The following is a 121896-nucleotide window of genomic DNA, read 5'->3' on the forward strand; positions in this document are numbered from 1 at the left end:
TCAAGGCTAATCCTTCAATGCTGCCTATAAATACTTCTCAATAGGACGCTAATTCGAAACCCTGTTGCTTTCTCAACCGGTTATGTTAGATTCCACAACCAATGGTTCTCGGGAGATTTCCACATGGTATCCTTGAACATTGCAGAGTTGTTAATTCTACTGTGTGTGGTTGTACACTGTGTCCATCAGTACAGAAGTTGTCTACATTATAACAGTGGTCGCTCTTCACAAGCACTTCATTGGCTGCTTAATGCCTCGGAATGTGTCGAGGATGATATAAATGCAACTCTTTCTTTACAAGTGGCTGGAGAGGGGTCGACAGACAGCATCATCCGCCTCGTATCTCAGTCATTTTCCATGCAAGGTACAAGGAGCTTCCACCGGATGCATGTGGTAACCAGGTAGTTCCAGGTTCTGATCCGGTGGGATTTCTGCGTGGCTGTATTGGGCTGACGGAGCATAACAAGGGCTCCTTGTCATCCATACGGACTGGCCCAGAGTCCTCTCCAGCACCAAGATCCGCACAGCCGGCAACGACCCGACTGAAGACTCCAGAGCAGCCATTATGGCTCAGGTCAGTCTATGTTCCCGGCTACTTCTTGGTGTGTGCACATTGATGGGTTGACATGGCTGGCTGAGTGGCCCAGTTCAGTAGAGCGAGAGGCCAGGTCAATGGGACAATCGAAGGTGGACAAAAGTACTGGAGAAACTCAGCGGGTGAGGCAGCATCTATGGAGCGAAGGAAATAGGCAACGTTTCGGGCTGAGACCCTTCTTCAGACGGATGTAGGGTGGGGGGGGGCAGGGAGAAGAAAGGAGAAAGGAAGAGGAGGAGCCCGAGGGCTGCGGGAGAGCTGAGAAGGGGAGGAGACAGCAAGGGCTACTGGAAATTAGAGGTCAATGTTCATGCCGCTAGGGTGCAGACTGCCCAAGCGGAATATGAGGTGCTGCTCTTCCAATTTCCGGTGGGACTCACTCTGGCCATGGAGGAGGCCCAGGACAGAAAGGTCGGATTCGGAACGGGAGGGGGAGTTGAAGTGATGAGCCACAGGGAGATCAGGTTGGTTAATGCGGACCGAGTGGAGGTGTTCAGCGAAACGATCGCCAAGCCTACGCTTGGTCTCACCGATGTAGATCAGCTGACATCTAGAGCAGCGACATCTAGAGCAGTACACAAATAGTGCTGCATTTGTTATATTAGAAGAGTAACTACACTAATGATACAACAATTAATGGGGCAATATCCATACCAGTCAGCAGTGAACCACCAGTCTTAAAGTATTGAAGATGAGTTTGAAGGTAATATTTATAACACATGGCCCCAGATCAGTTGATTAATATGGGAGCATTAGATCATCACCAAACCAGCCTATTCATGATATAGAGTCATAGTCATACAGCAGGGAAACAGACAGGCCTTTCGGCCCAACTTGCCCGTGCTAACCAACATGCCCCATCTGCGCTAGTCCTCCCTGCCTGCTTTTGCCCCATATCCTACTAAACTTTTTTCCTATCCACGTACCTGTATAAATATCTTTTAAATGTTGCGATAGCCCCTGCCTCATCTACCTCCTTCGTTCCATACACCCACCACCCTTTGTGTGAAAATGTTTCCCTGCAGGTTCCTATTAAATCCTTCCCCTCTCACGTTCAACCCATGTCCGATGGAATGACTTAAGATGCAGGTCGAAGGAGTTAAAATGAAAGTCAGCTATGAGTGGTAGAACAGACTAGAGGGTCCGAATGGCCGCTACTTGAGTTTACCTTTGCTTGTGCATTCTAAGATGTGTGGGACTTCAGGGCAAAGACCAAGGAAGCTGGGGAGCCATCTCAGAGATCTAGCATGGGCACGAGGGGCCAAATGGCCTTTCTCCGCTTTGGATGTGAGTAGTTGCTGATCCGGAGAAGTTAGTGACAAAAACAGTTGTTTATGAGAATGATAGACACAAAAAGCTGGAGCAACTCAGCGGGACAGGCAGAGAGAAGCCTGTCCCGAGATGGTGCCTCTCCTGCTGAGTTACTCCAGATTTTTGTGTCTATCTTTGGTTTAAACCAGCATCTGCAGTTCCTTCCTATTCACTTGCTTTCTAATTTCGTAATGCTTTAATGCTTATATGTGTTCTTGCAGACAGTCCTTGTGTGTGTCACACTGCTGCTGATGGCATTCGACTTGTGCTACAGCGACTGCAAGTTTGTGATGAAGACTGAGAGTGGTAAGGCACTAACCAACATACCTAATCCCCCTCAGAGGGGCGGATGGAAAGAGACTGGGAGATAAAGAGCAAAAACATTAAAGGAAGAGAGAGAAGAGGAGAAACAAGGACAGAATGGAGGGAGAGTGAAACAAACAGAGAGAGAAATAAAAATGTGGAACGGAGAGAATGACACAGAGGGCAGAAGGGAGATGAAGAGAAATAAAAGACAAAAGAAGGAATGAGTGGAAGAACAAGAAAAATAAAGAGAGAAAGAGAGGAATAGAGAAAGCAAGGAGTGTGGGAACGAGAAAATGAAGAAAGAGGGAGAGAGGGGGAGAGAGAGAGAGAGAGAGAGAGAGAGGGAGAGGGACAGAGAGAGGGAGAGAGAGAGAGACATAGAGAGATACAGGGAGAGAGGGAGAGAGAGAGACTGAGGGAGAGAGGGGGGAGAGAGAGCAAATTTTTCATGCTCACTCTCCAACCTATGTTTTTCCCTCTATCCCTTTCACCTTCCTTTCTTTCTTGCATTCTGTTTTTCTTTCTTGCTGGATAGGCGACATGGCCAATCCATTCCCTCCACTGATGCTGCCTGAGTTCCTCCAGCACTTTGTGTCTTTATTTTCGATAGATTACAGGCAGGGTGCTTCAGTGTCCAGGCTGCAGCGCTTGCAGTACCCACCCTGGGCACCAGAGTGCAGCAGCACCTCAGCAGTGGAGGAGGAGGTCGAGTGGAGGTTGCCTTTGTTGGCCAACGTCTCTGGGGGTACAGTGGGAGGAGGGGAGGGGAGAGGAGGCCATGGGGAGCATCTCACTACTCCATGTATCGATAAAAAGTGAGGAATGAGCTTTTAAAATCAGAAAGCAGGAAAAAAATGTAGGAAGGAACTGCAACTGCGGGTTTAGACCAAATAGACACAAAATGCTGGAGTAACTCAGCGGGACAGGCAGCATCTCTGAAGAAAAGGAATAGCTTACCTTCTCTGGCCCGAAACATCACCTATTCCTTTTCTCCAGTGATGCTGTCTGAACCGCTGAGTTACTACGGCATGTTATCTATCTTCGGTGTTATCGTGCATCTGCAGTTCCTGTCCCCTAATGCCTTGGTTCGGTCTTGTTCCCCCTTTGTCCAGTCCCTTCCCACTTACATCCAGGGAACCCTCACACCCTTCAATAACTTCAAATTCCTTGGCCTGTAACCGCCTAACCTTGATCAGAGTTCCAGTGATCCGAGTTCAATCCTGGCCTATAGTGCTATCTATGTGGAGTTTGCACGTTCACCCTGTGACCAAGAGGTTTTCCTCTGGATGTTCAGGTGTCTCTCACTTCCAGGTGACATGTGTAGAGGACCGGGGGGATAGGAGTTGATGGGAATGTGGAGAGATTACCTTCAGGTTGGTGTAAAGGTGTGCCTGAGGGTTGACATGTAGACTGTGGGCCGAATGGCCTACTTCCGTGCTGTATCTCCATGAATCACTCCCCATCAACCTCCCGGTTCTGTGATGTTCATAAGTGATAGAAGCAGAATTAGACCATTCGGCCCATCAAGTTACAAGTTCACAAGTTATAGGAGTAGAATTAGACCATTCGGCCCATCAAGTCTACTCCGCCATTCAATCATGGCTAATCTTTGCCTCCTAATCCCATTTTCCTTCCTTCTCCCCATGACACCCGTTCTAATCAATAATTTGCCTATCTCTGCCTTAAAGATATCCACTGACTTGGCTTCCACTGCCCTCTGTGGCAATGAGTTCCACAGATTAACTACCCTTTGACTAAAGACGTTCCTCATCACCTCCTCTCTCAAAGAGCACCCTTTGATTCTGAGGCTATGACCTCTGGTCCTAGACTCTCCCACCAGTGGAAACATCCACTCTATCTGTGCCTTTCATTATTCAGTAAGTTTCAATGAGGTCCCCCCCTCAACCTTCTGAACTCTAGTCTACTCCGCCATTCGATCGCGGCTGATCTACTCCCCCATTGTCCTGCCTTTTCCCCATAACCCTCTGGCACCAGTACTAATCAAGAATCTCTCTGTCTCTGCCTTCAAAATATTCATTGACTTGGCCACCACAGCTTTCTGTGGCAATGAGTTCCACACAGGGATGGGCTCTGCCCTCTGCCTGGTACCTCAGCCATGATCACATTGAATGGCGGTGCTGGCTCGAAGGGCCGAATGGCCTACTCCTGCACCTATTGTCTAATGTCTGCCGCCTTAACACTGAGATTTTTTTCTTTGCAGAGTGTTTGGAAAACGGGATTCCGCACAGCGTTGGCTCGATGTGGAAGGGAGATGATTGCTACTCCTGTTACTGTGGCAAAGTCACTGCTATCTGCTGTACAGAGTAAGTGGCAGGCTTGTGTATCCACAGCGCCAGAATGCACCTTCCTGGTCCGCTTCTGACAACTTGCAACTTCCATCTCCTTTCCCGTCTGAATGAGATTCTCAGTCAAGGTGGCATTTTTAATCTCGCCCACTGTTGAGTATTTTTAATCTCGCCACACATGATAAGTATCAAAGGTAGACAACAAATGCTGGAGAAACTCTAAGAAAAATCAGTCTGAAGAAAGGTCTCGACCTGAAACATCACCAATTCCTTCTCTCTATAGATGCTGCCTCACCCGCTGAGTTTCTCCAGTATTTTTTGTCTACCTTCGATTTTTACAGCATCTGCAGTTCTTTCTTAAACATGATACATAGAAACATAGAAAATAGGTGCAGGAGGAGGCCATTCGGCCCTTCGAGCAAGCACCGCCATTCATTGTGATCATGGCTCATTGTCCCATGCCTGCCTTCTCCCCTTATCCCTTGATTCCACTAGCCCCTAGAGCTCTATTTAACTCTCTCTTAAATCCATCCAATGGCCTCCACTGCCCTCTGTGGCAGGGAATTCCACAAATTCACAACTCTCTGGGTGAAAAAGTTTTTTCTCACCTCGGTCTTAAATGGCTTCCCCCAAGACGTATCAAGTCTTGGGATAAGTAAAAGCCCTGTCCCACGGTACGAGTTCATTCCAAGAGCTCTCCCGAGTTTAAAAAAAAATCAAACTCGTGGTAAGCACGGAGAATGAACGTAGCGGGTACGTCGGAGCTCGGGGACGTCTCTTAGCGCTAACGGCAGGTACTCAGGAAGACTCGTGAAGATTTTTCATCACGATGAAAAATGTCCACGAGAGCCCTGAGTACCGACTAGTGGCCATTACCATAAATCTCCGAGTTCGAATCAGGGCAAACTCGGGAGAACTCTTGGAATGAACTCGTACCGTGGGACAGGGCTTTTAGTAAGTTCCTTACCTATCTTCGACCCATAAGGACGCCAAAAGTGCTGCAGCAGTTAGATCTTCTGTCACTCCTCTCACAAGATATTGGCCAGGATTGGAGCCTCAACCATTGAAAGATTACACATTATGTTTTGGGCTAAACTTTGAACAATGCCGGTACATTCAAAACACAATAACACCCGTAGGAAATAGGAGTTTCTAATCTAGATTTGTCTGTCAAAGGAAATCTGAAACAGCAAGACACACCAACACGAGGCATTTGTCGAGTCATGCCACACTGAGACGGCCCTTCGGCCCACAGAATCAATGCAAGCACCCATTTACACTAATCCTACACCAATCTCTTTTTAACTCTCCCTCCCTGTCCTTGGATTCAATCTCACTTGGGGCAAATTACAGTGGATAATTAATCAACCAAACTGCAGATCTTTGGGATGTGGGAGGATAGTGTGGCACTTGGAGGAAACACACTCGCTCACTGGGAGAGCGTGCAAACTCTGCACAGACAGCACTGGAGATCACTATCGAGCCGTTATCACTGGAGCTGTGAGGCAGTGGCTCCAATAGCTGCACTGTGGCACCATGTCATATGTACACCTGATGATGACATTACATCTGTAATTGCATGACTTAGTTACACGTTATACAACTAACACACCAGTGCGTCGCTTGATATTATGGTGCACAACTTAGCTGCTGCCTTACCTACAGTGAAAGTGTTCACACATGGTTCACTGGTTGCAAAGCACGTGCAGATGGATAACCTGTCAGGAGTCCAGAGGCATCTTCTGCCACCTCCGCTGTGCCAGCTGGGTCAATGTGTTCCAGTTGTAGGCAAAGTCTTGACACCCAATCCAATATGACCCTCACACTTGTTCATGGTGTCATCATTCTCCGCATGGGACCATTTATTCTCCATCCCTGGTTATCCCCAGAAAAAACTATTCAAGTCTGTTCAACCTCTCCCTGGAGCTAATACCCTCTAATCAAGACATCGGTCGAGTAAATCTCCTTGGCACTTTTTCCAAAGCCCCCACATCCTTCCTATAATGGGGCGACCAGAAATCAAGGCAATGCTCCAAATGCAGCCTAACCAAAATCTGATCGAACTGCACCATAACTTCCTGATTACCCCAACCATTGATGGCAAGTATATCATGTACACCGGAAATTGGAGGAACAGCAGCTCATATTCCGCTTGGGGAGTCTGCATCCTGCGGGCATGAACATTGAATTCTCCCAATTTTGTTAGCCCTTGCTGTCTCCTCCCTTTCCTCAGCCCTCGGGCTGTCTCCTCCCATCCCTCAGCCCTCGGGCTCCTCCTCCTCCTTTTTCCTTTCTTCTCCCCACCACCCCCCATCAGTCTGAAGAAGGATCTCGACCCAAAACATCACCCATTCCTTCTCTCCATAGATGCTGCCTGTCCCACTGAGTTTCTCCAGCATTTTTGTGTACCTTCGATTTTCCAGCATCTGCAGTTCCTTCTGAAAAAACATATCATGTGGCTTGTTTGCCAGGAAGGCCTTTCCGAGATCATCGATCACTCAGATTTTTTTCCCAGTTTACTGTGCAAGTAGGTGGAATGTATTTGCGAATGGGATCACTAACACAAGTGCCTCTTTTCCTCTCCTGGTAGATATGTCCAAACTCCTGACATCCCAAACAACTGCGAAGCAATCTTCGACAAGAGACTTTGCAGATACAGGATCTACAGCAAAGACAACCCTGACATTCTGTGTGAATAGAGATTTGGAACACAGCAGCGAGATTCTATGAAACAGCTTTGATCCTTATCCCCCGAGCCATCTACCATCGCTTGGACTCGCCCAGTAATTCATTCAGTAGACCTTCAGAACAATTAGCTGTTTAAATGTCATTGTTGTAAACTCATCCATTAACTGTCAAAATGTTTAAGTAATGAAATAAATTCTGTTTGACCAGCTTCTGTTTGGAACATTACGTTCCGCAGTGCATACTTGCAGTCTTCCTTGAACAGGGGATGGCCACAGTATACCGGGCAATTGGAAAGGCCATCATTTGCTGCACATCCACTCATTGCCCCGGGGAATGCGGCAATGACATGCATTTTAAACTGCTGCAGTCCTTCTGGAGATGATTGCAAGAGATCTTAGTTTAGTTTACAGATAGAGTTTTGAAAAAAGCCTTTCAGCTGAATGAGTCCATGCTGACAATGAATCACCTATTCACACTCATACTGTGTTACTCACTGTCCCATCCATTCCTGACATACTTCGGGGTCATTTTACAGACGTTAATTAACCTTCGGCATGTGAGCGAAAACCGGAGCACCCTGCCTGAGGAATCCCATGCAGTCACAGTGTGAACGTGAAAACTCCGCACAGACAGCAGCACCCCAGGTCAGGATTGAACCCAGTTTTCAGGTGCTGTGAGACAGCCTCTACCAGCGTTGTCACCAAGCTGGTGAACAGTGGGGGGGGTTTCCAAGGTTTCAGCCCAGCAATGACTGTTTAACAGTGATATTATTCCAGGTCAAGGTACTGGGCAGCCAGGTAGAGAACCAGAATCCACTGGCGTTTTCATGCACCTACTGTCTTTCTCTTCACTGGTGGTAGATCAGGTTTAAAAGATCAGGAGCAGAGAGGGAGATGGGAAGAAATACGTGATAATTTAACTATATATAACCATATAACAATTACAGCACGGAAACAGGCCATCTCGGCCCTACAAGTCCCACCTAGTCCCATCTACCTGCACTCAGACCATAACCCTCCATTCCTTTCCCATCCATATACCTATCCAATTTAATTTAAAATGATAAAATCGAACCTGCCTCCACCACTTCCACTGAGGGGACTGGGTGAGACCAGCGTTGGGACTGTAAGCTCTTCTGCAGGTGGGGCAGGGGTGGTCGGTGAGATGGCTGGGTGGATAGCTTGAGAGATGTCGATCTTCTATGACTTCCTCTCGGCCTCTTGCCTACCACTGACATCTGCACTTGAAGCTCTCCATCCCATTCCCAATCCACCTTCCCCATTACAATGCTCGGCGATAGCCATGAATCAGTGGGGATGTTTAGTTTTTTCAACGAACCTTCAAGCAGACCATAGACAGAGAGTCATTTCGCAAGGAAAAAAGCCGTTCAGCCCAAGGAGATGGCCATTCAGCCCAATGCTGCTGGCTCTTTCAAAACCTTTCCTCTTCTATGTGGCATTTTCTCTCATTGTACCAAGGGAGTGAGCACGAGATATTCCAGTAAATGTAAACATTCCGGGAAACTGCAAATCCTTTGTTAAAGCACAAAACCCGGAAGAAAGGAAAGTCCAAAAATAGCTCACGTATCCTGAAAATGTGACCCAGTTCTGTGTTTCTGCCGGCACTTGGTTCTTGGTCTGGAGAAGAATTAGGCCAATGAGGCGGATTAAATTGTCACAATTCTCAAACAATGGAGAATATCAACACATTGCACAAAAGATAGTCAGAGACAGATAAAAGTGCTGGGGGGGGGGGGGGGGGGGGGGGGGGGGGGGTGCAGGGGGGGGGGGGGGGGGGGGGGGGGGGGTGAGTGAGAGAGAGATGAGAGAGACAGACATAAAGAATGAGAGAGTGAGAGAGAAAGAGAGAGAGAGGCAGAGAGAGAGAGGAGCGAGACAGGCAGACACACAGAGACACAGAGACACAGAGACAAAGACAGTCAGAGAGAGACGGACAGATGAACAGTGACAGGCAGAGAGATTCAGACAGAGAGAAAGGTACAAATAGAGAAATAAAGCCAAAGAAAGCATGAGAGACAGAGACAGAGAGACAGAGACAGAGACAGAGACAGAGACAGAGACAGAGAGAGACAGAGAGACAGAGAGACAGAGAGAGAGACAGAGAGACAGAGAGACAGAGAGACAGAGAGACAGAGAGAGAGAGAGACAGAGAGACAGAGAGACAGAGAGAGAGAGACAGAGAGACAGAGAGACAGAGAGACAGGGAGACAGAGAGACAGAGAGAGAGAGAGACAGAGAGACAGAGAGACAGAGAGAGACAGAGAGACAGAGACAGAGAGACAGAGAGACAGAGAGACAGAGAGACAGAGAGACAGAGAGACAGGGAGACAGAGAGACAGAGAGACAGGGAGACAGAGAGACAGAGACAGAGAGACAGAGAGACAGAGAGACAGAGAGACAGAGACAGAGAGACAGGGAGACAGAGACAGAGAGACAGGGAGACAGAGAGAGAGAGACAGAGAGACAGAGAGACAGAGAGACAGAGACAGAGAGACAGAGAGACAGAGAGACAGAGAGACAGAGACAGAGAGACAGAGAGACAGAGAGACAGAGAGACAGAGAGACAGAGAGACAGAGAGACAGAGAGACAGAGAGACAGAGAGACAGAGAGAGAAAGAGAAGGAGGGATCCTCTCCATACACTTTTCTGCCAGTATAATGCTATCATACCCTGACAATTCCTTGGCAGATAAACCATCTATTCTTATGTCCAAGGTGGCAATTCTCTCGTTTTGGAAATGATAATCAAACAAGGGTGACCCGATGGAGCATCTGCTAGAGCTGCTGCCCCGGAGCGCCAGACACCAAGATTCAATCCTGACGTCAGGTGTTATCTGTGCTGAGTTTGCGCATTCTCCAGGTGGCGTGGGTTTCCTCCAGGTGCTCCGGTTTTCTCCCACATCCCGGAGATGTATGGGTCTGTAGGTTAGTTGTCCTAGTGCAGTGAGCGGGTGTGAAAGTGAAATAACACAGGACTAGTTTGAACGGGTGATCGATGGTCGGCGTGGGCTCGGTGGGGTGAAGCCACTGTTTCCATGCTGCATCTCCAAGCCAAACTGAACTAAACTAAAACCCTTCTGCGTTAAGTAGGGATGGAAGAGACCCATGGAGCCCATTCCACCAACCTGGAGGTCCCCCTTCCCGTCTGCTTCCGAATGATGTAGTGCTCCCAAATGACTCTATGTTGATCACCCTACAGTCCCCAAAGATACATCAATGCCACACTCTAATTCACTTAACCTTGATCTGATATACATCCAGATGTGCATCTTTTCTACCCAATCTTATTTTGGTGCATTGGCTGTGATGTTGTAACATGGTTTGCAATTGCACTTTGGAATTCGCTAACCCCTCACATTCACATTCTGGCATTCCATGACAGAATTCAAAACCACTCTTAAAATCCATCTTTCTAAACTAGCTTACTCATTTTAACTGCAAAAGCTGCATCTTATTTTATATCAATCTTAACTCATTGTGCTACGCTTTCTTGCTTAATGTATGTTTTATTGATTTCTTTAATTACTGGTGCTTTGTTGCTTATTGTATGCTTATTACTAATATTACGTGATGTAATGTGACCTTGAGTGTCTTGAAAGGCGCCATTAAATAAAATGTATTATTATTATTGTTATTATTATTTGTGGGAAGGTTTACCTCCGGCAGGACCTCAGCTTATGAAAGTCGCATTCAGAAGACAAGTGTGCACCATGTACTGGACTGTCAGCTGGTTCATGAGCAGGGGGGGGGGGGGGGGGGGGGGGGGGGCAGCAAATGCTGGTTTAAACTGAAGACAGACACAAAATGCTGGAGTTACTCAGTGGGTCAGGCAGCATCTCTGGAGAAAAAGAGTAGGTGATGCTTTGGTTTGCGAGCTGCGACAGCTGGTTTTTTAAGCTGGTTTCTGGCAAGGGACGGGACACGCAGCAATTGCACGGCAAATTTCTTAGTGGTATGAGCTCTGTCCTGAATTGGACTGTTGCTACCACATCAGTCTCCTTATGCCCCTGTCCCACTTAGGAAACCTGAACGGAAACCTCTGGAGACTTTGCGCCCCACCCAAGGTTTCCGTGCGGTTCCTGGAGGTTCCCGGAGGTTGCAGGTGGTGGGAGGTGCACAAAAACGCTGGAGAAACTCAGCGGATGCAGCAGCATCTATTGAGCGAAGGAAATAAGCAATGTTTCGGGCCAAAACCCTACTTCAAACTGATGGGGGGTGGGGGGGCCGGGAGAAGAAAGGAAAAAGGAGGAGGAGGAGCCTGAGTGCTGAGGGAGGGATAAGAAGGGGAGCAGACAGCAAGGGCTAACAAAATTGGGAGAATTCAATGCCACCAGGAATATGAGGTGCTGTTCCTCCAATTTCCGGAGGTGCTCGCTCTGGCCATGGAGGAGACCCAGGACAGAGAGGTCGGATACGGAATGGGAGGGGGACTTGAAGTGCTGATCCACCGGGAGGTCAGGTTGGTAGGAAGACTGACAAAAACCTCCGGGAACCTCACGGAAACCTTGGGTGGGGCGCAAAGTCTCCAGAGGTTTCCGTTCAGGTTTCCTAAGAGGGGACAGGGGCATAACTGGTCACTCTGCAGCTGCCATCTTCACCACACCCCATTAATACAGACTGGAGCCATCACTTTTTCTAGATAAAGTACTTCATTGGTCCCATTAGCTGTGTTGTTGCTTCGTTCAGTTTAGAGATACAGCATGGAGACAGGAATGGGATTGCCCTCGGAGCGGGATGGATAGGCTGAAATGTCCCTTTCCATTGAAGACAGTCCCAAAATGCTGGAGTAACTCAGCGGGTCAGGCAGCATCTCTGGAGAAAAGGGATAGGTGACTTTTCGGGTCGAGACCCTTCTTCAGACTGATAGTGAGGGGAGAGGGAGAGGTAGAGATACTGCCTGGGTTACTCCAGCATTTTGTGTCTATCTTCGGTGTAAACCATTATCTGCAGTTCCTTCCTACACATAGTCTCTTTCTACGTTATGTGAAAATATAAATGATTTTAACTCCCTTCTTTCCTATCAAAGTGAGAACCGTGAGCACAGGTGTTGCCTGCTTTCCTAAGTATCCCCAGCTTTCTTGTTTCAGATCCAGCATCTGTAGACCTTTGCTTGTAACTAATTCAGTTATCACTCTGGAGAGGCCAAACCACAGTGGAAAATAAAATAAAGCATGTCATGGAAGATAACATCATTTGTTACTCTTCAACACACTCCTAAGTGTTTTATTCCGCTGTTGCTTAGCAAAGCAATAGGTGGCTATGTGGCTCAGGAAGTCTGTCCCTTCTGAATGCTTTTAATAATGACCCTGCAGAATGACTAATAGTGCTCCCTGAAGACTTTCATCAAATCTGGACCGTTTTCATTGCTTAGTTTATCAGTTTATCAGTTTGGAGATACAGCGCAGAAACAGGCCCTTCGGCCCCCCGAATCTGCGCCAACTTGCGATTCCCGCACACTAACATTATTCGACACAAACCAGGGACAATTTATACCAAACTAATGAACCTACCAACCTGTACAACTTCGGAGTGTGGGAGGAAACCGAAGATCTCGGAGAAAATCCACGCAGGTCACGGGGAGAACATACAAACTCCATACAGACCAAAGATCTTATAGCAGAGCTCTGCTATAGGGTCTTTGATACAGACAGCGCCCATGGTCACAATCAAAGCCGGATCTCTGGCACTGTAAGGCAGTGGTTCTCCCGTACTGCCCTGTTCTTGCTGTTCAAGAATAGTGGAGTTTCCATATTCTTCATTTGGCCATGCAGATTTTCCCTGATGCTCCGCCTTACTCCCACATCGCAAAGATGTGTCTGACACAAGGGACTGCAGATGCTGGTTTACAAAAAAAAAAAAGACACAAAGTGCTGGAGTAACTCAGTGGGTCAGACAGCATCTCTGGAGAACATGGATAGCCCCAACCCGAAACGGTGACTATTTACGTATTCCGCAGATGCTGCCTGACCAGCTGAACTGCTCCAAAAACATGATGCTGGACTCATTGGCCACAAATGCCAAAACGAATCAATGAGGACGTCTGAGAGAGAAATCATTTGTAGTCGTACAAGAAAATAAATGAGGTGGGGTAATGGGATGAGTGGGATTGTGTCTTTGGAGTCAACCAATTGGCCTCTATCCAAGTACACCAAATAAGTAACACTCTCATCTATAAAGGTGTTATGTTTCACCCCACACTAGGGACTGGGAAACCTTAGTCGATTTGAGACTCCAGCATAATGCGGAGGGTGTGCTCCACTGTTGACCCTCAGCTGGTAGACCTGCTGGTCACAGCATGGATTTCCTCTGGGTACTCTGGTATCCTCCCACATTCCAAAGATAGGCGGGTTTGTTGGTTAATTGGCCTTTATAAGTTTGTCCCTAGCGTGTAGGGAGTGGATGATAGTGGGATTGATCATTGGCGTGGACTTGATGGGCCGAATGGCCTGTTTCTAAGCTGCATTGTTCAATCAATCAAGATCCTACACTCATTAAGTCAGAAGATCATACAACATGGAAGCAATCCCTTCATCCAACATGCCCATGCTGACCAAGATGTCCCATCTGCACTGGTTCCACCTGGTGCTTTTGGCTCATATCCCTGCTTTCCTATTGATGTACCTGTCCAAATGGCTTGTTATAGTGCCTACCTCAACTACCTCCTTCCTGGTTCTCTTGATTCCCCTACTCTGGTACAAACAAGATTGTGCATTCCACCTTACCTATTCTGCTAAATAATGATGACTGGACCTACTTGATGAGAGAATGTTCTCGCGATGTGTTACTGTTAGTTTTTGGTGCCTGCCCACCAGAGGGCAGTGGCGAGCTGTTTACAGCCCATGTCCTGCCCACACCACAATGCAGCGGGATTGACAAGCCTTGACTTTGGCATGGCGCCAATAAAACAAATGTCATTAGTCCAAGGAAGGAAGTCTTGTGTTCTGCAGATGACAGCAACCCCTTTGGCAGACTGCCATGACTTTCTACACAGTGGAGGTCATGGGGATGGGAAGCTCTATTGCAGAACCATTGCTCAATTCTTGATTAGCATGGGTGTCAAGGCTAATGGGGAGGCTGGGGAATCAGGTTAGGTAGAGATAGATCAGCTATGATTGAATGCCAGAGTAGACTTGATGGGCCGAATGGCCTAATTCTATTCCTATCATATGACCTTGACCTCATGAGCCAATCATCCACAATGGCCAAGTAAATGGATTGGAAAGGTTTAGAGCGTTATGGGCCAAACATGGGCATGTGGGACTAGTGTAAATAGGGCATCTTTGTCAGCGTGGGTAAGTTGGGCCAAAGGGCCTGTTTCCGTTCTGTACAGATTTAGATTCAGATTCAGATTCAATTTTAATTGTCATTGTCAGTGTACAGTACAGAGACAACGAAATGCATTTAGCATCTCCCTGGAAGAGCGACATAGCAAATGATTTGAATAAATAATAATAAGTGTCCGGGGGGGTGGTGATTGGCAGTCACCGAGGTACGTTGTTGAGTAGAGTGACAGCCGCCGGGAAGAAGCTGTTCCTCGACCTGCTGGTTCAGCAACGGAGAGACCTGTAGCGCCTCCCGGATGGTAGGACGGAGGATCTAGGACCTGCCACAAAGCCAGCGATGATGGGTATTAGGAAGCATGCGGAAGTATGGAGAGAATAGCAAAGAAAGACTCGCTATTTAGTTATTTTTTTTAAAACCTGCGTTGGTTGGAAATGTGAAACAAAAGCAGGTGCTGGTAAATCACAGCAGGTCAGGCAGCCTCGATGGAAAGGGAAACATTCAAGGTTTTGTGTCGGTGATCCTTCGTCAGTGGTTCATGGTGCATATTTATTAAAGAGAGAAATATACTAGTAGGAGGTAGACACAAAATGCTGGAATAACACGGCGAGATTTATTCCTTCTCTCCAGAGATGTTGCCTGTCCCGCTGAGTTACTCCAGCATTTTGTGTCTATCTTCGATTCAAACCAGCATCTACAGTTCTTTCCTACACAAGATACTACTGGAATTTCAATAGGAGAGAAGATTGGGGTGAGATATGTAGAACAAGATAGGTCTGCAATAAGATGAGTTTAAATGGATTCACTGGGATCGTTAAGAGCTCCGTAAGGAACCAGGCCTATCTTGTCAGTGGTAAGGTGGGATAACTTAGAAATATAGAAACATAGTAAATAGGTGCAGGAGGAGGCCATTCGGCCCTTCGATTGTGATCAAGGCTTATCGTCCCCAATCAATAACCCGTGCCTGCCTTTTCCCCATATCCATTGATTCCACTAGCCCCTAGACCTCTATCTAACTCTCTCTTAAATCCATCCAGTGATTTGGCCTCCTCTGCCCTCTGTGGCAGGGAATTCCACAAATTCACAACTCTCTGGGTGAATTTTTTTGTTCTCACCTCAGTCTTAAATGACCTCCCCTTTATTCTAACTTGCCCAGCAGTGTAGAGTTATGCTTGTAGGATAAGGGAAAACATGGGGGGCAGATAAGAACTAGGCAGGCCAGGCATTACTGATGACTGAAAGTGCATAGTATACGGTGAACTGTTTGGATGAGCAACATTATTGCTCATTCACATCTTTGTAGTTTGTTTGAAGAAATACAACAGCTCAATCAATATCTAGCTACAACCGCTCAAAGTGGGGAGTGAGCATTTAAGACGGTTTTGAGAACATAGAAACATACAAAACATAGAAACATAGTAAATAGGTGCAGTACACAATTCGGCCCTCCGAGCCAGCAACGCCATTCAATATGTTATCATCCAAAATCAGTACCCCATTCCTGCTTTTTCCCCATATCCATTGATTCTGTAAGTCCTACGAGCTATTTCTAACTCTCTTGAAAACATCAAGTGAATTGGCCTCCACTGCCTTATGTGACAGAGAATTCCACAGGTTCACAACTCTCTGGATGAAAACGTTTTTCCTCACCTCAGTCCTAAATGCCCTACCCCTTATTCTTAAAGTGACCCCTGGTTCTGGACTCCCCCAACATCGGGATCATTTTTCCTGCAACTAGCCTGTCCAATCCCTTAAGATTTTTATATGTTTCAAGAAGATCCTCGCTCGTTCTTTGAATTCCAGCGAATATAAGCCTTGTCGATCCATTCTTTCATCATATCATAACCTCAAGGCAGTGCACTGAAGCCCCGTCGAGGTGGTGGAAGAACTCACCAACTCACAAGCTGCACATCAACCATCTCCTGCCCCAACCATGGAAGACTCCGCGAGTCCCACTTGCCCTCATTCACCACAGAGCTAAAGTGGTTGTGTGAACACAGGGACTGCGGGCGCTGGAGACTTGAGCAGGTCAGGCAGCATCTCCGGAGGTAATGGATAGGCAATGTTTTCGGTCAGGACGCTCCAGATCTTATCACGTCGGAGAAAGGAGAACCTCTTCAAAGTATTTGAGGTTTGATGAAATATCGCAGTGGAGCAGCAGAACAGAGCCAGATCTCAATCAACAATCTGACACTTTAACTCTGTTTCTCTCTCCACAGATGCTGATGAATAGTTCCAACATTTTGGGATTTTATTTCAGATTTCCAGCAGCTGCAAGGATTTCCAATAGCTCCCCTCATTACTCCATGAGCGCAGGACGTGTTACTGTACGGAGGTTGTATATAAATTCAAAACATCGATACTATTTATACCTGGACTTCAGAGTGTGCGTGCAAACTCATTGCAATTTTAACAAAGTCGAATGAACAAAAGCACAAAGTGAACAATTGTTTTTAACATTCACTGTGACAGACCCATAATTCAATATTTATTTCCTTATCTATGGTGCGTCAGTTGGATAAATTAATCTTTAATCAATTGCAGAAATAAGCATTCTTTCATCACAAGAACATGACAGATTTAACTCTTTACCAGAGGCACATAAAACAATGCGGCAGAGAAGCTGGCACTTTGGCTCACATTGTCTGTGCTGAACTCGATGCCAAGTTAGACTAGTCGGTCTGCACAGGATCCATTCTACTTAAAAGCCTCTTTAACTCCGCTGTCGTATGTGCCTCCACCACCACACCGGTTCCTCACTCCCCTCCATTGAGTCTGTCCAAAGCAAGCGTTGTCTGCGAAGGGCGCTCAGCATCGTCAAGGACTGCTCTCACCCCAACCACAGACTGTTTACCCGCCTACCATCCGGGAAGGGCTACAGGTCTCTCCGTTGTCGGACCAGCAGGTCCAGGAACAGCTTCTTCCCTGCGGTTGTTACATTACTCAACACTGTACCTCAGTAATTGCCAATCACCCCCCACCCCCGGACACTCCTTACACCAGGAAAAAAAAAATTGCACTACTATGATTGTATGCACGTAAATATATTTATTTATTGCTCATATTCTATGTCGCTCTTCCAGGGAGATGCTAACTGCATTTCGTTGTCTCTACTGTACACTGCACAATGATTATAAAGTTTGAATCTAAATCTGAAATGTGAATCTGAATTCCAGGCACTCACCACTCCCTGTATTTAAAAACTTGCCCCAAACATCTCCTTTCAACAAGTTGAGGCCAGAATTAACATCTTAGTTTGCTTCTGTTAAAAGCGTTTCTGTTTAAATCATCTTGCCCCGCACATCTCCTTTATAACAGTTGGAAGGTGACAGAGTTAAGAGTTTAGTTAGCCCCTGTAAAAAGTTCCACGGTATTAATATATTTAAAGACAAGCTAGGAATTAAAGGGACACGCAAAACAGAAAGTGATTTATGAGTTGGAGTTGGGTTGAAAGCTGCAGAGATAGGGAGGGAAGATGCCAGAGAGAGAGCTGAATAGATGTGTGAAAACGCACACCTCCAGATTCAGGGACAGTTTCTTCCTAGGTACACAAAAATGCTGGAGAAACTCAGCGGGTGCAGCAGCATCTATGGAGCGAAGGAAATATTTCCTTCGCTCCATAGATGCTGCTGCACCCGCTGAGTTTCTCCAGCATTTTTGTGTACCTTCGATTTTCCAGCATCTGCAGTTCCTTCTTAAACACAGTTTCTTTTCTAGCTGTTATCAGGCAACTGAACCATCATCCCACTACTGGAGAGCAGTGCTGAACTACTAACTACCTCATTGGAGACCCTTGGACTATCTTTGATCAGACAATACTGGGCTTTACCTTGCTCGAAATGTTATTCCCTTAAACATGTGCTTATACACTGAGGATGGCTCGATTGTAATCGTATATGGTCTTTCCGCTGACTGGTTAGCACACAACAAAAACTTTTCACTGTACCTCGGTACTCATGACAATAAACTAAACTCAACTTAACTGTTCCCAATGTCCCTTCACAGCTAGGGTTAATGAAAGATTACTAATCTCATATTTCAAAATATTATTTGCAGCTTGAGCAAACGAGAGCTCCAAAGTCCTCCTACTCAATCCTGAAATCATGCCTCTAATCAGGTGTCCTTGAGACTCTTGAAAGGCGCCCATAAATAAAATGTAATATTATTTATTTATTATTAATGTTTAGATGTTGACCCCCCCCCCGGTACAAAGTTTCCCAAACTGGTGGAACAGATTTCTCAGAATCATTTCCTTTATCAGTTTCCTTCCTTATCTTGGAAGCTAATCCCTTGAGGTTGTTTTCCTGTCAATTTATGAATGTCTACTTTCAGAAAATTTCTCCACCCACGTGTTGGACTCAAGCCTGAGAATAAAAACGTTGCACCAAGCAGGATTGCAACACAACAGATGAATGGACTTTAATCCAGTTCCTGCCATTGATTTTTGGACTGAATGACATGAATTTAATCCACATTTAGAAAGTATTTGGCAGGTTGCTGTTCAAACCAGGTAGAAGGGGGAAATAGACAGTGGGTGAAAGGCCTGAACATCTTGCAGGTAGCCACCATACAACATTATACAGAGACAGAAACACATTCCTCTCGATTTTGATTAAAATGGAAGATAATCTTTTAACAGGTAATATTCATTCAATTCAATTCAACTTTAATGTCATCGCACAAATACAAGTATCAGTACAACGAAATGCAGTTTTGCGTCAGACCGTAGTAGTTGTACATAAAGAGAAAAAACAAGAAAAAAATAGAAAGAGAGAAGATACAGAATAATCAGGAAATACAGAATGATTAAACAAAGGGGGACGGAGGGACCAGAGAAGTCTATCGTCGGGACTCCGAGTTCAGCAGTGTGATTGTGTTGTTATAGAAGCTCAGTCGTGCTATATTTAAGAGGGAGTTAGATGTGGCCCCTGTGGCTAAGGGGATCAAGGGGTATGGAGAGAAGACAGGTACGGGATACTGAGTTGGATGATCAGCCATGATCATATTGAATGGCGGTGCAGGCTCGAAGGGCCGAATGGCCTACTCCTGCACCTAATTTCTAATTTCTATGTTTCTATGTCTGCTGGACCCTGGTGGTAGAGGGGCAGGGTGGGGGGGGGAGTAGTGAAATCACTATCATTTTCTGAGGATTGAGCCAACACTCAAGGTTGGCCTTCCTGAAACAGTGAAATAGTCCGTGCATTGCTCAAAACTGCTCAAAAACTCAATGTAACGTCCAGCGACAGTGTTCCTCAACAGGGAGTCGTCCCCCCCTCCCCGTCCCCATGACGCAAGGATGCTTAATCCAGTCCCTCCCACCAGCTATCGCCACCAAGCTGCGTCAAGCAACTAATCCCATTTAAGTTGCCATGGCGACAATCGATAGGCAGCAGTTTCTGGCATTCAATCTGCCCAAGTCACGTGGAGGCCACTGATAGTTGGGTCAGACTGCGTGCCGAGTCTTCCTTCCATCCAGTCAAGTGCCAACCTCGGGCACGAAACGCAACCCGAGCCTCTTGCGTCGTAGCGCGTCTTCTCAAATTCCCCGCGACTCAGTATAATTATGACCTACATTTGGTGGGGGTGTGAATCAAAATCCCACTGTAGTGTTTGAGATAATGCAGTGTAGTCAATGACTCAACACAACAACAAAGCAGTTGCCGGCGGTAACCCGAATAACCAAGGGGAAAATAAAATGTATCAGTTCTTACCTGTGTGTGACTCCAGACTCAGTGTATGGTTCACCCAAACCCTATGTGTAGGAAGGCACTGCAGATGCTGGTTTACATTGAAGATAAACACAAAATGCTGGAGTAACTCAGCGGGGCAGGCAGCATCTCTGATTAGAAGGAATGGGTGACGTTTCGGGGCAAGACCCTTCTTCAGAGTCTGAAGAAGGATCTCGACTCACCCATATCTTCAGTTCATTCATCTAAATAGGCTTCCAGTTCTGTCACTGTTGAAAATTAACGGTACAATTTCCAATCCCAGCTTAACTCTGGAGCAAAAAAAACAACTTGCTAAAGGAACTTAGTGGGTCAAACAGTATCTGTTGGGAAAAGGAATTGGCAACATTTCGGTTCAGGAGCCCTGCATCAGTCACAGGGAGATCATGTAAGTTCTACACTCGAGTTTACTGGAGATATGAGGCAGCAGCTCCACTAATTGTACAACCGTCAGTTGGTCCAAGAAGTCATTTGGCAGGAAAGACACAAAGTGCTGGAGTAACTTCACAAGTCAGGCAGCATCCCTGGGGAACGAAATATGACGTTTCAGATCAGCACCCATCTTCAGACCGACCTGAAACATCATCAACCATGTTCTCCAGAGAAGCTGCCAAACCCACTGAGTTACTCCAGCACCTTGTCTCTTTTTTGGTAAACCAGCATCTGCAGTTCCTTCTTCCCACTCTTTCATTTGCCAGGCTTTGCCCCACCCCCCACCCCTCTTCCAGCTGGCTTCCCCTACCCCATCCAATCAGTCTGAAGGGTCCCAACCTGAAAAGTCACCCATATATAATGTGTGGGGCAGAACTGCAGATGCTGGTTTAAACCAAAGGCAGACACAAAATGCTGGAGTAACTCAACAGGTCAGGCAGCATCTCTGGAGAAAAGGAATAGGTGATGTTTCGGGTCGACCTGTACATGTTCTCCACAGATGCCGCCTGACCCGTTGAGTTACTCCAGGACTTTGTGTCTCTTTTTGTAAACCATCTGGAGCGCAGAAGGTTAAGGGGGGACCTGATAGAGGTCTTTAAAATGATGAGACGGATATACAGAGTTGACGTGGACAAGCTTGTCCCTTTGCGAATAGGGAAGATGCAAACAAGAGGACATGACTTCAGAATTAAGGGACAGAAGATTAGGGGTAACATGAGGGGGAACTTCTTTACTCAGAGAGTGGTAGCGGTGTGTGGAATGAGCTTCCAGTGGAAGTGGTGGAGGCAGGTTCGTTGGTATTATTTAAAAATAAATTGGATAGGCATATGGATGAGAAGGGAAGGAGGGTTATGGTATGAGTGCAGGCAGGTGGGACTAAGAGAAAATAATTGTTCGGCACGGACTTGTAGGGCCGAGATGGCCTGTTTCCGTGCTGTAATTGTTATATGGTTATGTCATCTGCAGTTCTCTGTATCAGCCGAAACGTGAACCTACATTTATCTTCCATCGTGTGTTCTCGCCCTAAGGGCCTGCCAACTTTCATGACCTAATTCACGACCTCTGCCGAGTTTGCCCTTGACTCATACTCGCAGCAAGGTCGTAGGTGGTCGTAGGAGGTCATAAGTAGATCGTAGCGGGCCGTGATGCTAGTCGTAGGTACTCATGGCATCAAGTAGGTCGGGGCGTTTTTTCTAGCCTGATGAAAAATGTCCACGAGTAAAAAAGGTCATGAATTAGGTCCATTCCCCAGTTCCATTCACGCATCTTTCAAAAATTAATTGCCATTCTATCTGGGAACGCTGTTTCCACAGGCACTGCCAAATCTGCTGAGCTTTTCCGGAATATTCCGTTTTTGTTTTGAGCAGACAGCGCTCCTAGATTGATGTCACCTGTCTCAACATTATCTCAACTCAAACCCAGCTGGTTTATTGAAAGGAACACTGAGATTGTAATTAACAGTTAATCTCAGGAACGACAAGTCATTGTTACACCAACGGCTCAATTCAAAATAAAATCCTTCCTCGCCCAAAGTAGGTTTAAAAATATTTCTCCAGGGAAGATGCTTAACTAGAAAAATATACTAATGTTTATTGACATCTGCACTAATCCCACAATCCCAAAATAACTCCCAGTTTTGTTTTGTTACAGGTTTAAGAAGAAAATGAGCCTTGCTATTCTATAAAGGATTATGAATTCTATGATTATGAGCTCTATAGAGTTAGATAGAGCTCTAGGGGGTAGCGGAATCAAGGGATATGGGGAGAAGGCAGGCATGGGTTACTGATTGTGGATGATCAACCATGATCACGATGAATGGCGGTGCTGGCTCAGAGGGCCAAATGGTTTCCTCCTGCACCTATTGTCTATTGAACAATAGTCTATTGAATTAAGTGACAGAGCTTTGTATGGAATAGGGCAAAGAGCAGGCCATTCAACCCTTTTACCCTTTTACACTATCCTGTACGGGTGGCACTGTGGCTGCCTTATGCCCCTGTCCCACTTAGGAAACCTGAACAGAAACCTCTGGAGAGTTTGCGCCCCAACCAAGGTTTCCGTGCGGTTCCCGGAGGTTTTTGTCAGTCTACCTACCTGCTTCCACTACCTGCAACCTCCGGCAACCACCTGCAACCTCCGGGAACCGCACGGAAAGCTTGGGAGGGCGCAAAGTCTCCAGAGGTTTCCGTTCAGGTTTCCTAAGTGGGACAGGGGCATTACAGTGCTTACAGCGCCAGAGACCCGGGTTCCATCCTGGCTACTGGTCCTTGTCTGTACGGAGTTTTCAAGAGAGAGTTAGATTTAGTTCTTAGGGCTAAAGGAATCAAGGGTTGTGGGGCAAAAGCAGGAACGAGGTACTGATTTTGAATGATCAGCCATGATCATACTGAATGGCGGTGTTGGCTCCTGCACCTATTTTTTATGTTTCTATGAGTTTGTACGTTCTTCCCGTGACCAGGTGGGTTACCTCTGAGAACTTTGTTTTCCTCCCACACTCCAAAGGCGCATAGGTTTATAGTGTTTAAGAAGGAACTGCAGATGCTGGAAAATCGAAGGTACACAAAAATGCTGGAGCAACTCAGCGGGTGCAGCAGCATCTATGGAGCGAAGGAAATAGGCAGCGTTCGGGCCGAAACCCTTCTTTAGCCTCATATAGGTTTATAGGCTTGCTACATATGTAAAAATTGTCCCTGGTATAGGATAGTGTGAACGTGCGGGGGTCGCTGGTCAGTGCGGAATCGATGGGCCGAAGGGCCTGTTTCCACACTGTCCCTTAAAACTAAACCAAGTACCTATATTCATGCTGTATTACTTCATTCTTTGAATGTTATTTTTCCATTGGAGGTTTGAGCCGAGCCTCTGCAGATTGAATTGATCCGGATTAAGGGAGTGGAATAAGGTTTGGCTTCCCCAATGAGACTGATGTTTACATATGGATGGGATTATCCATTGACCCTTTGGGGTTGATGTCTTACGCAGAGGCTGTGGATTAAACTATTAACCTCCCTAGGCCTCACGGATTAGTTATAAATTAAAAGCCAAGGTCCCTAAGACTTGGTAGAAACTTTGACAGAAATATTGCTGCTGCTTTGCACTCGTCCTTGCATTTATTATTGTATCTATTATTACAAGAGGGTCAAGAATCAAGAATGTTTCATTATCATATGTCTTAACATAGAAACATAGAAAATAGGTGCAGGAGTAGGCCATTCGGCCCTTCGAGCCTGCACCGCCATTCAATATGATCATGGCTGATCATCCAACTCAGTATCCTGTACCTGCCTTCTCTCCATACCCCCTGATCCCTTTACCCACAAGGGCCACATCTAACTCCCTCTTAAATATAGCCAATGAACTGGCCTCAACTTCCTTCTGTGGCAGAGAGTTCCAGAGATTCACCACTCTCTGTGTGAAAAATGTTTTCCTCATCTCGGTCCTAAAAGATTTCCCCCTTATCCTTAAACTGTGACCCCTTGTTCTGGACTTCCCCAACATCTGGAACAATCTTCCTGCATCTAGCCTGTCCAACCCTTTAAGAATTTTGTAAGTTTCTATAAGATCCCCCCTCAATCTTCTAAATTCTAGCGAGTACAAGGCGAGTCTATCCAGCCGAGTCTTAAAACGGAACCATGAAATTCTTACTTGCAGCAATAATGCTGTGAAGTCTATATAGTTCGGAGCCTCTTTGGAGGTTGTAGTGTTTAATAGCTTGGTGGCTGTGGGGAAGAAGATGTTTCTGAATGTGAATGTTGCCGTTTTCAGGCTCCTATACCTTCTTCCTGATGACAGAAGTGAAATGAGAGCATGGCCAGGTCGGCATGGGTCTCTGAGGATGCTAGGTGCCTTTTTGAGGCTGTGGCTTTTGTAGATCCCTTCGATGGTGGGGAGATCCCTTCGATGGTGGGGAGACCATCAAAGGGATCTTCAAATCGATGAAGGACTGGGCATAGTTCACACCTTTTCACAGTCATCTTTGTTCCAGGGTTTTCAAGTTGCCAAACCAGAAGATGATGTAACCGATCAGTATATGGCCTGCTTCCTGTGGACAGGATATACCTGGTTAATTTTTCCACGATGTCAGAATGTAGTTAGGTTGACGATCACAACAGCCTATTTGTGTACGGTTCAGATCTGCCCAGGAGTAGTTAGATGATTATCCCACCTCTTTGGTAATGCGGAGGACTGGATGAATAGACACAAAATGTTGGAGTAACACAGTGGTCTTAGGCAGCATCCCTGGAGAATTTGGATGTGCCATTTGGGGTTGAGAAATTGCTGAGTTAATACGCCCATAAGGTAGAATTAGGCCATTCAGCCCATCACATCTACCCCGCCATTCAAACAAGGTTGATCTATCAAACCCTCTCAAACCCATTCTCCTGCCTCCTCTTCACTGCCCTTGATACCCTTCCGAATCAAGAACACCCTTATGCCCCTGTCCCACTTAAGAAACCTGAACAGAAACCTCTGGAGACTTTGCGCCCCAACCAAGGTTTCCGTGCGATTCCCGGAGGTTGCAGGTGGTTGCAGGATGTTGCAGGTAGTGGAAGCAGGTAGGGAGACTGACAAAAACCCCCGGGAACGGCACAGAAACCTTGGGTGGGGCGCAAACTCTCCAGAGGTTTCCGTTCAGGTTTCCTAAGTGGGACAGGGGCATTACTAATAAATTCCCAGTCTTTCCTTGGAAAAATGTCACAATTCCTGCGGATAGGATGAGTGGCCAGTTCCCTGTCTTCTTTGTTCCTCGATGATCTTACGACGAGAAACCTCTCAGTGATTATGCGTTTGTTGGGTCAACCATTGAGCTTGTCAGTAAGCAAAACAATCGGGCTGATTTGAATGTGTCTAATGTTGTTTGTTTTGGATTTCAGTTTCCAAACGTCCCTTCAGACACGGTTGTAATGGGAGACTGGTGAAGTCAATTGTGGAGTTTAACAGATGGTTAAACTGAGCTCTTGCCTGCAACTGAATGGAATCATTGTCTCAGTGACTGACTGATGGCAAACAGTAGATGGAACAGAGGAGTTCCTTGCCAAACAGCATTCACAAGTGTAATCGGGTAGCTTCCCATATGTACATTAGTGAGCTTTGCAAATGCCAGTATAAATTACCAAGCCACCCAAAGTGACATTGATAGACACAAAGTGCTGGAGTAACTCAACCGGTCAGGCCACATTTCTGGAGAACATGAATAGGTAACAGGTTACACAAAAAAAAAAAAGCTGGAGAAACTCAGCGGGTGCAGCAGCATCTATGGACCGAAGGAAATAGGCAACGTTTCGGGCCGAAACCCTTCTTCAGACGATTTGGTTCTGGTTCCAATCCAAACTTTACTAAGTGACAGGAAGGAACTGCAGATCCTAGTTTAAACCAAAGATAGACACAAAATGCTGGAGTAACTCAGAGGGACAGGCAGCATCTCCGGAGAGAAGGAATGGGTGATGTTTCTGGACCTAAGAAGGGTCTCAATCCGAAACGTCACCCATTCTTTCTCTCCAGAGATGCTGCCTGTCCCGCTGAGTTACTCTAACATTTTGGGACTACCTTTACTAAGTGGCACAATGGCACAGCTAGCAGAGCTCCTCACTCACAGCTGCAGCAATCTGGGTGCAATCCTGACCTCAGGTCTTGTACGTGTGAAGTTTGCACAGAGTGCCTATGACCACATGGGTTTCCTCCAGGTGCTCTGGTTTCCTCCCACATTCCAAAGACATGCAGGTTTGTAGATCAAATTTCCCCAGTATTGTTAAGCCAAACTTTGCAAACATTTCCATTCTAAAAAAATATGTATTTTAATTTAAGTAACTCAGGGGGATCTGGGGGGATTTGATGGGAATGTGGGAAGAATAAAATAGGATTATTGAAGGATTATTATAAATCAATGTTTGATGGTGGGCATTCACTTAATGAGCTGAAAGGCTGTATGTCTCTAATCAAAGCCGGTGCAGTAAATCTTTGCAGAGGAGATTCTAAACGAGGAACCACACTACTATGTCAGGTGGATCCTTTCAGGTGCCATTATCTCAGTGGCACAGCAGTTGAGTTCCTGCCTTACAGCGCCAGAGACCCGGGTTCGAACCTGACTACAGGGTGCTGTCTGTACGGAATTTGTACGCTCTCCCTGTGATTGCGTGGGTTTTCTTATGCAGTATAATGTGGATAAATGTGAGGTTATCCACTTTGGTGGCAAAAACAGGAAAGTAGACTATTATCTGAATGGTGGCCGATTAGGAAAAGGGGAGATGCAACGAGACCTGGGTGTCATGGTACACCAGTCATTGAAAGTAGGAATGCAGGTGCAGCAGGCAGTGAAGAAATCAAATGGTATGTTAGCATTCATAGCAAAAGGATTTGAGTGTAAGAGCAGGGAGGTTCTACTGCAGTTGTACAGGGTCTTGGTGAGACCACACCTGGAGTATTGCGTACAGTTTTGGTATCCTAATCTGAGGAAAGACATTCTTGCCATAGAGGGAGTGCAGAGAAGGTTCACCAGACTGATTCCTGGGATGGCAGGACTTTCATATGAAGAAAGACTGGATAGACTCGGCTTGTACACGCTGGAATTCAGAAGATTGAGGGGGGATCTTATAGACACTTACAAAATTCTTAAGGGGTTGGACAGGCTAGATGCAGGAAGATTATTCCCGATGTTGGGGAAGTCCAGAACTAGGGGGTCACAGTTTAAGGATAAGAGGGAAGTTTTTTAGGACCGAGATGAGAAAATCATTTTTTACACAGAATCTGTGGAATTCTCTGCCACAGAAGGTAATTGAGGCCAGTTCATTGGCTATATTTAAGAGGGAGTTAGATGTGGCCCTTGTGGCTAAAGGGATCAGGGGGTATGGAGAGAAGGCAGGTACGGGATACTGAGTTGGATGATCAGCCATGATCATATTGAATGGCGGTGCAGGCTCGAAGGGCCGAATGGCCTACTCCTGCACCTAATTTCTATGTTTCTATGTTTCTATGTTTATTTTCTATTTTTCTATGTTTCTGTGTTTCTGTGTTTCTCTGGGTGTTCCAGTTTCCTCCCACATTCCAAAGACGTACAGGTTTGTAAGTTAATTAGCTTCTGTAAATTGTCACGTAGTGTATAGTGTAGTGCTAGTGTACGGGATGATCGCTGGTGGGCCAAGGTGCCTGCTTGCACGCTTTTTCTCTAATGTCGAAAGACACATTTCCCATGTTGTTTTGGCCAATATTTCAACCAGCAACTAAATCTAGTCGTGAAGAGATTATTATCATATTACTGTTTGTAGAATCTAACTACGTGTAAACCGGCTGCCCTGTTGCCTGTATTACAAGAGTGACCTGGTTTCAAAAGAAATCTCTTGGCTGGCAAGTCTTGTGACTTCCCGGCATTGTGAAAGAAGCTTTTGTCTTCTGAGATATCCTGAGGTTGATCGTGGAGCTTCGAGTACAGGCCTGGCATGGGAACACAGAATGGCACTGTCAGGAGGGCAGGACCAGTGAAACAGTAACCACCTGTGCTCCTGGCTTCCTCAAGCCAAGTTTGGGGAAAAGTTCAACCACACAAAGGGGTGAGGGGTGGGAATTGGCCACAAACCAGGGCTGGTGTGTGGTTGTGGAGAATGAGGCAGAGTTCTGCCAAATGCTACAGACTCATATTTGTTGCCGGCTGCTGTCCTGCCACAAAATCTAGCCCGGACATAGCAAACAGATTCCGAGCATTTTGTCCACAGCCTCACCACAGCCACAGCCTTAGTGAAGGTTGTCATGGATTATGGGGGGGCAGCAGAATGGGGTTGAGATAAGACTTTGCCTTCCATCACAGTGAGGAGGAGATTCGCTGTGATGGATGTTTGTGTAAATTGTGTTGTGCCTTGGTTCTTCTATGTGTGTGTATGACTGCAGAAACCAAATTTCGTTTGAACCTCAATGAGGTTCAAATGACAACAAATAAATTGTATCAATTGTAGATCAGCCATGATTGAATGGCGGAGTAGACTTGATGGGCCGAATGGCCTAATTTTGTTCCTGGAACTTATGAACCTTCATCCATTTTATTAACCGGGTAATCTACCAGGCCATGTGGCAATCCATCCCTGTACCCACGGCAGACACAACTTGTTTCTGATGCTGGGTCAAGCAAAAGTGCTGTCTGTGTGGCGTTTGCACGTTCTCCCTGTGACCACGTGGCTTCCATCCAGGTGCCCCAGTTTCCCAAATGCGTGCAGGTCGATTGCCATAAATAGTCTATCCAATGGGCAGTGTAATTTGGTGGGAATAGCAATGAATATGAAGAGGAAAGGCAACCAGAAAAACTAGAGCAAAATTAACCTGCTGGAGGAACTCAGGTATTTGCAGACAAACGAGTTGCGCAGTTGTGGGGACTAATGGGAGAGGTCAGATTCGGGAGAGGTCAGATTCTCAAATCTTAATAGATTTGTGTTGGAAGAAGTCAGTGAACCAGAGGCCAGAGACAACGTCTGTAGTTAAGAGACACAGCACGGAAACAGGCCCTTTGGCCCACCGAGTCCGCACCGACCAGCGATCCCCGCTCACTTACACTATTCTACACTCACGAGGGACAATTTACACTTATACCAAGCCAATTAGCCTACAAACCTGTACGTCTTTGAAGCGTGGGCAGAAACCGAAAATCCCGGAGAAAACTCCCACAGTGACGGGGAGAAAGTACAGACAGCACCTGTTGTCGGGATCGAACCCAGGTCTCTGGCGCTGCAAGCGTTATAAGGCAGCAACTCTACCCGCTGCGCTACCGTGCCGTGTGGCATTCCTACCTGAAATATAATATCAGAAGGGAGTATCTGGAGCCAAAGACTGTAGTGTGGTTACGTATAGATGCTAAAAAAGATACCGGCACACAGAACAGCGCCTTGGCATGGCTAACATCGGCCTCATAGTGCCATGGATCCAGTGCAATACTGACCCATGCATATATGTAGTTTGCAACTTCTTTGCGCGATGGTGTAGGTTTCCTCCGGGTCCTCCAGTCTTCTCTAACATCCCAAAGAATGGCCCTGGTCTTTCCTCGCCTCCTGCTTCTTCTTGCGTATGGCGTGCACAGCCTTAAGAGCCTGTCCCACTTGGCCGTCATTTGCACAATATTTACACGTCACGACGCACGTGATGGGCGCATGGTGCGCTTTACGCGTGCATTGTGCGTGATGATGTAGGCAGTGATGCGTGGCTGCGTGTGGCGTTGCAGGATTTTGTGATGTACAAAATCTTCACGTGCCATTTGCGTGATGAGCAAATGTCGGCCAAATGGGACAGGCCCTTAAAGTTGTAGAACAACTTGTTCTCTTTGACCTTATTTGATTGTGCATGCCAGGTTGAAACAGGGCGGATCAGGTGAAGGTTGCAATCTCCCACCCTCGCCTCCAGCTCTTCACCAACCTTCCACCCACACCCTTCCCACTCCCTACTGAAGAGTTCCCAAACCAAAACGTCATCTATTTTCTTGAGATGCTGCTTGACCCATTGAGTTGCACCAGCACTCTGTATCTACCTTGGGTTGGTAGCTTAATTGGTCGCTGTATGTGAATGGTAGGATGTGGGAGGAATTAAAAATCATAGGACGTGTAAATGGGTCAGTGTGGGCTCGATGGGTTGAAGGGCCTGTTTGCATGACCTCTCTCTCTATGACTGTTCTGGGAGTAGAGGGTTCATAAAACGTAGACCTGTACAGCACAAGAACAGGCCTTTGGCCCATATTGTCTGTGCCGAACATGATGCCAAGAACATTGCTAATCTACCTGCACATAACCCATCTCCATATGCCAATCCTAAAGTCTTTCAAATGCCACTAACATATCTGTTCACCCACCATCCAAACCAGTGTGTTCCAGGCACTCACCACCACTCCCCGCATACTTTGCCCCTCTCGACTGAAAGATATCCCCTCTAATATTTGATATTTCCACCCCAGGAAAAAAAAAGATTCTGACTGTCTACACCATCTGTGCCTCTCATAATTTTATAAGCAACATAATTGACTGATTTTGTAGCAGCAGCAGCAGGCTCTCTAAGATGAACATGGTGCGTTTGAGTGGAATTAAGTGGCAGGTGTGAGTTAGTCATGGGTGATTAAAATACAATACTGGTGGATGTAGCGATTAAGCCACGTCAGAGAAATCTATTAGTCAGAGTACAGGACAATAATGCTCAATAAATCTTCAGAGGATGTGCGAGGAATTATGTGAAGATGTCTTGCCCAAAGGATGAAACCTCACCATAAATGAGTCATTTACCTCAGATGCTCAAAGGAGAAACTGCTTCACGATATCTCATCCACCTTTGACGTGGGCAATTTCGTCGACAGCTTGAGAAGCGCAGAGACCAGTTCCCTGCATTAGACCAGTCACTGTGCCGTGGAGTAATAAAGGCTATTTCCTTTCCCCCCACATCTTCAAGTTGAAGAGACCGAGTCATCTAATTGCGATCCAGAAGAGCAAGATTTAACATGGGCAGAATTCAGGCTTTCAAGTGTAAAGGGCCTGTCCCACGGGCATGCGACTCCATGCGGCAAGCGCGACCAAACGGGCCGGTCCCACCAGCATGCGCCTGCATGCGGCAAGCGCGACCTAACGTGGTCGCTTGAGCCGTACGGCCTCGCGGGGCCGGTCCCACTTCAATCGCCGGAGCCGTATGGAGTTGTGCGGGGCTGGTCCCGACATCGCGTGGGGCTCCAAAATACTGACCGTGTTTAAAAATTCCGCGTGGCAACAGCCTGCCGGCCCGCAGCCGCCTCGATGCCGTGTCACTCATTCGACCTCTGCAGCTCCCGCTTCTGGTTTGGTCACGCTTGCCGCATGCCGTACGGCTCAAGCGACCAAGTTAGGTCGCGCTTGCCGCATGCAGGCGCATGCTGGTGGGACCGGCCCATTAGGTCGCGCTTGCCGCATGCAGGTCGAATGCTCGTGGGACAGGGCCATAAAGCAGCTGACAATGCCAGACCAAAGGAACATTATGTGTCAATGATGATGATTGGGTCAGGCAGAATTACTCCAGCATTTTTTGTCTACCTTCAATTTCAACAAAGCATCTGCAGTTCTTTCCTGCAAATGGTGGTCATCGCATGTTTCTTAAGGTGAAAGCGTCATTTATCCTTATACATCTATTCCATGAATAGTCAGTGTTATAGAACGTGGAAACAGGCTCTTCGGCCAAAATATTTCCATCCGGCCCAACATGCCCCATGTACACTAGTCTCCCCTCCCTACTTTTGGCCCATGTCCCACTAAATCTACCCTACCCATTTACCTGTCTAAAAGATTCTTAAATGTTGCTGTGGTACCTGCCTTAACTATCTCCTGCACAGTCTCTTGCCCAGTGTAGGTGAATCAAGGACCAGACATAGGTTTAAGGTGAAGGGGAAAATATGTAATAGTAATCCGAGGGGTAACATTTTCCACACAAATGGTGGTGGGTGTGTGGAACAAGCTGCCAGAGGAGGCCGTTGACGCAGGGATTATCCCACCATTTAAGGAACAGTTCGACAGGCTTGGAGGGATTGAACCAAACAGGGGCAGGTGTAGCTGGGACATGTTGGCCGGTGTGGGCAAGATGGGCCGAAAGGCCTGTTTCCACACTGTATCACCCTACGACTCTTCCAGCAGCTTGTTCCATACACCACCCTTTGTGCAAAAAAAAAGTTACCCCTCAGGTCCCCAATAGTGTCTCGGTTTTCCTGCATGCCAGTAGGGGGGGTGCTTCAATTTAAACTGAACTATTTTTGACTATTGTACTGTTGTAATGTTATTTTTACAAACCATGTTCTCGGGGTATCTAAATCTAAATTTTATTAGTTATTTAAGTTATGACATCGGATGGAAGCTGCACACCAAATCTCGTTGCACTTATGTGCAATGACAATAAAATATATTATTATTAATATTATTAATTTGGTGAGGCATTACAAACGGACATGAACATTGTTTACAATCATCAGCAAAACAGCCTAATCCCCACAGCATCTCGCTTGCCCATCACAGCTGTTTCTGTGATCCACTGCCACAGGGGGGAATAGAACCCTTGTGTATATTCAAAGCTGAGATATAGTCCTAATCACAAAAGCGAAGGAGAGACGAGAGATGTGGGAAAAGGGCTGCGGATTTGAACGCTATCGGATCAGCCATGAACCCATTGATGGATGGCACAGTCTCAAGGGGCTGAATGGCCTGCAGAAACATCACCTAATTAATCACCTCTCGTTCTTTTCCTTTGGTGCCCAGATATTAATAACCCTGACAGGACTATTAAACAGTTGCTAAATTATGAACCTTGGCTGCAGTAAGGACTTTGGGCTTTTGTGCACCAGTGTTGGTGTTATTCCTTTATTGATTTATTATTATATGCTGTTCATTAGTACTCTGTTTAAGGGTCTGTCATGCTGCTGCAAGTAATAATTTAATCTTTCCACTCTCAATACATATGATAATTAAACACTCTTGGGGACTTGGCCAATAATGGCAGGGAAAGATGGAAAATAAAATGCATGAAGAGAAGGTGGATTTGTTGCTAAGTTTACACCATTTTTTTTTAATTTTGTAGTTATTGAACCAACTTGGAATGAGATTAACAGATATCATGTTACAAACAGCCAGTGAAAGTCTTGCAAAGAGATCACAGGCATTTAAATAGATTTGACAGATATTCATGATGCAACGTTGGAAAAATACACTTGATATTTATCTGCATTTCTATGTGCTGATATTGCACAGGGTACAAAACAGAAACAAGAGTTATTTTTGTTAACAGACAGGCAGCAACAGAACAATTTTTAACTATCGTTCCAGCTCTTGAGACAACGCAAGATGCAACTTAGCCAACTTGGACTTGAACCAAATGCAGCAAAGTAGCCCCCTGAAACTGGCACTAAACTCACTCACTATTATCCTATGAGAAGGGGTCGAAGTAGTTAGAATGCCCAAAATCTTCCAGCCCACCTACCACTGGTGCAATGAACTGGAAGACAGGGAAGGGGGAGAGCACTTTATAATGCCCGTTCTTGCATGGTTCCACTCTCTTTATTCCCAAAGTCTCATCAGGTAGATGCCCGGCGATCAAGCCACAGAGAGCAGGATCGGAGTGGTTCGTGGGCCAATTAAAAATAAAAATAGACGTCACCACGGCTTTTGTTTCCGATGAATGATCGATCGATGGATCGCCGGCTCTCAAGAGTGCCAGGCTCAGTTCAATGCCCACGCCTCCATGGTCTCCTAGTGATCCAGTAACATTGATGTACTGTGCACGCACCACTGCGACCTTGGACAGGGCAACCACAACAGCGGGCACAAAGAATGGCCAGACGGGGCACAAGACGATTGGCCTTGGCTGGGATGAGCGGAATTGTTGCAACTGTGGTAATGACAAGGGTGAAACATCATTGCTCAGTTAGAGTGCAATGTGCTGGGGTTGGGCCTGCCCAATGCAGCCAGCTGTTGAGCTGGACATATGATAGCATTGCTCCACCAGGTCCACTCAATAAGACCCCGTCTGGTCTCAAGAGGCCAATGTATCCCTCTTATGCCCACACAAGTGCCAGTTTCAGAAAGCTACTACACAACATCGCAGGGCGGGTAAGGAACCAAATGGAAACGACAACAAAGATTGATCAACAGTGCTTTGTTGGACAAAAGGTTATGGGGATGTATCACACACAAAACTTTAATACTCTCTCCGGCCGAGATTTCACCAGGTGGAAAACAGTGCACACTTTCACTTCCAGTGAAACGCTCTCAACTAATGCCAACCAAACCAAGATCAGAGCAACAACTGCCCAGGATCACCCCCCCCTCCCTCCCCATATCTCAACTACTCTCCTCCCTAGCAGCATGTTAACATTAACTGAAAAATAAAAAATAATAATCCACAGATATATATATATATATATTTGTAGATATATATTATTTACACATTCAAGGAATGAAAGCCTGGATTTACAGGGTGTAGCAACAGTTTGGGTTGTAAGCCAGCCTGTAACTGATCGGAGGGCCAGTCTCCAGGGTCAGCCCGTCCCTGAAACACAAAGTGGTCTGGGTCCAGAGGCTAACCTTTGGGAATTTCCTCCCACATCCATCACCGGGAACCCTTGACCCATTTACTCGTCTCCGGGTTACCCGTCCACCCACCCAACCTCAGCAACGTTTAAACCCCTGGGTGTTTGATCATGTTACCGAACCCTCAAAGGGTGTTGATCAAGTTACTGGAACCCTCTGTCCTGCTGCCTGCCCCAACTCAATGATCACTCCAGCGACTTCAACATTAATTACAATCGCCACACTTCATTGGGCATCGAGCCCCCCCCCCACCGCCCCTCAAAAACACATGAGGAAAGTGTCAGAGAAATAAAGTAGACAATATTTACGGGATTATGGTTGTAGTTTTCTCCTCTGTTGTTTAAGCTACTAATAGTGAGGGACACTGCTGGGCGACACGCCCAGTTCTCTTCTGATGGGGATGAGGGGGAGTTGCTTGGTCACTGGATGAGGTGACACTCAGGATGGTCTCCATTCGCCTAATGGAGCAATCTACAGCTCCTTGCTGCCCTGCCCTGCACACCCCTCTCCCCCCATCCTTAAACCCAGATGTTTGGTGAAGCTCATTAACACACAGCAGTGCTCTATGAAGGAATCACTCCTTGCCATGTCACAATCTGTCATGTTGCAAAGAATGCAACCTTAAGAAAAAAAAAATACCTTATGGATAATAAAGACTAGTGTTAGACTGCCCAATGCATCCCCACATCTAGCAGGGATGAGCCTTCAGAGTGGTACAACCACATCCATGCCCAATGTTTGTTGAGTTTGGGTCAAGTGTATTACCGTTAGAGTAGGGTCTGAAGTTTCTACAGCTTCACACAGATACTCTTTGCCCATGTCTGTCTCTTTGGAGCAACTGATGTTGTTATTGTTTGAAGAAGGAGCCCTCTCCAAACATCCCATCACCAATCCCATGCCATTACCAATAACATGTTCCCATCGCTAACCAGCGGCGTCACTCTCCAGTTCTCTCAGCCGACAAGAGTTGAGGAGAGAGGCCCCAATGGGCAAAGGTTGGGAGTTCTTTGAAGGTGGCTGCAAGGTGACCTTGCTCGATAGCTAACGAACGCAAAGTGGTGCCCAAGCAGGAGATCCTGGTTAATGAGGTGAGACAGAGCCAGCGGATGTATGTGGCAGTGCGGTGGCTCCCATGCTTCACCCTAATGATGGAAGCATGTCTAACTTCTTACTGGCTGATAGATATTCTTAGCCTAAATACTTGCATACTTTCATTCCCCCCCAAATCATCCTCGACTCAAACGTCTGAAAGCTAATGATTGCCCATGCAAAGGATTGGAAGGAAAGTCAGTCGAGGGAGCAGAACAGAACGGACTCGAGTGAGCATGTTCAACGTGAAGAGGTGGTGGGACAGGGACAGGGAGACGTGGGCAGAATGCCCACGGAGTTCCACCTCAGACTGACTCAGGACCCCAGCACGTCAAATGCGGAGGGCGCAGGGGAAAGTGAAATGCCGCAAAGCGCTTGTGCTCCAAGGAAGGACGACACAAGCTGCACCAGGCTGAAGGAGGACCTCACTGAGGCCAATTAGGATCTCATGGACATGGAAGAAAAATGGATGAATTCGGATCAAGACAAACACGTGGATTAGCAAAAGAGATTCCAGGCAAAAAAAAAAAACCCAGTTAAAGGGCTCAAAATCTTTGGAATCATGCCACAATTAAGTTTTATTTTTGAGAGTGAGGGGGTGAAATCTAAAACCTCCATCATAATATACTTTTTAAAAACTGCATGTTCTGGAAATCTGAAATAATAACTGAAAATGCTGGCGATATTCAACTTTCCAGACAATATCAGTGGAGCAAGTAGGGTCATTGATCTTTCTCTTCAGAAGTCAAGAGAAAGGTGATTAAGGGTGCAGTGAAATGGAGGGGAGGTGGAGAGAAGGGAAACTCTGCGCCCATATGATAACTGAGACACTGAACACACAAGTAAGTACTTGTCAGATTAGAGGTTTGGTCACTTCAGCCGACCAGTCCCGAGGGCATATTACACATCTCTGGACTTGACGTTGAATGCAACTATTTCAGATAACCAACCCTTCCAGTTTGTTTAATACTTCCGGAATTCTTTTTAATTTCAAGTATTTTTCTGTGTTGCCCAACATGGTGTTTTGGAGACACAAGGAACTGTAAATGCTGTTTTATTTTTTTTTTTTAAAACGAGACCCATCACATTATCTCCTCTGGCACAACCAGTTTCTCTGTGGCCCCATCCTACCACAGGCATTCCCCTTTCTCCTTGCCAGCCACCCCTCTGCCCTTCACTGCAAGGTGGTCGACTTCTCACCTTTCCCAATTATGAAGATAACTCACTGACCGGAAACATTAACTCTGTTCCTTGCTCCACAGATGACACCTGACCTGCCGAGCATTTTATTTACCGAGGAGGGGACGTGGGGGAAGAATAATAGCGGAGTTCAATTTCAGGTAGATGGAACAGACTCGATGGGCCGAATGGGCTTGAGGTTCTCTCATTAGGATGTTGCTTTGCTAGATCCATTACTGGTACACACCTCGTATCGCAATTAAATGGCCCCCACCCTCTGCTCAGCAGAAGGTTGAGGGGTTGCACCGACCATATGGCCAACTGTGGGGCTTTTCCTATCCCCCCCCCACCTACCCCCTCCCCCCCCCCCCCCCCCCCCCCCCCCCCTACACCCCACCCCCTCCCCTCCCCAACATGCACACGACCACTAGAAAACAGCTTTGTCAGCCCAGACAACAATGACTTGGATGAAGTGTTGGCCGGCAATGACTCTTGACAAAGATGCCAATCCGGCAATGGCAAAAAACACTCTGCTCCCATCCCCATCGACACGTCAGAGAGAGTTGTGCGGCCACACATGCGTTGAGAAGGGAGCAGAGGGTGGAGAGGAGGGAGGGCAACGCCACACTGCTGTCTTCTCCGCTTTGGGCACAAATACACGATGGACGGGAGGAGCCTCTACAGACACAGCCAACAGTGATGGCGTCCTCAACTCTATACCGTGGACTCGGGCATCTCGTCCCGCCTCCGACTGTTCTTCTTCTCCCTGTACTCCTGCCAGTAGTACCCAGTGAAGGTCGGGCAGATGGGCAGGTAACTGAACAGTTTGTATCGCCTGAGATATTTCATGCCGATGGGCAGGTCATAGGTCTCCTTGCTGTCTGAGGTCTTGTATCCAACGATTCCAATCTTCGACTTGCAAATGCCCCTCTCGTCAGTGGTTCCTATAGTGGAGCAAAATGGGGAACAAAGTCAATGAAAGAAATGGCATTTCTATAGCGCAGCGGTAGAGTTGCTGCCTTACAGCGCCAGACACCCAAGTTCAATCCTGTTGTATGCCTGGGGTTTGTACCTTCTCAAGAGTCAAGAGTCAAGAGTCAAGAGTCAATTTAATTGTCATTTGGACCCCTGGAGGTCCAAACGAAATGCCGTTTCTGCAGCCATACATTACACACAAATAGACCCCAGACACAACATAATTACATTCTCCCCGTGACCGCGTGGATTTTCTCCGGAATCTTCGGTTTCCTCCCACATTTCAAAGACGTACAGGTTTGTAGGTTCACTGGCTTGGTAAAATTGCAAAAAAAATTGTCCCGAATGTGCGTAGGATAGTATGCGGCGCGGATTCAGTGGGCCGAAGGGACAGTTTCCGCGCTGTATCTCTAAACTAAACTAAACCATCTCGAAAGTGCTCTGATGTCAATGAAGTATTTAGTGCCAATGAACTGGGTACAGCAGGCTAGCTAATAATAACCAGTTAACCTGCTGTTTAGTGATACTGAAGGATTGCTCCCAACAACACTGCTCTGCTTGAAAGGAGACAAGGCGGTGGAGGAACACCCATGGGAGCGTCAGACGGCACCACTGGAGTTTAGAAGGATCAGGGAGACCTCATTGAAAGTTACCGAACAGTGAAAGGTCTGGATAGAGTGAATGTGGAGAGGATGCTTCCACTAGTGGGGAAGTCTAGGACCAGATGCCATAGCCTCAAAATTATAGGACTACCCGTAGAAAATTGACGAGGAATGTCTTCAGTCAGAGGGTGGTGAATCTATGGTATTTATTGCCACAGACAGCTGTCGAGGCCAAGCCAAAGGGTATTTTTAACACGGATATTGACAAGATTCTTGATTAGTAAGGCTGTCAGAGTTTATGGGTAGAAGGCAGGAGAATGGGGCTGAGAGGGAAAGAAAGATCAGCCATGATTGAATGGCAGAGTAGACTTGATGGGCCAAATGCCCCAATTCTGCTCCTATAATTTAAGAACTCAGCGGGTCTGTCAGCATCTTTGGAGGAAAATGGACCGTCAGTGTTTCTTGGGTCAGGGCTGGTCTTCAAACTGACCCCATCTTCAGTGGGGAGGAATTATTCACGTTTCAGGTCCTGATGCGGGATTCCCTATCCATAAAGTTAACAATTATTTCCCTCTAACCCCTTCAGCCCTGCACAGATGCTGCTCTATCCACTGAGTTCCTCCTGTAATTCGTCTCTTGCTCCCGAAATCCTGCAACTCAATCATCAGCGAGGTTGATTTTAAAAAGCGTCTCGAGGAGGAGAAAATAGCGGGAGCAGAGGGAAAGTCAAGGTGCAGGGCAGTGAGGGGATAAGAGTGAGTGGTGGAGCGAAGGAAACCAGGCAGTAGAGGTTGGAATTGAAAGGGGGTGAATATCACATAAGGAAAAAGTACATTTCATGATGCAACGAGGGAACGTTGATATGCCATAACCATATAACATATAACAATTACAGCACGGAAACAGGCCATCTCGACCCTTCTAGTCCGTGCCGAACACATAATCTCCCCTAGTCCCACATACCTGCGCTCAGACCATAACCCTCCATTCCCTTCCCATCCATATAACTATCCAACTAGCAACTGCAATGTGGAATTAACTATGTGGGTTATTTTTCATTGTATCGCTGCTGGCAAATTCATTTCACTTCCACTTTATGTGCAAGTGACGAATAAAACTGATTGCGATTGTGATTGTGGAGCAATATTCGTCCTGCACCGACTGGCTCGTATCCCTGTGTTATCTGTTTGGCCAACAGAGGCTGTGGTAAACTCCACAATCAAACGTACATGGGCCGATTCACTGGCCAAGTGAAGGGGGAGGTTGTACCACACACTATGGTCAAGTAATCAGCCCGGAGATGCACGAGGTCCCTGATCTGGGCAATTCTGTGATGGGTTTGACCCGAACGGACATGTCGAACCCACCTGGGATGGTGTTGTCCAGGATGAAGGCGACACAGCCACCCACAAACATGGCGGTTGTCAACAACACGTTCAGCACTTGGTCAATCTCAACAACACCTGCAAGGTAATCCCAAAAATGGCCGATCAAACAGTGACAATGCACCAACACAATTAATGTTATCTTGTGAAACATAGAGTAGCAAACCCATTCTCCAGCCCCCGTCACACATCTGTGTGTGAGACAATTGCAAACACTCATAGACCGTACGACTGTACAGCACAGGAATGGGCCCACTGGGTTTTTTTCATGTTCAGAAGTCATAGCAGCTGGATTAGGCCATTTGGCCAATTGAGTCTACTGTGCTATTCAATCACAGCTGATCTATCTATCCCTCTCAATCCCATTCTCCTTCCTTCTTCCCCCTTGTTTGTGCCAAACATGATGCTTAGTTAAACTGATCTTATCTGCCTGTACATGATCTGTATCCCTCTATTCCCTGCACTTCCATCTTCCACGTGCCTATCAAAAAGCCTCTGAAACACCACTGTAGTATATCTGCCTCCACCACCACCACACCTGGAAACGCATTCCTGGCCCCAACCACTCCCTCTGTAAAAATAAATTAGCCAGCACATCTCAATTACACTTTCCCTCCTCTCACCTTGCAATAAATATGCCCTCGAGTGTTGAACATCACCACCCTGGGAAAACAGTTCTGACTGTCCACCCTATCTACGCCTCTCATCATTTTATCTACTTCTATCAAGAGGGCATCACATTGACACAGTGGTAGAGTTACGCCTTACAGCGCCAAAGACCCGGGTTAAATCCTCACTACAGGTGCTGTCTCTACGGAGTTTGTACGTTCTCCCTGTGACCGATTGGGTTTTCTCCGGTTGCGCCGGTCTCGTCCCGCACTCCAAAGACGTACAGGTTTGTAGGTTAATCTGTAAATTGTAAATAGTCCCTGGTCTGTGGGATAATGCTTGTGTACAGGGAGACTGATCTGTTCGGTCAGCACGGGCTCGGTGGGCCGAAGGGTCTGTTTCTACGCTGTCTCCCCGCCTCCTCCAACACTTCTCACCCAACACGTCTGACCAGGCAGCCTGCGGACACTCTGGCAGTGGCAATCTGATATCTCAGCCCGGCATTTCTGCAAGCAAGAGGGTGGTATTGTGGCGGGGACTGGCAGGAATCCAGCCAAAAACTAGTCGAACACAAGTGTGTGCTCTAGACATGTTTATTCTTCTGCATTCTAGATGTGTTTGTCAATCTGCTGAGATTGGAGGGCCAATCAAAGCTGGTCCCTTTTTCCAACATTTGGCCCTTCTAAACCTCTCCTATCCGTGTAGCTGCCCTTCTTGGGCCCCCTTCGGTTATGGCTGACCATGGACGTCTCCGTGGTTGGGGGACACCAGTGCGTGACTTTGTTTAATGCGGGGAGACTGGTGCACAGACAGCTACCACACAGTCCTTGACAGATCTGGGTCACGATCCAGTGGCATGAAGTCCAAGACGACCGGAGACCCTTTTCTGCTGCAGCCTTCCCAGCCGTTGTGACGCTCCACTAAGGTCAGCCATCATCCTCCGCCTGTTCCACCGTTGAGGTCTTGGTTGGATTGCTCTTTGTCAGAGACCTCCCCCTCGACCTTACGGCCATGGGTGGCCCTACCAGGAGCATAGCTCCAGACGGCATCGCTCTCAAGATCTCAAGACCACACAAGCTTCTCCACCACGACAAGGTGACAATCCACGGAGAGGCCCAGGTGTATTTATAGACAGATCTATAGACAAATCGAACAGACTTACCTGTTACAAGGGGATTCCGCTTCACGTAGCTGGGCAACATGAGACCAAAGAAGATCGAGAATCCGAGGACAAAGAGGTTGCGTGAGGAGTTGAGATCAACAAACTGAAGGTTGGACAATCCCACGGCAGTAATCATTCCTGCAGGTAAAGAGTCACATTTACTGAAAAGCCTCCTCGGTGGAAAACACCTCGACTAAGCTTCACTCGATGGCCGTCTATATTCGGTGGCGTTTCTCTGCCCCCATTAACGTCCCATACAACGGATGAATGGGTCTGCATCTGGTGGGGCCGAGCAAGGGAGATAATTCCCCAAATCCCCCCAAAAAAAAGATCGCCCTCAGATGACACCAGAACCATCCAAACCTGCCGAGCAAGCCTGAGGTTCAGGAAGAGCAGGACAAAAACAGTGCTGTCGTACAGCGCCAACACTGTGCACTGCAGTGCTCTCTCTGAGAATACTATTCTGCCCAAGTGCAGCACCAATTCTGTGTACCGCAGTGGTCCCTCTAAAGGTACTGCACTCCCTCAGCACAGCATGAACTCTGTTGCCAGTGCTCCCTTGGTACAGCACCAGCTTCCTCAGACAGTGCTGTACTCTCCCATCATTGCCCATCCAACAGTACTGCCATCCCTCTGCGACAGCATTATGCTCCCTCGTTATTGCTCCCGTGGCAGTGCAGTGCTCCATAAGCCATTTTGCCATGGCATACCCATCACCCCTCCCCCCTTCTTCCCCCCCCCCCCCCCCCCCCCCCCCACGCTTTTGAACTCCCATTTTCCGACCAGGGGCTCAGCCCACAACTAGAGAGTCAGGGCCACACAGTGTGGAGACATAGAAACATAGACATAGAAATTAGGTGCAGGAGTAGGCCATTCGGCCCTTCGAGCCTGCACCGCCATTCAATATGGTCATGGCTGATCATCCAACTCAGTATCCCGTACCTGCCTTCTCTCCATACCCCCTGATCCCCTTAGCCTCAAGAGACAGGCCCTTCGGCCCACCTTGCCCATGCCAGCCAAGATGCCCCATCTCCACCAGCCCCATCCACCTGCATTAGGCCCATAGCCTTCTAACAAACGCATGCACAGATAGCTGTGGAGTGACTTCAAGCAGCATGGTGCGGGTGCATTCTGCCAGTAGTCACACCCAGCTTTATTTTTTGCTCATCTCTATCGCAAATTGGCAGAACTTGGTGGGGCAAATAAAAAGAGCAAAAACACAGATGGTGCAAACGAGAAGTGACAACAGAAAATACAGGAAATGGGTTGAAGAGATCAGGCTGCATCTGTGGAGAGGGAAACTGACGCTGCCAGATCTCAAACCTGAAACCTTCCCTCCGTTACTCTCGCCAACAAACATTGCCCGTCATGATTAATGTTTCCAGCACGTTGGTGTTGTCTCACAACCCAGCGGCACGGTGGCGCAGCGGTAGAGTTGCTGCCTTACAGAGCCAGCGGCTCGATCTGGCTCAATCCTAACTGCAGGTGCTATCTGTTCAGAGTTTGCACGTTCTCCCTATGATCGCATGGGATTTCTCCGGGTGCTCGGGATTCCTCTCACACTCCAAAGACGTGCTGGTTTGTAGGTTAATTGGCTTCTGCAGATTGTCCCCAGTGTGTAGGATAGAATTAGCGTGAATAGGTGATCGCTGGTCAGCGTGGACTCTGTGGGTCGAAGGGTCCGTCTCTACTCTGTATCTCTGCAAACTACATAATGGCCAGCAAATTGGCGTGGCGGTAGAGCTATTGCCATACAGCGCCAGTGACCCAGGTTCAATCCCGACTACGGGTGTTTGTCTGTATGGAGTTTGTACGTTCTCCCCGTGGCCTGTGTGGGTTTTTTTCCCGAGATCATCGGTTTCCTCCCACACTCCAAAGACGTTTAGGTTTGTAGGTTAATTGGCTCGGTATAAAATTGTAAATTGTCCCTACTGTGTGTAGGATAGTGTTAGTGTGTGGGGAACGCTGGTCGGTGCGGACTCGGGAAGCTCCAGCTTCCGCCCTGTATCTCTAAACAAAACTAAACTTGGTGGTTCAGAGCTGTCGTTACTGGAGCCAAGATGCAGGACTCGAGTTGATCTCTTAACCCACCCTCCCGCAAGCGATTCACCCAGGTCAGTGCAGGCAGCTACTCCAGATATTTAATGGCAACATACCAAACAAGGTGCAGAAGAGAGCTCCGAGGACTGGGTCGGGGAGCGATGCAAAGAGAGCACTGAACTTTCCGATGGACCCCAGCAAAAGCATCATCGCAGCTCCGTACTGTATGACCCTCCTGCTCCCCACCTGCAGAGCCAACATGGAGGGTTAATAATTAGAATCGGTTTAAAAATCAATTCTCCGACCAGCAGGCGGTGCCAAGCAGAGAAGGTGTCCAACATGTGCAGATGCTGGTTTACATCGAAGATAGATACAGAATGCTGGAGTAACTCAGCAGGACCGGCAGCATCTCTGGAGAGAAGGAATGGGTGACGTTTCGGGTCGAGACCCTTCTTCAGGCTAAGAGTCGGGGGAGGGGGAATCTAGAGATAGGGAAGGGTAGGGTGTGAACATGGCAGATCAAAGTAGCACAAAGTAGTGCTTGAGATCAGTCAACCCACAACTCGGAAGCCCATCAGAGGAGGAAGGCCACCTGCTGACTCGGTGTTAACAGAACTTCCCTGGAGAACACCGGAGGCTCGCTATTCTTGGAACAGGACAGCACAGGGTCAGGCCCTTCAGCCCACGACTTCTGTGCTGAACATGAGAGAAGCATCGAGTCAGAGGGTGGTGAATCTGAGGAATTCTTTGCCACAGAAGGCTATGGAGGCTACGTCAGTGGTCAGAGATAGATAGATTCTTGATTAGTACAGGTGTCAGAGGTTATGGAGGAAAGGCAGGAGAATGGGGTTCGGAGGGAGAGATAGATCAGCCATGATTGAATGCGAAGTAGACTTGATGGGACGAATGGCCTAATTCCACTCCTATCACATGACACAAATTCTGAGTATGTTCAGTTATTGAATGTATTCAAGGAAAAATTAGATAGGGACTAACTGGGGGTGATCGGGAATAGGCAGGAAAATGGCATCGAACCCAAGAATTATCCCAGGCACAAGGGTTCAACAGTTGATCCTTTCTTCTTAGTATTACAAAGAGGGCCCAGCCACTGCAAATTCCCAGTCGCAGTCTTACCTTTGTGATTCCCAACACCCCGATGTTGGGGCTGGAAGATGTGGACCCGTTTCCGGTGCCAAATAGCCCATCCAGTATACAGGAACAACCTTCAACCATGATGCCCCTGCAAGCAAAGAATCACCAAGGTGTAGGAACAATTACCTGGGTACCGCTTGTAAAAAACAAAACAAACAGGCATCTGCCACCTTAGCTACCCGGGCAATTCAACAGTGGTGCAGCGGTAGAATTGCTGGCTAACAGCGTCAGAGACCCGGGTTCCATCCTGACTAAGGGGGCTATCTGTACGAGGTTTGTACGTTCTCCCTTCGGCCCACCGAGTCCGCGTCTATGGGCACACCGCACACTAATGCTATCCTTCACGCTCGGGACAATTTACAATTATATCAAGCCAATTAACTTACAAACCTGTACATCTTTGGAGTGTGGGAGTAAACTGGAGCGCCCAGAAAAAACTCACATGGTAGAAACTCCGTACAGACAGCACGGGTCGTCAGGATCGTACCCAGGTCTCTGGCGCTGAGAGGCAGCAACTCAACCACTGTGTCACCCTGGTCGAATAGCTGTGGTCATTTTAGTGTCTCTGTTAGTGATGCCCCGGTTTTACTGATGAATATATATTTAGTTGCACAACTCCTGTGGCTGATTTTGAACCCGTGTACCTGGTCTTACTTCCCACTGCACTGTTAGTGACTTGCACACCATGTTCCCACCTCTACACACAAAGGCGCGCACGCACACACACAAAGACACACACACACACACACAAAGATGCACACACACACACAAAGATGCACACACACACATAAAGACACACACAGACTCACACAAAGATGCACACACACACAAAGACGCACACACACACACACAAATATGCACACACACACACAAAGACACACACACACACACACAAAGATGCACACATACACAAAGACGCACACACACACACAAATACGCGCACACACACACACAGATGCAAAGACACACACACACACACACACACACACACACACACACACAAAGACGCACACACACACACACACACACAAAGACCAAGGCACGGTCACGCACACACAAAGACACAAAAGTAGACACACACACAAAGACTCAAAGGCATAAAAGCACATAATTGCGCACACACATACACACAAAGGCGCACGCACACCCACACAAACGTGCGCACACACATAACACACAAAAAGGCGTACGCACACAAAGTACACACACACACACACACAAAGGCACACACACACACAAAGGTACACACACACACAAAGGTGCACACACAAAGGTGCACACATACACATAAATACACACACAAAGGCACGCACACACATACACACAAAGGCGCACACACACACACTCACACACAAAGGCGCACACACACACTCACACACACACACACAGGCGCACACACACACACACACAAAGGCACACACACACACACACACACAAACACACACACACACACACACACACACACACACACACACACACACAAGGACTCGCACACACTTCAGACAGCGCTCGGTTACCTGTTGATTGCGTGTATCGGCGGGGTTGGGGCACCGGACAGCCGGGCGCAGGCGTAGTAATCGCCGATGGACTCGATAATACTGGCAATCACCGCACTCATCATCCCGATCACTCCCGCTAGGGTCACGGTGGGGAGTCCCCACTGTACTGTGAAGGGTGAGAATAAAATGATCAGTTCTGCTCGGGGAATAAGATCTTCAATATCACAACTGCCAAAAGACAAATCAATAAGGCCTAACTAAATAGCAAAGGATCAACTTCACAAGAGTGCGGTCAAGTTGCAGACACGATAGGCGTACTTTTAAAAATTAGGATAGTTTGCAAGAATCATTGGGACTCCATTTCTGAGGTGGGAAAATAGCTTAAACATCATGGGAAGACACAAAGTGCTGGAGTAACTCAGCAGGTCTGGCAGCATCTCTGGAGAATGAGGAGAGGCGACATTTCGAGTTGCGGCCTTCTTCAAACTGAAGGAGGTGGTGGGGAGGAAAGCTAGCTGGAATAGAGGAAGGGCGGGACAAAGCCTAGCAGACAGTACATGAAGAAGTGCAGTAAAAAGGAACTGCAGGTGCTGGTTAATACACAAAAGGATAAAGTGCTGGATTAACTCAGCAGGTCAGACAGCATCTCTGGTGAAGATGGATAGGGTGACCTTTCTGGTCGGGACCCTTCTTCAGAATCTGAAGATGACATCTCAGTCTATAAGAAGGGTTCCCCACCCATCCATGTTCTCCATGGATGCTGTCTGACCCGCTAAGATACGCCAGCACTGTGTCTTTGGTAACCCAGCATCTGCAATTCCTTGTTTCCACAGCTTAAACTTCACCTTGTATTTACACTCCACATTGGTCTTCATCTACATAATTGTCCAAGTGTTTTTGGGCTGTACAGTCACATTAGCTCAAGGCTCCTTCCTACTGTTGGGGTGTTCCCGATGTTGGGGGAGTCCAGAACCAGGGGCCACAGTTTAAGAATAAGGAGTAAGCCATTTAGAACGGTGATGAGGAAACACATTTTCTCACAGAGAGCGGTGAGTCTGTGGAATTCTCTGCCTCAGAGGGGAGTGGAGGCAGGTTCTCTGGATGCTTTCAAGAGAGAGCTAGATAGGGCTCTTAAAAATAGCGGAGTCAGGGGATGTGGGGAGAAGGTGGGAACGGAGTACTTATTTGGGATGATCAGCCATGATCACATTGAATGGCGGTGCTGGCTCAAAGGTGCTGTCTATTGTCTATTGTGTGGCACATGCCAACCCTTAATCGGGATTAGTAGTAATCAATTTCAGAAGAAGAGTCCCACCCATCCTATTTCTCCAGGGATGCTGCCTGACCCGCTGAGTTACTCCAGTACTTTGGGTCTATCTTCATTAATAAAGTCCCTCAATGTTAACCTGATTGAATAAAATGGGGACTTAGGAGGAAAGGGAGAGAGAGTAAAATCAGTTCAACTCAAGTCCAATCTGTCTGATCATTGTACTGAGTTCAGGTGCTAAGATTGGCTGTGGCTCAGTGCTCAGGACACGTCACTGAGGCAGAAGGTTGGGGCTTCAGTCTCACGCCTCCAGGTGCTTTCAAGAGAGAGCTAGATAGGGCTCTTAAAAGTAGCGGAGTCAGGGGATATGGAGGAGAGAAGACAGAAGCGGGGTACTGATTGGGGATGATCTGCCATGATCACATTGAATGGCGGTGCTGGCTCGAAGGGCCGAATGGCCTACTCCTGCACCTATTGTCTATTGCTTGAACACAAAAGGCTCAGTTGATACATTCAGAACCACAGCACCTCCGCGCAATCAGGAGCTATTTTTCACCTGAGAAAGACACAAAAGGCTGGAGTAACTCAGTGGGTCAAGTTGCATCTCTGGAAAAAAGGAATAGGTAAGGTTTCGGGTCGGTGCTGCCTGTTACTCCAGCATTTTGTGTCTATGGTCGGTGTGAACCAGCATCTCCAGCTCCTTCCGACACATATTGAATGATACGTTTGGCGGGAGCTTGCTCAGCTCACCAAAATAAAAATGACGCAACGAGAAGCCGAATAGAAATTCAAGTTATCCGCATGGCCCATTAGTAAAGTCTCAAAGAGCAGTCTATGGAAAGCTAATGGCTCCAATCAGCAAAGGTTCATCAGGAACTCACAAATGAAAACCACCAACTTCAGACAAAGTGAGCATGATAAAAAGGAGTGCGTACTTACAGGGGTAAGGGACTTTGAACCACGGTGCCACATCGAGGACCCCTTTCCTTGCGTCTGTGCGGGCATAGTAACCGTACTGATCACTGTCTGGTGGGAAGACATCAGTCACCGTGAAAATGAAGCACAGAAACCACGACACCAGGATGGCCAAAATAATCTACAGGAGCCAAACCAAGAGCAAAATTAGATATCACAGGAAGGAATGCAATTAGCTACACTTGCAATTTCCTATCTCCATGAAGGAAGCAGAAGACTGATTTTCTGAAACTCAGGAAGGTGGCCACATCAAAGACTCACACCACCCTGGTCACGGCTCTCGTTTCATGCTTACAATCAGGAAGTATACAGATCTGTAAACAGTGACCATGGGGTTCAAGAATAGCTTCTGCCCAACAACCATTAGCCTCCACAACACTGTAGGTTGCAGGTGGTTGCCGGAGGTTGCAGGTAGTGGAAGCAGGTTGGGAGACTGACAAAAGCCTCTAGGAACCGCACGGAAACCTTGGGTGGGGCGCAAAGTCTCCAGAGGTTTCCGTTCAGGTTTCCTAAGTGGGACAGGGGCATAAGGTTATCCAAGTTACTCTGATTGGTAGTGAGGACGGGGAGAGATGGGCAGCCATCTCTTTGGGCCAAGACACAAGGGTCAAGGATCAAGGGCAAAACCTTAGCATCTGGACTCTGGCTCCAGGATGGGGGGTACCACATTGTAGACAGGGCGATCAACAAAAGCTTATCTTACTTGAGATGTCCTGCTGAGATACTCCCAAGAGGAGCAGAGGCGTTCCACCTTGTAATTGGGACCCATGTCCCTCTGTGGTTTCCACCCTCTGAGTCCTCTGTGTTCCTCTAATTCCACCCTCTTGCACTTCCTTAAATTGCTCTATCAATGGCGGACATGTCTTCAAGCTGGTATCAAACTCCTGAATTTTTTTCCCAAAATCTCTCCGTTCCACTGCCTCCCCCCCAACCCACCCCCTCCCCAAGACGTTTCTCATAACCAATGTTTTCAACCAACCCAATACTCACTGTCCGAATGTGTCTCAATAATCCCCTTTAGACTCGTGAGATATTGACACAGCCATGTTAGCATGAGCCAACTAGAGTATGGATTTGCCAATTAGTGGGCACATTAGCCCATTATGAAAGGTCAACAGTCACATCTCAACCATACATTCCACACTAGGTGAACTTCCTACCCCTAATAGGGGAACACACACACACACACACACACACACACACACACACCCACACCCACACACCACACACACACACACGCACACACACACACACACCTTACAATCTTACCAAGCCAATTCGCCTATAAACCTGTACATCTTTGGAGTGTGGGAGGTAACCAGGGCACCGAGAGTAAACCCACACAGGTCACGGGGAGAATGTGCAAACTCCATATAGACAGCACCCTTAATCAGGATCAAACCCGGGTCTCTGGCGCTGTAAGGCAGCAATTCTACCGCTGCGCCACCGTGCCACCCAAAATTTCTTTGCCCCCTTTCCTTTGTTACAAAACGGATCTCTCTGGCTGTGGAGATGTTAGGGGCACTCGGAGCTAATGCAAAGTATAATGGGCACTGAAGCCTCCCTTTTCATAACAAGCCTTCGAGCTTTCCTACTGTGAACTCTTTGAGGCAGGAGATACCATATGATGAGAAAGTGGGAGAAGTGTGGACATCCCACGCTCTCATTATGCACCAGCCCACTGTTATCACGTTATTACCCCTAGGAGAGTAGCAACTTACCGGGAACATTTTGAATAGCTGCAACTTGTAGGCAGTCCACCCCTTTTTGTATCTGTAAACGGGAAGAGGCAGTTTGATGTTCCGTGCGTATTGAGAGAATATCAGCACCAATAATATTGTCCTGCAAGAGAAAACAGCAGTTTAAAAGTTCAGTTTAGTTTTGTTTATTGTCACGTCGACTAATATGCAATATATATTTCAATTTGCAAAGTGTAAGAGAATGTACTTACAGCATCGCGATGCCCCAGTGTTTGCCAGCTCGCTCCCCTGCTGCCTGGTAACCGGACAGGCCGATCAGTGTCACAGTTGGGGTGATGGTGAGGGGGCCAATGTAGTCGAGGAGCACTCCCGGTAGCCCCAGGAAACCGATCACCACCTCAACGAGGGAAGATACCAGCACGGCTCCCTGGATCTGCAGAGAAGAGATTTGAATCATTCGAATGTGCCGTAACAAAATCACCACCAAACAGACAGTGTAAAACAGATCAAACATCGAACAGTGGGGGGGGGGGGGGGGGTCAAGGAAAGAGCGTTCACGTCGCGGCCCCATTTCCTCCTATCTTTCCACCACCACGCACAAGAAGCGAAAATCAGACACCATTGTGTGCAGATGCCGAGAATTGTGTTCAACTCTGACTGAACAACTTCTAATCATGTGTGTGGACTCGATAAGAAAAATATCAAACAGTACAGCACAAGGACAGGCCCTTCGGCCCACAATGTCTGTGCAGAACATGATGCCAAGACCATCACCAAAGTGCTAGAGTAACTCAGCGAGTCAGGCCGCAGAGGATGGGTGAGGCTTTGGGTCGACAACCTTCTTCAAACCCCTGTCCATCACTGATCTACCTGTACATAATCCAGATCCCCCCCATATTCATTTGTACAAAAGTACAAGAGAAATTACACACTAATGGTCCCACCTCCTTTCTGCCACTTAACCTGACACTTGCAACTCTAATTTGAAACCCCCAACAAGCTGGCACAGGCATGATGGGCCAAATGGTCTCTGTAATGCAGCAGGTGGTGCAACTGGTAGATCTGCTGCCTCAACTCCAGTGACCTGGGTTCAAGCCTGAACTCTGGTTTTGTCTGTGTTGAGTTGGCACGTTCATAAGTCATAGGAGCAGCATTAGGCCATTCAGCCCATTTAATCTATACCGCAATTTAATCATGGCAGGTCATGGTTCATAACGTCATAAGTGAAAGTAGAATTAGACCATTCGGCCCATCAAGTCTATTCCGCCATTCAATGATGGCTGATCTTTCTCTCCCTCCTAACCCCATTTTTCTGCCTTCCACCCCCCATAACCTCTGACACCCATACAAATCAAGAATCTATCTAACTGCCTGAAAAATATCCACTGACTTGGCCTCCACAGCCTTCTGTAGCAAAGAATTTCACAGATTCACCACCCTCAGACTAAAGAAATATCTCCTCCTCCCCGTCCTAAAATAAAGTCCTTTCATTCTGAGGCTATGACCTCTAGTCCTAGACTCTCCCACTAGTGGAAACATCCTCTCCACATCCACTCTATCCAATCCTTTCACTATTCTGTACGTTTCAATGAGGTCCCTCTTCACTCTTCTAAACTCCAGCGAGTACAGGTCAAAGTGCCGACAAATGCTCATCATAGGTTAACCTACACATTCCTGGGATCATTCTTGCAAACCTCCTCTGGACCCTCTCTAGAGCCTGAACATCCTTCGTCAGATATGGTGCCCAAATTGCTCGCAATATTCCAAATGCAGCCTTACCAGTGTCTTATAGAGCCTAAACGTTACATCTATGTTTATGTATACTAGTTCTATTGAAATAACTGCGAGCATTGAGTTTGATTCTATGACTACGTGAGTTTCCTCTAAGTGCTGGAATTTCCTCCCACATCCCAAAGACATGAGTGCTGGTGGGTTAACTGGCTAATGTAGATCACTCCCTTGTGTAGATCTCAAGTTGCTGAAACTATAATGAGAAAAGGTTGCTTGCAAATTAGTGGAAGGACAGGATAAACTTGCGGGCCGAGTGGCCACCTACTATATGATAAGGAAATATGAAATAAGTAATCCATGGCCATCGTTACCTCTCGTATCCTTGGGTGCCAAATATGTGACGTGTCCATATATTCAGAGCTATTTGGAAAAGGGAGACCTGAAAAGAAAAGACAGGGATAGGAGAGAGTTTTTTAAAAAAGTTTAATTGAGTAATACAGCACCGAAATCGGCCCTTTGGGCCCCCCAGGTCCGCGCCGACCAGCAACCCCATACACTAGCACTGTACCTACACACTAGGGGCAATTTACAATCTTTACCGAAGCGAACTGGACAATAGGTGCAGGAGTAGGCCATTCCGCCCATCGGGCCAGCACCGCCATTCAATGTGATCATGGCTGAGCATCCCCAATCAGTACCCCGTTCCTGCCTTCTCCCCATATCTCCTGACTCCGCTGTCTTTAAGCGCCCTATCTGGCTCTCCCTTGAAAGCATCCAGAGAACCGGCATCCACTATCTTCTGGGGCAGAGAATTCCAGACTCACACCTCTCTGTGAGAAAAAGTGTCTCCCACTATAAGAATGAACCTGTAAACCGGTACGTCTTTGGCGTGTGGGAGAAAACGCGGAGGAGCCGTAGTCACAGGGTGTGAGAGGAAACCCACGTGGTCACAGGGAGAACGTACAAACTCTGTACAGACAGGTCTCTGGCACAGGGTCTCTGGCGCTGTAAGGCAGCAACTCTACCGCTGCGCCACCCTGCCACCCCGAAACAACAAATGCAAAATGCTTTTGGATTGACATCATGCCACAGATCTTTAACCAGTGGTAATGGGTTTATACAAAAATGAATTCCACTGTACATGTGACAAAGTACCATACCATAGTATTCTGCACACCAATGAAATTATCAGGCAAGGTTTGTTTGTTTTTAGTTGACTGGTTACATGCCACAATGGTACAGAAAGCATAATCCCGCCTCACTCTCGACAACCATGTGTTATTGAGTGGCAAATGCACTGCCTATGGGTGAGTGTGCAGTCATTAACCAGAGAGCTATACCATACTCCACTCCAATCCTGTCGGCTCAATGATTCCTGAATGAGAGAGACTTTGTGGCCTGAACATTGTGCTTCCACATGGCATACCACACCAGCCGAGACTCCACCTTGAGACTGTCAGCATTGCTGTGCCACTGTAGAAGTGCATTGGGGAAACCAAAGTCTTGCACCCCTCTCCTGGATGGCAAATGATGCAGATCTACTACCATTAGCATAGAGGGAGAGAGGGAACGAGGGAGGGAGGGGAGAGTTACAGTGGAAAAGAATTGGGCTGCTTATAAGTTCCTCTTAACTAGAGTTCCAAGGATGGTTGGCAAATCACCAGCCAAGTCCATAGGGTAGAGTTGTTGCCATTCAGCGCTTGTAGTGCCGGAGACCCGGGTTCAATCCCAACTACGGGTGCTGTCTGTATGGAGTTTGTACGTTCTACCCTTAATCCCATGGGTTTTCTCTGAGATCTTCGGTTTCCTCCCACACTCCAAAGGCGTACAGGTATGTGGGTAAATTGGCTTGGCAAATATAAAAATCGTTCTTAGTGTGCGTGCGTAGAATAGTGTTAATTGCAGGGATCGCTGGTCGGCGCGGACCCGGTGGGCCGAAGGGTCTGTTTCCGTGCTGTATCTCTAAACTAAAGGATGAGAAGATGGCAGAATGAGAATGGAGTGAGTAGGGGAGAGGGGGTGGGGAAAAGGGAAAAGGCAGAGATTGGTGTGGTCGAGCAAGAGGGAGAAAGGAAGAGACAGGATTAGAAAAAGAAAATGGGAGAATGAGAGAGAAGCAAGAAGCGGAAAAGAAATTGAACTTTTTCACTGCACCAGTTAACGTTACACAAGGAAATGAAATGCAGTTGCAAATCCTTTTACGTTTCATCTCCAAACATATTAACGTCTGCACTGTGGCCAACGGGATCGCTCTCAGTCAAAACATTGAACCTGTTGCCCTGCCCTGGTCAAACAATGACAGCTCTGGGACTGGGCCAAGCCAGCACTTCCTTTCCCCTTCCCTGACAGCTACGCCCATGATCGGATCAGCTGAAGGACATTCCCTACCTGTGTTGTTGCATTTCCATTTATCCAAGGCCAAAATAGCACGAGCAGGAGCCAGGAAAGCAAAGGCGCTGGCCTGGAACAAGGGCAGCCTGAGGAACACACAAGCAGAAACCTGTTATAAGAGGAACACGGCGTTGACGATTCTCCCGCTGGATTTGTGTCATTGGGAGCTCGGTCAGGACCTGATGGGCCAGGCTGTGTGCTGCAACGGCTATACAAGTAAAAGCTCAGTACAGAATTCAAAATGATACCAATTGCATGCAACATTCAGTGTAAAAATGTTTAGCAAAATAACCATGATCAGTAGGACTATAGGAAACAATGGATAAAATGGGTCCCTTCAAGTGCTGAGACAGCAAATAGTTTACTCCAGTGGGGAAGAATGACACAGTGGCACAATGGTAGAGTTGCTGTCGTACAGCTCCAGAGACCATGGTTCGATCCTGACGACGGGTGGTGTCTGTACGGAGTTTGTACATTTTCCCTGTGACCGTGTGGGTTTTCTATGGGTGCTCCTGTTTCCTCCCACATTCCAAAAACGTGCAGTTTTGTAGGTTAATTGGCTTTGCAAATTGTCCATAGTGTGTAGGATAGAACTAGTGTATTACGTGTAGGGATGAACGGCAGATGCTGGTTTAAACTGAAGAGAAAACACAAAATGCTGGAGTAACTCAGTGGGACAGGCAGCATCTCTGGAGAGGAATGAATGGGTGATGTTTTGGGCCGAAACCCTTCTTCAGACTGAAAGTCACGGAAAACGAGAGGTATAGATGGTGAAGTAAACGGATATAGAACAAACGACTGAAAGATATACAAAAAAGTAACAATGATACTTTACGTATTTACGTATTTACTAGAATGTTGCCTGGGTTTCAGCAACTAAGTTACAGAGAAAGGTTGAACAAGTTAGGGCTTTATTCTTTGGAGTGCAGAAGGTTAAGGGGGGACTTGATAGAGGTTTTTTAAAATGATGAGAGGGATAGACAGAGTTGACGTGGAAAAGCTTTTCCCACTGAGAGTAGGGAAGATTCAAACAAGGGGACATGACATGAGAATTAAGGGACTGAAGTTTAGGGGTAACATGAGGGGGAACATCTTTACTCAGAGAGTGGTAGTTTGTGGAATGGGCTTCCAGCGGAAGTGGTGGAGGCAGGTTCGATTTTATCATTCAAAAATAAATTGGATAGTTATATGGATGGGAAGGGAATGGAGGGTTATTGTCTGAGCGCAGGTATATGGGACTAGGGGAGATTATGTGTTCGGCACGGACTAGAAGGGTCGAGATGGCCTGTTTCCGTGCTGTAATTGTTATATGGTTATATGGTTATATGATAAAGGAAGCAGGCCATTGTTAGCTGTTTGCTAGGTGAGAATGAGAAGCTGGTGCGACTTGAGTGCTGGAGGGATGGAGTGAGAGGGAATGCAGGGATTACTTGAAGTTAGAGAAATTAATATCCATCTAGTGTGTTAAGTTAATTTGACTTTGATAAAAATTGTAAATTGTCCTAATCTGTAGGATAGTGCTAGTGTACGGGGATCAATGGTTGGCGCAGACTCGGAGGTCCGGTTTCCACACTGTATCTTGAAAAGTTTAAGCCCCCGTCCCTTTGTATAGATCAGTGGTTCCCAACGTGGGGCATACGCCCCACAGGGGGGCAATTTGATTTTCAAGGGGGGCAATTTCCACCTAATGTTTTTTTCTTTTTTTTTACAATTTTTTAGTAATTTCTTGCTCAGAACTTTAACTGTCTTTTGTTTATTTCATTTTTCTTTTTCATGGATGCCATGTTCTTTTGAAGCTTGTTTAAACCAAGGTATTGGCGTTTTAAGCTTCTTCAGCTGAAACGGAGTTCACTTTTTAAATGATAAGAATTATATATCACCACAAGGGGGACATCAGGGGGGGGGCATCAGGATTTTAGAGGCGATTAGGTGGGGCATGGCCAAAAAAAGGTTAGGAACCACTGGTATAGACAGTGGTCAGAATCGAAGTGAAATCTCCATGAACTATTTGTTCAAGAGTTGGACGTAGAGATAACAAACGCCATGCGTAAGGTAATTGATTGGCACAATGTGACTAGACTCAAACATGATTTAAAAAAATACAGACTTGAACTCTGACATACATCGGAAAATATATGGGTAATTTTACACTTTACAAAAAACAGAAGCACTTTGTAAGACAAACAACAAGCCAAAGATCTTCACTTCCTGGGCAAGATAAGATAGAAGATTATTAACTAGTTAAGGTCAAACACTATAGAACACACATTGTGGTGCATTGTGTGTGTGGCACTAAAGCTAAAGCCCAGATTTTTTCCAAGTAACCACTTCCTTTATGCTTTGTGTTGAACACACAGATACAGTGAGCACCAGCTGGACTGAGAGGAAACGACACTCGATGTTTATTGCTGATTACCAGACAATTCCAAAGCCAAGTAAACGGGGGCATGAACATCGCCTTCTCCCAATTCTGTTAGTCCTTGCTGTCTCCTCCCCTTCCTCAGCTCCCCTGCTGTCTCCTCCCACCCTCCAGCCTTCCGGCTACTCCTCCTTTTCCCTTTCTTGTCCCCACCCACCCCCACCCCTGATCAGTCTGAAGAAGGGTTTCGGCCCGAAACGTTGCCTATTTCCTTCGCTCCTTAGATGCTGCTGCACCCGCTGAGTTTCTCCAGCTTTTCTGTGTAACCCTAAATAATCCAGTCATTCATTACTGGATCACCATTTTGTTTAGTGTCAACTGTATCTAAAACACTCCCTCTGCAATTATCTACAGTGGAACAGTGACGTCTTGTTATGCCTTCACAAATGTATAACCACCTCTAAAATGCAATTTAAAGACAATTATTCAAGGTTAGATGGATTGAACCGATTGAAAGATACTGCACGGAAAGGTGGCTTTCGACACACCTCACTGAGCACTGATCCCCCTTCACATGAGTCCTATCTTATCCCACTCTTGCATCCACACCCTACACACTAAGGGGAAACCTACAGAGACCCGTTAACCTACAAGCCCGCGCGTCTTTAGGAAGTGGGTGGAAACCGGAGCACCCGGAGGAAGCACGTAGAGAAGATACAAATTTCACGCAAACGGCACCCGAAGTCAGGATCGAACCCCAGTTCCCCGGCACTGTGAGGCAGCAGCTCTACCACCGACACCCCTGTGTCACATGCATACATGTTAAGGAAAGGCACACAATTCTGTGGAGGGTTCGCAAGGTTACTCTTTAAAACCTACAAGATTTTAAATGATGAGAGGCATAGATAGGGTAGCTGGTCAAAAATGTTTTCCAAGGATGGAAAAGTCAAATAATAGAGGGCATTGCTTTAAGGCTAGAGGGGCAAAGTTTAAAGGAGATGTGTGGGGCAAGTTTTTTTTTACTCAGAGGGTGGTGAGTGTCTGGAGTGGTGGTTGACGAGGATATGTTAGTGGTATTTAATAGACCTTTGGACAGGCATATGGTTATACAGGGAATGGAGTGACATTGATAATATGTAGTTATGTGATGGTCTTGGCACCATTTTCAGCACAGACATGTTCTATTTGGATTCTTTGTTTATCTAAACAAATGCCACTGGTGCTCAGTTTTGGTTGACAACGCGTGTGTGGGCGGCCACGATGGCAGGGAGGTAGAGTTGCTACCTTACAGCGCTCGCAGCATCAGAGACCCGGGTTCGATCCCGACAACGGGTGCTGTCTGTACGGAGTTTGTACGTTCTCCCTGTGACCTGCGTGGGTTTTCTCCGAGATCTTCGGCTTCCTCCCACACTGCAAAGACGTGCAGGTTCGGAGGTTGGTGTATGCGTAAATTGTCCCTAGTACGTGCAGGATAGTGTTAGTGTGCGGGGAACGCTGGTCGGTGCAGACTCGGTGGGCCGAAGGGCCTGCTTCCGTGCTGTATCTCTAAACTAAACTAAAGCACAAGGAAAAACCTTGGGATGCCTTACGAAATATAAATCGAGTGGCGTTGCGAAATGAAGTCAAAAGTAATCAACGAGAGTTAAGGGAGCTTTCCCTTCAGCATGAGCTGTGTTTGAAACAAGGTCAATACAAGGCTTTAATCGGCTGTGCCACCCAGAGGGTCTCTCCAGGGATTAGCAGTTGTTATTCACATTTTTTTATACCACATTGATCTCATCTCACAAGGTACAATGATCCACCTCCAACGGAGACAGAGAGAGCAAATCATGGGAACACATTTCTCCGGGAATGGCCTGCCATTATTCAGTGCTTCCATATCATCGGCTGAATCATGGGATTCCCTGCCTTGTGTGGTAGGGACCGAAGCAGTCACAGGCAGACACTGGCTGCCACATTCCAGGGCAGCTAACTAATCGATGCCTCACAGTTTCTCTTGCTCTCTCTTTTGTTGATCTAACACATTAGATGGGGCTTGCATTTCTTGCATTTCTATAGAGCCCGTCAAGGCCTTGGGAAGTCTCCAGTTGCTTTTCAGCCAATGAAGAACTTTGAAAGTGCACGTCCTATGCACCCATGGGTTGGAACATAGAACAGCCCAGCACGTGAACGGGCCGGAGGTCAGATGGGCCGGCGCCGGGTGCCAGAGGTCGGTCGAGAATGAGCCGCCGAGGGAACAAAGAGGGACCCAGGCGTCAGGCTGAAGCGGACTCTGCTCCCGGGTGGTACTAGAGAGGGCACCCTGGGGAGGAATTCCGGGACAGCTGGGGGAGGGGGGGGGGGGGGGGGGGGGGGGGGGGGTGCGGAATGCATCCTTGACAAGTATGGGGATATAGATGTATAATAGTATATACTTAATATTGAAGAATATTTGTATTATGGTGGCGGGTTTCTTTTTGATTTATTTTGTACTGTACATATTATTGTAAATAATTTAATTTTTTTTTTTTTTTTTAAATAAGTGGGGGGGGGTGTAACACTGACCCGGCGTCTTTGCATACATTGTGTGTGGCATGCAAGAGAAAGAATTTCACTGCGACATATTACAGGTGATCTATTATCACGGTCATGGTCATGGTCAACGGCAGAAGGACCTCGGTCTCGAAGGCTGCATTGTAGACGTCACCAGGTTTGTGTTTGGCAAAGGCCTACCTGCACCCGAACGTGGTTTGCATCAGGGTGGTCAAGCCCACGCAGAAGAAGATGGTCCCAATCAGTTGGCTGGTGGCCCATTGATCATAGCCGACACACATGGCTTCCGCCAGCAGGAAGGGCACAGCGATGGTCCCACTGAAGCAGGTCAGGTAGTGCTGGGGACAAACAAGGAGGGAAAGAGAAGCGGAGGTCAAACTCACGGATCGCAGTCTGGAAATACTCAAACCGAGCGGCCCACCCCAACAGTATCACAAATGCCAAGCGGATATGCATAGCTGTCTCTGCATGGGCGAGGGGAGCAAGCAGTGTCTGTAGGATTATAGAGGGCTTCTGCCACCCAACAAAAAGCAGAAGACACCAGAAGTCTAAAATAAAACAGAAAATATTGATAAATACGCACGAGGATAGGCGGCATCTATGGAGAGAAAAACAGCGTTAATATTATGTTAATGGCCTTTCCTCAGAACAGAGTATAGATACAAATTAAATATGTATCAAGGTGCAGAGCACCTATTGACACCAGTTCTCTGTTAACCCACTCATATCCACCCTAGCATTCGGGACAATTCACTGAGGCCATTTAACCTACAATCTTGCACGTTTTTGCGATGTGGGACGAAACCTGAGCACCTGGAGGAAAACCCACTTGGTCACAGGGAGAACATGCAAACTCCAGACAGGCAGCACCTGAGGTCAGATTGGAACCCGGATCTCTGATGCTGTGAGAGGCAGCAGCTCCATGCTCTGATGTTTATTGCAGTGTTTTGCACCTCACCGTTTCAGTGTTTAATTGCCTCTCCCTCCGTTGCTGCCAATCACAAGCTGTGTAAGAAGGAACTGCAGATGCTGGTTTACACCGAAGATGGGACACAAAATGCTGGAGCAAATCAAAGAGTCAGTCAACATCTCCGGAGAAAGGGAAGAGGTGATGTTTCAGGTCGAGACCCTTCATCAGACCCGGGTCTCAATCGGAAATGCCCCCTGGTCTTTTTCTCCAGAGATGCAGCCTCACCCCGAGTTACTCCAGCATATCATGTCTAATCGCTGCATATACTCCCTCCATTGAAGTCACAAGCCTTCATTGTCCTCTCCCAGCAAACGCCACCATCTCCAATTTCAATCAGCCTCTCCTGTTCTCTGTCCCAACACAGACACTCTTTGCTCTCCCGTCCTTTGCACCTTAAAATGTCTTTGATTTCTAACTTTATGCTGCCCTGGTTAAATGGCTGTTGAGCTCACCCACTTCACATCATCGTTGGCTCCAAGCCCAGTGTGGTTTCCTTGGAGCCTGTTTAAGCCCCCACAGAAGGATCCCTTTTCAAAAGGAACATCAAGAGAGAAACCTTGAAAGGCCTCGGAACTCTTTGAAAGCTGGTGGCTGCATCAAGTCCTTGAGGAAAGGAAGGCTCCCACAACAGGCAGGCAAGTAAACAAAGCCGGCAGTATTGAAACAATAAAGCCCTGTGGGGAAAAAGCCTGCTCTCTCAACTTGCCCTTCCCACTCCCACCTGTGTGACTCGACCATCAGCTGGCCATCGAAGCCGGCTGCCCCAGTGAGAAGGGGGTACGCAACAGCAAGGAGGCTCCACAGTCCACACTCATAGACCATAGAACATCATCGTAACCAGCCCTTCGTGCACTAGGTATGTGGCCAATGTGATACCAATCTCAACTAGCTTAGAGATATCGAGTGGAAACAGGCCCTTCGGCCCACCACGCCGTAGACTAGTTCTACATTGTCTCACCTGTACAATCCACACACTGAGGACAATTTGACAGAAGCCAACTAACCTACCAACCTGCACGTTTTTGGCGGGTGGGAGGAAACCGGAGCACTCGGAGAAAACCCACGCGGTCACAAGGGGAAAATGTACAAACTCCGTGCAGACAGCACCCCTTGTCAGGATCGACCCCGGATCTGTGATGCTGTAAGGCAGCAACTCTACCACTGTGTTGCCCCCCTACTAATCTCATCTGCCTCAATCCGTTGCATATCCATGCGACTATCAAAAAGCCGTTTAAATGGCGCTATCTTTATGCATTATTTGACCCCACAAATGAGCAGGGCAGAGGGAGAGATGCAAAAGAACATTGAGGAACCCGTCCTTCATTTCCAACTAAAGGGAACTTAGGGAACTCTGAGCAGACAAGATGCCCAATCGGGAACACCAGTCCTCTTTGCTTTGAGATCTGGAACGGTCTGCGTCTCTCTTTATTTTCCCGACGCTGTGTATGTTCAACATTTCAGCTGTGATTTAATTTTCCCCTTTTAGCGTTGCCCAGGTTACACATTTAACCAGACTGAGCCAGCGAGCAGGTTAATGATACGCTCTCTAGTAAACAGCGGCAGCATCTCTCCTCCGCCACTCTCTGCTGCTCAACTTGGCTCCCCTTGTTCAGCCTCCGTCGAGTCCTTGGTCAGCAAAGACATTCGGAGGGTGTAATCAACCTCACACCAACGATGTGGCAGTCAAGCCACAGCCTGAACTCTGGTCCTTCTCCTCCTCGCTTCACCAGTTCTTATGCTGCAAGATTGGACTTTGACTTATCAATGAGGTAACAAACTGGTGCCAGTGAACACTAACATCAGCCGAGGGGAACATTGCATTCTCTCTCTCTCTCTCCCTCTCTTTGAGGCAGCACGGTGGCACTCAGTAGAGTTGCTGCCTCACCGTGTCAGATACCCAGGTACTGGTACTGTCTGTGTGGAGTTTGTACGTTCTCCCTGCAACCTGCGTGGGTTTTCTCAGGTTCTCCGGTTTCCTCCCACATTTCAAAGGCGTGCAAGTTTGTAGGTTAATTGGCTTCTGTAAATTGCCCCTAGTGTGTAGGATGCAAAAGTGAGATAACATGGAACTGGTGCATGGGTGATCGTTGGTCAGTGTGGACATGTTGGGCCGAAGGGCCTGTTTCTACACTGTATCTCTAAACTAAAATTCCTCCGCCACACCATATTCCAGTTCCATCCTATCTCTTCAAGTAACCCCGGCATTCCCTCCCCCTCCATCTCTCCCTCACCTAAGTCGTACCAGCTTCCCGTTTTCACCCAACAAACAGCTACCAATGGCCTGCTTCCTTGAACAGCGTTACGTTTTTGCATATCATTCATTCATTGTTCTGTATCTCTCTGCATCATCGCCCCATATCTCCCATTTCCCTTTCCCGTGACTTTCAGTCTGAAGAAGGGTCCCGACCCGAAACGTCACCAGCCAACGTTGCCTGTCCCGCTGAGTTATTCCAGCTTTTTGCGTCTATCTTCGGTTTAAAACCAGCATCTGCAGTCCCTTCCTACACATCCAGCCTATATCTCAACTGGAGAGCATTTGAAAGCAATGATAAAGACACAAAAGCTGGAGTAACTGAGTGGGTCAGGCAGCATCTCTGGAGAAAGTGGATGGGTGACGTTTCGGATTGGGACACTTCTTCACCTGAAACAGAAATGTCACCTATACATTTTCTCCCGAGATGCTGCCTGACCCGCTCAGTTACTCCAGCATTGTGTGTCTATCTTTAGTAAAAAACCAGCATCTGCGGTTCCTTTTTAATTAGTCTTTGAAGGCAACCACATTACCCAAAACCCTGTTCGTTTTGTGAAAGCAAGGAATTGCAGTTGCTGATTTATGTAAAAAGAACACAAAGTGCTGGAGTCACTTAGCAGACCAGGCAGCATCCCAGGAGGAGGTGGATAGGTGACGTGTCAGATATTAACCAGCGTGTGCAGTTCTTTGTCTCCACACAGTCCCAGATCCCAGATTCAACTTGGAAACCTTTGTAATCCATGCAGGTGATGAGTGGACCGCTAGGTTAGATGGGGTTAGCCCAGTAAATTCACTCCACAGATGGAGCCTCTTTTATTGTGCCTCAAAACCCGATGCTCAGCCGTGACCCAGCTCCCAGCTAAACGGAGGGCTGTGGGTTTCCTCTCACTCACCTGTAGTCCCAGGAATATGCAGAGGTACCAGGGTGGAACATCCTCAATGGAGTAGATCATGTCCATTTGTCGGGGTTCCGGGCATTCCTTGCTGCTGGAGGCATCAGTGAGGGAAGCCTGCCAAAACAAAAAGGATGAAATGTCAACCATCAAAGACATAGGAGCAGAATTAGGCCATTCAGTCCATCAAGTCTACTCTGTCATTCAATCAAGGCAGATCTATTTTCCCCTCTCGATCATTTTCTCCTGCCTCTTACACCCCCCCACCGTAGCCAGCACCAGAGGCCAGAGTTCGATCCTGACAAGGGGTGCTGTCTGTTCGGAGTTTCCACGTTCTCCCTGTGACCACGTGGGTTTTCTCCAGGTGCTTCGGTTTCCTCCAACATTCTGAAGATGTGCAGGTCTGGAGTGTGCAAGATGGAATGAGTGTAGAGGTGATCGCCGGTCGGCATGGACCTGATGGGTGGAAGGGGCTTTTCCCACGCCATGTCTCTAAACTAAACTAAACTCCTCCTCACCCAACTGCAGCAGGACACAATTATTTTCATTTCTGCAAATGTACGTGAAAGTAATTGCACATCGTAATGGCGGCACAGAGTGTCTTGCTGGGCCAGTTCACAGGACAACGGAAATCTCTGGAGACTTTGTGCCCCACCCAAGGTTTCCGTGCGGTTCCCGGAGGTTGCAGGTGGTTGCCGGAGGTTGCAGGTAGTGGAAGCAGATAGGGAGACTGACAAAAACCTCTGGGAACCAGAGGGCAACCCTTTACGCTCAGAAGATGGTGGATATATAGGAGCTGCCAGAGGAGGTAATCGAGGCAAGCACAATAACAGCATTTAAAAATGCACATAGACAGAAACATGGATAGGAAACGGTTTAGAGGGATATGGACCAAATGCAGGCTATTGGGACAAGCATAGATGGGGCATCTTGGTCGGTATGGATGAGTTGAGCCTGTTTTCGTGTTGTACGACTCTAGGACTCTTTCCTAAGTACAGCCGGCACATCTGGCTGTGTGCTCTGACACGGAACCGACACGTCAAGGGAGGTCCAGATGTAACACATCTGCTGCCCCGCTGTACAAGGGAGGGCTGATGTGGGAGCAGCCGTTCCATTCTGATGACCTTGCAAATAGATCAGACGTCAAGGGCGAAACTGGTTCCTGGAGCAGACTCCCCTCCCCAATCTAAAGTACAAATGGGATCGCTGAATGGGATCGCTGTGTGGGAACGAGCCCAGTGCAGATAAATGCTTTCCTTATCTTACCTTGTATAACTGCAATAGAAAGCATACTGACGAGTTGCATCACAGGTTGGTTTGGGAACAGTTCTGGCCAAGACCACAAGCAATTGTAGAGAATTGGAGACATAGCCCAGTCTAATCACACAGACCGGACTTGCCACCATTCACACCACCTACACTTCAAACTCCCTTGGAAAAGCAGCCAACATAATCATCAACTTATCCCACTCTGGTCATTCCTTCTTCTCGCTGTTGCAGACCGGCAGAAGGTACAGAGGCTTAATAACGCATCCCCCCCCCCCCCCCCCAGACTATAGGGTGAAATGTCTCCCAGGGTGGAAATGTCGAGGACCAGAGGGATCAACTTTAAGGCAAGAGAGGCAAAGATTGAAGGGGGTGTGTGGGGCAAGTTTGTTTTTGTAGACACAGAGAGGGGTGGGAGACGGGAATGTTCTGTTGGAGTCGTGATCAAGGAAGATAAGTGGCTTTTAGATAGGCATGTGGACATGCAGGGAAGGGAGGGATATGGACAAAGTGCTGGCAAAGGAGACTGGTTTAACTTGGCATTTATATCCAGCACGGACACAGTGGGCCGAAAGGCCTGTTCCTGCACTGTGCTCTTCTATGTTCTACATAGAGGTAAAAACTCTATTGATCCGGTACACAGGGCATCACATGTGCCAGGCCACCAGATCTTGCAGACTAGAAGTGATATTTTATCAATACTTAATTAGTTAACTTTCCTTAACAAATGTCATACGGTTGGTCAGTATAAAGGGGCGATCGAGGCGTGGTGGAGGGGTGACGTTAACGACTGGGGTACAAGTGAGAGCACAAGACACAGAGGATATTACCTGGCACGCTCGCTGCTGAGCCATTACGATTTCGAACGGCTGGATAATGAATAATGGGTTTTATTGCAGTCGGTTACTCCTACACTGATGCTGCGGAGTATTGGAGCGTTCACACACATCCATTTGTCACAGTCTAATGTGAACTAAACTGAAAGCAGCAACGTACAAAGTTGCAACAGTAAAACATATGACGCAAGATAAATGTAACCCACAATGACCCTAAAGTAGCAACTGAAGTCCAACAGCAAAGACATGCCAGCCACAAACCAACACGTACACACACACACTGACATTAGTGCTTGATTCCAAAATTAATTTGTTTGCTCGGATTCAAGTATGCCAGCTGCAGGAATTGAACTCCAGATGTTTAATCCTGGCCTCGGGACCAATAAGTTAACCTGTTTGCTGACGTGCTCCTGCAGTTCACCAGAGGCCGTCAGAGGGAGGGGAGGGGGGGGTGAAGAGCTTGCAAGCACTTCCAGGTTCAGTAGTCTGGCCATTCACCCGACAATGCAAATCCTGGACGCAGTGAATCATTGCAGAAGTTTCTAACTCAACAATGCAAAGGTTATAGCTGCAGAACTTATAAAACCTTAAATTAAAACCACTGACAGGTCACTCGGCCTCCTCATCTGAAGGTGGGCCGGCACAGAGGCTCACGCCGCCCGAGGCCTAGGTTCGATCCCGACCTCGGGTGCTGTGTGGAGTTTGCACGTTCTCCCTATGCACGTGGGGGTTCCCTCCGGGTGCTCTGGCTTCCTCCCACATACCGAAGACGTGCAGGTGTGTAGGGTTATTTGGCCTCTGTAAAATTACCACTATCGTGCAGGGAATGGAGGAGAAAATGGGACAACAGAGGACTAGTGTGAACGGGTGATCGATACTCGGCCTGGACCTGGTGGGCCTGTTTCCGAGCTGAATCTCTAAAACTAACATTTTAATATCCTCTGTAAAATTGTTCCCAGTTTGTATGCAGTGGATGAGAAAGTGGCATAACATAGAACTAGTGTAAACGGGTAATCAATGGACGGTGGACCGAAGGGCCTCGTTTCCATGCTGTATCTATAAACTAAACTAAACCTTCTGCCATTGACAATGGGCGAGAACACCTCAAGGATTAGAGGAACACTCCCAGAACGGTTGGCCAACATTTTAAATCCTTCTTGGCAACCAAATGCATGAGTGATTCGGATTAAATGTTTGTCTTGCAAGTGGCAAAGTTTGAAGTTATAGAGAACTGTTTCACTAACAAAGTGTTCAACGACAAAAAATGTGTGCCATTGAAATCTTTGTAAGCTGAAGACACGTCCCGCAAAAGCAAGAGCACATTGTTGCAGTAAATGGAGCATTCATTGCGCAAGGAATGCCCGTGTCAGCAAAAAGCAAGGGGAACGCACAAAGGACAGGAGATAAAACAATAAATAACATTGGTTGGCATTTACACAATATCTTCAATGTCGTGAAATATCAAAGGCGCATGTAATGAGTCACCAAGGGAAAATTCCACAAAACATGAAAGCAGAGTAAAGAAGCTGGGTTTTAAAAAACACCTTAAACGCAAGAGCAAGAAGTAGAGAGACGTTGGAAACTAGGATTAAAAAGTCTACAACGGAAGCTGGCGGCTTTGCAGATGTTCAAGGAGTCAAGGTAATCAACTGGAGGCTTCTGCTCTGGAATCTCTATGTGGTACAGTGAAGCTGGTACATCTACTGATAGCCAGTATGTCTATGGTATCTCAAGGTGGTACAATGTAGGTGGTACTTCTACTGGTAACTCTAGATGGCACAGTGTAGGTGGGACATCTACTGGTAACTCTAGATGGTGCAGTGTAGGTGGGACATCTACTGGCATCTCTAGGTGGTACATCTATTGGTATCTCTAGATGGTGCAGTGCAGGTGGTGCACCTTCTGGTAGGCGGTACATCTTCTGGTTTCTCTAGGTGATACAGTCCTGATGTCCATTGCTGTCTGTATGGAGTTTGCATGCTTTCTCGGTGACTTTGAGAGATTCATTTGGATGCCCTGGATTTCCCTTCCCCTCCCCATATCCTAAAGATGGGCGGGTAGGCAGGTAAACAGGCTGCTGTAAATTGCCCTCAAGTGTAAACGCAAGTGTATGAATGGGGGAGGGGGAAGAGGAGAAGGCATTGAATGGAAATTGGGGAGACCAAAAGATGGGAATAACACAGCACTGGGACAAATAATTCATTGACGATCAGCATGGACTCGGTGGGCCGAAGGGCCTATTGCCATGCTGTATATCTCTTTATGTATTCATGTCATTGGGCACAAGATTAGTGTAGCTGGGACGTTGGCTGGTGCGAGCAAGTTGGGCCGAAGGGCCTATTTCCACACTGTATCACTCGATGACTCCAGGTCTCTCAGTTGGACAAGGGGCCAGAGATGACATTTGCCCCATGTTCTACCGACGTGCTTCCTCACAGCTACCAGCAACTGATTGGGCCTCAGATACAAAACATCTCACTGTCGAAACAAGGAACTGCAGATGCTGGTTTACAGAAAACGACACAAAGTGCTGGAGTAACTCGACTCGGGCCAGGCAGCATCTCTGGAGAACGTGGGACAGGCGACACTTTGGGTCGGGACCCGTCCTAACCCTAGGAGATGTAGGAGGGGGAGGAAAGCTGGAAGAGAGGAGAGGCAGGACAGGGCGCGGCAGGGAAAAGGTGGACGCAGGTGAGGGAGGGGGAGGTTTGAGAGGCAGTTGGTTGGAACAAAGACCAGATAGTAAAGCAGGTGTGAGGCAGGTAAATTGAAGAGCTGCAAATTGTGAAGCCAGAGGAAGGAACGGTGAGTCCAGGTGGGGCACAGGTGTGCTTTGCTAATACTGTTAAATCAGGCTGGAATGGCAGCGGGGGTCTGTGTGTACGCAGAGACCCAGCAGCTACTGTGGTAACGTGAAGAGCTGCTTGTTATCTTGCCCTTTGCCCGACCAACAGGTGAAATCAGGTGAAGGCACTGGAAGAGACTTCCATGGTGCTCGTGAACACAAAGAGTTGCTTGATGCAGTATCCAGCTGCTTCAGTACATAGCCCACCTTGTGCACGAGAAACAGATTGAGGCAGTTCGCCAAGAAACGTCTCGTCAACAAGGACTAAAGGTTCCAAGGGAAACAGGGACAATCCCAATGCTCACCATTGTCCCAGGAGAGAGAACATCAGAAGGGCTCGAACAAAGGATCTACAGAAGCTAAAACATCACAAGTGTAGATCACAGACACCAAGAAACTCCGGGACACTGGAGCTATTGATGGCTTGGAAACAGGGGAGAGCTGTGGCAACACGGTGGCACTGCGGTAAGAGTCGCTGCCTTACAAGCACCAGAGACCCAGGTTCGACCCTCACAACGGCTGCTGTCTGCACCAAGTTTGTACGTTTTCCTTGTGACCACATGGGCTCTCTCCGGATGCTCCGGTTCCCTCCCACACTCCAAGGATGTACAGGTTTGTAGGTTCATTGGCTTCTGCAAATTGTCTCTAGTGTGTAGCATAGTTCTAGTGTACAGGGTGATCGCTGGTCGGCGCAGACCTGGTGGGCCAAAGGGCCAGTTTCCACGTTGTACTTCCAAAAACTAAAGGAAAAGCCATGACAGACTGCAGTACAGCTTCTAGAGAGGCATCATTCACAGCGGCGGACAGTACAATACATGGAACAGGGCAGTTGCAAACGAGTTAAGTCTTTTTTTTTGAGAAAGGACTATACATGAAGGGGAATCATTTGCTGGGATATGGGGAAAGAATAGGATAGTGCAGGGGTCGGCAGCCATCGGCCCCTGGGCCGAATACGGCCCGTAACCCGAAATCATCCGGCCCGCAGTCTTTTTTTTCCTGTAATCACCCGGCCCGTAGACTTCCATCGTCTCCGATACCTCTCAGGCCCGAGGCCGGGGCGCCCAGGTGCGGCGATGCAAGGAGGCCTGCGCTGGCGGACGCAATGGCGGAGCCGCCGAGCGCCGAGCTCTGGCTGTACCGCATCCTGTGCAAAGCCGCCGGCACGGCCACGCACCCGCTGGGTCTGGGCTTCACTGTCGGGATCAGGGTTGTCAATAGGACGGAGATGAGTGAGTGTGAGTATTTGAGCCACCGTCTTCAACCAAGGCAATGGTCCCATAGGTACGCCATTTTGGTGAGCGCCCGTAACTAGGGGCCGGTGCCCCAGGTGCTGTCCTCGAAGGGGCAGGATCTATGCGAACAGGTGATTTGATGCCTGTCATCCGGGGCGGGATGGGAGTGGGATCCACGTGTACACGTGATAGATGTGGCCTGCCATCCGCTCACAGACATACATACTAGCCCCAATGCAGAACAAGGTTGTTCTGGGATAGTGGATTGAATTAGAAAAAGGCTCGAGACTATGCTGTGAATGACCTCCTGCCGAGCTTCATTATATTACGGGCTGGAAGTTAACGGGCAGCAATGCGGCAGAGCTGTCCACTCACAGCTCCAGTGATTCACCCAACCTCGGTGTACAGATTGCATGTTCTCCCAACTTTCATGAGTTTCCCTCGGGTGCTCCAGTTCCCTGCCGCATCCCAAACATGTGCAGATTGCTGGGGTAATTGGTGGCGTGAACTGTCTGTAGTGAATGTTGTGCAGGAGAATCTGGGGGGAGTTAATGGGAGTGTGTAAACCAGGCTGGGGTGTGATTGGTTTACATGGGTGATCGATGGTCAGCATGGGACTGGTTGGGTAAAGAATCTGTTTCCATGCTGTAAAACTATACGCAAGACGTCCGAAGAATGGTCTCGACCCGAAACGTCACCCATTCCTTCTCTCCAAAGATGCTGCCTGTCCCGCTGAGTTACTCCAGCTTTTTGTGTCTTTTTATAAGCAAGAATTGTTCTTTTCAATATAATGCTTTGGGCTCATTGGGGAATTACAAGTAGCAGGAACTGCTTCAATGCTAACACACAGCTGGCATGGTGGAGTTGCTGCGGTAGAGTTGCTGCCTTACAGCGCCAGAGACCCAGGTTCGATCCGGACTACGGGTGCTGTCTCTGCGGAGCGTGCCGGGATCTGCATGACTTTTCTCCAGGAGCTCTGGTCTCCTCCCACATTCCAAGGAGGTACAGGTTTGGTAGGTTAATTGGCATCAGTAAAATTGTAAATTGTCCCAAGTGTAGGAAAGTGCTAGTGTGCAAGGACTATCTGAAATTAGAGAAGTCAATGCTCATACTGCTGGGGTGTAAACTACCCAAGCGAAACATGAGGCGCTGTTCCTCCAAAGCGCTAGTGTGTGGGAATTATGTTCATCTACACGCTATAATTAAACTTTAAAATAAATAAATGAACTCGGGGCATACCTGGAGCTGTGACCATGTGCTGGTCAGTGCAGACTCGGTGGGCCGAAGGGCCTGTTTCCACTTTGAATCTCTTATCTAAACTGAACAACCCAGTGGAATATTGCATAAGGGTGATACCAAAACACGATGGCAAGCCATCACTACTCCACCTAGTGAACTTTGTGTACAATGCACAGAGGACCAAGAACAAACCTCCAAGTATGCTCCCAGATCAGATTTCTATTAAAGTTTAATTGCGGCGCGTAGATGAACACAATCGAATTTCTATGCCAACCGATCCCCTTACCGTCTCACATTCCCGCAACATTTCAGAGAAATAATGAGCTGGCTGCCAGGACTCACATCAACACCCGAATAGATCACCGAAATTGGTGATCAATCAATATAACCAGACTCTGAAGAAGGGCCTCAACCCAAAATGTAACCCATTCCTTCTCTCCAGAGATGCTGCCTGTCCCGTTGAGTTACTCCAGCTTTTTGTGTCCATCTTCGGTTTCAAGTTCAAGTTCGCATTCATTGTCACATGCATCAATTGGTACAGTGAAATTTGACTTGTCATGCAGCCATACTAATAAAAATAAGACAATACACAATAGAGTTTAACATAAACATCCACCACAGCGGAATCAATGTTTCCCACTGTGAGGGAAGGCAATACAGTTCAGTCATCTTCCTCTTTGTTCACCCGCAGTCGGGGCCTTCGAACATTCTCGCCAGGATGATCGGAACTGATTGGCGTTTCCGAATCGACCGCGACTTCCGAAGTCCATAGGCCGAGCTGTGCGGAACTCCAACACTGGCGACCCTCGGCAAAAGATCCCAGGCCTCCGCAATGTTAAAGTCAGTGTCGCGCCCACAACTGGAAGCTCCACAAACCACAGCCCCACGGTGTGTTAAAGTCAGCCGGCCCAACACTCCGGAACTCCAACACAGGCAGGCGATCCCCGGCCAGGCATCGCCCCACTCCGCGATGGGAATTCAGCGCTGCGTCGCTGCTGAAGCTCTGGGCCGGTCTCCGAGTAGGAAAGGCCGCGCCAATCCAGTCAGTAGGCCGCGAGGTGGGGTGGGGGGCGAAGATGTGACAGAGAAAAGACGTATCTCCGTCCAGGTAAGTGGCTAAAAAATGGTTTCCCCCACATACTAAGAAACATTTAAAACATACAATTAGACACACTAAAAATAACAAAAAAGGGCGAAAGGACTAAGCTGCTGGTGAGGCAGCCATTGCTGGCGCCATCTGGTGTTCGGTTAAATCTTCGGCCTAAACCTGCATTTACAGTTCCTTCCTACACAATATAACCAGAGTAACAACTATCCCGTCTCTACCGGTCATAAGGTAAGCTCAATACCCACGGCAAAGTATCTTGATCAATTTTAAATCTAACAAGCCGCTAGGCGACTTGGACATGGTTATGGAGGCCAGTGTGTTAGCACCGCGCTCGAACAACTCTTACTTTCTCTGGAGAGCCGTTCTCGTTGCCGTACACCGCCATCAGCTCGGTGACCTCCGTGTCCTGCTCGCTGCTCGCTGGAACCGCACCGTTCATCACCACCTAAGAGGAGCAACGAGAGACAGGGACTCAGAAGAGGGTGGAAGCAAGGCGACGGACGGAGGTCCTAAAGCGCCAGGAACGGTTTAGGCTTATTGGTGTCATGCGTATCGAGACGGAGTACAGTGTGTGTGGTTTTACATGCTTTCCAATCAGATCAGATAATACTGGACATAAATACAAGTCAAGTCAAATCCAAGCACAATAGGTAGAGCAAAGGGAAGCTACGGAGTGCAGAATATAGCACTCGGCATTGTAGTCATCAGTTTCATAGACAAATTCCAATGCCCACAATGGGATAGAGGTGAATCTGACAGTACCCCAGTTTATGGAAGGACCGATCAGCAGCCTGATAACAGAGGGGGAAAAAGCTGTTAGATGAGAGGGGAAATTTATATTAATATGTAGAGGAAACGCATTTGTTTTAATATATAGAGTTTGGTGGGGTGCGTGGAACACACTGGTGGTGGAAGTGAAGCTAAATACGACAGTACCGTTTAGATAGTGCAGGGAATGAGGAGGTATGGGTCACGTGCGATGAGATTAGTTTAAGTTGGCATCATGTTTGGCATGGTCATTGTGGGGGAAAAGGCCTATTCCTGTTCTATGAATCTTCGGTCCGATACACGGATTATATTATTGCCAGTATGTAGTATTGCAAAGAGCCAGACATTTGTGGATCGATCCATTCAACTACACCTATAATAAGCCAACAGAAACTGGTTGGATAATGACAGGTATTGTGACCTGGCAGGTTGTTCAAAGAAGAAAGGACAGCTCTTCGATGATTCTCTCTTTTGATAAGAGGCCAACCTCTTGCCTGAACTTGGCATGTTATGGTGCCTACCTTTCGCTTCTGGCCACTCGTGGAGGAAAGGGGAGCAGATCTACAACTTGCCACCAAGTTACAGAAACACGGCAACTGCAGATGCTGGTTTACAAAGGAAGAACACAGTGCTGTGTTGCATCCGACAGCATCGCCGAAGAATATGGATAGGTGACTTTTCAAGCCAAGACACTTTCATCAGACTGACTGCATTGGGGGTTGGGTTGGTTTGATTGGCAAATGGTTGGAAGAAAGATTAAAAACAGAAGGTGTAAAACAAGAGGTGCAAATTGTGAAGCCAGAGGAAGGAATGTGGGAAGAGGGGTGGAGAAATAGGTGCCAGGGGGGGCACAGGGGAGGTGATGAGTGGGAAGAAGTTGTGAGAGGTTATCTAAAATTGCAGAATTCAATGTTGATACCGTTAGTTCGTTAGGTCCCCAAGCTAGCAAGCCCTGTTCTGAAGGAGTATTAAACCCGAGGTTAATGTCACGGTAAAATGGCCAGTTAGTTAAAGGTCTCCTGCTGGATCGTAGCTCACAGGATCCTGCACTGGTCAGCACATAACCAACCGTAATATCTAAACAGCCAGTTCTTGGCCTATAGTGAAATCATAATCGCCCATCTTCGACAAAATTCCATTCTAGAATGTAGTGGATGTGATTTGTTCACGTACAGTGCCCTCCATAATGTCCACTTTAATCACATGCGATTTTTTTCTATTACAAATCTCAAATTGTGGAGTACAGAGGCAACTAAATAAATGATGGGTCTTTGTCCTAAACATTATGGAAGGCACTGTATCAATGAGGATGAGTATCATTAATTTAGTTCTTGCCTCTTGCATTATACATTCCCATTTGCTTATCTCCCGAGAGCATTCAAAAAACCACCCAGCAACATCCCAAACCAAAAATATTCCACTCTTGGCGGCTTTATTCTGGACAATTTACAGAAGCTAATTATCCCACAAACCTGCAGGTTTTTTGCAACATGGACGGAGAAAACCCACATGGTCACAGGGAGAACAAACTCCGAACCGACAGAACCCTTAGTCAGGTTTGAACCCGGGTCTTTGGCGCTTTAAGGCAGCAACTCCATTACTGCGCCACCCTACTGCTGCCAACCTGGAGTTTGCATGTTCTCCGTGTGACTGAGTCAGGTTCCTCCAGGAGTTCTAGTTTCCTCACGCGTCCCAAATGTGTGCAGGTTATTAGAATAACTGCCGTGGAGGTAGACAGTAAAATTCAGGGGAGTGGACGGAAATATGTTACGGGCAACAATTAGTAGGATGAAATTTCTCTGTGAGCTGGCATTGACTAGATAGGCCAAAATGGCTTCCTTTTTTAGTTTGAGTCTGAAGAAGGGTGTCGACCCGAAACGTCACCCATTCCTTCTCTCCAGAGATGCTGCCTGTCCCGTTGAGTTACCCCAGCTTTTTGTGTCTATCCTTTTTAGTTTAGTTTGGACATACAGCACGGAACAGGCCCTTTGGCCCATCGAGTCCGTGTTGACCAAAGATCCCCGCACACTAACACCTACGCGGCCCTGAAACGTCACCTATCCACTTTCTCTTGAGATGCTGCCTGACCCACTGAGTTACCTCAGCATTTTGTGTCTATCTTTTTATTGCACTGATGGCTCACGTGGCTTCACTGTTGAATAGGTAGTTGAGTGTTGCTGCTGAGCAAGACAAACAACAGAAGAGAGGCTATCAACAAAATATCCTTCCAATCTACATAGAAACATAGAAAATAGTGGCAGGAGTAGGCCATTCGGCCCTTTGAGCCTGCACCGCCATTCAATATAATCATTGCTGATCATCCAACTCAGTATCCTGTGCCTGCCTTCTCTCCATACCCCCTGATACCTTTAGCCACAAGGGCCACATAAAACTCCCTCTTAAATATAGCCAATGAATTGGCTTCAACTACCTACTGTGGCAGAGAATTCAAGAGATTCTGTGTGAAAAAAAAAAAATTCTCATCTTGGTCCTAAAAGATTTCCCCTTATCCTTAACCTTAAACTGTGACCCTTGTTCTACACTTTAAAACAAATGGGAACAAATCTATGCTTCACAAGACTTGGATTTTCTTTTACGGATTCATTCAGCGCGGATGCGAGTCCTTTCCAACACTCGGTATACCCAACGGAAACCAAGGGTCTCCAATGATGTGACTACCATAAGTGGTAGAGTGAAAGCAGTTTTCATTCCCAGGCTGGGGAAAGAGAAACCACAAAGCGTAGCCTGCGTGCAACATGCTGCGTCGGCTGGCACATGACCACAAGCTCGAGTCAGCTATTTTAATCTAAAGACTTGGGAACGTGGAACAAATTGGGGGAGGGTTCAGGAAGTCTGCTGAACTGCAAAGTTCGGAGGACAACGAGAGGAAGCCGACCCTTTCAGCACCAGTTTCAACAAAAACGAGGGAGGGAGGGCCTCATTGAAGCTCACAGAATAATGAAAGGCATAGCGTGGATGTGGAAAGCATGTTTCCACTAGTGCAGAGACTAGGACCAGAGGTCATAGCCTCAAAATTAAAGAGCGCTGTTTTAGAAAGGAGGTGAGGAGGAACATCTTTAGTCAGAGGATAGTGAATCTGTGGCGCTCATTGCCCTAGAGGGCTTTGGAGGTCAAGTCAGTGGATATTTTCAAGACAGAGATAGACAAATTCTTGATTAGAACAGGTGTCAAGAGTTATGGGGAGAACGCAGGAAAATGGGATTAGGAGGCAGAGATCAGCCATGATTAAATGGTGGAGTAGACTCGATGGGCCGAATGGCCTAATACTCCTCCTATAACTTGTGAACATTCACAAACTCTCCCCAAACACTCACAACCTCTCCCTCCAATGCAATACCACGGCCTCAATGATAGCTTGTGCGGGAAGGAACTGCAGATGCTGGTTTACACCGAAGGTAGACACAAAATGCTGGAGTAACTCAGCAGATCAGGCAGCATCTCTGGAGAAAAGGAATAGGTGATGTTTCGGGTCGAGACCCTTCTTCTGACGTCTGCATGAAGGGTCTCGACCCAAAACGTCAGCTATTCCTTTTCTCCAGAGTTTCTGCCTGACTGCAATGATTGCTTCCTTCCTTGAGCACGAGGCAGTCACTGCGCACCAGTTATTGACAGGGCAAGATCTTTATGATTTAGAGATCCAGCGTAGAAACAGGCTCTATGGCCCATCAAGTCCATGCCAACCAATGACCAGTCCTACACTGGTACTATCCTACACACTAGGGAGGATTCACAGAAGCTAATTAACCTTCAAGCCTGCACGGCTTTGGAATAAGGGAGGAAACCAGAGCACATGGAGGAATGTTACATGGTCCCGGGGAGAATGTACAAACTCCGTACAGACAGCACCCATAATCAGAATTGAACCCGGGTCTCCGATGCTGTAAGGCAGCAACTCTACTGCTGCGCCACCGTGCCTCTCCAAGACTGCGTCTTGATGCAAAGGTGTGAAGACTCGAACACAAATCGTGGACAAACCCCCTTTACCTCATCCTGTTCCCCTCAGTGATTCTTCCACCTCCGCACACCTCACTTTGCCCCTTTCTCCTCCTTCCTCTCCACCTCCAAGACTGTGCGCTCTCCCCCCTCCCATCTAAGACAATCCACCCATCGCTACCGCTGGCCCTTTTCGGTGTCCCCCCTCTAAGTTCCCGAAGCCTGGCCCAGCTGCCACTCCGCCCTAAAGTCACCAGCCTTGCCCAGGATCTCCCCCACAAAGAAAACCTCAGGGGGAGCATCAGGGACGTTGGATTCTTCCCCGCCCGACTATCGGAGGCAGATTCATCTAGTGCGAACCCAAATATCGACCTCGTTCCCCATTATCACGCAACACATACAATCACCCTGAAACTCTGTCATATAGAGATACAGCATGAGCCTGGAATTTTGGCCCACCATGTTTGGCCCAACCCACACACACTTTTCCCAATTGCTTATCGCACATATAGCAGAAAACCGCATGCCTTAGATGTCAGCTACATGGGTGGTCCTGTACATGTTCCCTTCATCTACGAGAAGGCTTTACTTTCTCTTCTTAACATCAGAGCATTGCAGCTTCCACGGCAGGGAAAACCTCTTTGAAAACATCTCAAAGCAAGGACTCGTAATCACAGAGTGCTCTCCACAATCTCGTGCTATCGTCTAGCCCTTAACAATAAGATACTTTTGAGGTGCTTTGAACTGCGACGTCAATTTCTGCAGAGCCATCTTCCAGAGGCTGTGAGATATTCGGCACAGGGGGGCAGCGGTAGAGTTGCTGCCTTACAGTGCCAGAGACCTTGGTTCAATCCCGACCCCCGGTGCTGTCTGTATGGAGTTTGCAAGTTCTCCCTGTGACCCCGTGGGTTTTCACCGGGTAGACCAGTTTCCACCCACATTCTAAAGACGCGCAGGTTTGTAGGTTAATTGGCTTCTGTAAATTGTCCCTAGTGTGTAAGACAGAACCAGTGGGCAGGTGATCGATGCTTGGCGTGGACTTGTTGGGTCGAAGGACCTGTTTCAACGCTGTATCTCCTAGCTATACTAACCTGTTTGGCACTACAGCACCAGGGTCTGCACCTTGGACCTGCAGTGAAGCATAGAAACATAGAAAATAGGTGCAGGAGGAGGCCATTCGGCCCTTCGAGCTAGCACCGCCATTCATAGTGATCATGGCTGATCGTCCCCTATCAATAACTCGTGCCTGCCTTCTCCCCATATCCCTTGACTCCACTCGCCCCTAAAGCTCTATCGAACTCTCTCTTAAATCCATCCGGTGACTTCTGTGGCAGGGAATTCCATAAATTCACAACTCTCTGGGTGAAAACGTTTTTTCTCACCTCGGTCTTAAATGACCTGCCCTTTATTCTAAGACTGTGGCCCCTGGTTCTGGACATTGGCAACATTTTTCCTGCATCTAGCTTGTCCAATCCTTTTATAATTTTTAATGTTTCTATAAGATTCCCCCTCATCACGGCAAGTCATAAGAACGGCACAGCGGTACAGCAGGTAGTGCTGCTGCCATACCGTTCTGTTTCTGAAGAAGGGTCTTGAACCAAAACATCACCTATTCCTTCTCTCCAGAGATGCTGTCCAAAGATGATAAGAGCACCTGCTGAGTTATTCCAGCTTTTTGTGTCTCTCTTTGTGCTACATGGCGTGTTAAAATCACTTACTGCAAATTACTGCCATCACTGGGGAACGCAAAGTGGGACCACAGGGTGGAACCGGTAGGCATTGCATGCGTGGAAATAATTTGCAAATATGTGCAAATTTCACACAAAGAACGGCCAAGCTCAGGATCAAACCAGGATGTACGGCATCGAGAGGCAGCGGCTCCAACAGTTGCGTCATTGTGCCAAAGATAAGCAAACGCAAACCTTTCTGTTGCGTTTTCAGCAATTCAAGGGCGGATTGCTATCTGCTGTTCGCAGTTACCACCTCTTGAAAATGGTGACAAGATACACATGCCTTTTTACTTATAACTATGGAGGCTTGGCTCACTGGCTTTCATGCAACAGTTCCACCCTTATATTGGTTACACAAAAATTTCAGATGAAGGAGAACATTGACCCTCCAAACTATTCAGCAATATCAGAGCCAGACCCCAAAGGCTCAGTTCTGTTCCTATAATGCCTTACACAGAGATTCCCTCTGTATCTCTGGAGATTCTCGGCCCCTCTGTCTGCCTTCGATTTTTCTCCGGTAACAGCCATACAAACAAAGACACTGTCTTACCAAAGAAACAAACAAGCAGTGGAGGATAAGGCAGTCTTTTCTCTCCCCTGTTCTCCGTGTTTCTCCCCTGTTCTCCGTGCACATGTCCAAGCCCCAGGCGGGCGAAATCCCACGGCCATTTTATTTACGGCCCCGCTCCCGGTCTGAAGAAGGTTGGAGCCCCCCACGGGCGATGGTGGTCCCCCCGCCATGAACGTCCCGGTCCGGGTTTGTTCCAACCCCGTGACACGGGCCGAGTCGCGTTTCCGGGAACTTCGCTCCCCAGAGACCCGCAGCTCCCGGAGTGCTGCGGCTGCGTTCTGGAGCCTCCGCCCCTGAGTTTCTCCAGCATTTTTGATCCGCAGCTGCCTTCGTTCAGGTTGGAGGCTTTTCCACCCGACAGGGAAAAAGTCGGGTCTGCAGTTTCTTTCTTAACACATTTAAAATCTATTAAAATATCCAAGCACTACATTTAACGACAAAAAATAAAAAAAAGACAGACAGGCTGTAGGGGCCGCTGCAACGGGTGAGTCGCGCCGCCAACAGTGCGGCCACCATGTTTGTTGATGGGTGAGTTATACAAGTATCTCTACTTTGGTTGTCCACTCATTATCCCCAAGAGACATCATTTATAACACACAGGCCATTCATCCCTCTTTGTTGGTACTGGCTCTTTGATTTTCCTATCCACCAATTCCCATACTCCAAACTCCTGTCAACAATATGTGCAGGAAGGAACTGCAGATGCTGGCTTACACCAAAAAATGACAAAAGGCTGGAGTAATTCAGCAGGTCAAGCAGCATCCCTGGAGAAATGGAATGGGTGACATTTCGGGTCGAGACCCTACTTCAGTCTGAAGAAGGGTCTCGGCCCGAAACGTCACCTATTCCTTTTCTCCAGAGATGTCGCCTGACCCGCTGAGTTACTCCAGCTTTTTGTGTCTATCTTCCTGTCAACAACATACCAAATCCATTTTGGAATTTACCATCGAATCTGGAACCCCCTTCATTTCATGCAGTACCTTGTAGGTGACGGGAATCTTCTGGGTCTAAAATGGCTGCTCTGGCTCGAGTTACCAATCGCTTTAACGTGGTGTCCTCTGCATTATCTTGCGCCTCAAGACACACTTTCTCCTCATTTTATCAAAGAGCTGCAAAGTCACTGTTCACATCAGGTAGAATTGCAAAGGTGGATTGTGTAACCATGTGACCATGTGGTCCCCACCAGATCGGGCAGTTGGGGAAGACAGATGCAGAGACTCAGATCCGAGACTTTGTCATTAGAGGTCCAAATGACCATGATACAGAACCTCGGACACCAGCATCTTTAGCCTCTGGATAATTGAATGTAAAATTTGGTTGGCATATACATGGTTGGCCGAAGGGCCTGTTTCTGGACTCTATTGCCCAGCAATGGGCCTACCTTGACCCAAATAAATCAAGCAAAGAACCTGCTTTAAATATAGCAAATCGTACCAAAGAAAGGTCATGGCTTCAGAAGATCTCAGATTAGTGTGTTGGTAAGATTTAAGGAACACTTTTGAGAGAAAGGTAGGAGAAGATTAGCGAGAGAATGCAGACCTCAGGGCCGTGATAACGGAGTGGACGGCCATAAGTGACGAGATCAATAAAATGCCAGGAACATATCATAGAATGACAAACTCAGTACTAATTAAAACAAAATGGTGGAGTCTGAAGAAGGATCGCGACCTAAACTTCACCCATCCATGTTCTCCGGGGATGCTGCCTAACCCGAAGAGTTACTCCAGCACTTTATGCCTTTTTTTTGTTGCAAACCAGCACCTGCAGTTCCTTGTTTCATCCTACCACAACCAGAGAGCAGTGCTGAACTACTATTTACCTCTTTTGATGACCCTCGGACTAACCTTGATCGGACTTTGCTGGCTTTACCTTGCACTATCGTGTATCTATATACACTGTAAATGTATCGATTGCAACATGCATTGTCTTTCTGCTGACTGGTTCGCATGCAACAAAGGCTTTTCATTGTGACACGTGACAATAAACTAAACTGCTGATGAAGCAACTCAGTACAACAGGCAGCATCTGTGGAGGAGATGGATAGGCAACGTTTCGGATCAGAAACCTTCTTCAGTTTGTAAAGGTGGCATTCCCACATGCTGCTTGAACCCTGAACTCCTCTGGCACTTTGTTTTGCTCAGTAAAGATTAATTTGGGCAGGTTTTAAATCACACGCTAACATCATCAACATTCATTGAGAGCTACAAGGACTCAGAATGATCAAGGACTGTGGCCTATATGTGGTTGGCAGAAAGTAAACATTCTTGACTTTCTCTTGATAGATGATCTCCAATGAGAAAAATGCTGGAAGCAGAGATGTGTCCACAGTTGTCATTAATGGGACAATTTCACAATATTATTTATCTGGGCCCTTGTGAGAGAATTTTATAAAAGGTTTACAGTCCTGCTTGTTGTCACCTATTGCAAGACTATAGAAGCCTCATGCATGAATTTGTTATATGTTTACTGCTAAATCAACAGCACAGATGTTGTCTGTCTCTTTGTGTGCGATGTTGTTACATAGAAAATAGGTGCAGGAGTAGGCCATTCGGCCCTTTAAGCCAGCACCGCCATTCAATTTGATCATGGCCGATCATCCAAAACCAGTACCCCGTACTGGCTTTTCCCCCCCATATCCCTTGATTCCTTTAGCCCCAAGAACTAAATCAAACTCTCTCTTGAAAACATCCAGTGAATTGGCCTCCACTGCCTTCTGTGGCAGAGAATTCCACGGATTCACAACTCACTGGGTGAAATTTTTTTTTCCTCATCTCAGTCCTAAATGACCTAAGCCTTATTCTGAACTTTAAGAAAGAACTGCAGATGCTGGAAAAATCGAAGAGAGATAAAAATGCTGGAGAAACTCAGCAGGTGAGGCCGCATCTATGGAGCGAAGGCATAGGTGACGTTTCGGGTCGAGACCCTTCTTCAAACTGATGAAGGGTCTCGACCCGAAATGTCACCTATTCCTTCGCTCCATAGATGCTGCCTCACCCGCTGAGTTTCTCCAGCATTTTTGTCTACCTCTTATTCTTAAACTGTGACCTCTGGTTCTGGACTCCCCCAACATCGGAAAAAAAATTTCCTGCATCTAATCCGTCCAATCCTCTAATAATGTTATAAGAATTTAAGAATGTTATTTGTTTTCATTGACTGCTTCAACTATGTATGGGTCTGAGTGGTTGCGTTTACGCATTATATAAACTCGTGCTGTCTGTACTCTTAAGGAGCTGTCTCTTGGGGCAGTTCCTCCGTGATATTACGTAATAAAGTCTCGCTCTCCCCGAGTCAGAGTCCTCGATTGATTTCTCCGATAGCCCCATACTGAATAGCAACTATAAAAGCATAAAACCTCAACCATTAAATATTAATAACCAATAAACTCAATAGCCCGTGGGCAAACAACACTCTTTGGCAACCCAACACCTTAACCCATTAAACTTGCTTTATCCAGATGCATGCAAGGTTCCTGGATTTGTAGCAGGATTTGAACAGTACGCCCGTTCCAGAAAACATACAGGAAAGGATGGCTTCTGCACAGTGAAATGTATAATAACAGCCATCGCTTTTTAATTTGGACCTCATGTGACATATGAGGACCGAGATGAGAAAATCTTTTAGGACCGAGATATGAAAAACATTTTTCACACAGAGTGGTGAATCTCTGGAATGATCTGCCTCAGAAGGTAGTTGAGGCCAGCTCATTGGCTATATTTAAGAGGGTTAGATGTGGCACTTGTGGCTAAAGGGATCAGGGGGTATGGAGAGAAGGCAGGTACAAGATACTGAGTTGGATGATCAGCCATGATCATATTGAATGGCAGTGCAGGCTTGAAGGGCCGAATGGCCTACTCCTGCACCTATTTTCTATGTTTCTACGTTTCTATGACATGCGTTATTTTCCACGTTTGAGTTTTGGGTTGACAAGGTGAGTGGATAGATTTTTGGTCATGGAGCTATATGGCATGAAAGCAGGCCCTTTGGCCCACCTTGTCCATGCTGACTGAGTGGCTAATCTGCTTGCCTGCATTTGGCCCACAACTGTCGAAACCCTTCCTCAGTTGAGAGAGTTGTATCAACTCATCTTTCCACTGAAGAAGTGTCACGACCCAAGACATCACCTATTCCTTTTCTCCAGGGATGCTGCCTCACCTGCTGAGTTATCCCAGCATTTTGTGTCTATCCTTTTCTATTGAGCCTACTTGCCTCCTCTTTAAACTCCCAATACTCTTCCTTTGGAAACTGCAGGGCTGATGTCTCCAACCATTTGCAGGCCTTAAAGAAATGTTGTTATTTGTAGAATGTTGAAACAAGACCAAAACAGAAAGGAAAAAAAGTACCTTTAATGTGGAACTTAAAAGAAAATCTCCTATATTAAATATACAGCAGCTGTTAATTATCGCTTTGCCCAATTAAGTTCTGAATAATCCATATTTCATAGCAACTGGAGAGGCACAGAACACCAGCTGTGATCAAAATGCCAAAATTCACCCACGTCATGGGGATTTGTCTTAGAAGGTGCCGTCTCAAAACTCTCAAGCTAGTCTGATCTTGAGTTTGCGTTTATAAGCTCCTCTTAATTAGAGTTCTAAGGATAGTTGGCAAATCACCAGCCAAGTCCAACAGTAGAGTTACTGCCTTACAGCACTTGCAGCGGTGGAGACCCTGGTTCAATCCCGACTACAGGTGCTTTCTCTACGGATTTTGTACGTTCTCCTGCGTGGGTTTTGGCCGAGATCTTCGGTTTCTTCCCACACGCCAAAGACGTACAGGTTTGTAGGTTATTAGGGGACAGCGGCAGAGAATTCAGAAGGAAACACAGCCTGGAGGAAAGACATTACATTTTATTTTATGTGTGTATTGTTCTTATCACTTAGTATGGCTGTATGGTAACTCAAATTTCACTGTACCTTAGTTGATTAAGTGACAATAAGTGCGAACTTGAACTTAATACTAAAAAATGGGAAGTTGTAGTTTCAAAGCAAGAGTGTAAGGGGTTTTCATTTAGGGACAGGAGAAAGGGAAATCTCAGCGGAAAGACGAGTTGCAAACAGATCCAGAATGTATACACCAAGTACACAGATTAGATCAGCAACTACAGCAAACTCATTGTATCAAAGTTCAAAGAGGGGAAAGGAGCAACTCACATGATGCCCAATTTCAAAATCTATGGAGATTATTACATTTCACCATACATCAAACAAGATGACACTTAGGGAGGGGGTGGTTTGTGAGAGTGCGATTGAATCTGTCACTGCACAATTACCAGATACTGTCAATGTAAAGGAGCCATCAGAATAAAAAGATGGTGCAAGGAGAATTTTCTTCTGACGGGGGAAGTTAAGAGTTGAAATATGCTGCTTCTTGGAACACACCTATCTAAAGCATTCCACAGGATCATTAATAAAAGATGCATTTCCATTGGAGTCCTTACATCCCTTTCAGACATAGAGTGCTTTTGTAAAGCAGTCAGTGTTACATACAAAAGTTGGCAGACAGTGTAACTCGGCAAGCTGACACAAACAACACCGTAACAGTGACAAGGCAATCGGCTTGTAATGTTTATCAAGGGATACTTATTGACAGGTATCACAGAATAACCCTCTCTATTCCTCAAAATATCGCCACAGAAAATGTTATGTCCATCTTTGGCATAAAATGTCATGACAGGATTTGCACTGGAGTGTCAGAGAATGATTTTTCTGCTTGTTGTCTGGAGCGGGTCTCGAACCCACCACCTTCTGACTGCTAACAACCCACCTTCAGCAAACATCCAGATATGGTGTCTGACCCAGCCGAGTTACTCCAGCATTGCATCTATCTTGCCAAAGACAATTGGGTTTGCACTTGTGTAGCTGGCTTATGGGGAAAGGCTGCAGTGTGGAGGATATATCATATCATTCTTTCAAAAGACCATATTGTGAGAGTCCAGAACCAGGGGTTACAGCTTAAGAATAAGGATTAGGCCATTTAGGACTGAGATGAGGAAAAACGTTTTCACCCAGAGTTGTGAATGTGGAATTCTCTGCCACGGTAGGCGGTGGAGGCTAATTACCTGGATGTTTTCAAGTAAGAGTTAGATATAACACTTAAGGCTAACGGAATCAAGGGACATGGGGAGAAAGCAGGAACGGGGTACTAATTTTAGGTGATCAGCCATGATCATATTGAATGGCAGTGTTGGCTCGAAGGCACCTATTTCCTATGTTTCTATGAAAACGCAGAATCGATCCTGTCATTCTTTTTATGGGATTGAGTGTCCCACTGTTGGCCTCTCTCTCTTTCTCTCTCTCATTCACTCACACATAGAAACACAGAGGTCCCAAACATAGGATTGAATGCTTTCTCCGCTAGAACTCATGCAGGATCTAAACGTTCTTTCGGCCACCACAAATGCTACCCAACTTCACCGAGTTCCACCAGCAGCTCGTATTTTGCTCCCTCTGGGTCTAATCTCAGCGCTACTTCTACCTGGCATCTACCGCATGTCAGAATTTAATCATTCCCACCACTGGCAGCCATTCAATCGTTCATCAGCCAAGCCTGGAATTCAGGGCTGCACTGCCTCACAGCGCTAGAGATAGGGGTTCGATCCCCACCTCGGGCGTGTCTGCGCTGAGTTTGTACGTGCTCCCTGCGACCACGTGGGTCTCCTCCGGGTGCTCTGGTTCCCTCCCACATCCCAAATACGTGCAGATTTGTAGGTCGACACAAAGCGCTGGAGTAACTCTGCAGGTCAGGTGGCACCTCTGGGGAAAAACCTTGGATGACGACAGTCTGAAGAAGGGTCCTGGCCCGAGATGTCACCGATCCTTTCTCTCCAGAGATGCTGCCTGACCCGCTGAGTTATTCCATCACTTTGCATCTATATTTTAATATAAGCCAGCATCTGCAGCTCTTTCTTTCTACAGACTTGTAGGTTAAGTGGAAGGGAAAATTGGATAACATAGAACCAGTGGGAACGGGAGATCGATGGACGGCACAAAGCCGGTGGGGCTGAAGGGCCTGTTTACATGCTGTATCTTTCAATTTAAAAAAAATCAATGAATTCTCTCCTTAAACCTCTCTCCTTTGCTCAATGACGCTCCTTATAAAGCGTCTCGTCAGCTAGACCTTCCCTCATGTGCCCTGTTAAAGGGCAGTGTGACATATATTGATTCCCTCATGCTCAGTACAGAATGCCACACGAGATCCTTCTTCCCTGTGGCTAACAAACTGTACAACTCCTCCCCCCTTCTGTCATGGAGTAGACTGACTCCCCAACCCCCCCCCATCCCCCAATCTTTGCACATCCCCAATCCTTTCCACTCGTCACTTTAATTTCACGTTTCATGGATTTTGTATTTTATAACTGTTGGCAGATCAATTTCTCTCCTGCGATAAATAAAAGTTTTATTGTCTCGTACTCAGGCTGCTTTCTAAGTGGGTGCAAGGTGCAACATGAATGCATGTTGGTCGACTCTTACCGGCTCTGGGTAGAATGAAGCTGAGTGTTTCTCATCCTCGTACTTGCTATCGGAGGTGCTCCCGGGCTCCATGCTGCCCTTGGTGGTTGTATTTCTGCCGATTCCCATCAGTTTCCACGAGGAACAGGGACGGAGGGGGTTGAGCGTCTGGTACGAAAATACAGCAGGGAGTAGACTGGGGAGGGGGGTCAGTTTTCCCACACACCAGCCCCCAGGGACAGTCAGGTATCGATCAGATGCTCTGCTGACATGACTTGACAATCCAGACGAGTTTGCATACGTCACTAGGTCTGAAAATCAAATAGAAAGTAAAACAGATTACGCTTCAATTTGAGAATCTGGAACCAGCCTACCATGCAATTACAGACTGGCAAGATGAAACTATGCCCAGCAATTATCTTAATAAATGCCATCATTTCACCCTACTTCTTCTTGCGTATGGCGTGCACAGCCTAAAGTTGTAGGTCAACTTGTTCTATTTGATCTTATTTGATTGTGCACGCCGGGTTGATTGCATTCGTTGAAACAAGGCGGACCACGTGAAGGTTGCAATCTCCCACCCCATTTCACCATACAATAGGCAAGGAACGAAAATTCCATCTGTCAGTTTATAAAGCAACATTTCATACATCTCTGATCTGGGCAGAACTGCTTTAAGCAGTAGAGTTGCTGCCTTACAGCGACAGAGGCCCAGGTTAGGTCCTAACTATGGTTGCTGTCTGTACAGAGTTCAGGTCCTCTGGTTTCCTCCCACTCTCCAAAGATATACAGGTTTGCAGGTTAATTAGCTTTGGTAAATTGTAAAAATGGGTTTAGTGTACAGGGTTGGCACGGACTCAGTGGGCTGAAGGGCCTGTTTCAAAACTGTATCTCTAAAGTCTAAAGGTCTGTTTAACAATATCAATTCACACATCACAGGCAGGTTCGATAGTGGCATTTAAGAGGTTTTTAGATAGGAACATGGGTGTGCAGGGAATGGAGGAATATGGATTATGTACAGGCAGATAAATGTTGGCCGGCATAGACATTGTGGGTCAAAGAGCCTGATCTTGTGCTGGACTGTTCTACATGGTGTGGCTCGAGTTCCCAGTTTCCACAGAATCATGTACAGGCAGATGTTCGACAAAAAGCATTGTGTGCCGAAGGGCACCTTCCCGTGTTGTAACTATTCTCTGCTCTTAAAGTTCAGCCTTCTCCCACATGCTGCCGATAACAAAAGCAAACACGTTGCTTGGGAACTAGTTACGTAATCTCAGTTACAACAGGCGCCATGAGTTTGCAAATTTAAGGTATTTGAAGTGAACAGTGAGATGATGAAGATAGATACCTCTCACGGGAGACGTGTGTGTGTGTGTGTGTGTGTGTTAGCGAGAGGGAGAGGAGGGGGAATGACTGTATACGCGCGTTTAGGCTTATGATGTTTAGACACGAGCACTTGAAATTCACACGAGAAGCCGCCATGAAAATAAAGCCCATGCCACCCCCCAAAAAATAATTATAAAACATCCACACAGCCTCCACCGCCAAGATCTTGTGTAACACAATTTAACAGCAGAACGGGGAAAGCGCTGGATCTGATAACTGGGGAGCGCGATCAATGAATGTAATAGAAGGGGGGAAGAGAAAGTGGAGGTCACTGCAATCCGTGGCATTGTCTTCTTAACCCTTCCATCTTCACAGCGCGCTGTCATTCTCTCAATACAGGGACATTATCCCCATTTATGAAATCTCTCCTTTTTTTCTCACCCCCCCCCCCCCCCCCCCCCCCCTTCTCTCCCTCCCTCCCTGTCCTTCCTTCTCTCTCTCTCTCCTTCCCCTTCCCTCTCTCTTTCTTCCCCCTCTCTCCCCTCCTTCCCCCTCTCTCTCCCTCCTTCCCCCTCCCCTCTTATTTCTCCCTCCCCTTCTCTCCCTCCTCTCTCCCATTCTCTCTCATTCTCCCTCTCCTTCTCTTTCTCCCCCTTCTCTCTCATTCTCTCTCCCGCCTCCTCTCTTCCTCCTTCCCCTCCCATCTTCTTTCTCTCCCCTTCTCTCTCATTCTCTCTCTCCCGCCTCCTCTCTTCCTTCTCCCCCTCCCCTCTTCTTTCTCCCTCCCCTTCTCTTCCTCCTCTCTCTCCCCTTCTCCTTCCCTCTCTCCCACCCCTTCTCTCTCATTCTCTCCCTCTCCCCTCTCTCCTTCCCGCTCTCTATAATTGCTGCGAGCCGGTGGCCGGTGGCAGGAATGAAGGCCAGAGAGAGGGGGAAGCTTGCGAGACAAACCCATCCACCTCCAGGCTCCCGTCTGCAAAGTTGTTTCCAGCCGAGGCCAGCGCAGCCTGACAACAACCGGGTGAAAGTGACATGAAAACTGCTGCAATAACGGGAAGGGGCAAAGCGTGCTCTGGTAGATGCAAGCTGAGCTGCATGGGGGTGGTGCAGCTGCACCGGCTGGCCGTGCATGGAGAGAGATGTCTTTACCTTGCTAGCGAGGCCTCTCACCGCTCCTGCAACCCCACTGCCGGCTGCTACCGTGCCGGCTCGGGCTCCACAACCCAGGCTTCTCACCCACTGCTGTTCCTACACGGTGCTGGTTTGCAGCCGGAAGACATCACCAGACCCAGCTCTGCTCAACGTCATTCACAGCTTCACAGGGGAACACAACCAATTGCAGCCGCCTTCCAAACATGCACAGCCACTCACTTAGCAAATAAAAAGCGCCATCTGCAGTCACCCTGTGATGTGAACAGCTAACCTGTTCATTGCACAGAATGTCCTGGAGGCAGTCCTCTAGAGATCATGATTTTACAGGAAAATTAAAAAATCCCCCTGTAGGAATAGGCAACCCAAGCCACACTGTGTACACGCAGAACAGCACAACACAAGATCTTGTATAGGCCCTGATCTTGTATCTCTGTGTCTTCCTCTGCCCTGACTAACAGTCTGAAGCAGGGGATAGACACAAAATGCTGGAGTTACTCAACGGGACAGGCAGCATCTCTGGAGAGAAGGAATGGGTGACATTTCTTGTCAAGACCTTTCTTCAGACTTTAAGTCTGAGGCAAGGTCTCGACCCGAAACATCCCCCATTTCTTCTATCCAGAGATGCTGCCTGTCCCGCTGAGTTACTCCAGTATGTAGAATTTTGTGTTTGCCTTCGGTTTAAACCAGCATCTGCAGTTGTTTTCTACACAATATCAGGCCTGTGCCCACAATGTCTGGGAATGGGGAGATATGGATCATGTGTAGGAAGAGAAGATTTAGTTTGTCTTGGCTTCGTGTTCTGCATGCACATTGTGGGCAGAAGTGCACATCCCTGTTCTACAAAACTTAAATAGACAATAGGTGCTGGAGTAGGCCATTTGGCCCTTCGAGCCAGCACCACCATTCAATGTGATTATGGCTGATCATCCCCAATCAGTACCCCATTCCTCCCCATATCCCCTGACTCCACTATTTTTAAGAGCCCTATCTAGCTCTCTCTTGAAAGCATCCAGAGAACCTGTCTCCACTGCTCTGGGAGTCAGAGAATTCCACAGACTCACCACTCTCTGTGAGAAAAGGTGTTTCCTCGTCTCCGTTCTAAATAGCTTACTCCTTATTCTTCAGGGGAATTAAAAACAATTCTAGAGGATGAGAGGGAACAGAGTGTAACATGTATATGAAGCACCCTTTTGCATGAATCAGCACATTACCCCAGGTAGAAAAGAGGTTAGATTAACTTGGCATCATGTTGGGTGCAGATATTGTTGGCCAAAGAGACTGTTCCCATGCTGTACTATTCTGTGTACCTTGGTAAATTCACGTCAAAATTCATCTCTCCTCTCCAGTGTAATCACATTTTCCTGTAATGTGGTGACTAGAACTGTCCATTAGACTTAAGCTGTGGCAAGATACAAGATACATTTATTTGCACATGTACCAATTGGTACAGTGAAATGTGTGGTCGCCATACGCCCATACGAATAATAATGAGCACGATAGTCTTTAACACAGACATCCCCACACAGCGGAATCAAAGTTTCCCACTGTGAGGGAAGGCACCAAAATTCAGTCATCCTCCTCTGTTGTTCACCCGTGGTCAGGGGGGCTCCAAACCGCTATGGGCGGCCCGATGTTCAGGCCCTCTCGCCGGGATGATGGAACTCCGACATCGGAACGGGAGAACCACCTCAACGGCTTTGACATCCGAATCGGCCACTTCCTACCACGTCCGCGGCTCCCGAAGTCCACAGGCCGCGCTGGGCGTAGATTCAACGCTGGCGGCCCTCGTCAAAGGGTCCCAGGACACAGCGATGTTGAAGTCAGCGCCGCCCGCGCTGGGAGCTCTACGAACCACAGCTCCGGAGCTTCACACGGCGATCCAGGTAGGCATCGCCCGCTCCGTGGTGAATCCAGTGCTGCCCCGCCGCCGCTGAGGCTTTGGCCGATCCCCGGCAGGAAAGGCCGCGCCAATCCAGTTGGATGGGGGCGAGGATGCAACTCGGAGAATAGTCGCATCCTCGACAGGAAGTGACTGGGAAACGGTTTCCCCCTTACCCTACCCCCCTCCCCCACATAGAAAAACTAAAGAAACCTCCAAAACACACTTTTAAAACAGACTAAAAATTAAAAAAAGATAGAAAAACAGACAGACCGTAGGCAGAAGCTGCCATCAATGTGGCGCCCCTAGTGGTAGCAAGATAAGCATTGTAAATACTGTAACATAACCTCCATGCTGTTCAGTGAAGGCCAACATGCCATTGGCTTTCATCACTGCCTGCTGTACCCGCATGCTTACTTTCAGAGACTGATGTACAAGCGCACCCACGTCTCGTTGCACCTCCCCTTCTCCTAATTTGACACCATTCAGATAATAATCTGCCTTCCTGTTCTTGCCACCAAAGTGAATAAGCTCACATTTATCTACATTATACTGCATCTGCCATGCTTCTGCCCACTCATCCAACCTATCCAAGTCGCCTTGCAGCCTCATAGCATCCTCATCGCAGCTCACACCGCTACCAGCCGCAAACGTAGAGATGTTTGTGGTGCTGACTTTAACATCGCGGAGCCTGGGATCTCTCGCCGAGATCGCCTTTGTTGGAGCTCCGACCAGCGCGGCCTGTGGGATTCGGGAGCCACGGTCTCCGGTAAGGAAGCGGCCGTTCCAGGTATTCCAAGCCGCTGAGAGCATAATCATCATCTGGCGAGAGGGCATGAAACATCGGGCCGACTATGGGGTGAACAAGACGATGAGGACTGGACTTTGTGCCTTCCCCCACAGTGGGAACCATTATGGGGGGATGTTTTTATGTTTAATGTTAAATTCTTATTTAATGTTGTGTTGTATTCTTATTAGTGTGCTGCAATGGCAACTCGAATTTCACTACATCAATTGGTGTATGCGGCATTAAATTAACCATTGAACCCTTGAACTTTTGATACCTTTCAGTTCCTCCCTCCCACTAGATTTTCGGGACATTGTTTATGTATTCCTTAGTGAATACAGAACAAAAGTACTCGTTAAACTGTTCTGTCATTTCCTTGTTTCCCATTATAAATTCACTTATCTCTGACTGTAAGGGACCTACATTAGTTTTCACTAATCTTTTCCTTTTTACATGTAGAAACGTGTACAGTCAGTTTTTATATTCCCCGCAAGCTTTCTTTCATTTTCTTTTTTCCTCCTCTTAATTAACCCCTTTGTCCTCCTCTGTTGAGTTCTAAATTTCTCTCAGTCCTCTGGTTTGCCGCTTCTTCGGGCCAATTTATATGCCTCTGCCTTGGCTTTAACACTGTCCTTGACTTCCCCCTTCAGCCACGGTTGAGCCGCCATCCCAGTTTTATTTTTTCACCAGACAGGGATGAACAATTTCTGGAGGTAATCCATGCAGTCTTTAAATCTTCGTCATTGCATCTCCACTGTCAGCCCTTTAAGTATACTGTAATTTACTAGTCTATCCTAGCCAATTCCCACAATACCTTCAAAGTCTCTTTTATTCAATTTCAGAACTCTAATCTCTGAGTGTCACTCTCTACCCTAACGCAGAATTCCACTGTTGCACAACAAGATCGCTAACTAATCCTTCCTTATTACACAATACCCAGTATAGGATGCCCTACCCTCTAGTCAGTTCCTCTACATATTGATTAAAAACCCATCCCTTCTGCATTCCAGAAAATCCTCCTTCTCAGCGCTGCTATCAATTTGGTTGGCCCAGTCTGTATGTAGATTAAAGTCACCCATGATAACTGTTGTACCTTTGCCACACACATCCCTAATTTCCTGCTTGATGCTATCCCCAACCACCCTAATGCTGCTTGGAGGTCTATACAACTTCATCAAGCGTTTTCTGCCCTTGGCTATTTCGCAATTCTAGTCATACCGATTCTACAGCATCCAAGCTAATGTCTCAACTTGCTATTGCATGATTCTCCTCTTTAACCAGCAATGCCACCCTGCCTCCTCTTCCCTTCTGTCTATCCTTCCTGAATATCAAATACCCCTACATGTTTAGCTCTCAGCCTTGGTCACCCTGGAGCCATGTTTCCATAATTCCAACCATATCATATCCCTTAACTACTAACTGCGCATTCAGTTCATCCACCTTATTTCAAATGCTCCCTGCATTAAGGCACAAAGCTTTCAGGTTCGTTTTTCTTATCTCATACCTTTTGCTTGTCCTCCTTTTATGGCCCTCTGTCTCCTTGCATTTGGTCCCATCCCCCGCCCTGGTAGATTAAACGTGACCTTTCCTACACTCTCTTTCCCATTAGCTGCACGGATACACGTGTGTCCCCCCCCCACCCCCCACCACTTTTTAGGTTAAACCCACCCATGCAGCACTAGACAACCTGCCTGCCAGAATGTTGGTCCCCTTCCAATTAAGGTGCAACCCGTCCCCTTTGTACAGGCCACCACTGCCCCAGAAGAGATTCCCGTGATCTAGAAATCTAAATTCCTGCCCCCTGCCCCACCTTCTCAGCCACACATTCAGACCCCCTATCTCCCTGTTCCTACCCTCACTAGCACGAGGTACTGGAAGCAACCTAGAGATAACCACCATAGAAGTCCTGCTTTTCAGCCTCCTCCCTAGTTCTCTATACTCGCGTTGCAGTACCTCCTTCCACTTCATTTGTGCCTTCATGCACAACTACTTCCAGCTGCTGACCTTCCCTCTCAAGGATGTTCCGAAGTTAGTCTGACATCTTGGCACCAAAGAGGCAACACACCATCTGAATCTCCTGTCCGCACCTCGGCAATGGATTCACCCATCATTATGGCCCTGTCTGATGTCGGTCTCTTCTCAGTACTAGGATTTGAGTCACAGACCTGTCCCGCCGCTCTGGACTGGACTGGAAGCGTCGTCTGACCCGACAGCTCCCAGGATGATTCAGTTGCCTGATAACAGTTGGGAAGAAACTGTCCCCAATTCTGGTGGGGTACGTTTTCACACTTCTATACATTTTGCCTGTTGGGGGAGGGGAGAAGAGGGAGTGGCCGGGGTGCGACTCATCCTTAATTATGCTGCTGGCCTTGCAGAGGCAGCGTGAGGTATAAATGGAGTTAATACAAGGGAGGTCTGGACGCCCCTCACAATTTGCTGCAATTCCTTGCAATCTTGGATGGAGCTGTTCCCAAACCAAGCTGTGATGCATCCTGTTATATTCAAAGATTTGTTTAATAAAGAAAGGAATCTCCTGTGCCATTTGTTTATATTATCTCATTCATCCGTCCTGGAACATTTGAGGATCTGAGACCTGCATGTTTAGCTCCCAGCCTTGATCACCCTGGAGCCATGTCTCCATAATTCCAACCATATCATATCCCTTAACTACTAATGCCAGGGATATGGGTTAGTTCCCAATTACGGGGGCTTGCCTGTGCGAAGTTTGTATGTTCTCCCCGTGACTTTTCTCCGCGTGGGTTTTCTCCGAGATCTTTGGTTTCTTCCCACACTCCTCAGATGTGCAGGTTTATAGGTTAATTTGCTTGGTATAAATGTACATTGTCCCTAATGTGTGTAGGATAGTGTTAATGTGCAGGGATTGCTGGTCTGTGCAGACTCGATGAGCCGAAGGTCCTGTTACTCTGCTGTATCGCTGAACTAAATTATTTCTCTCATGAGAAAAATACTGGATTGTTGTAAAACCTTATGGGTTTAAAATACCCTCCAGGGAAGGAAATCTCCCCAAACGACCCTTCCTGGCCCATATGTTACCTGTCGATCCACTAATGCCCTTGACATTTCACTCCCTCTTCAATGCAAGAACAATCACGACCAAATAACACATTTTAGCATGATCAGCAAAGTCCACATTAGGTAAAAAACTTATCACATTAGAAAAGTGACCTCAAAAGTACTTATTTGGTTGAAAAGTTCTTCAAGGGCCCTTGAATTATCAAGGAACAATAACAAAATATTATTACAGACATATCAATGAACAAACTAAAAGATTATAGTATGAATAGAACTATCAAAATAATATGGATGAGATATTACAATAGTTTGGTTTAGTTTAGTGTAGTTTAGTTTAGTATTGTAAACCAATATTAGTATATTGTATAATGTTTGAATTTACACAATACATAATGAGCATTTATATTTGCATTTATATAATTACATTTATATAATGAACAGGTTACCTATTACATCAGAGTTCCACCAGCGCTCAATGCAAATCAAAAAGTACCTTTGATTGTATAAGTACTGTAAAGTATTTAATAAGGCTTTTTATTTGTTGAGTTCTATCCTGTCAGCAGAAAGACTTAACCTGATTACAAGCAAACCATCCACAGTGTACAGATACAGGATAAAGCGAATAACATCTAGTGCAAGATAAAGTCCAGTAAAATCCGATTAAAGATAGTCCGAGGGTCTCCAATGAGGTAGGTATTACTAGCTCAGGACCATTGATCCAGGATGATTCAGTTGCCTGGGAAGAAACCGTCCCTGAATCTGGAGGCATGTGTTTTCACACTACTGTATCCATTGCCCGATGGAAAAAGAGGGAGAATAGCCCAATAGTTTCACGCTTCTTATTATTGAGATGAATTTTTATTATTAAAACTTAATTTAAAAAAAATCTGATGAACTGAGCAAGATGACAAATATTAAATAATTATTTTAGTTGCAGTGTGTTAGGTGGATAGAACAGGTGAACACGTCATTACATTGATGACTAATGAAATGAATGCATTTAAAATGGAAAATAAAAGATGATCAGTCTGGAAGATTAAGAGCCATTGTCCAAATGGATTGCATCCATGCATTTTAAGAGAATCAAGTGAAGAGAAGGTAGAGGCATTATCAAAATTATTTAATAATTGATTAGAAAATGTCGAGATAATATATTGGCAAATAACACATTATGGAGATACAATAAATCACAGAAGCTGAAATTTTGAGCATGAAAACCAGAGAAACTCAGCAGGTCAGGCAGTATCTGTGGGGGGAATTGAACAGGCAATGTTTTGGGTCTGAAGAAGGGGCCCGACCCAAAACGTTGCCTGCCTATTTCCCTCCACAGATTCCACCTGATCTGCTGAGATCCTCCAGCACTTCATGTCTGCAGAATGGTCTCAACCCGTAATGTTGCCCGTTTATTTCTCTCAGTAGAGACTGCCTGGCTCACTGAGTTCCTCCAGCACTTTGTTGTGTAATATTTGATTTAAGTATTTAAACAGGTACGTGGATGGGAAAGGTTTAGAGGGAAATGGGCCAAATACGCACTGGCAGAACTAGTGTATCTTGATTGGCATGATTGGGCATGATTCCCAAAGGGCGTGATTCCCCGCTGTATGACTCTATGACTAGGTAATGGGGAAAGTTACTGAGCTGAATGTCAGCGGGAAGATGAGGGGAGGAGGGTTTTCTCCAAGCAGGATCAGAGTTAGTAGGAGGGTTGATAGTCAGATGGGTGGCAGGAGAAGGGTGGGATATGGAGAGATGGGGTTGATCGGGGAGGGGTCAGGAAGACAGGAATGGGATCCGTACATTAGGAAATGAATTTGGAGGATTGAGGATTGAGATTGTAGGGGTTGGAGAGTGAGAATCAGCAGCAGGGACTGGGTCTGGACCTTGGAGAAAGGGAGCTCAGAAACAAGATCAGTCAGACCTGTTCCTCAGAGAGTGGAATTATATTACAGAGAGGGTTGGGTAATGAGGCCGTGTGGGACAAGATAACACACAGGAGAACTGTGTGTGGGAGATAGCTAATGCGAGAAACTGCTTAACCAAAGAGTAAAATATTTTAATATAACACACTTTTGTTTAGTTTAGAGATGCAGTGTGGAAACAGGCCCTTCGACCCACCGAGCCAGCAATAACCAGTCAACATCCCATAGACTAGCACTAGGGAAAATTGACAACTTTTACCAAAGACAAGTTAGGCTACAAACCTGTACATCTTTGGAATGGGGGATGAAACTGGAGCACCAGGAGCAAACCCAAGTGGCCACTGGCAGAACGTACAAACTCTGCACAGACAGCACCCGAGGTCAGGATCGAATCTGGGTCGCTGGCGCTGGAAGGGAGCAACTTTCCCACGATACCACTGTGCCACCTCTTAAACTAGGGACTTGAACTATGTATTCATTGGTATAAGGTAGAAAAGCAAAGTGCAGTGGTCAGTTGAAAAAAAAAATGCAATCTGTAAAGAATGTGTTGAAACATAATTATCTTTACGAATTGGAGGGTGTGGAAGTCATGGGGTTGTGTTTGCAGCAGATAAACAGCCTGGGACTGAATGGATACATTGGGTCTACCAGAAAAATGGTATTGGTGTATGGTACTTGAAACATGTGGGGCGAGAGAGATGGAGAGGACAGAGGTGGGTGGGGTGGTTGAAACATGCAAACGGATGTGTGGCTGAGGCAAGCGATATCTGTGGCAGAGTTTCAGACAATAAATGTGGGGACTTTTAAAGGAGCACCTTTGTCTGGGAGAGAGTTAGCAGAGATAATCAAGAATGCTCAACCTGCAAAGAAGAGATGGCGAGAATAATAAAAGAGACAGAAAATGCATTTTGGAAAGGAACGAGGTTTAACTCCGGAAATGAGTAGTTAGCGTGTTCGATTGAGGAGTAAAAGAGGAAAAGGTACGAGATATAATAAGGGGAGAGGCTGGGAGCTTAGGGGGAGGGAAGAGAACGTGAATCATGTACCGGGTAGCCGCACGGGCCCGATCCACCCGCCGAACCACTGCGGCACCGACAACCGGAATGTGCCTCGGTAGGCCCGACTCACCCCAATGGCCTCCAAGGAGACTGTGGATAAACCAGGCAGCAAGGTCTGCCGGGACGAAGGAGCCTCAGCGAGGTGTCGACGGGAGCCTCGGCAGCAGCAGCGTGAGCCTTGACGGCATCGGAATCCCGGCGGTGGTGGTGCCTCGGCGGAACGGGAGCCTCGGCGGCAGTGGGGGACCCGGTGTGGCGGAGAAGGGGGGCACTCTAGTTTAGAATCCTCTGCCCAGGGGATAAGTCTGTGTTTGTTTGTTTGTTTGTTCATTTGCCGATGCAGACCAATTTCCCTCCGGGGATGAATAAAGTTTTATCGTATCGTATCGTATAGTCTTTGCGCTGACTGGTTATCACGCAACCAAAAAGATTATCACTGTACCTCGGTGCACATGACAATAAACTAAACTAAACTAGTCAGCATGATACAGCATTTTGAAAGAGATCACGTTTCCAAAAGGGGAACGCCCTTATGGAAACATGCCAAGGCACAAATTACATAACAAATGTATTACATAGAAAATAAGTGCAGGAGTAGGCCATTCAATATGATCATGGCTGATCATCCAACTCAGTATCCTGTACCTGCCTTCTCTCCATACCCCCTGATCCCTTTAGCCACAAGGGCCACATCTAACTCCCTCTTAAATATAGCCAATGAACTGGCCTCAACTACCTTCTGCAGGAGAGAATTCCAGAGATTCACCACTCTCTGTGTGAAAAAAGTTTTCCTCATCTCGGTCCTAAAAGATTTCCCCCTTATCCTTAAACTGTGACCCCTTGTTCTGGACTTCCCCAACATCGGGAACAATCTTCCTGCATGTAGCCTTAAGAATTTTGTAAGTTTCTATAAGATCCCCCCTCAATCTTCTAAATTCTAGCGAGTACAAACCGAGTCTATCCAGTCTTTCTTCATAAATTGTATTGTGCTTATAACAAACCTACGTCCACCTAGTTACGAGTTATATATTACCTATTATTGTAATAATAATAATTATAATTATAGGTAATTATATATATATATATATATACCTAGTTCCCTTTACATGAATGCGATCATAACTCACCCATGCAATGTGGCAATAGAATTGTCCCTGTTGTTGCCAAGGATGGAGTGCCACATATTGACATGTACAAGGATAAATCATACTGACATCCAATGGCAAAATTCAAGAATGACATGAAATAACTCAGAGATGTTGCGATTGCGTTTGACTCTGAAGCAACTTGAATTTCAAAATGTTTCTTGGAGAAAAATAATTAAATTTCCGATGCATATTTTACCAAGCTTTCTATTCAGTTGCACATCTTGATTTACAATACAGTATGTGTAGGAAGGCACTGCAGATGCTGGTTTAAGCCGAAGATAGACATACAAAATGCTGGATTAACTCAGCGGGACAGACAGCATCTCTGGATAGAAGGAATGGGTGACGTTTCAGGTCAAGACCTTTCTTCGGTCTTGTTTTCAAAATTATTACATTTCTGATGCAAGGAACGAATGTTTAATAAAAAATTTTTTTTATTAGAAGCATATACGTATCATAACCAAAACAGAATTAGTTTATCAATTACATATTAACACAGCTTCTATTCATTTATTTTTTAAATAGGTTTTTTGAAAGCTATAGAAAGTAGGGAGGGAGAAAAAATAAAAAAATAAAAGGAATTACCAATAACACAATTTTGGAGATAGGTCCATAAATTATAAAGTGTAATTGTTCATCCAATCCTGGATTAAAGTTTCAGTTAAGATTCCGTGCTGAACCAATTTACCCATTCAGAAAATCAATAAATGGAGACCATATTCTAGCAAATAATTCTGGTTTGTCAATTAAGCCAAGTCTAATTTTTTCCAAGTGGAAGGTCTCAGACATCTCCATAATCCACATTTTAATTGTGGGGGTTGTTGGGTTTTTCCAAAATTTTAATATTAATTTTTCCCAATTATTATACTATAGTCAAGGAAATTTATTTGATTTATTGTAAGTTTTAAGCTTTCTGATATTCCTAATATTATTAGTTTTGGATCAGGATCCAATTGGATATTAACAACATCAGAAATAATGTAAAAAATATCCATCCAGAAATGTTTTATTTTTGTACAGTTTACAAAAGTATGAGTTAAATTAGCTGCTAAATATTGACATTTGTCACAGATAGGAGAAATATTTGTAAAACTCTATTTAATTTTGTTTTAGAATAGTGCAATCTATGTAGTGCTATGTAGTACTTTAAATTGAATTAAAGAGTGTAAGGCATTTAACAAGCATTGATGTATATGTTGTAAACTTTCATCCCATATATCTTTCATTGTAGGTTGAGCTAGTTCATTTTCGCATGCTTGTCTATATAGTTCCGTCGACGGGACCTCAAAGATCTAAAAGAATATTATAAATGTGAGATATTAATTTATCTGTGTTAGTATTTTTATTCAAACATTCATCAAGGATCCCTGGCTCCCTAGTTCTATATTCTTGTGTATGTAATTTAACATAATCTCTAAGTTGTAGATATCTAAAAAAATTATTTGAATGTAGTCCGTAATTCTGTTGTAACTCCTGAAATGACAGAAACATACCTTTTCTGTAAAGGTGTCCAACCCTTTTAAATCTATAATTTTTCCATTGTACAAAACCTTAATCCAACCTTTGTCGAACCCTTTTAATTCCAAAATGTTTCTATTGGACAAAACATTTATCCAACACAGAAGGTTTAAATGAAGAATTATTTACAATGGAGAGAAGGAGTGATAAATTATCCAATTTTAAAGTCATTTTTAATTGTTTCCAAGTTCGTATACCACTATATATTATTGGATTTTCACTATAAGTTTTTAAATTCAGTTTTGTGGGAGCTAACAAAATCGAGCCAATTTCAAAAGGTAAACAATCTTCCTTTTCCATCTTTAACCAATCTGGTTGTTGATCCATATCTTCCAACCTGAAGTTCATGTTTTTAATATTAACTGCGCAAAAATAAAATAAAAAAATTGGTAAAACTAATCCTCCATTCATGTTGGATTTACATAAATGTTTTTTACTTATTCTATGGTTCTTATAATCCCAAATAAAACTTGTAACAATAGAATAAACTTTTTTTTTTAATTTTAGGAGATATATCAGAATTGATTGAAAAAGGTACAGTAATTGTGGAAGGGAAATCATTTTTATGGCATTAATTCGACTGAGCATTGAGATGGGAAGTGTTTTCCAATACTGAATATTCTTATGTAGTTTATTAAGTAAAGGGGGAAAATTTAATTTAAAATAATAGGTATATTTCTTAGTCACATAAATTCCTAGACATTTAAATTTTTCGTAGACTATTTTAAAAGGAGATTGTTGCAATGTATGTAGGTTAAGTTCCGTTATTGGCATAATTTAACTTATGTTCCAATTAATTCTATATCCCGAAAATGATACAAATTGAGTTATAAGATTTAGCAAGTTTGGAATGCTAGTTTATGGGTTTGTAATGTATAGTAATACATACAAGGAACGAATGTTAAAGCAGGTATGGGTGAAGAAACTGCTCCAGATGGGAATAGATGGCTTTTGGTACAATTTGAACTGACCAATTCCAGGAACCTTCTAGTTACGGTCAGGATGGAACTGTCCAACACTAGAGGCATTGACTCATAGGTCATTGACTCAACATTCATAGCTTTAAGGCGAGAGGTGGACAATTTAATGGAGATGTGTGGGGCGAGTGGTGGGGCCTGGAACGCATTGTAGGAGTGCTGGTGGTGGGAGATACGATAATTTATTTTAAGAGGCTTTTAGATGGGTGCATGGAAGTGCAGGGAATAGGGGGACATGGATCATGTGAAGGCAGATTTTGTTTATTTTCAGTTTAGAGTTACAACCCGGAAACAGGCCCTTCTGCCTACCGAGTCTGCACCGACCAGCAATACCCACACATTAACTCTATCCTACACACACTAGGGACAATTTACACATACACCAAGCCAATTAGCCTACATCTTTGGAGTGTGGGAGGAAAACACACCCACCGGGGAGAACATACAAACTCCATACAGACAGCACCCATAGTCGGTATCGAACCCGGGTCTCCGGCGCTGCAAGCTCTGTAAGGCAGCAACTCTACCGCTACGCCATCGTGCCGTCCCAACGGATGAGATCGGTTTAACTCCCCTGAGTCTCAGTCTGATGAAAGGTCTCGACCCAAAATGTCACCTATTCCTCTCCAGAGATGTTGCCTGTCGTGTGTTACTCCAGCATTCTGTGTCTATCTTCAGTGTAAACCAGCATCTGCAGTTCCTCCCTACATAGTTTCACTAGGCATCATGTTTGGCACAAACATTGTGGGCTGAAGAGTCCTTTCCTGTGCTTGTAGTGTTCTATGTTTTAGCGAGTTGTACAGCACAGAAACGGGCCCTTCGGCCCACCTTGTCTACGCTGAGCATTAAATCCTTCTATACTAGTCCCATCTGCCCTCATTAGCCAAGTCATTCTATGCCTTAGCAATTCAAGCGCTTGTCCAAATGCTTCTTATGTGTTGTGAGAGAATTTCCTCCATTACATCCACAGTCAGCACATTTAGATTCCCAAATCTTCCCTGAGATCATTCACACAGAGAGTGGTGAATCTCTGGAATTCTTTGCCACAGAAGGTAGTTGAGGCCAGTTCATTGGCTATATTTAAGAGGGAGTTAGATGTGGCCCTTGTGGCTAAATGATCAGGGGGTATGGAGAGAAGGCAGGTACAGGATACTGAGTTGGATGATCAGCCATGATCATATTGAATGGCGGTGCAGGCTCGAAGGGCCGAATGGCCTCCTCCTGCACCTATTTTCTATGTTTCTATCCAGTTGAAAACTCTCACCTCACACTTTAAAACATTGCCTTCATGTCATAGACATCCCTGCTATGGGAAATAGATTTTTACTGCCGTTTTTAGGTCAGACAGGAGGTCTGCTGTGAACAGAGAATCTCATTATCTCACAGTCATCCTTACATCAGGAAAGTTAATCAAATCATGGGAGAGAAATTAGGCTATTTGAAGCCAGATTACTGTCATTTATCAGACTGTGTGAATCATTCCTTAAAGGTTGCTTTCAAACCCGATTGCTTGCGTTAATGGTTAATTAGATTTCACTTTATCAATAACAAGTTTATAAAAGACATTTGTACAGGTACATGGATATAGGTTACGCAAATGGGACTCGCTTAGATGGGGCACCTTGGTCAGCATTGACGAGTTGGCCCGAAGGGCCTGTTTCTGCACCTGTACGACTCCATCTTCCACCATGGAGAAGGGTGAAAGTTCATAAGTGATAGGAGAAGAATTAGGCCATTTGGCCCATCCAGTTTACTCCTCCATTCAATCATGGCTGATCTATCTATCCCTCCTAACCCCATTCTCCTGCCTTCTCACCAAAACCCCTGACACCCAATGCTAATCAAAAATCTATCTATCTCTGCCTTTGAAATATCCATTGATTTGGCCTCCACAGCCTTCTGTGGCAATTCATTCCATATTTGAGGATCATCATTGGAATTGGCATAGAGGATAACAGATAAAACGTATCTTCTGTTTGTTGGATAGAACCAGGGAGCATACTCTCATAAAATGGGCTATCGAACTTTAAGACTTTAGAAGAGATTTATTTATAGATAAAAATGTTTGCAATTCTCTATTTATATCGGGCCGTAGCTGCTCATCTATTGTGTATGTTCAAACTTGCAATGCATAGAGTTCCAATACATCTCCATTGATAGTTCTGGCTGAGGAAGGGTCCTGATCTGAAACGTCACCCATCCTTCCCCTCATATCCCAGTCAGGGGATATGAGGAGAAGGCAGGAACGGGATACTGATTGGGGATGATCAGCCATGATCACATTGTATGGCGATGCTGGCTCGAAGGGCCAAATGGCCTACTCCTGCACCTATTGTCTATTGTCTATTGTCTAATCCATATTCTGCCATTCCCTGCATATCTATGTGCCTATCCAAAAGCCACTTAAATGCTACTGTTGTATCTGCTTAACCACCACCACCAATGGCAGTGTGCTCCAGGCACTCACCACCCTCTGTGTAAAAAATCTTGCTCAGCACATCTCCTTTAAACTTTGCTCCTAAACTTGGTTGTCTCACCTTGAAGATATATGCCTTAACCTAAAGGTCTGTTTGGAGTTTGTACATTCTTCCTGTGTTCCCATGGGTTTCCTGCTCCAGTTTCCTCTCACATCCCAAAGACATATATATAATCTTATTTATATAGCACATTTTTAGTCAACTTACATTGACCCCAAAGTGCTTCACATAATTACATTACATTTACACACAGGTAAAGGTGGGTTTAGTGTCTTGCCCCAAGGACACAACGACAGTATGCACTCCAAGCGGGATTCGAACCGGCTACCTTCCGGTCGCCAGCCGAACACTTAGCCCATTGCGCCATCTGTCGTCCCACATGTGGGTTTGCAGATTAATTGGTTCCCGATACAACTTTCTTCCATCCAACAATTGTTCCCGTTAGCTGTCTAGGTTAAAGAGATTGGATGGTTAATATAGCGTATCGGAGGACCACATAGACGTCTCAGTTAAAATGATTGATTCAAAGAATAATCGGGGGGGTTATCTTCCCTGTTGAGGATGCAGGGAAGAATAATCTACAGTCACCACTTCAAATGGCAGCAATATCATCACTGAGGCATTGGAGATCCATAGAGACTCAACGAACATCACAAAGTTTTCCTTTCTAGTTGGCTTTCTGTCACAAGATTTTTTCACACAAAGGGTGGTAGTGTGTACGAAACACGCTGCCAGAGGGGGCGGTTACAAAAAGCTGGGTTAACTCAGTGGCTCTGGAGAAAAGGAATAGGTCTACACATCTCGTCTGCCAGAGGAGGTAGTTGAGGCAGGTACGATCCAACGTTTAAGAAACATTTGGACAGGTATATGGATAGAATAGGTTTAAAAGGATATGTTGGAATGGTGTAGAAGGGACATGTCAGTCAGTGTGGAAAAGTTGAGTCAAAGTGCTTGTTTCCATGCTGTACGACTGCATAACACTAAGAATTTTAGCAGTCATACTAATCCAAGTCATTTAGAACCACTAAGTTATACCGCACTGAAACAGATCTTTGGTCTAACTCCTCTGTGCTGATAGGAGTCAATCCCATTGCCTGCATTTGTCCCATATCCCTCTAAACCTTCCGATTCACGCACCTGCCCAAGTGACTTTTAATTGTTCTAGTTGTACCTGCCTCCACCACTTCCTCTCGCTGCTAGTTCCAGATACCCACTACCCTCTGTGTGAAAAATTTGGCCATCAGATCCTCTTTAAATCTTTCCCTCTCAAACACACAGCATACGCTCTAGCTATAGACTCTCCTAGCGTGGGGAAAATGACTGTAATTATTTACCCCAATCCATTTATATAAATAGTAAAAGGTTAAGGATCCAACACCAATCCCTGTGGCACACCACACATTACATCTTGCCAACCAGAAAACAACCCACCAATAACCGTGGGGTGATACGGTGGCACAGCGGTAGAGTTGCTGCTTTATAGCGCCAGAGAACCGGAGTTGATCCTAACCCCAGGTGCTGTCTGTATAGAGCTTGTGCAGTACGTTCTCCTTGAGACTGTATGGGTTTTCTCTGGGTGGTCTGGTTTCCCCCCACATTGGCTTCTATAACTTGTCCCCAGTCTGTGTAAGATAGTGGGTAACAAAAGTGCTGGAGAAACTCAGCGGGTGCAGCAGCATCTATGAAGCGAAGGAAATAGGCAACGTTTCGGGCTGAAACCCTTCTTCAGACTGATGTAGGGTGGGGGAGGGGGGAGAAGAAAGGAGAAAGGAAGAGGAGGAGCCTGAGGGCTGAGGGAGAGCTGAGAAGCGGAGGAGACAGCAAGGGCTACCGGAAATTGGAGAAGTCAATGTTTATGCCGCTAGGGTGCAAACTATCGAAGGTAGGCAAAAGTGCTGGAGAAGTGTGCAAGGTGGTGTGCGGGGCTCGCTGGTCAGCGTGGAATCGGTGGGCCAAAAAGCCTGTTTCCGCGCTGTATAACCGTATAACAATTACAGGACGGAAACAGGCCATCTCGGCCCTTCTAGTCCGTGCCAAACACTTATTCTCCCCTAGTCCCATCTACCTGCACTCAGACCATAACCCTCCATTCCTTTCCCGTTCATATACCTATCCAACTTATTTTTAAATGATAAAAACGAACCTGCCTCCACCACTTCCACTGGAAGCTCATTCCACACCGCTACCACTCTCTGAGTAAAGAAGTTCCCCCTCATGTTACCCCTAAAAATCTGTCCCTTAATTCTCAAGTCATGTCCTCTTGTTTGAATCTTCCCTACTCTCAATGGAAAAAGCTTATCCACGTCAACTCTGTCTATCCCTCTCATCATGTTAAATACCTCTATCAAGTCCCCCTTAACCTTCTGCGCTCCAAAGAATAAAGACCTAACTTGTTCAACCTTTCTCTGTAACTTAGTTGCTGAAACCCAGACACATTCTAGTAAATCTCCTCTGTACTCTCTCTATTTTGTTGACATCTTTCCTATAATTTGGTGACCAAAATTGTACACCATACTTCAGAATTGGCCTCACCAATGCCTTGTACAATTTTAATATTACATCCTAACTTCTATACTCAATGCTCTGATTTATAAAGGCCAGCACACCAAAAGCTTTCTTTACCACCCTATCTACATGAGATTCCACCTTCAGGGAACTATGCACAGTTATTCCGAGATCCCTCTGTTCAACTGCATTCCTCAATTCGCTACCATTTACCATGTACGTCCTATTTTGATTTTCTCTCTAAACTGAACGAAACTAAACCCACGGTAGACAAAAATGCTGGAGACACTCAGCGGGTGAGGCAGCATCTATGGAGCAAAAGATATAGGCAAAGTTTCGGGTCGAGTCCCTTCTTCAGACTGCAGGTTAATTGGCTTCTCGACCCACTCTCTGTTTCCTGGTGGTTGCCAGAAGGTTGGTCCAAATACAAATAACTTTTGAACAAAAATTAAATAGCACCATAATTAATCCAGAACAAAAGGTTTGCAAATCTCATTTAGAACATCCCCAAAGAAATATCATCAAAAAACATTTTTTTTTAAATCTGGGTCAATGCATATCTGCATTTTATAAACTCACGAACAGATATGGAAATACAAATTCCCCTAAGGCTACATTGAATTTTATAAAGCTGCAGACATGGTTAATACCTAGCCAGAACTACAGATGAAGAACTTAGAATTTGCCTGTTGAGGTTTCTTTTGTCAAAGGAGTGAATAACCAGTATATCCAAATATCGGAGATGCCTTTATATGTTTGGCGTTACCAGCTTGACAATGACTCTTTGGTGCCCCATATGCATACTTTGTTAATACACACTAACGATGGCCTGGGTCACCTGAAATTGTTTGAATTCATTTCAGCCGCACAGTATAATATGCAGCCACCAGAAAATAAATAGCTTTTACCCACACCGAGTAAGTGTCACCACAGAGTTCTGCCTAAAGGGGGCAGCACAGTGGCACATATGTCTGAACAAAACTAAAAACACAAACAAGGAAAAGAGGAAGACAGTCCGTTGACGAGACAACCCCCTGGTGGTATATCAGGAATAGGTCTACACATCTCGTCTGCCTGAGGAGGTAGTTGAGGCAGGTACTATCCAACATTTAAGAAACATTTAGGCAGGTACATGGATAGGATAGGATTAGAGGGATATAGGATTGAAGGACCATGCTGCTCCAGCCGAGGTTTGGAGCAAGCAGTCAACAACTAGGATGCATCACCCATGGTCAGTCATGACTGATTGGGGGCCTACAGGATGGCATAAGATATCAACTCTATCATATCTTACTTGAAGGCTTGACATTTTTCACTTCAGATTCAGATTCAATTTTAATTGTCATTGTCAGTGTACAGTACAGAGACAACAAAATGCATTGTTAAATGCACTTCACACCCAAAGGAGTGAATAATAAGTTCTTTGAATTCTTCTCTCCTGCCTGGCGTATGTAGTCTTTAAGAAGGAACTGGAGATGCTGGAAGATCGAAGGCACCCAAAAATGCTGGAGAAACTCAGCGGGTGCAGCTGCATCTATGGGGCAAAGGAGATAGGCAACGTTTCAGGCCGAAACCCTTCTTCAGACTGGTGGGGGGGCGGGGGGGTGGGGGGGCAGGGAGAAGAAAGAAAAAAAAGGAAGAGGAAGAGCCCAAGGGCTGAGGGAGAGCTGGGAAGGGGAGGAGACAGCAAGGGCTAACAGAATTGTGAGAATTCAATGCTTATGCCACCAGGATGCAGACTGCCCAAGCGGAATATGAGGTGCTGTTCCTCCAATTTCCAGTGTTGCTCGCTCTGGCCATGGAGGTGGCCCAGGACAGAGAGGTCAGATACGGAATGGGAGGGGGAGTTGAAGTGCTGAGCCACTGGGAGGTCAGGTTGGTTAATGGAGTCCATGTCTCACTGCCATATAGCAGCATGCTGATGACACAGGCGTTGCTGACTGCTATCTTTGTCTTCACTGTCAGCTTTGGGTTGGTCCACACTCGAGTTGTGAGGCGAGCGAGTGTTGTAGCTGCCTTCCCGATCCTCTTATCAATCTCTATCCAAGGAGAGGTTGGTGGTGATGGTGGAGCCAAGATATGATATCAAGTAAGAATGATGGAGTTAATATCTGCTGCCATCATGTGGTCAAAAAATGTATTGCTGAAAATTCAGGCCCTTCCACAACACTGCACAACCAATACAACTTTATAATGAAACCAAGAGGGTAGCCAGTGTTATATAAGTTGTGCCAGCAGTCATGTTTGCTTTTATTTCTATGTAATTGAGTTTTATAACAATCTTTGTAACTTATATACATAATTATTATATGAATAATTTGATTAAATTATGTAGTTCAACTAAATGACTAATAAAAACGAACATTAAATATAGCATTTTATACGGTTCTTTAAGTAGGCGTTTACACATGTACAATATGGAAGTTTACTAGATTTCAATGTTGAAGTGATTTAGATTACACTGTATTTCTTTATTTTGAATCCGATGTAAAGATTAGAAAAGAGAGGCAGGTGGGACTAGTGTAGATGTTGGTCGGCATGGGCAAGTTGGGCCGAAGGGCCTGTTTCCATGCTGTATGAGTATATTATTTTTTATCTCCAACTCTGGAGCATCCAACAGATTGCTGACCATGGGAAAAGCGTTAAGTTCAAAGAGTAATAGCACTGTCCCACGGTGCGAGTTCATTCAAGTGCTCTCCCGAGTGGTAAAGCACGGAGAATGAACGTAGCGGGTACGTCGGAGCTCAGGGACGTCTCTTACCGGCTCGTACCGCTAACGGCAGGTACTCGGGACGACTCGCTAACGGCAGCTCTGTAAGGACTCGACAAATTCTACTTTGCAAACGCCTGGTTTGTTTCCAACAAACACCCTCACAGGCACCGAGTTCCAAATAAAACATGTCTGTGTCAAGAACTCGCCCCCACATCCTTGCTGCTGTTTTGAACCCACGTCCCCCACTTCCTGAACCGTCTGCTCAATGGCATTTGCTTCTCTTTTTATTCGAAAACACGAACCATAACACTTAACATTGGTGACCCCAAATTTCACTGTACCAATTGGTGCATGTGACAATAAATGTCTCTTGATCTCGATCACTTGTGCAATTAGAAAAATGGACAATAGGCGCAGGAGTAGGCCATTCGAGCCAACACCACCTTTCACAATATGATCACAGCTGATCATCCAATATCAGTACCCCGTTCCTGCTTTCTCCCCATATCCCTTGATTCTGTTAGCCCTAAGAGCTAAATCTAACTCTCTATTGAAATCATCCAGTGAATTGGCCTCCACTGTGGCAGAGAATTACAGATTCACAACTCTCTATGCGAAAAAGTTTTTCCTCATCTCAGTCCTAAATGGTCTACCCCTTATTCTTAAACAGGGACCCCAGGACCATTTTTTCTGCATCTGGCCTGTCTAATTCCTTAAGAATTGTGTTTCTATAAGATCCCCTCTCATCCTTCCAAATCAGTGATTCAAAATTCCAGAAATTCTCCTCTCAAACTTGTTTTGTTCCAAGAGCGACTTTTCCGATAACCGTGCAGTAAAAGACCCTCATACCTGTCGATATGTGGAGAAGGCAGAATGGGGTTAAGAGGGAAGCATCGATCAGCCACGATTGAATGGCGGAGTAGACTTGCTGGACAGAATGGCCCAATTCTACTCTTATAATTTATGAACTCGTATGCTCCACCTTTCCTCGTAACATTCTGTAGTCAAAAGCAAACTGCTGTATGGACTCAGCGGGTCAGGCTGTGTCCATCTCCAACAACTCTTACCAACTTCTACAGATGCACTTTCGAAAGCATCCAAAAGGGATTTATTTATTGGCACAGCTTGTGCGTGCAGTTCTGGGTGTCCCATTGAAAGGATGTGGAGGCTTTGGAGTGGATGTAGATGAGATTTAACATGATGCTGCCTAGATTCGGGTGTAAGCTATAAGCAGGCCTTACGGCCCATCAAGGCTACAAGGAGATGGCAGACAAACTTGAGATGGGTTTTCTCTGGAGTGCCAGAGATTGTGAGACATGATAGAAGTATATAAAAATTATGAGGCATAGATATGGTAGACAGTCCGAATCCAATTCCCAGGTGTAAATTTCAAAGATTAGAGGCACCCAGCTCTCACCTGAAGCTCCAAGCTGTTAACATTCAACAGTGGCCACACCCTGGGAAACCACTGGCTGGGAGGCTAAACCTGGTGAGGGTAGCCGATGGGTCTCAGAGTTTAGGTACTTGCTCAGCACAACCATGTGTTGTAGTTTTGTTTAGAGATACAGCCGGAAACTGGCCCTTCGGCCCACTGAGTCCGAGCTGACCAGCGATCCCCGCACACTAACACTACCCTCCACACACACACACGGTACAATTTAGCCATACCAAGCCAATTAACCTACAATCCTGTACGCGTTTAGAGAGCTGGAGGAAACCGAATATCTCGGGGAGGAAACCCACACGGGTCACGGGGAAGACCGTACAAACTCCAAAGGCAAGTACCCGTAGCCAGGATCAAACCCGGGTCTCTGGCACTGAGAGCAAGCAGCTGTACACCACCCACCCCGTTCTGGTGGATCGGGCAGAGGAGATCCACTGGGGGGGTTCAATGGCCAGGAGGGGGGCTCAGAGGAGTGCAAAGGGCACGTCAAGGGGAACGAAGACATGGTCATCCACAGCAGCAAAGGGAGCTTCCAACCATACCGTCTAACCGAGCCACTGGAATCCAGCTCGTGCTACCGAGGGTGGGATCCGTGTGTAACAGCCTCTCCACCTTAATCTCTCCCACGCAGTCTGCACAACCATGCTATCGTCATCTACGACAGACCACCACACGTGTGTGTGTGTGTGTATATACACCCTGAACCATTCTATTTTATTGTAATACAAATACTATGTTTCCACATTATTATGTGCTATAGAAACATAGAAAATAAGTGCAGGAGTAGGCCATTTGGCCCTTCGAGCCAGCACCGCCATTCACTATGATCTTGGCTGATCATCCAAAACCAGTATGTTCACATATTTGTTGTAATCATGCAGTCTTTTCCCCGACTGGATAGCACGCAACAACAAAAACCTTTGACTTGACCTCAGTACACATGACGATAATCTTGAAACTTCACCCCCTTCTTTTTCTCCACAGATGCTGCCTGAGCCGCTGAGTTACTCCAGCACTTAGTGTCTACCTTCAGCATGTACCAGCGTCATGCAGTCCCCTTCTACACATTAATCAAACCCATTCCCCCAACGTGCTTCAAAGCCCCCTTTATCCGCCCCATTTTAATTGGAGAAGCAAGCCTTCAGTTCCACAAACATTTTATTTTGATCCTTTTCATTGAACCCTTTATAACAAAGTGAAATGTTGGATAGCATATTTACATAAAGATATCTACAAAGGCAGCCGGACGGGAACAGATGTCTATGAAGGAGACGCTGGTCACCGTAGCAACGCCCGTCAACATTGCCCACAGAAATCACTTCCAATGACTGTTTGACATCCACGCTCTTCTGATGGTCGATCCTCATCTTCAAAGTTCCCACCTTACGAAGCCTCTTCATCTTCGATCTTGGGTGCCAGGTAATACTTAACGTGCCCCATGTCGGCAATCTTGTACTCCACCACTGCAACGATAAAACTCACCTTTAATTAATGGTCAGTCAACCCTGCCCGACTTCCTGACTAAAACCTCAAGGGGTCCCAACTACACGCACCGAGTGCACACAAAGCTCTGGAGCAACTCAGCAAGTTTAGTTCAGTTTAGAGATACAGCGAGTAAGCAGGCCCTTCGGCCCTCCGAGTCTACAATCCCCGCACATTAACACTATCCCGCACGCACCAGGTACAATTTTACACGTATACTAAGCCAATGAACTTGTACGTCTTTGGAATGTGGGAGGAAACCGAAGATCCAGGAGAAAACCCATGCAGGTCACGGGGAGAACGTACAAACTCCGTAGACAGCACCCGTGGTCAGGATCGAACCTAGGTCTCCGGTGCTGCAAGGCAGCAACTCTACTGCTGCCCCACCGTGCCACGCTGAGTTGGGCAGCATCTCTGGAGAAAATAGATAGGTGACATTTCGTGTCGGGATACTAAAACGTCACCGATCCAAGTTCTCCAGAGATTCTGTCTGACCCGCTGAGTTACCACTCCAGTCCTTTTGTGCAAACCAGCTCCTGTAGTGCCTTGTTTCTATGCACCAAGCACAGCTAGCGATATAATCTGTAATCCTCAAGCTTAGATTTGTAGTGGCTGGGTTAGGTAGTCTCTGGCATGCCTGGGCAGCTTAGTCTCGCTTGCAATAGGCGACCGTCGCCAGTAGGTGGCATGATGTGCACCACCCTAGTCCAGAATTAACTAGTCAATGGACCTGAACCTCCAGCAATATTCAGTTTTACTGGCACAAGCAGGATGGATGGGCTGAATGGCGTCCAGCCATATCAACTACGCCCAATGAATCCCAAGGGGACACCCCTGAAACGTACGTATGTAGGAAGGAACTGCAGGTGCAGGCTTAAACTGAAGACAGACGCAAAATGCTTGAGTAACGCAGCAGCACAGGCAGCATATCTGCAGAGAGGAATGGGTGATGTTGTGGGTCGAGACCCTTCTCCAGACTGATGTCAGGGGAGAGGGAGCTACATAGATGAAGAAGTGTAAGAAAAGTGAACCACAACAGCCCAGTGGTGGGGCGGACGGAGAAGGCAAGGAGCTGGAGCACGTACCCAGGGGAATGTCCGCAGACATGCTGAGCGTGACGGTCGGCGAGAGGGGGGTCGCCTTGGTGAAGAAGTTCAGGTACCGCAGGGCAAAGGTCAGCTGCACGGGCTCGTTCATCTCGATGGTCACCTGTGAAGGAAAGCGAGGTTGCAGTGTTAGCATCGCTGCCGCTCCCACTCGCAACATGGCGGGTCGCAGCCACAAGACGTGTTGGAGAGCAAATGGATCTTGTTGCAATACTGGGCGAAGAAAATTTAACTTAAAACGAGGAGCAGTCAGGAGGGACAAGGCAAAGGCGGCCACCCAGTTTGGTGCAGTGAACCATCGTACCACAACTAACGAGCAGTCCTGAACTACAATCCACCTCATTGGAGACACTCAGACTATCTTCAATCACTGGCTTTACCTTGCACTAAACGCCATTGACGTTATCACCTTCATCACGTATCTGTACACTGTGGATGGCTCGATTGTAAGTGTGTAGTCTTTCCGCTGACTGGTTAGCACGCAACAAAAAGCTGTTCACCATACCTCGGTGTACATGACAATAAACTAAACTGAACACGGGACTGGCGCACTCCTTGCTCACTGAACAACTTCCGCCTGCAACACTGACGTTGAGCCAGTCACAGCGCCAGGTGGAAGAGGGCTCCGCCATAACCAGCCGCCTGCCCCTTTTCCGGGGTTACGTCTGAGCCCGGGTGGTTTTTAGAGGGACTACGCGCTGTCCATGGGCACCCTCGGGGATTTCCGGGACCACTGGGGGTGGAATGTATCCTTAATAAGGATAGTGAAATAGTTAGTTAAAGTTCAGTATCATTGTTTCACTTGTACTATGATGGTGGGTTTGGTTGAATTGTTTACTATTGTAAATAATTGAATAAATCTAATTTTAGTATAAAAAACACTGCAGTTGCCCCGAATGGAAATGCAGCTTAACTAAACCGTGACGCGTTTGCGGAATGGGGCTGCACTCAGTGAACTCAGATAACGGACGGAAAAACCTCAGCTCAATCTGTGGTCACTTTTCCGGTCAATTGATCTGGGGAAAATAGTCTTGAGTCTCGCCGCAGAAGACGGGCCATTAATATCAGTGTCAGTACTGGGGTGATAACCACAATCCACCGGCCCTGTGGTCAGACCTCTCATCCACCTTTCAGGGCAGTGAAATCCTTACTCAGTCTGGTCTGTGAACAACCCACCGAGTCCGCGTTGACCTGCGATCTCCGTACGCCGACACCATCCTACACGCTAGAGACAATTTAGTTTTACCGAAGCCAATTAACATATTCTGTTGTGCAGCTGAAAGTAGGAATTTCATTGTTTCATCTGGGACTTGTGACAGGAAAGCATTCTGGACTTGTTTATTACAGCGCGGAAACAGTCCCGTCTGCCAACTGAGTCCGCGCTGTACACTAGCACTATCCTGGCCCCATAGCAGAAGAGTCCACGTCACGGGGCTGGAAACTGCAAGTATCCCGAGCTAATTCTGCTACCACCATCATCTATTGCAACAAGTGATGGCTCCCACTGATTGCCGCCAGAAGCTTGCGTCCTTTTCAGGACGGACAATGACAGCGATGTCAACATTTGAAACATGGAAGATAGGCACGAAAGAAGAAGCACTATACTACACATTTGGGACAATTTACATCAGCCAGTTAACCGACAAACCTGCCCGTCTTCCGAGTGTGGGAGGAAACCAGAGCACCTGGAGAAAACCCATGTGGTCAGAGGGAGAATGTACAAACTCCGTACAGGCAGCACCCAATGTCAGGATCGAACCCGGGTCTCTGGCACTGTGAGGCAGCGACTCTAACCCTGCACCACTGAGGCACCTCTGACACAGGATGACCTGACCTGACATAGGAATGATCCCCACCAACAATAGTGTTGGCTCAAAGGGATATTCCCAGTAAATCACTCAATTGGAGCTGCTACTTGTTTGGGACAAGAGCGACTATAACTAGATGGAAATGTGACACCTCAGTGGACCTTTTAATGGCTCCTCTTCTGTGGTGGGACACGAGACTACTTTCTCCAATTGCCCAGAAACGTGACCACTCTTGATTCGTTTGGGAGACTTGCTCATCTGAGGAGAGATTAGATCCCGGTGGAAAACTCCCAAAGGCACTCACCGCCTCCTCCTCTTTGTCCACGTTGCTGGTCTGCGACAGCTTAACGTTGCCGGTGCCCAGCTCGCCGCTGGCGGAGAACTTCACCCCGTCCTTGGCGCAGGAGATGACAACCGCATCGCCGATCTGGCTCAGGTCCCGGCAGATACGGGCAAACTCGCCAGACGGCATCTTCACCACGCAGCTGTACTCCTGCTCCTGGAAAACAGCGGGACGGAGAAGATCGTCAGACCAGCCGAGAGCCAACAAACAAACAATCCCAACCCTTCCCCAACCCCAACCCTTCCTTATAGGAAGGATGTCAACAAAATAGAGAGAGTACAGAGGAGATTTACTAGAATGTTGCCTGGGTTTCAACAACTAAGTTACAGAGATAGGTTGAATAAGTTAGGTCTTTATTCTCTGGAGCGCAGAAGGTTAAGGGGGGACCTGATAGAGGTCTTTAAAATGATGAGAGGGATAGACAGAGTTGATGTGGACAAGCTTTTTCCTTTGAGAATAGGGAAGATTCAAACAAGAGGACATGACTTCAGAATTAAGGGACAGAAGTTTAGGGGTAATATGAGGGGGAACTTCTTTACGCAGAGAGTGGTGGCGGTGTGGAATGAGCTCCCAGTGGAAGTGGTGGAGGCAGGTTCATTGGTATCATTTAAAAATAAATTGGATAGGCATATGGGTGAGAAGGGAATGGAGGGTTATGGTATGAGTGCAGGCAGGTGGGACTAAGGGGAACAAAATTTGTTCGGCATGGACTTGTATGGCCGAGATGGCCTGTTTCCGTGCTGTAATTGTTATATGTTATATGGTTATATGGTTAACCCCCACCGACGGCTCACCAAGCTCCCAACTCAACGCCACGACTTACTGGAATTCCCAGCTGCTCAACGTCCAAATCCATCAGCTTCATCTCGTAGTCTGATACTTTCTCCTGATCTGCAAGTAGAAGCAAACAATGTCAAACTTAAAGCTATCCCATCATTACCTTAACATTTATATACAACTTCTGGCACTCAATGGACGAGTGCAAATAGGGCAGTCTTACAGCACCAGTGATGAAGGTTCGAACCCGACTATGGGTGCCACTTGTCTGTGTGGAGTTTGAACTTCCGTTTCCTCCCACACTCCACAGGCGTCCCTTATGCGTGTAGGATAGTGTTAATGTGCTGGGATCGCTGGTTTGTCTATTTTGAACTGGAAGGGCTGTGTATCTATAAACTATATTAAATTGGTGCTACTGGTGTTGTGTGGAGTCTGCACGTTCTCCCTGTGATCATGAGAGTTCCCACCAATTGCTCTAATTACCACCAACATCCCAATAACATAGGGATGGCAAAATAGGATGGTGGAAACAAATTCAACGGTAACTTTCGGATGAGAAAAACCTGGCAATCTGACACAATTATTTGCATGTCTGCAGGGAAAAAACAGACAAAATGGATCAACCTCAGTAAAATATTATTGGGCAGAGTGCATGTGATTTAACAATAGCGCACAAGATCTGAGAGGACTTTGTTAAATTTAACTGCAGATACCAAAATCTGTGTGAATCCACTGAAGTTCGGGGTGTCAAAAAAGGAACAAAGTGTTGGAATAATTCAGCAGGTAAAACAGTGTCTGTTGAGAACATGGATGGGCAACGTTTTGGGTTTTGGGGACGTTCTACAGATTGATTCTGTGTGTGTTTAAAAGAGGGAAGAGAAGAAAGCTGGAAGAGAGAAAAGGCTGGAATGGTTAGGTGTGAGAATGAGAGATCAAAGGAAACGGAGTTCAAGGAAAATGTAGAATAGATCATGGTTAGCTGGGGGATGGTAACAACGAGGTGTACAAAGTAAAATTTAATCAGGAGGACTGTCAAATTGGTCAGAGAAATAGGATGGGGGAGAGATGGAGAGAGGTTGATACAGGTGGTGGGGGGCTGATAGGAGGACGGTGGACAAATACCAGAGATGAAAAGGCAGAGGATGGGAGACAAAAGCATTAAAGAGCCGCAAATTGTGAAGCGAGAGGAAGAAATGTAGCTGGAAGGGGGGGGAGGGGAGTAATAGGTGCAAATCCAGTGAGGCACAGGAGAGGGAAGGCTGGGGATTGGGAGGGTGACGCATAATTTAACCCCAAACGGCAACACAATGGACTTTGTACCCAATATGGGACTATTCTGTTTAACATGAAATGCTGGTGGACGCTCAGTCCGAATCAAGGTTGCCGTTGGTAGATTTTTGGACACCAATGAATGGGAAATCAGTGCCGGTGATGAACTGAAGGGGTGATATGGTAAACTACTGCTGGTGTTTCAAGTGTCAATGCCCAATACTCACTCTGTGACTCGAACACCAGCGCCAGTGTGTCTGCATTGTCCTCTGCTCTCAGCGTGATGATATCATCATTGCCAGCACATTTAAGGATTTTGGACATGCTGTGAAAAGGACCAGAGTATTAGAACCAGCGGTCAGTTATCACTCAATACAATGTCCTTCTAAACCCAGAATGTTCTGCTTTTAGTGATGCTCAAGGAAGACGGATAACTACTCAGTTTACAGATCTGCTAACCTGGGTTTACCAATCCATTTTGGGGAAAGTTTAGTTCAGAGGTGCAGCATGGAAGCCGCCCCTTCGGCCCAAAGCACCATCGAGTTTGCGTTGACCATGATCACTTGTACATTAGTCTGGACCACGGGCCCAATGCACGACATCGTCGGGAGCTCGCAGGTCACAGGTTGGTGACCTGTTCTCCGGAGCTCTCGCAACAACAGCTGCGTCCGCCGGACTGGAGGGCCGCAGCTTCGACCACCCCGGGCCGCGGAGTTCGGATTCAGCCGCGGGACTGACATTACTTACCATCGCCCGGCAGGGTCACAACATCTGAAGCCTGGATCGCTTCGGCGCAGAGGGAGAATAAGGGAAGAGACAAAGACTTAAGACTTTTGCCATCCATCACAGTGAGGAGGTGCCTGGTGAACTCACTGTGGTGGATGTTAATTTGTGTTTATTGTGTGTTTTTGTCATCTTTACTATATGCAGGACTGCAAGGCAACAACATTTCGTTCAGACAATAAAGGCTACTTTGACAGTCATATCCTAGACACATGGGGGACAATTTACAGAAGTCAATTAACTTACAAAACTGAGATAGGCACAAAAAGCTGCAGTAACTCAGCAGGACAGGCAGCATCTCTGGTGAGAAGCAATAGGTGACGTTTCGGGTCAAGACCCTTCTTCAGAGTCTAAAGAAGGGTCTCGACCCGAAACGCCACCCATTCCTTCTCTCCAGAGATTCTGCCTGAGTTACACCAGCCTTCTGTGTCTATCTTCATTTTAAACCAACACCTGCAGTTCCTTCCTATAGAATTTACAAACCTGCACGACTTCGGAATGCGAGAGGAAACCAGAGCACCTGGAGAAAACCCTCACGGTCACAGGGAGAGCGTGCAAACACCGGTGCATACAGCACCCGAGGTTAGAATCGAACCTGGTACTCTGGCAAAGTAGGGAAGCAAATCTTAAGGAAGCTGTTCCACGCTTACAAACCTGGCTCCCTCTCCTGATGCTGCCTGATCCAGGGAACATTGTCCATCGCCAGTTTCTGCTTTCTAACATCTGCACAATTTACGTCAGTTTTAGGAATATATAGGCACCCAGTACCCGGAAGGATCAAATAATCTATCCAGATCATTATTCATCTTATAGGATGCACACAGTCCATCGCCTAGTAACCCACCACCACTTTGGTGAAGATGACTTTTGAGGGTCGTTGGGTGTGAGAATAGGATATTCTGCACTGTCTCCCATTGAGTCTATACAAGCTCTTTGATCAATCTCATCTCACCATCTATTTATTCCCACATGATCCTCAACCTTCAACCTCAACCATTGATTACCAACCAATTACATATTTGGTGCAATTTGAAACCATTTTCAAAATAGATCAGCCACCATCGATTGGCAGGCAAGACTCTGTGGGCGTAATTTCTGCTCCTACGTCTTATGGTCTACACTGACGATGTCTTGGATCATGGAAGGATGCTGGAGCAGCTGGAAGAATCCCATTCAGTCACAGGGATAACGTACAGATCCACACATATAATGCCAGAAATCAGGATCGAACACGGGTCAGTAGATGCACGCGGCTGCAGTTCTACCAGCTGCACCATCCACGGCGGTTTGAAGAGGTCATACGGTAGGCAAAACGCATGCTAGCATCGAGTATGAGAAATTCTCTTTTACAGATACATTTTAACCATTGGTCCATAGACATTTGTTCATGTTATCGGAACAGATTAGGCCATTCAGCCCATCAAGCCTTCTCTGGCATTCAATCATGCCGTTCTCTATTTCCCTCTCAACCCCATTCTCCTGCCTTCTCCCCATAACCCAACATCCATGGGCAAATAAATGCACAAAGTAGGAGCAGGCACAGGGCCTCAAATCTGCTCAGCCTCCACTGATACCATAACCTCAATGCCACGTTCCAACCTACCCTTGCCCGCCAACTCTTCGGTGAAACTATTCAGAATCAGTCTGAAGGTCCCGACCTGAAATATCACCCATACATGTTCTCTGGAAACTCCAGCATTTGGTGTCCTTTTGTGTAAACCACCATCTGCGGCTCCTTGTTTCTACATCTATTGCCCTTTGAGGTAGATTGGCAAATACTTACGATTCTCTGCAAGAACAAAAAGCTACCCGCCTTAAACAGGGGACTGCTTATTACTTTTGTCATCATTTGAACTTGAATCTCCCACGAGAGAGAAAACATCTTCTCCCCATCAAGACCCCTTAGAACTTGTCTATTTCAAGCAATCTTTGGTTTAATTGCAAAGACGCACTCAACAGCCAACTTATTCATTACTCTGAAGATAGACACAACATGCTGAAGTAACTTGGCAGGACAGGCACCATCTTCTTCAGCAATAACTCAGCCGGTCTGATAACATCTCTGGAGAAAAGGAATAGGGACAGGCACCATCTTCTTCAGAAGGGTCTCGACCGAAACAGCACCCATTCCTTCTATCCAGAGATGCTGCCTGTCCCGCGGAGTTAAGGCACAAAATGCAGGAATAATGCAGGCACAAATAGACACAAAATGTATGATATCTGTCTGTTGCCTGTCCCGCTGAGTTACTCCACCATTTTGTGTCCATCTTCGATTTAAACCAGCATCTGCAGTTCCTTCCCACACATTATCCTCCTCTTTACACTCAAGAGATCTGGATGAAATATGGAGTCAGGTCGTTGGCCTAACACCATCTACATTAAAGGTGGATAGTCACACAAAGCTGGAATAACTCAGCCGGTCTGATAACATCTCTGGAGAAAAGGAATAGGTGACATTTCGGGTTGAGCACCCCTGGAGAACATTACGGGTCGGAACCCTCTCTCCCTCCCCTTCTTAAGACCGAGTGGAGGCAAATAACTGGGGGCTACACAGTAACAAACGTGTCTGTGCAGGAAATTGCTTGGAAGGAGGGGGAGGGGGGGGTTAATACAGGACAGGAGGCATCATCCAACAGTCAAAAAAAACAAACGAGAGGAAAATTAAAAAGCTAATTTGAGTTCGCAACGTGATTGAAACTAAATCTCCCCGCTTTTTGAATGAAATGTAACAAGTCTGGGCAGGTTCCCGCCAACCCGGCCTTTGTCGTTTCGCGCGCAAGTGACGTCACAGCCGGTCCGGTGGCGCCTTTTTGTAACAAAAACGGAGGGAAATGTCGGGGGCAGGTTTGGAAAAATAAAACCCCATGTCCCAGCCACACATCCACAAACATGCTGAAGTAATGTTACACACACACGGGTAAAAGTCAGTGACACTCACTCGACTACTAGCCGCTGCAACCATTGTAGCAATAAACACACAAGTTGCACAAAAACGCTACATGCATTTGGACCACTATGTAACATTTCCCAAGTTTAGATATAAGCCTTGAATCTAAAGCATATACATGATGCTTTTTTGGGGTGAGTGGATGTCATATTCCAAGACAGGACCCCATTTTCTCGGTGTATTTAACATAGAATAGTGTTTTTAAATTTATTTTTTCTCTTGCAAACGTTACGTTACCTGCTGAGATTGACCCCCATGGACAGGTTTCTGTCGCAGCGGTAGGTGTCGAAGCCGTCGCTGCGAAGGGTGAGCTGCACCAGGGACACATGCGAGCTGTCCATGGACTGCAGGCTGATGCCGGTCGAGCTGATGTCCCAACAAGCCTCGGTGATCAGATCTTTCAGGGCCTCCAGCACCTTCTTCAGGATGCTCCCCTGCACCAAGCGGGCCTCGAACATCTTTGCGAATAATATCGAGCACTTGCAGCGCCAAAGAAACGAGAGAGGAGTCGGTTTAATTGCAGAGCCAACCTACTCGCACCGAGTCTCACTAGCAAATGAACGGGCCTGAAGTGCCCTCCCTTCCTGATATAACCTTATGCAAATCATTCCTTCCATATATGGCAACGGCGCGAAATTACGTTTCATTTAAAAATTATGGACCTAAAAATAAATTTTGAAAACCCTCATTATTTGAATCACATTTTCCTGATACTAACTCAATTAATATTAATATGAAGGGTTTCGGCCCGAAGCGTTGCCAGTAATGTTTGTGGCTGCAGGCGTCGGTACTTTAGAAGCTATCCTAAGAAATCACATGTATAAATTCCCATTTGCAAGATAAATGACTAAAAATGTTATTATTGTGGCTTTGTCAAAATAAGGGTTAGCACTACACGCTACGAATCCCAGCTGTGGGGACACTGGTATCGTTGTCTCATTGTAGGACATTGATCATTCTTTTAATCTGGATTTTTAATTC

The 121896-nt window shown here is 46.6% G+C and overlaps 3 protein-coding genes across 3 annotated transcripts; 1 reads left to right on the plus strand and 2 right to left on the minus strand.

The window, feature by feature from the left end:
- Positions 1-135: 135 nt before the first annotated feature.
- On the plus strand, positions 136-7413 carry LOC129713259 (beta-microseminoprotein-like). The gene is made up of 4 exons (XM_055662195.1): positions 136-574; positions 2128-2212; positions 4434-4536; positions 7109-7413. The coding sequence occupies exons 1-4, from the start codon at positions 566-568 to the stop codon at positions 7215-7217; spliced, it is 306 nt and encodes a 101-aa protein (XP_055518170.1). The 5' UTR covers positions 136-565; the 3' UTR covers positions 7218-7413.
- Positions 7414-37385: 29972 nt separating this feature from the next.
- slc23a2 (solute carrier family 23 member 2) lies at positions 37386-89370 on the minus strand. Its single transcript, XM_055662197.1, has 16 exons — positions 88940-89370; positions 86486-86775; positions 72343-72441; positions 63471-63587; positions 59537-59694; positions 54463-54551; positions 52446-52513; positions 50595-50776; positions 50365-50485; positions 48608-48764; positions 46420-46567; positions 44885-44990; positions 43867-43996; positions 41711-41848; positions 39922-40017; positions 37386-37921 (listed from the first exon to the last, which is right to left on the minus strand). The coding sequence occupies exons 2-16, from the start codon at positions 86591-86593 to the stop codon at positions 37692-37694; spliced, it is 1947 nt and encodes a 648-aa protein (XP_055518172.1). The 5' UTR covers positions 86594-86775; positions 88940-89370; the 3' UTR covers positions 37386-37691.
- Positions 89371-111540: 22170 nt separating this feature from the next.
- pcna (proliferating cell nuclear antigen) lies at positions 111541-121498 on the minus strand. The gene is made up of 6 exons (XM_055662199.1): positions 121153-121498; positions 117413-117510; positions 115963-116030; positions 115101-115295; positions 112968-113091; positions 111541-111863 (listed from the first exon to the last, which is right to left on the minus strand). Exons 1-6 carry the CDS (start codon positions 121371-121373, stop codon positions 111784-111786), a joined length of 786 nt encoding a protein of 261 aa, XP_055518174.1. The 5' UTR covers positions 121374-121498; the 3' UTR covers positions 111541-111783.
- Between the last annotated feature and the right edge of the window lie 398 nt (positions 121499-121896).

Source organism: Leucoraja erinacea, chromosome 35 (assembly GCF_028641065.1).
Source record: "Leucoraja erinacea ecotype New England chromosome 35, Leri_hhj_1, whole genome shotgun sequence".
Classification (NCBI taxonomy): Eukaryota; Metazoa; Chordata; class Chondrichthyes; order Rajiformes; family Rajidae; genus Leucoraja; species Leucoraja erinaceus.

What these genes read in the sequence shown, in the direction of transcription:
- LOC129713259 (XM_055662195.1), top strand. An exon ending in TGTGATGAAGACTGAGAGTG is followed by an intron (nt 2,213 to 4,433) that starts GTAAGGCACTAA and finishes TTTTCTTTGCAG; the next exon opens with AGTGTTTGGAAAACGGGATT. An exon ending in ACTGCTATCTGCTGTACAGA is followed by an intron (nt 4,537 to 7,108) that starts GTAAGTGGCAGG and finishes CTCTCCTGGTAG; the next exon opens with ATATGTCCAAACTCCTGACA.
- slc23a2 (XM_055662197.1), bottom strand. Translation starts at nt 86,593, where the DNA reads ATGGGAATCGGCAGAAATACAACCACCAAGGGCAGCATGGAGCCCGGG. An exon ending in CACTGGGGCATCGCGATGCT is followed by an intron (nt 50,486 to 50,594) that starts GTAAGTACATTC and finishes TTTCTCTTGCAG; the next exon opens with GACAATATTATTGGTGCTGA. An exon ending in CCTGGACAACACCATCCCAG is followed by an intron (nt 37,922 to 39,921) that starts GTGGGTTCGACA and finishes GCTCCACTATAG; the next exon opens with GAACCACTGACGAGAGGGGC.
- pcna (XM_055662199.1), bottom strand. Translation starts at nt 121,373, where the DNA reads ATGTTCGAGGCCCGCTTGGTGCAGGGGAGCATCCTGAAGAAGGTGCTG. An exon ending in ATGGGGGTCAATCTCAGCAG is followed by an intron (nt 117,511 to 121,152) that starts GTAACGTAACGT and finishes TCCTTTTCACAG; the next exon opens with CATGTCCAAAATCCTTAAAT. An exon ending in GCTGGTGTTCGAGTCACAGA is followed by an intron (nt 116,031 to 117,412) that starts GTGAGTATTGGG and finishes TTCTACTTGCAG; the next exon opens with ATCAGGAGAAAGTATCAGAC.